Source organism: Lytechinus pictus, chromosome 7 (assembly GCF_037042905.1).
Source record: "Lytechinus pictus isolate F3 Inbred chromosome 7, Lp3.0, whole genome shotgun sequence".
NCBI classification, from domain to species: domain Eukaryota; kingdom Metazoa; phylum Echinodermata; class Echinoidea; order Temnopleuroida; family Toxopneustidae; genus Lytechinus; species Lytechinus pictus.
Window position 1 is genome coordinate 11,264,565 of NC_087251.1, and position 105,266 is coordinate 11,369,830.

At 35.1% G+C, this 105,266-nt stretch overlaps 2 protein-coding genes and 1 long non-coding RNA gene across 3 annotated transcripts; 2 read left to right on the forward strand and 1 right to left on the reverse strand.

The window, feature by feature from the left end:
- The first annotated feature begins 12,452 nt into the window (after positions 1–12,452).
- On the forward strand, positions 12,453–58,722 carry LOC129265528 (nuclear pore complex protein Nup133-like). Its single transcript, XM_064101360.1, has 33 exons — positions 12,453–12,555; positions 22,668–22,771; positions 23,653–23,892; positions 24,389–24,460; positions 25,432–25,524; positions 26,118–26,228; positions 27,642–27,698; positions 32,613–32,671; positions 33,019–33,086; positions 33,527–33,603; positions 34,191–34,293; positions 35,026–35,097; positions 35,536–35,617; positions 36,073–36,118; positions 43,573–43,764; positions 45,059–45,218; positions 45,728–45,837; positions 46,510–46,616; positions 46,763–46,865; positions 47,790–47,943; positions 48,509–48,552; positions 49,135–49,351; positions 49,816–49,952; positions 50,271–50,310; positions 51,726–51,841; positions 52,276–52,335; positions 52,750–52,816; positions 53,424–53,485; positions 54,416–54,472; positions 54,922–55,002; positions 55,329–55,390; positions 55,863–55,948; positions 56,940–58,722. The coding sequence occupies exons 1-33, from the start codon at positions 12,453–12,455 to the stop codon at positions 57,083–57,085; spliced, it is 3,288 nt and encodes a 1,095-aa protein (XP_063957430.1). The 3' UTR covers positions 57,086–58,722.
- Positions 58,723–59,954: 1,232 nt separating this feature from the next.
- LOC129265527 (hyalin-like) lies at positions 59,955–84,962 on the reverse strand. Its single transcript, XM_064101914.1, has 16 exons — positions 84,695–84,962; positions 79,848–80,081; positions 79,154–79,390; positions 74,607–74,855; positions 73,557–73,790; positions 72,801–73,040; positions 71,665–71,904; positions 70,926–71,171; positions 70,048–70,302; positions 67,677–67,789; positions 67,092–67,150; positions 66,247–66,410; positions 65,393–65,558; positions 64,488–64,543; positions 63,644–63,764; positions 59,955–63,007 (listed from the first exon to the last, which is right to left on the reverse strand). The coding sequence occupies exons 1-16, from the start codon at positions 84,771–84,773 to the stop codon at positions 62,416–62,418; spliced, it is 3,285 nt and encodes a 1,094-aa protein (XP_063957984.1). The 5' UTR covers positions 84,774–84,962; the 3' UTR covers positions 59,955–62,415.
- A 3,559-nt stretch (positions 84,963–88,521) lies between these two features.
- On the forward strand, positions 88,522–90,802 carry LOC135154621 (uncharacterized). The gene is made up of 3 exons (XR_010293989.1): positions 88,522–88,952; positions 90,048–90,174; positions 90,714–90,802. It is a non-coding gene; the product is annotated as an uncharacterized LOC135154621 (long non-coding RNA).
- Positions 90,803–105,266: the final 14,464 nt, after the last annotated feature.

Consider the following 105,266-nt stretch of genomic DNA (forward strand, 5'->3'; position numbering starts at 1 on the left):
GTAGTCCTTTTTCAGCTATGGGAATAAAATATCCATGCGTTTGTTGTGGTAGGCCAGTAAAAAGAAACCAAAAATCCCTCGGCTTGCATGAACAAATTGCGGGGCATGGTTTCATATTAAAGGTGATAACATTCCACTATGTAAATAATGATCCACTATAAGGATTTGTGGATTGGCAATGCCGTAGATGTTTGTTGCAGACCTTACCATTTTGGGACAATATTAATGTTGATAATGATGAGTTATCGAAGTATTCGGGGAATAGTATTTGTAACGACCATAATACAACATGTGATGACTTTCCACATGAAAAGGGAATTAAAATAGCACATACTAATATCAGAAGCCTACGATACAAGGTGATCGACGTTCAGCATTTCTAGGGCAATCAATTGCTATGATTTTTTCAGCATATTTGAAACATGGTTAAATGACGACATATGTTGGAATTGATTGAATACCCGCGTATAATTTATGGGTAAACACAGAGTGTCAGCTGAAGGGGGAGGAGTTGGTTGCTAAATACATCAAAAATAATACATCTCACGTAAGACGAGGAGATTTAGAATATGTGATGAGATTGAACTGATGTGGTTAGAAATAAAGGCACCAAAGCAGTTCTATTTTTGTTGGAGTACAAAAGACTAAAATTATAATTTTCGGTAATAAACGTAAATTACAAAATAAAACAATCAAATGAAATTGTAGAATACAACTTTGGAGCATGTTGATAATATGAAATACCTACAGGAATCATTTTTTTAATCCCAATTAAGCTATCTTTGCATATACAATACATCTCATGTAAAATATCACGTTCTATTGCTTGCATAAGAAGAATTAAACATGTGATCAACAGAAATCAATTGAAACAGTGATTCTTTGCACTCATATTATCATATATTAACTATTGTTGTACAGCGTGGGGAGATTGTTCTAAAACTAATATATCCCGATTACAGAAATTGCAGAATAGATATGGTCGCTTGGTTTTGAATACAGACTACTCGAATTCACAATGTTCTTTGTTAACTACACTCGACTGGCAATCTGTTGAAAAGATGATTAAATACAAACAATGTATTCTATAGTGTACAAAATTTTGAATGATTCTGCACCAAAATACTTGAAACCATTATCTGTCATACGACCCATTGTTTATAATACTAGACATTCCGCCCAAAATCGTCTACAAATACCATACCCTAAATCTTTATTTAAAAAAAAGATCATTCACTGCAACTTCTATATTCAATAAATTACCATTGTCCGTACAAAACTCTAAGTCCCTTAATAACTTCAAAAAGCTTTGCAAAACTTTTACTTTCATGCTCTAACTTTGCAACCTGGCCCAGTTTGGGAGGGGGTACCATGCACATGCAGCCGCTCTTAATCATGGTTTATGTTACTTTATGTTTAAGTTTTTCAATATGTTTTCATATTTTGATTTATGTTATGTTCTTTCATCATATTCATTTGTTGTTATCTATTCATTTGCCATGTTTATGTTCTGCTCTTTATTTTGTCATGTTTATGTTCTTTTTATTAGTGGGGGGGGGGGGGGGTTCGTTGCAGCTTTTTAACTGAACCGGACTATCCTCCATTGTTTTTATCGATTATGTAAAATAAAACATGAATAAATAATAATAATAGATAAATAATAAATCGAGTCAGTTGTCTAATTTGCATGATCTAACAACTTTGTCGATATGTAATCATTCTTGTCTGTTTAAGGTTTCCGGTTCTTCCTTATTGATCCCCGGTTACTGTTAACATATTCATACCACTTGCTTTGTCTTTATACGCACTGACAATGCAAGATCGATGAAGAACAATGCCCATATCATGCCTCGCCTAACAAAATACCCCAGCCCACAGCAAGGTGGACACTCATGATGGACATATGACATGACAACAAACGTTCTTATATTCGTTCAAAATATATCTCATATACACCATGGCACCTCTATTTTACCTCGTTTAAATGAATGTACATTATGTTTCCTTGAATATTTGAATGCTCATAGTTTGAGCAAATGATGTATTTTAAAAGTTTTAGAAGTTTTCATTGATCATAAATGAATGACCATTTTTTCAAACATGAGTGAATGATATGTCTCCCTTAAGTTGCAGTAATGAATATCTAATGCACTAAATCAGTTGTCAATCAATTTTTTTAGTTCGTAGAGGAAAAATTGAATTTTAAATCGTAATTTAATAAAGTAAAATACAAAAAGAACAAGTGGGGATATGACATCATCAGTTTGCTCATTAAATATTCATGAAGACATGCCTACAACTATTTTAAACGGAATAATGCAAATCTTTAAAATGCCATAACTTTGTTATTCTTCGTCTGATTTTGATGAGATTTTCAGTGTTTCGATTTTCTGATTTCTTTTTTTATATTTTTAAACCATATTATTTTCAGCCTGGAGTACCCCTTTAATAAGTCGATACCATCAATCGTGAACTGAACGTCACGGAAGATCTATATGAAATCATGACAATGAGTGAAGAATATAGAATTTTTCAATTGCCCATGTTTTGATTAATATCAAATATGACTTAATGGCAGATGAATAGAATTAAAGATATGGCCTGCACATTTCGGTAAATACTAAACAGTGAATTTGCCATACTGTCCAGTATTTTTTTGTTTCTCAATTCGTAAAATTGCCTTGGTATCTGATCGAACTGCAACTTGTAGGGGATCTTTTTCATCTCGGCTAATTGCCAAAGGTCACGCTGTCTAGACACTGTAAGATTTTGATAAGGGTATTGGTATATAGAGGTGAGATCTAATAACAAAACTGCTAAAACAAAACTTTTCCCCAATATTGGCTGAAGAGTTGATATGCATGTTTGTTGGGTAAATCTATGTTATGAGCATTGCCCAATTTTGCGCTAGAATTTACACACAAAACAATTGTTTTCTCTCTTAAGAAAAAGGACAAAATAACCGATGAGTTTTTCGGTGAATATATGCGCATGTATCCGACCAAAAGAAAGTATAATAAAAACAAATGACAATTACTTATATGCAAACTCACCTGCGAAATGCAGTAAACAAGAAGCGGCTAACAAAAGACATATCATGGTGGTTTTAGCATCAAACGATCCCAAATATGCCATACTGTTCCTGCCAGGGCAGTGATGTCAGAGAGCGGAGAGCGACGTGACTGGATTCCCCATCGACCGACTGCCACACTGAAGCTGAAATTCAATTTCCCTCCCCACCCAGCTTACTTCAGACTTTCCACCAAATTGATGAGAACCCAAGAATGATGTCATCTGTTTATCTCAACAGTTCTTGTCGTTGTTGTCGTCGGTTGAAATTGGTCTAAGGTTATATTAGCTGTGTGAACTATGCACTCGGTGCCTCTTGGAATACCCAAGTTTATATGTTATAATCATGATACTCCACCGGCTGATAAAAGTGGTTTAAGCACACCGTAGACATGGTAGATGTGATGGGGTGAGGGTATTATTAAAGGTACTGGGATTGGGACGAGATTCATTGTGGAGTGGTGTTTCCATGGCAGCAATCCATTTGACTGTATTTTACAATAATGTTTGACTTATCGCAGGCATATACTATACGTCAGTATGTTTCTAAAGTCAAAATTGACGAGAGAAAATGGCCAGAGTTCAGGTACAAAGTGAAAGTTAAACAAGATGATAATTAGTTTTAAACTTTGATCATTCCACTATCGAAGAAGTTCGGTGTGATTTCCTTCATGTCTGTTCTTTAAGACAGGATTTTTCCCCACTTCATATTTGAATTCATGTTTTCCATTGCTATTATTTTTTCTATCCGCATGAATCAATAATCACAACCGGAGCATGCAGTAGGTGTATTTTACCATGGACCTTATACAAATTCGAAAGCGAACACTGTTTGACATGCATGCATGTATACAAGCAGTGAATATACATCAATAAGGGTAAAGAAATGTCTTGACAAAGAAAAATGGTGTAACCTAAACTGTAGGTTGGCATATGGTATTTTGAAGGGGCCGCAGAACTGGTTTTTAAAAATGGGGGGGGGGGGGGTGGACAACAAATAGATGGAAACTCATGGGGCTTCATGTGATACCGTTACTGTCATATTTCTGTATCTATTTGAGTAACATATTTTACTCAATAATATCTAATATGATAGTCATATCATCATGGAAACATGATACAAGTTTGGCTTGTATTAATGTATTATCTTAAATAATCCACGTATTGAAGTAATAAACGATATCAAATTCATTGAGCGAAAAAACCGACTTGTTAATGCATTTGTTGTCATTCAATAAGATTTTATTACCTCCAGATTTTTTGTTTTTTAGGGGGGCTCCCTCCCCCCCCCCCCCTTCATTATAAATAACGATCGTCTTTATCCCTAAGGAACGGTCAACATGGTCAATGGTAAAGCTCGGTTGAATAATCTGTCAAAAAAAGTTTTTAAAAATATATGCCCCGAGTATATCTGAACCCACGAGAGTTATGCCTAACAATCACTTGTTGATACGTAATATTTACTGTCATTAAAGGTAAATATCAACCTCTCTCTCCAAAGATAAGCAAATTTCGCAAGTTCAAACATTTTTATTTTTACACACATTTAAAGAAGATATGAGCAAAATTGACCGGAATTAATTTTATTCATCTGGTCAGGATGTAGAAAAATTATGGAGTTTTAATCAGAAGTACTCTGTTGGAAATTTGTGATAGACATGCCCCATTTATATCAGTGCGTCTTAAGCAAAGAGGTGTACCATGGATTAATGATGACTATCTGAATCTAGCACGAGAAACGTGGAGGAACGTATCAAATATCAATATTATGTTCTTGCTTTCAAAATACAAAACGATTTAGCCACAGCCTATCTGGGACCACTTATCTGCAAACGTAATGTAACTTATAAAACACGATATTCTAAACAACGTCCCCTTCAAATACCATTATAAAAGAAAATCTTTTGAATATGTTGCTGCCGTCTTATTTAATTCGCTCCGTTGTGATATACAAAAATGCACGTCCCTCCATTATTAAAAAAACACTGTAAATCATAAAAATTCTGACTGTCATACATGTAATTAAATTGAATAACTTGATGTTGATGTAATGATTCCATGATAATTGTTGATTCACTCTATCTATATAATGTATGCTGTTTTTACTTTATTATGTTACATACATTGAATTGTTATGATGTTGAGTTATTTGTTAAACTGCAGCTAGGCGCCTTTGGAAAGCAGTTTTGCATACCTAAACAGGCCTACCCTGCAGTATCAAATAAAGAAAATCAATAAATAGATAAATGAATAAATATATAAATAAATAGATGACTGAATAAATAAATAAATATAGTTTTTGTCTCACCTGCATAGCAGAGTGAGACTATTGGCTCCGCTTTTCCGACGGCGGTGGCGGCGTCAACACCAAATCTTAACCGAAGGTTAAGTTTTTGAAATGACATCATAACTTATAAAGTGTATGGACCTGGTTCATGACACTTGGACATAAGGTTAATCAAGTATTACTGAACATCCTGCATGAGTTTCACGTCACATGACCAAGGTCAAAGGTCATTTAGGGTCAATGAACTTTGGCCAAATTGGGGGTATCTGTTGAATTACCATCATAACTTTGAAAGTTTATGGATCTGATTCCTGAAACTTGGACATAATAGTAATCAAGTATCACTGAACATCCTGTGTGCATTTCAGGTCACATGACCAAGGTCAAAGTTCAATGAACTTTGGCCAAATTGGGGGTATTTGTTGAATTACCATCATAACTTTGAAAGTATATTGGTCTAGTTCATAAAACCTGGACATAAGAGTAATCAAGTATCACTGAACATCCTGTGCAAGTTTCAGGTCACATGATTAAGGTCAACGGTCATATAGGGTCAATGAACTTTGGCCAAATTGGGGTATTTGTTGAATTACCATCATAACTTTGAAAGTATATTGGTCTAGTTCATAAAACTTGGACATAAGAGTAATCAAGTATCACTGAACATCCTGTGTGCATTTCAGGTCACATGACCAAGGTCAAAGTTCAATGAACTTTGGCCAAATTGGGGGTATTTGTTGAATTACCATCATAACTTTGAAAGTATATTGGTCTAGTTCATAAAACCTGGACATAAGAGTAATCAAGTATCACTGAATATCCTGTGCAAGTTTCAGGTCACATGATTAAGGTCAACGGTCATATAGGGTCAATGAACTTTGGCCAAATTGGGGGTATTTGTTGAATTACCATCATAACTTTGAAAGTATATTGGTCTAGTTCATAAAACTTGGACATAAGAGTAATCAAGTATCACTGAACATCCTGTGTGCATTTCAGGTCACATGACCAAGGTCAAAGGTCAATGAACTTTGGCCGTAAAGGGGGTATCTGTTGAATTACCATCATAACTTTGAAAGTTTATGGATCTGACTCATGAAACTTGGATATAAGAGTAATCAAGTATCACTGAACATCCTGTGCGAGTTTCAGGTCACATGACCAAGGTCAAAGGTCAATGGATATTGGCCATGTTGGGGATATTTGTTGAATTGCCATCATAACTCTGTAAGTATATTGGTCTAGTTCATAAAACTTGGACATAAGAGTAGTCAAGTATCACTGAACATCTCATGCGAGTTTCAGGTCACATGACCAAAGTCAAAGGTCATTTAAGGTCATTGAACTTTGGCCATTTTAGAGGTAATTATTAGATTGCTGTCATTACTTTCAAAGTTTATAGATATAGTGTATAACATGTGGATATAGGGGTAATCATGTATCACTGACAAGTTTTAGGTCACATGATCAAGGTCCAATGTCAATGAACGTAGTATTGTATCATTATATGAATGGTGTTTTTTGTGAATAATTATTTAAATTGTGTTTTTTAAAGTCAGCACTGCTGATGCAGGTGAGACCGCCAGAGGCATTCCACTTGTCTATCAGTTTGAATCTGTTCCACATGACAATTCACTTCTTTGGTGATTCAAGCTCTCCGTCGTAACAGAGTAAGTTACAATACATGACGATATTCAATATTTCATGCCTGGTTCCAATAAGTAATTTGACCCCCCCCCCAAAAAAAAAAAATGTCATACGATGTACAAAAGCAGTAGGGAATTTGTAACATTTTCCCATCGATAGACTCGGTCTTTGGATATTGTTATGCATCGACAGTTTACTTTAAAAGCTATCACTTCTCAGGGAAGGCTGTATCAATTTTTTTATTTTTTTATTTTGCTGTTACCCTCAAAATCTAAATTCAGGGGAGTAGCCGGGGGGCGGTGTGGGCGGTCACCCAAACCCCCTTAAAAATCCCCCCCCCCCAAAAAAAAGGAAAAGGGGTGAAAAGGTAAAAAATGTGAAGGGAGAAAAAATAATAAGGGTTTAGCTTTATTGGTTTTCTTCTTTATTTTTTTTTCTCAAAAGAATAAAAACCTGAACGAGACGTATTCTCTCTCTTAATTCATACAAAAAAAGTTTTGCTTACGCGCTCTGGTAAAATTACAAAATTGTCTTTCCCTGTTCTTAATTACACCCCTTTTCTACCCCGTTTTCCCCTCCCCAGTTATTTTACCGTACAGTATAAAAGTATACATTCGCGTACAGAATTACGTAGAAGCGGGTGTGTAAAGTATGAAAAGTTATCTTATTTATTTCAAATTGATGATTTGTGAGGTAAAGATAATTATGGCTATTTGATTTCCGCGCTACCGATCGGAGCGGGTAAACACCGTCACTCCCCATATGCTATTTCTTCCTCTATTTAGCAAGCAATTTTTGGCAGGTATCTGCTCGTAGGGGCAGGCATTAAATTTATACCATGCATGCTACATACAAAAATAATATATGCGATGAAACTTTATTCTATATCCCTGTACACCATCCCCTGTCTTGTTTGCGCCCTCAATTCACGTAATTTTAAATTTTGAATTGGAAGCACCATTATGAGCAAAATTATATATATATATACTGTTCGGTTTGTTGGGTTTTTTTTAAATATAAATCACAGAGAATTCCAAGCTTCGCGTGAGCCTGAAGCGCTTAACCATTGTGTACTCTGTTTTCTTCGTAATCAAGAGATACAATATCAGAAAAATCACTTGAATTAGACCAGGTGAAGGTGAAATTTCAGAACTTCAACGCTTTAGTCAAGTAACACCCCAACATAACCGTCAAGTTGGGTATGGCTACGATTTTTTTTGCTGGAAGTTGTAGTATAGAGTGTCTACTCCAAGAATCCGACGGGTGCCACCTGGGCACCCTTGGGCATTTTTTTTTTATTGACGTCATAGGCCACGCCCACTTTTTCACATACCTCTTATATATCATTTTCATATTTTACGGAATTAACATGTCATGTTTGGTATCAAATTAAAGTTTATGAAAAATCAAATGCAAATATATGGATTACTGTGTATTTAAATCACGCATAGGTCAGTTATAGGTCGCTTAAGGTCATAAATTGTCAAATTGCCTTACAAATATAAGTAAGACATGTAATGCGGAACATACCATGATTTAAATATAAACAAGTTAGGTATTATATGCATTTTTTTTGCAAAGGTTAAGTTTGAGAGTGTGAATATTAAGAATCCGATGGATGCTTCCTTGGCATCTTGAGGAATTTTATTTTTCTGACGTCATAAACCACACAAACTTTCAGTTACATTCCTCTTTAATATGACTTTTCTATTTAACGGAATAAACATATTATGTTTGAAATAACATTAAATAAAATGCAAAATAAAATCCACATAATATGAATTGCTACCCATTTAAAACGTGCCCAGGGCAATTAAAGGTCATTTAAGGTCATAAAAGGTCAAATTGGCTCACAAATGTAAGTAATGCAGCAAATAATGTGGAATATATCATGTTTGGAATACAAACAAGTTAGGCATTATTTATGTAGGTCTATTTTTGGCTGAAAGTTATGTTGAGGATGTGCAGATTAAGAATCTGACGAAGCTCGGCTGCTTTGGCAACCTTGGGCAACGTCATTGTCTGATGATATATTTTAATATCTAGCGTACAAAATGAAAATATCATGTTTGGTATCAAATTAAAGCTTATTGAAAATGGAATGTACATAAAGGTTACCCAAAAAATGAAGCACATGTAAAGGTGCCCTTTAAGTCATTTACACGCATGAAATGTTGATGATTGCTCGACTTTCACAGGACTTATACAAAACGTTTAATTTATCATTTTGTATCAAATCATTCCATGGGATTCCAAATAATCTACACCAATTTAACATCTTACACAATGTCCTGTTATATTCCTCTCACAACTACCCTCTGTACCATAATTCTTCGACCGGATGCTCATTATGATTCCCCTTCACCAACAACCTCAACTACATGCCTCTGCCAGATATGTGTTACTTTGATTCACACTTGCAGTATGAACTATGAAATACGTGATTCGACGGCCGACCAGCAACTGCATTAATCTTTAAAAGTTGTAGAACAGGGTGACGCTGACTTGTATCGACAAGGAGGTTCTTTTAATTCCTTGGGAACAACCACTGTGTCATGAACAAGTACGGAAGGTCCAATGCCCTGTTCCACTATCTTCTGAAGATGTAATGGCAATAGATGCATGTAAAAAAATTCTCTGACGACACTAACCTTTCTGTTCTACCAGTCTTCTCATTTTGGGCTTGCAAGTCTTTTGCATACTGATGGAAAAGTAATTGGCATTAAAGGTATTGCATTGAAGTTTAGAGGAAAATACTAGCCTTGCACGATTCCCTATCAGGTTGTAATACAATGTTGTGTCAATTTGGCAAGGGAAAGTTTTCCACTTTAAACTTGCTGCTCGAATAATATCTTAATATATAGAGTCCGATGCTGAAGAAGTGGACTGGATGAATTAAATGTGTAATATTCATACTCTTCATCTTGCTTTACTAATATAACAAATGTAATGGTCTCTCTAATATAATTCACATGATTTAGCAAGAAGGCAGATGCTTCAAAGATCATAGGCCTACCCCCAACTGACAAGTCAGCAAAAGAGCATGATTATCAAAGGTGCTCTTCCTCAGGAGCTTGATCAGGAGAGCAACTGATCAGAATTACTCCCCTGCAAATTGCCTCCCATGCATCGATGGGAAGTATAAGTTAGGAGAACACTCCTGTACCTGTTCATAGCACATTAGTTACTCCCAAGGAATAATTATCAGAACTTGTTCCATGTGGATTTAAATCGGGGCCACCATGCTCTAGGGTAAGCATTTGCCTCTTATCGTGTATCGTACAGATCGTATGTAAATAACATTGTGTCATTCTAAACACAAGGAAAACTGAACATGCAGTTGAGACTAAAGAGGGGGAAATCAGTCTGGAAGATGAATGAGAGAACAACATGATAGTGGAGTTAGGAGGATGTAAAATGTCAAATTTGTCCAATTGGATACTTGTCTAAAATGTGAATTTGTGTTGAAGAAGTCATTTTCTGAGGTGTCTCCAACACGATTGATCTTAAACTGGAAATTGTGTGTTATACATTATTTACTGTTACTGTATATGATTCTGTCCTTGATTATAAACTAAAAAAAAACACTGTGCAGTTTTATTTCATGTAGGAAAATTGGTGATACGATGCCAAGCTTATGTTACATGTTTTTATTAAACTCTTGTTACATTGCCTGACATCATTTGACCTACCTAAACATTACTGCACTTTTGGTGATCTTGTCTTGTATTTAATCTCTTTTAACTTTTATAATTGCATTTTACTTGCCATAAGCTTAAATTAGTTAGCAAACACGTTAGGTTTATTCTATAAAGTGTCACTTTCTGTCATAATCATGATAATTACTCATAGGCCATATATATGTGAAAAGTGGGCGTGGTTCGTGACGTCAGATATAAAAATTGCCAAAGGGTGAGCAGGTAGAACTCGTCACATCCTTAATATACACACCCTCAACCAAACATGAGATATTCCACATTATATGTTGCATTTATTACGTTTGTGGCCCAGTTTGACCTTTTATAACCTTAAAATGACCTTTAATTGTCCTGGAAAAGTTTTAAATGCCTAGTCATTCATATATATGTGGATTTTATTTTGAATTTGATTTAATTTTATATCAAACATGATGTTTATTCCGCTGAGAGGAATGTAAGAAAGCTGGTGTGGTTTATGACGTCACAAACTTAAAATTCCTCAAGATGCCAAAGTAGCACCGGTCGGATTCTTGATATGCACACCCTCAACTTAACCTTTGCCAATAGATTCACATAATATCCAACTTGATTGTATTTAAAACATAATATATTCCACATTATATGTACTTCTTACATTTGCAAGGCAATTTGACCTGTTAAGACCTTAAATGACCTTTAACTGACCTATGCGTGATCTAATTGTCCAATGATCCATAAATGTTACATTTGATTTTTCATTAGCTTTAATTTTTTATACCAAACATGTTTATTCCTTAAAATATGAAATTCATATTTAAGAGGTATGTGAAAAAGTGGGCGTGGCCTATGACGTCAATAACAAAAAAATGCCCAAGGGTTCCCAGGTGGCACCCGTCGGATTCTTGAAGTAGACACCCCATACCGGGCCCCATACTACAACTTCAAGCAAAAAAATCGCAGTCATACCCAACTTGACGGTCATACAATAATGTTGATCAAATCTACCCGACTATTATGTCAAAATCTATCACAAAATAGGATTTTTGTAACAAAAATGTCGAAATTTTTGCTCGATCACAATGAATTTTACCGTAGGCCTATATTAATCTGTATCTGGCCTCCTTAAAATCTTTGGCTCATTACATCATCGTTCTCTTTAATGTATTTTTTTAAGTTCAGAGAGGGGAGTTTGTGATCGATGTGATGAGCTAACAATTTTGAGCCGGGGCTAGACATGGCCTATGGGACATTTTTATTTTCAAGCCAGCAAGCAAAATATTTGACCTCTTAATAAAAAAAAAAATCTAATTTTGTGATAAATTTTAACATGATTTGAATATTATATACACCTTTCCCTTTCAGTATCATTATCATTGTTAATGCTACTTTTCATCATTGATGTTGTTGTTATGAATATGATATTGATGATAGGCCTAATCATTGAAAAAAATATACAATATGAGCCCTATAAACATTACAAGAAAAAAGAAATTGATTGTTATATACGATAATAATCACTACCATCATAAATGTTCTACCGTGCATTATTGGGAGATGATTAAGCAGGTAATGCCCCTTTTAATTAGGGGGATATCCCTCCCCCTTGGATCGATACAACTTGGGATTTATTTCGGATAAAGGAAAATATATAAGACAATTTGTGAATGACATAATTCGTATGTGATCTATATCCCTCGCATATTCACGCGGCGGCGACGCGGGTAATTTGGTGAAATTGGAAACTGGGACTGGTCAGGGAATCGACGCCAATCATGCAGAGCTTTCAAGTTATTGAAGAAACACCGCAGTACTGTGTTGAAACGTTTGGACCATCGCTTCCTGTCCTAATAACAGAAGTACTTTTACAAGCTGATCGTAAGTGTTAATTTTTATTTTTGTTTAATTCGTCAATACAAAGTGCAATACAAGTGAATGTGTTGTACGGTACCATCTATTGAAATCTGTGTAGGCCTACCGGTTTTCATTAAAACCTTATCGGAACGTGAGGTCTGGATCTTGATTAACGTTAGATTGATAAGTATAATAACTGAGACAACGATAATAATAATTGTTATTATAATAATTATAATTTTAATAATACTAATTATGATTAATAATTATTGAGACAACCATATTAAAATAGGGTGTCTGGAGAAAAAATTATTTTTCTTATTTCAAGAAAATATCACATTTTCTTTGTGAATTTGAAGAGAAATGACCTTCAGACTGACAGAAATGTAACATTTTTGAAAAAAATCCAATTATTGGCTGCAAAAAAGAAGAATGAAATTGGGTAAGTTTTCAGCATTTCTCTGCCATAGACTGTGTAGTTAAGAAATGGACACACACAAATCCAAATTTTTAGCTTCCGAGAGCTGTTATAAGTTTATTATTAATGCCAAAAACTTGTCCATAGTGAGTCCAATAGGATTTTTTATGCTCTATCTGATGGTATGATTTTTATAAAGATTTGGAAACCAGATCACAATGAAAAATTGGGACAAAGTGAAACAAATCGTGCAAAACAGAAATTTCATTTTCCCATAGAAAACGCATGGAGAAATGGCAATCTCAACACACACAAAAATAAGGGTTTGCAATTTATCTCTAAATATCCTTATTTAAAATGATCATATAAACTTGTCCTTACTATCAAAAGAAGCCCCTGAATTTTCTCTTTCCATACATGCCAAACACAAGTTAATAATCAATTCAGATCACATTTTTCTAGTAGCCTGAACTTCCCCCCCAAAATGTGCCATATTTTCCCCTAAATTAGCCTGTTTTATGCTGACACTTTTCAGTGTGGCTTCAGACACCCTAATTAAAATAATGTTAGTGAGACACTTTCTTTGACTTGTCTTTGACTGAGGCTGAGCTGAGTCTGAAGTGAGACAACAAATTCACCTAGGCCTATAGGTATGTTGCAAAAAAAAAAAAAAAAAAAAGAAGAGAAATGAGGTGTTTGCTTCATAGCATCATTTAGAGCTGATCAAGAACTTTCATTTAATACCTCATTCATTTCAAGAGCCCCAGTAACAAGAAAGTTATGGTAGTTTTAAGTTCGCACAAATCGACTCTTCAATTTGTTTTTAAAAACAAAAGTTGTGATCTTAATTGGGACCAAGGTGCACTAATATAATAGAAAACAACAATGCGCATACATTGGCAAATGGAAGTGCCCAACAACACTCCCAAAAATTACAGACATCGCCGAAACAGGGACATAAAAAACACACTTAGCGTCAGCAGATTTCTTTCAAATTTCACCACAATGTAGTTGAAATGTTGTTCTATCGGAATGAATACCTGTTAGAGTGGGATGATACCTGTAATTGAATAGCAAGAGGTTGAAAGCAAGGCCAAAGTTCCAGTAGCACACAGAGCTGCAAGATCACCGAGTGAGATTTTTGTTCAAGTCTAGACAGCTGCCATAAACATTCAACTACGTAAAAACAATAATGTCATTGGGAATAACCTTTTCTTGCACATGCAAACACAATACAAAGCAATGCCCCCCCCCCCCAGTCACCCTGAGATTATAGGCAGCACACTCAATGCCGCATTCAGAATGCACCTAGAGGTAGGGCGCTTTTGCAACATACCTACAACAAAAAATTTATGAATATTTAGAATTAAGTTAGACTAGATCTAACCTAACGTCCATGCGCAGTGAGTCGCCATTGGCAATAATCGGCGATCTTCAACCTTCAATTTTGCACCAAAAAAAATTCTTACCCAAATCGTCGCCCGAGAAAAATGGCAGCTAAAATTCGCACCGTACGGATCCAGTTTGCAAGTCTGACTTTGACTGCGCTAGGGCTAGGACTAAAACCCGAGTACCCGGGTCTCGCCCGGAAGCCTCGGGTACCCGGGTAGAAAAATCAATACCCGAAAATTGCTTACCAGTATTTGATTTGTATTGCGTAGTGTAAGACATGATTGTAACTCATCACAAAAGTACACAAGTCTCATTTTGAATCTCACCAATTACCCTCGAAATATCCATAAATATACAAGTTTTTCAAGTGATGATGTGACTGAGATCGTTCGATCGTCGCCATGTTTCTTTTGCAGCTTGAGCATACGAAGCGCCAGCCAACCACGTTCGTGTTACTATTTTCAGTTCATCATAAACTGGAAATAAGGTTTATCGCTAATCAGAATTGCAATGCATCATGGGATCGAAAAGGGGACCGTTAGCTAGCTCTGCACGTGCGCAGAGCTTGCTAACGGCCCCCTTTTCGATCCCATGATGCATTGCGGTTCTGATTAACGATATACCTTATGGTAACACGATCGTGATTGGCTGGCGCATTCGGCGCTCCAAAACTACCCGGAAATCAATTGACTCTGTGCATGTAGCGATAGATTCTACAAACTCACGAACACGATGTAATATCGACGCTACTTCGTAAGATTTTGACGGAAAAGCAAGAAGTAATCAAAATTTGCTTACCTGTGTGGTATCGGTGAGAAAACAGATCCTCTGAGAAAATATTTCATAAATAATATGAAATATAGGAAAGTAGAATTCTAGGTCGATTTTGGTACGAAGTGACAAAGTATTGCAGACTTGTTTTGATGGAATAATGCGTGGGGCACGGGAGGCTTGCACTGCGCATGCTTACTATATTTTCATTCATAAGTTTGCTTGCGGCGCAGTGGCTGGATGACGTCACCTATGGGGTTTTTCCACCAGTCATATTTCATGCGACATGATTTTCGGGTACCCGCCCGAAAATTACCACGGGTACCCGAAGACAAAAATACCCGAAAGTCCCAGGCCTAGACTGCGCTAAACTCCTGTTTCTTTTGCTGGATCTTTTAACCAAACGTTGCAGCATTTCAGGGAATTACTGAGGATTAATGTCAGATGCCACAAGACACTTTTCAACATTGCAAATAATTTCTAGAACCATTTTGGTCAGAAAGTGACAGGTGAGTGGCGCAACAATAAAAAATTGCACATGGTGACTCACTGCGCATGGACGTTATAGATCTGATCATGACGGTTATCAATCATAATTAAAATAATTATTGAGACAACAATGATAATAATGAGACAATAATGATAATGAGACAATAATAATATTGTTTTTATTGAGACAACAATAATAACTTCTTTTTTTTATTTGATAGCATTTATTCCATTCATCATAAAAACAAATACAAGGTACATACAAAGTTTACATAAATTACATGGGAAAATTGCAAATATTACAATGATAAAATCTGGGAAACAGTTGAATTAAAAGAAAAGATTGTACATGATTTATAAATGAATGAGGAGGCAACTAGAAAGGGAAAGCCTTATTAGCGCTGCCACCTTTACAGAATCTGGAAACTGAATATATATATGATATTGTAAAATACATGATGTAATAAATACTGAATACCAGATATAAACATTGAACATAAAAGGGGAAAATACAAATTATAACATTAAAAAACTATAATGATTATGAAGAGGATCTGACTTCAATACCAAGTATTCAGAAGAAGACTCGGACAGAGCTGACAGAGATTGAATTCAGGGAACAAGACATAGAAGAGATACTGTCCAAGCTTGGACATTAATAAGTCTCCTGGCCCAGATGGAATCAGCTCCAGAGTATTAAGAGAAGTTTATAAGGAGATAACTAGTACATCATTTAAGATAATCTTTACGAATCTGATGGAAGAGGGTACTGTTCCTGAGTGATGGAGTCAAGCTTAGCCAGGAGGTTCCTGGAGATTAATGTCATATCACTGACGTGCTTAATCTCCACGGAGCCAGGGATGGGATGCCATTGCTCTATGCGCACCAAGTATTTTGGCAACAACAAAGTTGTTGCCAAAATACTTGTTTTCTTAAGGGTTTTGAGCCCAAACTTATGTAAATGGGCTACAATACAATTTAGACCCTTTTTTAAACTAAAGGGTCATATTGTAAAATAATATTTATTATCAAAAAATTGAAAATATTTAAAGTAGAGGAGCGTTTACTCACAGTCTGTTATTGTCGCCATCTTGCCATCTTTGTTATAGCCTAGCTATAAGACGCGTATAGAGGGCGATAATATCATGAGCAGTGCCCAAAAAATACTTGCATCGGCCGATAAATATCATGAATCGTAAAATACTTGCATCGGCCGATAAATATCATAAAGATCTTGAATGTTTTTAAATTTAGTACATTCCAGTATATATTTTGGAAAGGTGGTAAGCTGATTATATACACTATTATTTTCTCTTTATTATTGCGCCCCTTTTCGCCCATCAAAAGGGTGAATTAAGTAGTAATCGAATCTTGCGCTCCCCTTTCTCCATTGATGCTGTAGCTAAGCGTTGGTCGAACCTCCACCATTACGAGCCCAATGGCCGTCATTGGTCGATTGACGAAGGGGATACCGTGTAGCCAGACAAAGTCTTAGCGGAGCATATCCCTGACAGAAATAGACCTATATATCGGTCTAGATCTGGATGTGCACAGTGCATGTCATAAGTACGATGCGGGGGCGCATTTAGCCTAGAGGACTCTGATGATATTTTTATCATATTTGTCTTTTCATCACAGAGCCTAGACACTGGGGCTACAGACCTGCATGTCGTACATGGTAAACAATGACGGATTTCCCTTGAAAATCCATATTTACATGTACCACATTAATTTTGGGAAAAATAGAATTAACCTTGTACTGTATTCCACTTTAATCCATATAAAGGATTTAGAAAATATCAATAACAAAAGATGAAATTAAAAGGTTTCTTACCAGACAGACCTATCTCTTAATTGCAGCTACTAAATGTTCCCACGCTTTATAACACAATTGGCAGAACTCGCTTCCCATTGATGTAAGGACGGTGAACTACCGTTATGAGGCACTGTTTGTAACACAATTTTATACTCAATTTATTATTTAACAAATGATAATTATTTGCATCACATTTTAGTTGTGAATAATTATGTATAAAAAGTATTTTGAAAAAGGCACATGGTTAGCATGATTTTATGAAGTGACCTAAATCCCCTGTTTTTGTAAAAATTAGCAGTTTCTGAAATGCATACTTGTACTTCTTTTCAAATATTAAAAGAATAAAGTCAAATTTTGCATCTTATGAAAGGGTAGAATGTATGCTTTAAATTGGTGCAGGGTGCGACATAAGCGCTTGCCCGATTGCCCGGGGCAAGTAAAAGTTAGAGTCGGGCAAGTGTTTTGAAGCAAAGTCAAAAACTGATTGCCCGAATCGGGCAAGCAAAATTCTCCTATGGAAATTATATTTTACTTAGAAAGATTCCCCATGTTTCACCATCAAAATATAGAAAAGAAAAAGAGACACAAAAAAGGCAATATCATTAATTTTCTTCTTTCAAAAAGTCTTAAGTTTTGTGGCGTGGCGGTCCGTCGTCTGTCGTCAGTCACACAAAATGCTTCTTCTTTAATTGTTGACCGATCATGATTCGAATTGCAAAATTTGCGCCATTTTCTGCAATTAACACACAGCTCAGAGACGTACACACACACACAGAATCAATGACAGTCTAGCATACCTAGCTAGCTAGCGCCTAGTCCACGCAGCCGATGCACATGCATGTAGTTTCTACGGAGTACGATGCTGCACGAACGAAGTTTGCTCTGGAAGAAATCTCCTACAGAACTGTCAAATTCACATTTCTTACCAATAAAAAAATTCATGTAATGTCCATATTTCCTAAAAATTGGGGTAGCTCTGTCATTTGTAAGCAGTAAAAGGAGGATTTTCACTTCTGTTATGCTTCAAAAAGATTGGGTTTCGAATGATCGTCTGTATCGCACACACAGAAATACATTGTTTTGACAGTCCCACATATGCATTGTGTGTATGTTGATAAACGTGGTTTCTTTCGTAACTGTTTTTTTTTAGCCAAGGAAATTGATAAATTTTCTTCTTTATTTATGACTGGATAGTTTGAGCTTTCTTCCTCTCTATTTTCTTTCTTTCTGCCTATCTCTCCTTCTTTTCTTTTCAATCTTTCCTTTTGGATCTCTCTTTATTTCTTTAAATTTCCTTCCTTCTTTTGTTAATTTTTTCTGTTACTATAGCTGTCTTTCTTTTTGTCATTCTTTTCTTTCTATCTTTTTATCTTTCTTCCTTCCATTGATCCAACCTTTGTTTACCACTTTCTTTAATCCTTCCTTCTTTTTCCCCTTCCTTTCATTCTTTCTTACTGTCTTCCTTCCGTCCATCCATTCTTTACCTTTTCTTCCTGTCTTTTTTTCTTCCTAACTTTCTTCATTCCTTTCATTCTTTCTTTCTTTATTTCTTTCCTTCATTCCTTTCTTTCTTTCTGATTTTCTTTATATCTGTCTTTCGTTCTTTTGATCTTTCTTTTTTCCATCCATCCTTTCTTTTCTTCCTTATTTTTTCTTTCTGCCTTCCTTCATTCCTTCCTTCATTTCTTTCTGTCTTTCGTTCTATCTTTCTTTTCTTTCTTTCTTTTTTCCTTCCTTCCATCTATCCTTATACCTTTTCTTTCTTCCTTCTTTCCTTTCTCTCGTTTTCTTTCTTTCTCTTTTCCTTCCTTCCATCAGTCCTTAACCTTTTCTTTTTCTCTTCGTTTCTTCCTTTCTTTCTTTTTTTCTTCGTTCCTTTTTTTCCTTTCTTCCTTTCTCTTCCCCTCATTTTTTTTTCTCTCTATTTTTCTTTCTTTCCTTTTTTCTTTCTGATTTTCTTTTTTTGTCTTTCGTTCTTTTGATCTTTTTTTTTTCCATCCATCCTTTCTTTTCTTCCTTATTTTTTCGTTCTGCCTTCCTTCATCTCTTTCCTTCATTTCTTCCTTCATTTCTTTCTGTCTTTCATTTTATCTTTTTTTTTTTTTTTTTCCTTCCTTCCATCTATCCTTATACCTTTTCTTTCTTCCTTCTTTCCTTTCTCTCGTTTTATTTCTTTTCCTTCCTTCCATCAGTCCTTTACCTTTTCTTTTTCTCTTTTCTTTCTTTTTACCTTTTTTCTTTCTTTTTCTTTTTTTATTTGTTCCCTTCTTTCCTTCCCTTCTTTCTATCTCTTCCCCTCAGTTTTTTTTAATTTCTTTCTTTTTTCTTTCCATCCTTCTTTCTTCATTTCTTTCTTTCTTTCCATCTTTCTCATCCCCGCAGCCATTCTCTCTCTCTCTCTCTCTTTATTTCTTTTTTTTCTTTCTTCCTTTATTTCTTCGTCCTTTCTCTGGTTATTTTCAGTGATTTCCCCTTTTTTTATTGTGTATCCTAGTCCCCTCCAAAATATATGGAAAATGTATGAGATTAGGGAATTAATTAAAGAGCATATTGACCCTATATTTTGTCATGATGTTCAAGATAAAAATCATTAAAAAAAAAGAAATACAACTACAAGGTACATCAGTAGTCATGTTGAAAAATGTATTTTTAAAGCCTTTAACTTGTTTTGAAGCAATAAAACTTTGTTTTGAAGGATTTTTTCGGGCAAGTGAAATCTATATTCGGGCAAGTATTTTCCAACTATTTGAAAATTTACTTGCCCGACTGGGCAAGTGCTTCAAAAAAGTTATGTAGCACCCTGATTGGTGTACATGATTACCATGGCTTCTTTCAAAGTTATGAGTGTAAAAAAACACTGAAACTTTGAACTCTTTTATCTCGAGATTGTGTTTTAGAGACCAGTGCGAGTTCGTAAAATCACTGATGTCAATGATGAATAGGTTTTTTTATTGTCCAGTTCATGTGCTTATTGGATTATAGCACTTATTAAATACTCAACTCTTTACACCACTCCTAGTGCCAATGAGGTCAAAACATAAAAGTTTTAACCTCATAGGTGACAATAGCGCATAAACATGTACGGGGTGGTGCATTTGTAGAAAGTCAGCACCCACGGTAACACACACGGAAATAAAAGGAAGGGGAAAGCTGATCGAGCGTGAAGAAGTGTTGCCCGCAATCGTACGTAGTCACGTGACTGCTGCCATCTTGCTAGTCCCTTTAGCGTTCATCTGCAATGCAAACGAGTGTGATTTCCGTGTCATTTGCTGCTTGAAATTACTGCACGAAACGGAAATATGTCGTGTTTTCTGCATTTAACTGCACCAATATACAACGGAAATGATGTGGAAAGACTTTTCACTTGTGTTTATACTCAACTTTTCTGTAAATAAGATCGATTTTCTTAGAATGTCATTCAGAAAAACTAAAGAAAAGTGTTGTCCCGCATACTGCAGAAAGTGTTGGGAATTGACTGTTCGTATTTCAGTTTGGTTTATTTTCATGTCCTGCAAAATATAAAAGGCCTACAGTTTGATATTCGAAAAGTAAGAAAACATAAACGATATAATAGTACACTATTATAATTGAATAGACATTTTTCAAAATGGTAATATCATTTAAATTTGCAGATTAGAGATGCACACATGAAGGGAAAATAAAAGCAGTGCTTGTATTTTTATAGTTTCCTCATATAATCAATTCGGATAAGTATCATCAATTTGTTGTATTATGATTATAAAAAAGAGAGAAAATAAATATGCTTTAAAAACAAGGATGGGCTGGCGATGTTAAAAGGAACATATTCAAAAGTCCTGTGATTATAATTATGTGTACCAAATGAAGGTTATTTTGGTAAAGATTTTTTTTTCAAAAAAAAAAGTTTTACCACAAAATGAAGGATCCAAAATATAGGGTCAGTACTTGATTAAGTTGAAGATGAGAGACGAACATACAGAAAGATAAGAATTTGAAGAGAAAATAAGAGCAGAGCTTGTAATTTATAGTTTCCTTATAAGATTAACTCACTAGTATTGCCAATTTGTTTTATGTTAGGCCTATTATAAAAGAAAATTAGAGAGAGAGAAAAAAAAAACATACTCAGTTAAAAACATGCAGGGACAGAGAAGAAAAAAAGATGAGGGTGGACTGGCGATATTCAGCAGGAAGAGCCCTGTGATTATTCTTAAGGCATGTTAAGAGCACTGGCAGATCGATCCAGGGGGGGGGGCAGTGGCTCGTGTCCAGGCCCCCTCCCCCTTTGAGAGCCACAATAAAAATATTTACTGCAAATATGCCGTTTTTACACGAGTGTACCCCCTTTTGAAAGTCACTGAATATATTTCTTTAATAGTAATAATATATTTCATACACAAAACAGACCCTTCTTTTTTTTTTTGCTTTTCAAATTTGACGTGGACGAAATTTCCTTCCATTTTAGGTGAAAACCCTTTTTTTTTTTGCTTGTCAAATTTTCTTCGGGAAAATGTGCCCCCCTTTTTGTCTCACCTGCATAGCAGAGTGAGACTATAGGCACCACTTTTCCGACGACGGCGTCAACACCAAATCTTAACCGAAGGTCAAGTTTTTAGCTCATCCGGAAGGGCCAGATGAGCTTGTGGCGTGGCGGTCTGTCGTCCGTCACACAAAATACTTCTTCTTTAATTGTTGACCGATTTTGATTTTTTTTCTTCCATCTGGTAGAACTTCATGAGGTTCACCAAACTTCTACACAGAAGATTGAAATTTTCATTAGAAAATTATTTATGCTAATTTATGCGAAATTTATTCATAAATCACATAAAATGCCCCTTCTTCTTTATTTGTTGACAGATTTTGATTTTTTTTTCTTCCATCTGGTAGAGCTCCATAGGTTCACCAAAATTGTACACTAAATTTTGAAATTTTGTCTAGAAAATTATTCATGCTAATTTATGCAAAATTTATTCATAAATCACAAAAAATGTTTTTTCTCCTTTTTTTGTTGATCAATTTCAATTTTGTTTGCTTTATATGATAGCTCTAGGTGGTGATACAAAATTTCAACACAGAATTTTGAAACTCATTGAATATGCTAATTCATTCATATATTTTCAAAACTCACAAAAAATACTTATATATTTATTGATTGATTTTGATTATTTTTTTTGTTCCATCTGAGAGCTACATGAGGTTCACCAAGGTTCTACAGTTCGATCAGTTTCTTTTGGAACCCAGTTCATATAAAATTATATAATCTGTTATTTCCAGGTTCTGCAAATATCAGTGTAAAGCTAGATAATTCAGGATGGGCATGTCTTGTTTGCGATAGACGTCTTTTCATCTGGAGATACAAGCAGACACAGGCAGCTAGGGTAATTTATATATTATCTTTCCATATTAGCTTGTAATTTTCACCTTGTTCAACATGTAGTCACATTGTTCATTTGCATGATTAATATGCTTGTATACTCCCTTGGATGATACTTTTATATTTTGGTATGATTGAATTTAGAAATAATGATAACAAAAATTAAACAACAAAATTTCTTTCATTAATATCTTGTCCATAATTTTTAATTGATTTATAGATGATAACTTATTTGGTTTAATGTAGTTTGGTTTTGCCTGCAAAGCAGAAGCGAGACATGGTCACTGCTTTTCTTATGGCAGCTTTGATGACAGTGACATCGTCGACATCAAACTTTAAGTTTTTGAAAGGTCAACATATATTGTGAGAGTTCATGGTCCTGTGTCATGAAACAGATAACTGTATCGAGTCTCACTTAGGCAGTGTTGGATCAATGTAGAAATATTAATTGTCTCTCATTTAAACATTTGTATGAATAGAAATTCAGGTCATTTGGGTAAAGGTCAAAGGTAATTTTAAATAGAAAATTGTAATAGAAAATATTTCTTTCAATTTCAATTATCCAATGAAACTTGTGTATTAAAGATACAAATCAAATGACGTTAGTAGATTACATGTTACCATGTCAAGGTTAAAATCATTTGAGGATAACAGACTTTGGTTTTTATGGTTTTAAAAAAGAAGAAATGTTTTACTAATCTAAAAATGTATATCTAATGTTTTCATATATCATGAAGCTAGCATGGAGAAAAAAATTAGGTCAATGGCCTGTTTCAAGGTCAAAGGTCAATATCAGGTCGATTTATGTAAAGTCGGATAAAATGTACTACATATATTTTTATAAAATGTGATTTAAACAAATGTTCAATTTCTGTTAAAGTATAGATTGGCATGTGTTATCAACTGGCACTTCCAGCTACAGAGCTATGTCACCGAGCAGACCTCACATGCCTGATTCCCACAGGGGGAGGCAGCAGTGGGGCCAACAGTCAGATGGTCTCTGTCCTTGCTGTATCTCCAGAGGGAGTTGTTCGCTACTGGCCTACAGCCCACAGAGAGATTGCTTACTCAGAGCGAAGTTTAGAGCTTGCTGGCCAAGAGTGCTTTTCCCTGACTGCGTTTGGGGTGAGATCATTGGATTTGTGATTTTAAAATTATTGAATATCAGCGGTGCAGTATATAACTACACAAGCTGGATATTGATACACATTAATGGTATTTGTATGATGTCGATAATGTGACTTTTTTTCGCAGAGGTTATATACATAATGTACATGACCATTCACCTCAAAACCAGCAATAAGCAATCATGGAAGGTTATCTGTAGGAAGCCAAGATGTTTGCAGTTTTTCTGAACCCTTTGAAAATAATATGAAATCATAAATCTTAACAAACATCAAGTTACAAGAAATATTTATGAGGACTGCTATTGCTACTCATTTATTAGTGTGGAAACTATGACATTATTTTCCTTCCAATTTTTTGTGTAGGTTATGAAGACTATTTAATCTTTGGTAAATATTTATTTCTTCTTTGACAGAATTAAGATATTTTTAAAAGCATTTAAAAATAACTTGTCAAAATTACCATCTCATACCTCTATATGTTCCTTTTTGTGCAGAAACACCAGTGTATATTGGCAACTACTACAAATCAATTGATGATGATCTCTGTGTCACCTTCAACCATGCAGGTATATGTTGTTTTTCTTAGTTTGCTGCGAGTTTCTTCTTGAAAATATGACTTAAAATTATTGCTTAAAAATTGTAAACATACATTTTGATTTTTCGGAAAGAATACATTTTGATTTTTCGGAAAGAATACATTTGTATACTATTGTTAATGTACCTTGTGATAAAAATGGTGCAGTGCATTAATTCAGAGATGCTATAAATAGACATTATGTTGTAGCGTTTGGATAGCAAATTAAGTATTCTTTCATATTGAACATGGTAAAAAAATAATCCATATTCGCCGGATAAAGCTAGGTATAATTTTATAAGTTTGTTAATCTTAGTCTATAATAAGAGGATTCGGATCTGAATATAATAGGCAGTTTATTCCCTTTTTTGCCCACAGTAACTTAAGTATTTAATCCTGTAATTCTGAAAATACAATGCTTCAATCATTTTGACAATGAGATTTTTCATTTTTGTTTTGAATATAAAGATGTTAACAAGATCATAAAAAGAGTTGCGATAGATTCATATCAATTTTTAAATGGCACATACCATGTGTCATTTAACATGTTGTGTCGGTGGAAGAATGCCCTTAACACCCCACTTTTGTTCATCCTATGCATGCAAAAACGCCTTTAGCAGCACAAATAAATGTATTGTGTAAGGGCATTTCTGTAGTGCACGAAAATGCTTTGCTATGGTGTTCTTGAACCGACATGACGTTATCTAGGTGCTTCCAAAGGGAATTGAATATTGCTACCTTAGCTGTAGACCAGCAAGCCTTTTGCAGAGCACGAGTATTTCAAGGAGTGAATTCCTGCCATGTACCCATCTACCTGGGTTGTGTGCAGCACACCCAGAGTCAATTTATCATTGAAGGAAATTATGGAATGGCTGGGATTTGAACCCATGACCCTCTTTTTCAAAGTCCAGAGACTAATCCTATGCAAAATTCATGCCTCACCATTTTCTTGTTATCTTCCAGTCTCAAGTTGAAGTCCATACATTGAAATCCAGTCAGGGAATGATAGCGAGGGTATCTTCATTTCTCTTCGGAGCTCAGAAAGATGAAACATCTGTGAGTATCCCAATAACCCATCTCCAATTCCTCATCTCCAATTCCTCAAAAAGAAAGCTAAAATTTGCTTTTGTTTGAACACCTTGAAATATGTATTTAGCGGTCTATAAATAAATTTATTACTATTATTCTTATTGTTATTTATTATTATCCTAGTTGTTTCTTGTTAACTTTGTTAAATTTCATCTTGTTCTCAGCTTTATTTGTTGTTGACAGGCCTTGTAGATTTGATTCTTTCTAATGTTTATTTTTGCCATATAGTCACATTTGTTTTTATTTTATCACATTAATTTTTTATTACTCTTGAATCTTATTATCATCATTCATAATAAGGACAAAATTATGGAATATTGGAAAGACAAATATTTGATTGACAAGACTTAATCAGAATACTCACTTAAATGATAATCTTTATTTATTCTAAAGTACCCATTGTGAAAATTACAGGGCTGGATGAGAAATCAGCTCTCTTGAGTATTCAGTGATCTCATGAGCGTACATTATGATAATCTCAAACTACTGATAAGATTCACATAAATAGGTGATCATTCAAATTCATCATGAATTGTCGGAAATTTGACGGTTTTATGCAGGGTCTTAGACGGGTTCTTGCTGGTTCTGCAGAGGCTTCGGGATACCCTCTTTACATCCTCCAAGACTCGGTCCTTCAGAAGTGGTTTATATCAGGACCTGGTCAGGAACAGGTAAGGGAAAGCTCATGTACTTGTAAATACAAGGCTTCAATCAATCCAAGGTATCCAAAGTATCTTGAAATGATTTCGTCAACTTCCCAAATATCAATTTTTATCCATAAACAAATCATTGCCATAATTTCACAAATCTGTCGATGAGACTAGCTACATATTCACACAGTTTCTCTATTTTTTACTGTTTGTGCTCTGCAGTGCATGAATGAAGTATTTGATCTCGAACCAAAAAAGAGAGTTTCACTTTTACTCTGTGTGGCAAATTTATAATGAAAACATTCGGTTATTTCACTAGTATCTATCTCTGAAAAATGGGGTTCCTTTGGACACACAGGACACACTAGATATGTATTCATAGTATCATCTTGATGTACTCTAATATTCTTGTACCACAAAAGTGCCAATAATGGATTGTCAAGATACTCAAGGCTAACTATTGTCAGTGTGTTTTTATATTGTCCATGTAAATTTGCATGTTTATTTAAATGCTTATCAAAATTATCATCTGTTTCATTCTTTTTTGTCTCACCTGCATAGCAGAGTGAGACTATAGGCGCCGCTTTTCCGACGGCGGCGGCGGCGTCAACACCAAATCTTAACCTGAGGTTAAGTTTTTGAAATGACAGCATAACTTAGAAAGTATATGGACCTAGTTCATGAAACTTATACATAAGGTTAATCAAGTATCACTGAACATCCTGCATGAGTTTCACGACACATGACCAAGGTCAAAGGTCATTTAGGGTCAATGAACTTTGGCCGAATTGGGGGTATCTGTTGAATTACCATCATAACTTTGAAAGTTTATGGATCTGATTCATGAAACTTGGACATAATAGTAATCAAGTATTACTTAACATCCTGTGCAAGTTTCAGGTCACATGATCAAGGTCAAAGGTCATTTAGGGTCAATGAACTTTGGCCAAATTGGGGTATTTGTTGAATTACAGCCATAAATTTGAAAGTGTGTTGGTCTAGTTCATAAAACTTGGACATAAGAGTAATCAAGTATCACTGAACATCCTGTGCGAGTTTCAGGTCACATGATCAAGGTCAAAGGTCATGTAAGGTCAAAGAACTTTGGCCACGTTGGGGGTATTTGTTGAATTGCCATCATATCTCTATAAGTGTATTGGTCTAATTCATAAAACGTGGAAATACGAGTAACCAAGTATCACTGAACATCTTGTGCGAGTTATAGTAGTTTTCAAAATCAGCACTGCTGCTATATTGAATCGCGCGATGCAGGTGAGACGGCCAGAGGCATTCCACTTGTTTATTATACTTCGTCATTATGTTTACATGTTTTCTTGTCAGATTTTTTTCATAGAAATAGAATTAAGTTAGGAATGTAATTTATTGGCATTTAATTGATGTCCATTTATGTTTATTTTGTCCTGTTATCCAAAGGTTGTGTATGAAAAGCAGTTAGATGGACTTTTCAAGCAACAGTTTCAAAGAGAAATGGTAAGAAATTCATTGTATTACTTCATTGATTCTTTACCAAATGTGCATTTATAAAGATATGCATGATTATTTATGTTGCATTTGGTTTTCAAGATCTGTATAATTCATAACAAATATGAAATGATATAAACATGATACAAAAAGACCGTTATGTAAGCATAAAGTTTTGAATGCGTGACAGAAATAGAAAAAAAGGTAAATAATCTATTCATTCATGCATTTATTCATTCATTCATTCATTTATGTATTCATTCATTCATGGCTAACAAAAATCACAAGACAAAGGAATTGCAATTTGTTGTGGCTTTTATTAAATAGAGATGAATGTGTATCTTTACAACTTTTGCTTTTGTTGTTACAAGTAAATCCTTAATATCACATTATAATGTCTGAAACCAACCAATTCACTTACAGTCCTCCCAACATTTGATAGTCAAAGTTCATGAAACCTTCCTCAAAATCCATGTTATTTAATCAAGCTTCATGATATATCATTACAGCGGCCCTCTATCCGGCTCTTCATCCGAAATGTCACATATTCTAGATTTTAAGAAGTATTTCAAATGGCAAATATGAAACACATTATGCTGAAACAGAAATTCATACTTTGTTAAACTTTCACAAGATTCACCTTTCATATATACACATGTCATGTAAATTTAGGTCATCATTGAAGCTCCTGATAAAATCTACTCTTTCATCTTTGCAACAGTGCATGTTTGTTCAAAGGACTTTTTTTTTTCTTTTCTTTTTTAGATCATGAACCTCTTCTGCACAATCAAGTCATGCAAAGTTGTTTTTTTTTCATGCTGGATCTCACTTTGGATTTAGTTTTGATCAGAAAACTAAACATTCGTTCAAACTCCGCTTTGCTATGAAAAATAACAAGCATTGATTTCATGAGTGTTGAGAGATGATATTCCTCAGTCAAGTATAGATCATGTTTCCAAGGAGGTGCCACTGCTTGTCCACTCTTTTACAAGTTAAGATTTCCTTTGGGAATTCCTCTAATTGGAAAGAGATTGATTCTTTCTATAGTTCATCCAACTTTTCAGCTTTGCTGAAGCCAAGACACTGCATTCTCTGTGCAGTAGAAGGCCCTCACTTTGCGGAAGAACAAGACCCTGTCTATGAGTTTATTTAGAGTGGAAATCAGTGTCTGGTGAGGAATACATGGCTCATCTTTCTGCAGGAGAAGATTTGCTTCATCAAACACTGGTAGAATAGTGCTCAGAAATAAGCAATACAAATTGATGGTTTCATCATTCAGAGCATGACATACTCTTTCAAGTCTCCCCTGCCTTTTAGGTCAGGTAGTGCTAAGATTGAACTTTAAGCATGACACAATTACTTCAGCTTAACAGCGTTCTTAAAAAAAATGTATGTACAAATAGGTCTCCCTCACCAAGGTACCGAGTGGGGACCTGCGTATCACATAATAACATGAGAACATAATTTATTAAAATCAACATGTCTGCCCTGGCATGGTATGGTATACCCCACTCAAATTTAAATGCATAAGTAGTAAATTTCAACAACCAACAATATAACACTGCCCTAGTCACCTCAACAAAACCGAGTCCATTGACATACCATCAGACATACTGGAGCCGGCCTCGCCGATGTGACTGTGGGGAAATGCATAAATGAATACACAATTACGGTATTACTAGCCAAATTTCAACTCACTGATGAATTTATCCAGCCCTTCACCGGCCAGATGTTCATCAGCCCTGAATAGTGAAATGTTATTTTGAGTTATTGAAGGATGTGAAATGACTCTCCCATTGTATCCCGATGCCAAGGTCTGTGCGTATCTATTCGTAGCCCTCTTCGAGTCCAACTTGCCTTAATTCCCTGGACCATCACAGTTATAACAGACCTGCTAAAAAATGTCTGACCATTAAATAAATATATTTCTCATGTTGGAGACACATAGATAATAAGTTTCACAGAGCCAGCTCGCTTCTAGGAAGGACCTCAATGTCATTGTTTCCGACATGTGTTACCACAACTGATGGCTTCAGCTCATCCCATCCAATTATCTCTATCCAGTCTTTTACTCCCCCAAGAGGGAGACCCCTTTTGATTCCCTGGACCATCGCAGTTATACCAGACCTGCTCAAAAATGTCTGACCATATAAACAGAATATTTCTCATGTTGGAGACACATAGCTGACAAGTTTCACAAGCCAGCTACCAAGTTTCACAAGCCAGCTACCTTCTCGAAAGGACCTCAATGTCATTGGTTCCTACATGCGTTATCACAACTGACTGCTTCAGCTCAAGCCGTCCAATTCTCTCTATCCAGTCTTTTACTCCCCCAAGAGGGAGACCCCTCTTACCACACCAGCGAATGGATGTTCCCATTCCAAGATCAGCCTCACCTGTCTCCTCTGCTGGGCCCAAAAATAAACAGTCTCTCTGATTTTCAATACCGCTGCTTCAGGAGAAAATGAGGAAAAGGGACTGGTAGAACTCTGAAGCATGATATGCATGAGCCCAGCTAAGGGCCTGCTACCCATTTGCATGCGTTCCCCATGAGCAGTACCACTTTAAACGGTCTATCCAACTTATGCCCTCCTCACCCCTTTACACCTGAAGGTATAGTTAGCACATCTTTATACGAACAAACATTGGGAAACATAATTTTCTTCATTACTGTAATGTGAGTCATAGTCAGGAATTCTTTAAATGATAAATTAACAGGAGGCATCTCATTATATTTGCTAACATCAAAAAGTTAATATAGTATAACATATTTATAGTAACCACTCAAGACTCTGTTGTCAATTATGTGACGTCTGCAGTGTATTTCCTTTTTATAATCTCCTCATTTATGCAAAAAGTGTTGAAAATGTTTCCATAAAGACTTGTGAACTTGCACAGTGTATGTTTAATACAAAGTTGCTGTCTTAACTGTTAATGGCAAACTGAATATTTCTAGGAACAAGAAATGCATAACCAAGTTGAAATTTCAACATTCAAAGTAACTCCAAACAGGCTGTAAAGTCTAACGCTAAGACTAACAAACAGCTATTTTAAATACAGGTTTGCTATCATCTTTTTACCTTGAGTAGTAATTTATGGTAACATTGCATTTATTCAGCACAAGTGGGCTTTGTGTGTGTTGTAGCTGCATTCTGTGAGACATCGTCGGTGTGGAGCTGCTGGAGCCATGTCCCTGAGCCACAGTAATGCCAATCACTGGTGCTAGCATACCAGTATTCCCTGTCTCTTGAAGTGATAGACTTCTTCAACCACTTCTTGGGAGCTACTTGAAAATGTGAAATCATATCCCAAATCAAAGTTTATTTCTTGCATGGAGTGAAGAATAATACTAGTAGATGGCGACATGGTTGTCAGATCTACTATTATATGTAGACCTAGATCATCTTAAGCAGGTTGAAGATCAACATTACTTGGTGATGCTATACTGAGTGTTTGCTGATGCTGCTGGTAGTGGTACCGTTGATGGAATTGTTGCAAGCTTTTGGGTCGGAATTTTTCTAAGTGAGTGTAAGAGAGCTGTCTGGTGTAGCTCGCGATCCTCCCTGCATTCTTATGGCCTGAAACTTAACATATTTCCCTTGCGGCAAATCCTGTCCTATCCTATCTAGGATAGAGATATATTTAGCCCAATAGCAATGGTTGGTGTACACTTTTGACAAGTCTGCCATCTTTGACATCTCACACATGAATTTACCAATGGTATTCTTCCCCACAGGCCACTTATTATACCAAGGTCCAGATTCTGGTGCAACTGAATTTGGCATTTTGAAGAGTGCATCACATTTAGGATGTTAAAGTGCAATGTACTTTTCGAAGGATTTTACTGGACATCTCGTACATTCCCCCAGCTTCTATTCTTGAAAACATATTGTCCTCACAAACTTTACTTGGTTAGTTCATCAGGCTGCATGTCTGATGAAGTCCATATACTTCATGAGCTCCTTGCTCATTTCAATGTGCTTCTGAGTATATATTGAAGCAAATACTACAAACACTGTAGTACCTTGGTCCACTGACAAAATTTTCTTGTTCCCTGATTGCAGTTGAAGCTGTTAACCAAAACCAAATTCTGATTGACACAAATGCCAAGTAGTGTCACCTACACCCAATGATGACCCTAAATAATCACATGTGCTGGTATTTTGTTTGAGAAGCACACCCAAATTAACATATTCACCAATCAAAATCATCCACCAAATTTTTATTTCATTGACACAGCCACTTTGGCACTTGAATTGTTGCAAGCGCTAACAAATGGCTCCGGTGCCCCTACCATTGCAGGAGATCTAGTCACTGCATATGGGGGGGGGGGGGGCAGATCACTTAACACTAACCTCTAATATAGCTGTCCCCGCTGACCCTGCCCAAAACGAAACAGCCAGTTGGTCCTGCCCCAATCCACTGGTAGCCGTTTCATGAGTTACTACATGTATCTCAGGCCATGCCATCAAACCCACATTCGTCTGGCCTACCAAGGCTCGATTATCAACCCCTCCTTCACAAGTAAGGGAGGAAACAAAACGCACCATTCTGCTTCTTTGCTCCACCATTGCCACTTCCCAACCGTAAAGGAGCTGATACCCCCCTTGGCCGGACAGGCCGCCTCTCTGATGCTTCAGCCCGTCTTTGTACCAGCAGCATCTGACTCGAGTCAACCCAACCCCGCCAACCTTCCTAATCAAAACAAACCATTATGAGTATTTTGTCAGCCAGCTAATTAATCTTAAATCGTCAAGCTATCTTAAAATCCATTATTTATTTATTTATTGCTTTTGTTTTCTTTATTAGGTTATTTCTTTCAATTTTTTGCAATTTGTTTGTCTTTTTGTTTATTTACTTATTACTATAATGTATTGCAGATTTGAAATGTCAGTGTAACAAAATAATATATTTTTATCCTAGGGTTCATCTTCCATGGAAAGCATCAAAGTGTGGCTGCTTGATATTCAGCTTATCTCAAAGTAAGTCAAATTACCATGGCAACCAATTTAGTCCCAATTATTTTCTTTCTCTCTCTCTATTGGGAAAAGAAATAAGTTCACAAATTATCTAATTGCTGTTTAGACCTGACATGCAACAAAGACAAAGTTTATACTATGTTAGAGACAAGATATCATTGCTTGACTTGACCTGACATGTAGGTAATAAATTACTTGTACATATGGAATATGAATATGGTATGGTATTTTTGTCTATATCTTGCTATCTACCCCCCCCCCCCCCCACTCACTTTCTCTCTCTATATATATATCTTCCTCTCTTCTTTATTTTTTTTTTTTCATATCTCTTGTTCTCTGCTTGTTCACAGCATTGCTGTCATTCTAGCAGGAGCAGTAAACACATCATCCCCAAACCAAAAGGTTAAGATTGCTATTGGTAAGTTATGCTATTTATAAAATAAGTTGTAATAAGGTTGTAATTGTGGCTGCTATTATGTATTCATATACATTTGATTAGAAGATGAAATGTTTTATGCAGTCAAAAAAGCATCAGACCATAAAAATTTGATTGATATCAATGAAACTATTGGCTGAAATATCACTATTTCAATAACTTTTTCCATATATGTTACAAATTAAGACTTTCAGATTTATATTCTTGAACCTAAACCCACATGTTCATACATTTGTGATGTAACAAAATAAATATAATTTTGAATCTAATATTATTAAACAACCGTCATATGTTTTACCTCTGAACAGTCAAATCTGTCCTTTTTTTTCCCCTTTAGTAGCTATTTAATGTTTTTTTTTAAAAGATGTGATACTGCAGTTGATTTGATATGATACCAGTGTGTTATGATTTATTCACTGCAGCTACCCTGAAGGTTCAAGTCAACACAGACACACCAACAAAACTTGAAAGCTTTGTTATGGTATCAACACCTCAACAGGTTGGTTAAAGTTTTATACGACTTTTGAATTCTTTGTTTTAATTTCTACTTGCTTTGGTTTGTTTCTTGTTTGTGGGACCTTAATGATATCATTATGTGGTGATAGCGAATCTGTTGATGATGATTATGGTGGTTATGATAGTGGTGGTGATGGTGATGGTGGTTCTTTATGGTTGTGTAAACTATATAACTTCAGAAGATTTTAAGTTTTTCTTCCCCTGCACTATAGATAGTTTCCAGAGGCATAATGTTCCTGAGCTAGCTGTTTCTTGTCTATTATGATAATATTTAAAACCATGTAATAGAACAATTCCAAACTAGGCCTGTTTATGAATCTTTAATATATTATACTCTAATTTAGTTTGCAGGCGTCAAGGTCAATGGTCACATCAGTCATATACCTAAAAACATCTGATCACGTATACTAAACAACATTTTAGAAAATCAATTTCAAATTTTGCTCATATGCTTACAGAAGTCTATAGTCTGATTAGGTATTACACTGTTAATTGACAATTTTAGGAGGTAAGTGTGGTGATGGTATACATTTTGACCAGACTCAGTCAATCTGTTTTTATTCGTTTCAGGATTCACATGATGAGAATGCCCTTGAAAAACATCTCTTGCTTGCTAACCACGGAGGCTCACATTGTTACATCTACTCACAGCACTCTGTAATATGCTGCTCAGGTAAGAAATGTTAATGCTAGTGTAGGTGTTAGTGTAAGTGTTAGTATTAGTCTCTTGCGAAGAGAGAAATAGCCAGTCAGTGTGCTTGTGTGATGTTTACTTTTATCACACCTCTTCATCGACGTTGTGAAAAGTAAGCACATTGGAAATTGCTTTTTACTTTTACCACCCCTGCATTGCTTCATGTGTATTGCTTAGCAAAAACTAGTACATCAACTTGCAACACTTCTATACTTTTAGCTAAAAAGCTCTCGTGTTAGTATTTTTAGTGTTTTCTTTTTTAATCAAGGTTTGCATTGTTACAATATTGATGTCTGCTGCTTGATGTTGGTGTGTATGATGGTCTAAGCATTTAAGTATTCTATTATGTTTTATTTTTTCGCACTATATACAGCTTTAATGTGATCTGTTATAACTTCATATCATTTGTGATTAACATCAATAAAAAGTCTTTCAAATCAAAGTAAACTGTAATGATATATCTACTAAGATGATGTTTGAAAACTGTGCATCCTGAAAATTTTTAATCATAAATATATCATGGAAATAAGACCTGTTTAATCTCAGAGTGGCATGCTTATTTCTTTGAGCAATTACCCATTTTCTTCCCGAATCATTTAGCATGTCACAAATACATGCAAATACTAGGGAGTTCATTTATTGGGTATAATGTATTTTAATCCTGTATATCTCGATCATCATTTCATTCATTTTCCATATAAATTGTCTTAGGTTTATTTGATCAGGTGCCATCATTTCAAGAGGTTGGCTTCTCTAAAGCAGTTGATTCCATCAGAGGTGCAGGTCAGTGAACAACTTGCACGTAATCGTTGATTCAGTGCAAATATGTTATGGCGTATCTAGTGGGCAAGAGGGCACTTACCAAAAGTATTTTTGTTCCTCTGTCCAATGTAGATGCTAACCAGAGGTATTGTTTTCAGGTTGTTCGTCTGATGATAAATTTTATGACAGGTCGGCCTAAGTATAAGGTTTCTTTCTTTTTGGCTGCTACACCTCAGTACCAGTGTGGAATCATAATTCAAGTTTAGAGTTATACACCAATTTTTTATATTTTAACTCTGTATCTTGTTTGTTTTATGTATGATTTTACTGAGAAAATAAAACAATTTAAATTTGAATAATAAGAATGATATTGATGATAAAGATTATGATCTTTACAAGGATGATGCATTTGATTAAACTTGAGTATTTATGACTATTTATTAATATTTTCATCCCTAGGATGTTCTGATGGCCAGGCTATTTTCTTCTCCAATAACCATGGTGTTGTCACAATCAATATATCTCATTCAGAATTGCCCAGGTAAGTTGGTATGATAATAAGAATTGTTAGTGCTACATGCATTTATATGTATCTTTTCATGAAAAATATACAAGATGCATAATCACAAAGTACAAAACAAATATGTAATGAAATGGAGCATAAATATGTAACTTGTACCAGAGTCTGAAACAATACATTTAGGAATATCAAAGCAAACTAGACAGTTTGCTTTCCCAGAATTCTGGGAAAGTTTTCAAGTGAGGAGTGCATATTTTATTAAGGGGGAGGGGGGCTGTGGTGAAGGGCCTATTCCATCTTTCTACATTCTGACATCTTTATGCTTTTTCAAAAAAAAAAATCAATGTGAAAATTTAATAATCTGTAAATTGTTAATTTGGAGTGTTTATCCAATCAAAATATGGAGGGCCTTTAAATCTTGAGAATTTTTCTGTGAATTTAATCTTGTTTTGCACTATTATTTTGTGTCCTTGTAGCTTTGATATGGATGACAGCAGGGCTGGACAAACATCAAGATTAGAGGTAATTAATCATAGTGAAAATTTCACATTTTACACCAATAAACAAACGTATACCCAAGAGGTGACTTTAACTGTAGTGTTGGTTTTACTATTAGTGTTCAGAGAGTAAATTAGGCTGCATAACCTACCTCTTAAGCAAAATGTATAATTACAAAAATTATAACAATAACAGATACATATATAACAACCATTGGTGAGATAAGTCCCAGCATGAGCTTCAAGTTTGGTAGAATTGGCCATAACACCAGCACCAGCTGTCAACACTGAACTTGAAATTACCCAGTGTTGCATAGTTAATGAAAATGGTGTAAAGCCAAAATATTGGCCCAATTCACAAGGCCATTGTGAATCTGTGGTCTAAAAGAAATGCATTGTGCAGATTTAATGGATTAATTATGCTTAATTTTGCCTGTATGTCAAGAAAGATTCCAAGTGGAAAAGCAAGAAAAGCATTATTGATAGCTCAACATCTGGTAAGGACAGTTCCACCATTATGTTTAGTGCAGCTGGCCAAACACCAACACCAGCTTTCAACACTGAATACAGTGTACTTAAAGCTTCTACCAACACTCAATTGTTTTCTGTAAGCTTTTTGTCCATTCTCATGAACCTTCTCAAGCCAAATTACTCACTTTATTTCCTACTACCTGTTGTTAGAGCTCCAAGAATTTCACATGAACTGGATGCAACACGTCACCCTTTATATAATTTCTCTGATATCATTTGAAAGATACATGATTGTGCTAATTTGACTACAGATAATTCATTGCATTGCCAAACATCTTTAATTTGATCCCAACATGTCTTATATTTACAGCGTAGAATACGTATTACAGGATTTGAGCATCAAATCAAACGGGTAACACTTGTGTTTCCCATTTGCAATTTGCATCAAATTTCATGAAATACCATTTTAAGTTTTCTCTTTTGTTTTCACTATTTCTCCTTTGCATTTGAAGTTTTTTATCATTGTTTCCATTGACATTTCCATAATTTTAAAATCCTTAAAAATAATGCTTTTTTTTTTGTGGGTCAGGAGGTCATCCAACTGTTTAATGTTACATAATTGTTCAATCTAATTATATTTACTTTCTACATTTTCCTTAATCATCAAGGTACCTTTAAAACAAAAAATGATACTTTGCCATTCAACACTTAGATATGATGCAGATACCAATATGGTTAACTTAACAATATTGATTTACTTCTAAACTGAATAAGTAAAGACCAGTGATGATGATGAATTAAAAAAAAAATGTTGAAATAAAATTTTTAAGATGGTTTGATCAAGTACTGTAAGCGATTTCACTGCTCATGGCTGGAGTACTCCCCAGGGAGTGTATATTGTGCAAACAGTGTGCATGAAAGCTGGAGTAAGATGACCAGAGTAATATCTCTATGTATTTAGAGGCGTATAAAAAATGTAAGCATTATATAAATGTGGAATTATCATTTGTAATAGAAATACCTCTCTTTCCCTCATTCTCTTTTTTGCTTTGATCAAAGTTTGTATCATCCATCATTCCCATCAATGCCATATTCATAACTTTGTAAAAGAAAACAAGGAAAGCTTTTAGTAACAGTACTACATGTAAGTACTGTAAGCCTAGATTTGAATTTGATGACAAACCCTGAAACATTGCAAAATCATTTTGTTTCCTGTCAAGTGTATCTGCAACAAGTACATCAGTGTCACATAAATCTCATGTTCTATTAACCAGGTCATCCATATACAAAGACTGGGAATTTGAAAAAAATTAGTAATCGCCAGGTTATGCTGCCTCTTTCTTTTAATCGATTGTAAGGAAATAATGAAAATATATTGGATCAAACACATAATACAAATGGTGGTTTATAGCAGAAATGGCCAATCAAGTTGGTTGCTACATGCGCATGTTGTTCAAAACACAGATTAGAGCCCGGCACCACTAAGATTGATTACATTGATCACTAAACAAATCAACTAAAGCAGCGATCAGCAAGCTTAGGGTGTCAGGCCCCTGACACCTATCACAATCATCCTTCCATACACTCGCGGGTCCAGGTAGGGGCACATCTGTCCTGTTCCCCCCCCCCCCCCACCCCTTTTTTTGAGAGGAACAAAACCACTTTCATTTTTTTTTTTTTTTTGCTTGTCATATTTTTCCAGGAATAAAATTACCTCAATTTGGTAGTGAAGACCTTTTTTTTTTTGCTTGCCAAAATTATCCTCTAGAAAATAACCACCCCCCCTGGAAAACCCTGGATCTGCCCCTGCTTTCATATTTCCAATCCATTGCAAGCCTCTGTGTTTTAGGCCCTGGGATGTTTCATGAACGCCTGGTTAACCTTTCTTACGTGCTAAACCATCGCCAATGAACATTTTGGTTAATACCATTTACCACAAGAAAGGATCACCAGTCTTTAAAAGTCGCTTTTACGAACAGCTTTGTGAAACGGCCCCCAGGAATCAGTATCAAATTGTTAACATACTAGTTGTTTGAGATTTATCAATTTTGGTTTGACTTTAGAGAGAATGAAGATTTTCTTTTAATATGCACAACATTGATCAGCTCAAACACAGAATAAGTGGTCTAGATTTAAAAAATACAATGAGAGGTAATTAGTATTTTGCATTTTCTATTAAAAGAGAGAATTAGTTTGAGGTGAGATCATTTGAAACATCTCAGAAATATTCATTTATGACATATGGATAGAGCAGTGACCGGGTACTATCTTGTAGATATTGTTAAAGCAGTTATCCTTTTGTTAAATCCTATAGCTATGATGTTTAGCTATGGTTGCCATTCTGCAAGTAGGAAACATGCTTTTAGCAGTCAGATATTAAAAGGGATATTAAAACAGATCGTTGGCATTCGCCTTTAGCTTGGCCTGAATCATGTACAGTCAATGGGAGAAACTACTCTTCTACAGCCTTGTGATTCAATACTACAAGCCTCACAGACCCCTCCCCAAAAAGCTGAAATGTTCAAGCAAAGCAGTCCCATACATGCATTTCTATTCAATTCAATTCAATTCAGTTTATTATGAAAGACATTGTAAAACAGTCCGAAGACTGACACATACAAAGTTAACAGAAAAAAAGGAAAAATACTATGTGCAGAAAATGTGAATATCATTAGAATTGAAAATATTTTTTTCCTCATCTTAGTGATTCCAAAACCTTGCAGCATAAAGATGCATTGTTTATAATCAACATTTTGATATCATTTTGAGACTGTTCCTTGACATTTGCTCTAGTGACAAGTGCTCTGCTGTAAATTCCACACATTAATGGAATGACCAATTCAATCCTGGAATTAACATTATGCCCTATCCTAAACCTAACATAAAACCCTATTGCCACCCTAACCCTATATCTTAGACGAAATAAAGCCCTGGACAAATGTTGTGTCACCTTTGAGACAGTTACTTACACAATGACATCCCATGACCTTGTAGTCCAGTAGATATGTGAAAAAGATGCTCGAATCTGGCAGAAAGTGTGAAATTTGGCACAGAGGGGTATTTTTGGGCGCTGATTTCAAAAATTGCCGGCCCCAAGCGATTTGACCATCGGGTCGGCCGCCATTTTGAAATCCAAGATGGCCGCCATGAAAAATCATTAAATGTCATTTTCTTGAGTTTTACATGGCATGTGACACTGAAATTTGGCATATAGGGGTATTTTGAGGCACTTATTTCAAATATTGCCGGCCCCCAGCAATTTGACCATTTGGCCGGCGGCTAAATGGCCGCCATCTTGAAATCCAAGATGGCCGCCATGATATACTATTGCAATCATTTTCTCGAGTTTTATATGAACTGCGGTATTGAAATTTGGCATATAGGCTTAATTTGGGGTGCTGATTTCAAAAATTGCCGGCCCCAAGTGATTTGACCATCGGGTCGGCCGCCATTTTGAAATCCAAGATGGCCGCCATGAGAAATCTTTAATGTCATTTTCACGAGTTTTACATGACGTGTTACACTGAAATTTGGCATATAGGGGTATTTTTAGGCACTGATTTCAAATATTGCCGGCCCCCAGCAATTTGACAATTTGGTCGGTGGCAAAATGACCGCCATTTTGAAATCCAAGATGGCCGCCATGAAAAATCGTTAAATGTCATTTTCTTGAGTTTTACGTGAGAGGCGACACTGAAATTTGGCATATAGGGGTATTTTGAGGCACTGATGTCAAATATTGCCGGCCCCCAGCAATTTGACCTCCAGGTCAGCAGCAAAACGGCCGCCATCTTAAAATCCAAGATGGCCGCCATGAAAGATAATTTGCTCAAGTCTTACGTATGGCCTGTAACACTTTAAATTTGGAAAAAAAACTTGATCTTTGCATCCTTGATCAATGAAAAGAACATAGTAAATAGATGCTATTTTGAATTCCAATATGGTTACCAAGTTTGAATGATGTTCAACATTATAATGGTGAGTAAAACCCATTGCATTGGCACTGAAAACAAATCCAACGCAACCACATCTTTGTCCGTTGCAAGGAATTTGGCATCCTTAATTGCTGATATAGATGTTACGTAAGTATGAAGCACCATAAATACACAAACCAGCTAGCTTCTTCTGCAGTTACACATTTGAAGTGGCTTTGGTTGAATAATAACCATCCAGAACAATCATTTTCTGTTGAGATTATTTTTTTGAGTTTTATATGATCTGCATTATTGCACTTTGACAAATCGACGGAGTGTGGGGTGCTTATTTCAAATATTGCTGGCCCTCAGCGATCTGATCCCGAGTCAGAGGCAAAATGTCAGCCATCTTGAAATCCAAGATGGCTGCCATGAAAAAAGATCATTGAAAAAAAATCACTTTATCTAGTATCACGTAACGTATTATTTTAAAGTTTGGCATCTAGGGATATTGAAATTGCCCCCAGTAATCTGTCCAACAGATATGCTGCAAAATGGCCACCATCTTGAAATCTAGAGAGGGTAGACTGTCATGAAAATTCATTAAAATCATTTTCTTGGTTTTAAACAATTTGAGGCACTGCATTTTAGAAATACAGGCAGGATTTTGACCCGCTGGTTTTAGAATATTGCTCCAATAATTGCAATATTTTATTACAAATCAACATGAAGAAAACTGCTCCAGACTTGAAGTACTGATGGTTATATAGTAGCATGATGATGATGATGATGATGAAATGAAATTAATATTAATGATGGATGATAATAATACATATTTTATTGTTCAAAATAGAATTCAGTAACAGAAATGCTCCGAAATTTTATTTTGCCCATACCCTGTAGATCGTGAGCCCGGCAGCAACTTAGCAGCGCGACATCGGACGTTGCTCTATCCTTTAAAAAGGGAGTTCACCCCAGAGAAAAGTTTGTTGTAAAAACAAAAGAAAATATGATATAAAAAAGATATTGGTGGATCCATCAAAGATATTAGAATTTTAAGTTTTTGATTTGTGACGTCATATAGGCTACTGTACGAGCAGCTTTCCCATTATGTTGTGTGATATAAAATTCATAAATGGTTCATCATGGGTATTTTTTTTTCTTTCTTTAGCGGGTGTGAAATCATTAGTTTGTTGATATACTGAGGGTCCAATAAAAAAACATGTTCATTTTTTGAGGAGGCTACATTTCATTGATTTTTGTACTATAAGAAACATGGGGGAACTGCTTGCATCTGACGTCACAAATGCACCAAATGAAATTCCAATAGCTTTTTAAATATTTGATGGAATTTCCTCAAACCTTCAATATTTTTTTTCATTACTTATTATGTTATTGTTTCAATAAACTTTTTGTCAGGTCGAACTTCCCCTTTAATTCGTTGACCGCCAAACAGGTTAGAAGCAGCTCCCCTTTTCTAACATCTTTTGGTCTGATGCTGTCGGAGCTTGAACTCCCGATCTCCCGATTGTGAGGCGAACATGCTCCCATTGTCAGATTGTCGAACACACGATGGTTATTCAAAAATGCAAAATTTTAAAATAATACCTACATTATAATTATGATACTTGATTTTTTTCAATGATTTTTTTATGGCAGCCATCTTTGATTTCAAGATGGCTGCCATAAATTGGATGAACATTACTGGATTCGAAAGAAGTCTATGGAGATCACAGGGAAATCTCAGTTGTGGGCGATGCCGTCGAACTTAACACACGTGTAGAAAGCAACTCGGACGCCAAAAGAAAGCTTATTTTCTTCTCTTTTGACTGATAATACATATGTTTACTCACCATTATAATGTTGAACATCATTCAAATTTGGTAACCATATTGGAATTCAAAATAGCATCTATTTACTATGTTCTTTTCATTGATCAAGGATGCAAAGATCAAGTTTTTTTCCAAATTTAAAGTGTTACAGGCCATACGTAAGACTTGAGCAAATTATCTTTCAAGGCGACCATCTTGGATTTTAAGACGGCGGCTGTTTTGCTGCTGACCTGGAGGTCAAATTGCTGGGGGACGGCAATATTTGACATCAGTGCCTCAAAATACCCCTATATGCCAAATTTCAGTGTCGCCTATCATGTAAAACTCAAGAAAATGACATTTAATGATTTTTCATGGCGGCCATCTTGGATTTCAAAATGGCGGCCATTTTGCCGCCGACCAAATTGTCAAATTGCTGGGTGCCGGCAATATTTGAAATCAGTGCCTAAAAATACCCCTATATGCCAAATTTCAGTGTCACACGTCATGTAAAACTCATGAAAATGACATTAAAGATTTCTCATGGCGGCCATCTTGGATTTCAAAATGGCGGCCGACCCGATGGTCAAATCACTTGGGGCTGGCAATATATGAAATCAGCACCCCACATTAAGCCTATATGCCAAATTTCAATACCGCAGTTCATATAAAACTCGAGAAAATGATTGCAATAATATATCATGGCGGCCATCTTGGATTTTAAGATGGCGGCCATTTTGCCGCCGGCCAAATGGTCAAATTGCTGGGGGCCGGCAATATTTGAAATTAGTGCCTCAAAATACCCCTATATGCCAAATTTCAGTGTCACATGCCATGTAAAACTCAAGAAAATGACATTTAATGATTTTTCATGGCGGCCATCTTGGATTTCAAAATGGCGGCCGACCCGATGGTCAAATCGCTTGGGGCCGGCAATTTTTGAAATCAGCGCCCAAAAATACCTCTGTATGCCAATTTTTACACTTTCTGCCAGATCCGAGCATCTTGGCCATTTTTTGTCACATAACCGCTCCACTATTGCCCAAAATAAACCATAGCAATGATGGTTGGACTGATCTTAACAATTGATTTCATTGTACAATAAGTCAGTCATACAGTTGATGACTAAACTTTGCATTACTTTAACAATTAGCTCCCTGAATACTCTGCAGAATATACACATGCACTCTACAAATTGCTTTACAATTATCCTAAATATTGATATTACAACACCCACAACTAAACTGAATCTTTCTATTGGTTATCATATTTCCTCTTTAAAGCTATCAATGCAACAGCAGTCGATGCAGCAGACATCCTTCTCCACACCTTTCACGAGAACTCGACCTCTTCAGGTCATGTCAGCATCGAGGTCACGACCAGACACGCCAATCCTGGAGACAACGAGAGACCAGGAGGAGGACAAGACAAATGGACTCAAGATGGCATTCCTCTACTCATGCCAACATGACATGGTAAGAGGTTTAAAGGTCAAGTCCACCCCCAGGAAAATGCTGACTTGAATAAATAGAGAAAAATCAAACTAGCTTAGTGCTGAATATTTCATCAAAATCGGATGTAAAATAAGAAAATTATGACATTTTAAAGATTCGCTTATTTTCACAAAACAGTGATATGCACAACTATAGGTGAGTCAGTCAATGATGTCCATCACTCACTATTTCTTTTGTTTTTTATTGTTTGAATTATACAATATTTCATTTTTTATTGATTTGACAATAAGGACCAACTTGACTGAAACATATAGTATTAAAACAATGCTAATGCCACATGTTCAGGGAAGAATTAATCGTTGTATCACTTGACAATGAGGAGAAAATTAGAATATTTCATATAATAAAATACAAAAGCAATAGTGAGTGGGTGACGTCATAGTCTCATTTGCATACCAGCCAGGATGTGCATATAACTGTTTTGTGAAATTAAGCGAAACTTTAAAATGTCATAACTTTCTTATTTTACATCCGATTTTGATGAAATTTTCAGCACTAAGCTAGTTTGATTTTTCTCTATTTATTCAAGTCAGCATTTTCCTGGGGTGGACTTGACCTTTAAACCTCATACCATGTCATGTGTTATGCTTGTTGGATTTTTTTCTTTTTTCATCAAATCAACTTTTTGTTGGAGTGGACTTGTCCTTTAATGTCTTGAAAAGTCATTAACAGTCAATGGACATCAAAAGGCAGTTCTAACAATGCATTTAAGTCATTACAAGATTATCCAATTAATGTTATAACATATTACCTTGTATATTCAATCCCTTAATATCTATCACGTATCCTTAATCCCTCATTTTTTTCTTTTTTAATCTCTCTCCAATTTTTTTGGATGATGATTTATGATGAATTTTTTACTTTAAAAATATAGATGAATAGAATGATCTAATTTGAGGTTAAGAATAAGTAGTAAAATAATATCATAAAAGTGTTGATTAATTTTAGCCATTTTGTTTAGATAATTGGCCAATTTGGCTTAAAAATTCTAACAGCGATGTAAAATTATGATTTTTTTTTCTACGAACAAGGTGAAATAGTCATGTGTCCAATTAAGCCGTCATATGATGATTCAGAAATGTGGACAGTAGTATATTCCTTGATTTAATATTCACATCAAATGTTAAAGCGTTTTATTCCAAAATTAGATCATATACTTATCAAAAGATGTGAAATACATTTAGACACCAGCTAAGTGTTGAATTGCAACATGTCTACTGCCACCATAGTGTAAATGTATTTTCTTCTTTTGCAGAATAAAGCAGAGAACATGGTCCAGGACCTGTTTCTCCAAGATACGTTTGAGAGGGGGAAGACCAACTCCTCTTTAGACCTTGCAGTGGCCAAGCTGAGTCAGGAACTCATTGATGACTTCCCAGCTTCAGATCCTAGATGGGCAGAGTCTCTTCCTCAAGGTAAATCTGAAATCCTTTTGTACTGTAGGTTACAGAGTGGTGCAAGGAATAGGAGTAATCAACATTATTTTTGGTTAAAGATAGGAGAGGGTAAGGTTTGGTCTTGGGATTGACTTGTAACAACAAACTATGTCAGTGATTGGGATATGCTGAGTATTAGGACTATCATACATTGTGTCCCAGAAAAAACAAAACCGTAATTCAGTGAAAGGTTTTGCTGTCATAATCATAAATTTGCTTCATGTAATGTATATCAATGGAAATATATGCATCTCTTTTTTAATTTAAAGCCCATCTCATTCATAATGCACCTGTGACTGAGTTAAAACAATAGAAAGTGTTGCTACCAACATTTCATTTGCACGAGCTAATTATGATTTGACTGAGTTTTTCTGGCTTTTACTACTATCTCTTTGCAAACTAAAGTTCATAACCTGAACATCCATATTTTCCTTATGCTGATGAGGTACAAAAAATCCCAGCTTTATGAAAAACATTCCTGTTTGCAGAATCTGTAGCATCCAGCGGTTCCCTGATCCTCCTCTATCAGCTGGAAGATAAGATGAAGGCCCATGATCATCTCATCAAATTCATCAAGGATGTCGGCATCTGGGATATGGTATGTAACAAATAAATGATCTGGGCAATTTTTTTAATTGTACTTCCGACCCCCATTTTCCTCCATTCTTGCGTCACATGACAAACTGCTCAAGCCATGGTAGTCTAATAGAATGACAACTTTTTATGTGAAGTAAAAATAGACAATAATTAATTTCAAAAGGTCCATGACACAGGGGGTTGGATGTACATACCATATGAGATTACCCATCTTTGAAGGTTTGCATGGTGAGGAGCTTTACAATTCACCGTGACAGTCCTGTAAGGGGTATTTCAAAAAGATTGAAATATGACTTAGAGTCACACTTAAATGCCTAGTTGCTTGCATTATAAAAGGCACGACTGCATTGTTTAGATCAATGTAAGAAGACGTACACTACTGCGTATTAGTCAATAAGATTGCACGTAACAATTCATGTACACGTCAGCATTTCAGTGCGACTCTAAGTCATACTTAAATCTTTGTGAAACACCCCCCTGGTTATATGAAATGAAAGATGTAGAGTGGAAAATTGAGAGGCAAGAGAATTAAAAATTTTGTGTATAATATTCAGTATTTCATCAATGAATTTTTTGGAATATGGTGTTTGTTGAGCACTGAAGTGACAAAGAATCATATCATATAAATATTAGAAGCAAGTTTAACAACATTTTCTTGCAATTTTTTCCTTAGCTTCATTCAGTGATAGTGAGGGACCTCCCACAGACCACACACAATCTTCTCAATGAGCATGCTGAGAAGCTCTCTGCTGCTAGGGCACTGTGTAACAAACATATCAAGTAAGTTTAAAAACAATCTAGCTTCTATGCACGAAGGTGGATGTTAAGTTCAGCTATGATTTGCTTCAGTTCAATCATAGTTTCAGTCTGTAGTTCCATATTGGGTAGAGTAATATCTAAACGTTCCACTTTCCTTTATCAATCAGATACCAAGGGTTGATAGACACAGCTATATCCCGTGCATTGAAGAAAAGGAAGCAAGATGCTGTCCCTTCCGGTCTTACTCCAAGGGATGTCTTCTATCGAGAGGTATGTCATCTTCCTGCATCCAACTGGAAATCAACCTTTATGTGGCATATTTTATGATCACCTAGCATCAAACCTACATCAAGTTGGTCAAAACGAATTTCAGTTTGTTTTACATTATATAAAAGGAGATCCTAAGCTTTCAAATTATATATAATGGGTGTTTTCAAGTTTGGTGTTGTCCTTCTAGATCTGGTGTTGGTGTTAGGTTTAGATCAGCACATCACCAAACTAGAGATGAAGATGGTCCTTTGAAAAATCTCACTAGATGTTGAGCGATTAAATATGTTATTGGGCTATTTGTAACCTGAATTAGGTGTTGGATCTAAGTAAGGTAATCTAAATTGTGCTTCCCACATGGACTTAAGCACCAACACCGTACTTGAATTCATCCAATGTGTCAAAATTTCTTCCCTGTAACCAATTTAACATCTTGATTCAATGTAATTTCATAGTAAATCCAATATAGTAAAAACAGGACTTGAAGTCTTATGTTCACTATTTAAAGCATGTACTCATACCAGAAGCTTGTCTTTGATATCATGATTGAAGCTTGTTTTATTATTATTGTTTTCAACTTCATATTTTAACGGTAGGTACAGGTGTTAACTTTCAGATGAGGCAATTTACTACATTTTTTACAAATATTTTGAAGACCTAATGATTTTTGCTTTTTCTATTGAATCATGTCTTACAACTGCTGTAGGTCTTGGGCTAGGCCATAGCATTGCATCTTCCTCCATGTTTAGAAATTCACCGGGCAATGCCTAAGGTTTATATATAGTAAAACAATCACATGATAGTCTTGAATAGTTAATCTTTTTTAATTGATAGAATCTTCTAACAAACAGGTAAAAAGGAAAAAATCTCTTACCACTTATTACCTTGAAAGGGCCACATTTACCATTTTTATTTTTGTTTTTGAAGGTCTCTAAGATTGAAGACATTGTGGAAGCTTTGATGGAGGAAGAGCAAGATCTTCTATCAAGTGGACTTACTCCCCAGGACACAGTCAGTCTTATATCCAGCATCAATTCTATCATTCAGAGCATCCTTCAAGAAGGTTCTATCCCATGGATTGGTGAGTTGCAGGATTTGTTGAATTTTAAAGGTATTGCATCAGTGTGGATCCTGCAGACATTACCATGTGTTTTTTTGTGCCAGGCACAAATATATAAGCTGTTACCAAGGGAGGCCTGAAATTTCTATTCATTTAGGTTAAGGCCATCTTTCAATGGGGGCACATCTCTATATCACAGTTTTAATGGAAAAATGAAAAAAGACACAATAAATTCCCAAGGCCAATTAAAGGGGCATCAAAGGTGTCGGTAGGCGTTTGATACAAATATCACAACAGACAAGGGGCCTTGTCTAAATGCTATACACATTCTAAAGCTTTTCATATTTTGGAGAAAAATATAAGAATGAGCAGAAAGTAGAATCATAAAAAAGGAAAATAGAATAATGATTTTCATTTTTCAGTGCAAGAGACAAACTAGGATATTAAAGGGACACTTGAATTTAGCATGCATGCTTCTGCGCGGGGATATTTTCAGTTGTTAAATGATTAACCAAATATATATGTAGATGTAGTATGCTTGACTAAATTTTAAATAGTCTCTCCATTCTATTACTTGTCTTCATAGCCTCCTCTGGGCCAAGGGGAATACGTATGTTGCTTGTACAACAGGTAATTTTGAATATTGTTTATTGCTCTCAGTTTTTGCAAAGTTTTTCTTCTATATTTCTTATTTCGCTGACTTGGAAAGTAGTGTGATCATTCAGTGACTTTGTCAATTTTTCAATTATTTACCAAAGTGTGATGTTATAGTTCATGTAAATGTCCTTAAATTTTTTTCATAATTTAAACTTTAACATGTCTGATAATGAATAAAATTATGTAGATTGTTGTTAGTTTCCACGGTTATAGTTCTTGTCAAATGATAACATGACATGAGCAATTCTGTTATAATCTATGTTAAAGAACATGCGTTGTTGCTTTGCAGTAATTGCTTGATATAATCTTTATAATACAAAAACCAGGACCAACAAATCACCTCAATTCTTTTCTTCATTATCACATGCAATATCTTCTTCACCCACATAGAAGGGCTTAAAAACAAGCTATAAAGTCAGGAAAGCAACTGTGGAATGTCTGCACCGCTCTACATCGTGGAGATCGATTCTCAGTTTCTGCGATCTCAGTTAAGATCAAGATTTAAGGGTAGCACTATTTCAGGGTCTGCTAACTGTATTTGCTTTTTAATTGCAGCATAACTTGACAGTTGGAAGGGCCATTGCCAATGCTGAGGATGCCCAGTCTCGCTCCAGCCTTTTCCAGCAGCTTCAAGGCATCACAGACCTCTTGCTGAATGGCTACATCGCTCAGTTGGAATCTTCCAATCAGGCTGAGGGGGAGGACAGCCTGTTGTTTGCTGAGTTGGAGCAGAGATATACCCAGGAGAGAACTGCCCTTATCTCCCCTTTCTGTTAGTAATGCGTTATAATTTAGAGATATGGCTAGATGTGTGGGTGGTTTCACAAAACTGTTGACCTTATGAACATCTAGAATATGGCTAGCTAAATAAGTACCACAAACATGTAATAAAAATTCTCATAGCCCCAAATTCACAAAGTGGTTTTGTTTTGAAGGTTGAAAACCATGTGTCATGCAGATTTATTGCATTGATTATGCTTAATTCACCATGTATGTCGAGAAAAGGTCTGATAAAAATGTTCATTGTTGTCTCACAGTGCCAAACTTATGCTTGTAGCTATTACTCCTTACAACAGTCATGAATTTAGTACCATTTCTCAATGTATGGGCCAAATTAGAGCAATTATCCCCCAACCCTCAAAAAAGATGACTTCAGGCCATAAAGTTTTTGGATATCTCTGGCATGACAAGAGTTAACAAATCATTTTGGTTCTTTGTTTTTGTCTTGTGACACAGTGGAGCATAGTCAGTTTGAGAGAGCAGCTGTGCTTGCAGAGAAGTACTGTGATTTTGCCATCCTTGTTGAGCTTTGTGAATCTGAAACAGGACGCAAGGATAGGTTACAATACTACATGGATAAATTCTCAAACAAGGTATGATTTCTTTATTTGATAAGGGAATCAAATGGCCCCAGTATTAACCCGTTCATGAAAATGAATTATTTGAAGGTTTTATTTGATCAGTTTTTAATCTTCAAATTGGCAACACTATTATCTATCTTGATTGCTGAATTTGTTCATCTTGAAAGTTTTTGTACCTAAAATAAATAGAAATCGATAAAGAATTCATTTCAAAGTAAGAATTGGTTCATATTCCAAATAAACTTCTTCTTTTTTTACCAAAATTATTATTTGGCTCATTACAAGATTTTGAGGGGGATTTTTCACCATCTCTTGTTTATATGTTTGCAGGGCTTCTCTGATTTTGTGTTCAAGTATTACATTGATAGAGGTGAGTTCATTGGTCTATATTTCACTATTATAGGAAAACAAATTGAAATGCCAAGGGGGTGCTGTCCTGTCAATTTCAGAGTCGGGTCCAGGTTTGAAAATGTTTTGTATGAAACTAACCGAATTTAGTCTCAAATTATCTGCCTGCTTTGTGTGAGATCATCTCTTACTCCACCCATGATTTCTGGTAAATTTGGGTGTATTTATGAGATGAGTCTATACATAACAGTCATCTCTGACCTATGGGTCCCTCACCACCTTTGAAATTTGAAGAATGAAATTGCATTGCTGTATATCTTCTGCATTACTTTAACCCTTATTCTCCCGGGGGGGGGGGGGGGGGGGGGCCATAATGGCCCCCCCCCCCCTCGACAATTTTCGCGATATATCTGCTGCGCAAAATTTTTTGACATCGCCGCTCTCTGACTTTTTACTTTCAAGTCTCGCGCAAATTTTGAGACCAAATTTGTGACGTCCGGGTACGCGGTTACGACATTACGCAACATTATGTAAGTGCATGTCAGACCCAAATTGCTCATAAACGTGATTTCATGAACAAATCCAATGCAGATTGTGTATTAGCCAAAATTCATAAATGTATCATTATTTCTACTTTTACTGATTAAACTTAATTAATTTTGCCTTGTTTATGATCAGAATTAAGTCTGGAACGATTTCTATCGAAAAAACAATAAAAAAACAAAAAGTAAAAAAACAAGGAAATACATAAGAAATTAAAAAAACAATAAAATACATAAGAAATCGGTCTTGGTACCAGATTTTTTTTCATTCACATTTGTTAGGAATGCTATAAAGAATATTCTCACCAAAAAATAGCATTCTAGGAGCTGTATTTAGTGAATCAGAGCAAAAAGTATGATTTCATGAATAAATTAGCATAATTAATTCATATAAAATAAAAATATATGAATTCAGTGAAAGTTACCAATGCAACTGCGTAGATTACGTCATTCTCTACCATCATGCAAATTTTCGTTGTGATCGCGCAATCCACGGCTGAGATCTTAAGGGGGGGCCATAATGGCCCCCCCCCCCGGGAATGACAAGAATCAAAATACCCCGGGAGATTTAGGGTTAATATACTTGCATACCAGTATGTAGGCTTTGTGAATTCACCACCGGGATTCACTTCTTTTTCCAAAAAGCCAAAGTAATTTTATGAATTTGATCTTAAATCAATGGGATGGACTACAAACATCACAGATTCTTACTTTTGGCCTTAGTAGCAAAAAATTAAACTTAGATAAATCATTTATGTCCTACCATTTATGGGATGGTTGTTTGATATACTTTTATACATGTCCATTAGCAAAAGAAGACTGGGTGATGATACCCCATTTCGGGTCGAGTTTGTCTACACAAGATTGAACTTTTTTCTATGTGTCTGTGTCAAAGGTCAACGTGGGAAACTGCTGACCCATTTTGCTCATCGTCCTGAGCTGAGTGAATTCTTACAGCCTCATGACCATCTTGGATGGCTTCAAGATATCCACACCAGTAACTATTCACAGGTTTGTTCTAGGCCCACTAACACAAGCACTTGATTGTAGCTATAATTGATTACATAGATCGTTATGTTCAATCAGTCTTATAAATGAACTGTATGATCAATTGTTGAGCTTTGTGACCCTGGGTTCTGAGTATGGAATGTGAAAGTAAGGGAAAATGATTGTTTATGAGTTTGAAATAAATGTTGTCAGCTGTAAATGATTGAAATCACGAAAAAGATGTCATAGAATAATTCTCTGCAAAGGACTGTCTAAAATTGTTTTCATTGTTGATATTATTTGGATTGATATGATATTCTTTCACTTTTGGTTGTAATTTTTCTCATAAAATGAAGAAAAATAAGGATTGTTTTACTTGTTTTACATCTTGAATCTTGATTATATGTTTGTAGTGTCCTTTTACTTAGAAACTGTATCTATATTTTCTTATTTCACAGGCACAAGATACATTGAGAAAACTAGCATCTCGAGAGTCTTTCTCAGTCTCTAAGAAAAAAGTAAATATTAACTACTTTTTTTTTCTTTAATTTAAAAGCAGTTATGCAACAAACATGTTAAAATTATAATTTCAAATAATATTTCCTTTGCAGTGACAGATTAAAAGTAATTGTTGGAAAAGAAATTTATTAAACTTTCTTTAAGAATTATATTTTCATATATAATTATGGAAGTCACATATGATGTGCCAGCAAGATGGTAAATTTTATGTTGTAATGTATTTGTATTGTATTTTTTTTTTCTGCTATTCATTCTGCTTAAACAGTACCTAAGAGAAACTTGTGCAGTATGATAAGAGTTCCATATATTGAGTTGAAAAGAAGAATAACAAAATATTTATAGTCGGTTTCCTAATGTATAAACTCTTGTTAGCTTGAGAATATAATGATTTTTTTTTAATGTATCAATGACAGACACTGCTGAGTTTAGGCAAGCTTGCTGCTCTAGCATCTGACAATGATCATCAGAGAGAGATTAATGGTGAGTATGAACAAATCTCTTTAAACACATATTATAATTTGATCACAAATACAAAGGACAAATACATGTAACCTACTGTATCATTGTAAAGCTTAGCTTATTGGGGATGTATCTGAATTTCAAAAAGAAAATCACATGTCTAAAAAGTTCAATCCTGGGGTATCTGCTCTTTAATTTGATACCTCAATCACAGAAAATGGTCAACCAATAACAAAGTTCTGTGTCTGAAATAATGCTTATATTTCCATAATTTCATCAAACAAATGTTTTTTAATAGATTCCCTATCATAGTTATTACATGGTTAACAAAAGATTTTATGCATTGCTGATCATCAACAAATCAAAGTTTTGAGTTAGACCAACAGCTAACATATAAAACATCTTCATTTTATAATATTACTGAAATTCAAGCATTTTTAATAAACAGAATTTTGTTATTTCTTGACCATTTTTATGTGATTGATGTATCAAATTTTGTACTTCATTTACTCCTTTCAAATTTAATTTTGAAAATTATTTCTGCGAGACTACTTTTATATGAATTCAGATTCCATTTAATGAAATTGGGTTTATATTGTGGACCATATATTTTTTGTCTTTTGCTCAGAAATCAATGCAGATTTGGACGTCATCACACATCATGAACAACTTCCTAGAGATCTTATTCAGGTCAGTGTTTGTTGCTGATCATTTAGAGGTTTACTTTTGTTCTTTTAGTTCATGTAGTTTGTGCTTGATAATTCTTGTGAATATTAACGTCATGTAGCATCAGAAAAATCATACTGCCTTGTCTCTAAAATCTTGAACAGATATTCTTCAAACTTTCTGGAAAAGTAAAAATATCATAAATATGATAAAATTGATAGTTAGTATACTTGAGTTAGTTTGAGTTCCCAAATAGATGGATGATTAATCAGAATGAAGGTAGTAAGACAAATACACATGTAGACAGAACTAATGGATAGATGTATTAATAAATGAACGTATAAATGGAATGGATGGATAAGTACATTTATAAATGATGAATAAGGGAAATAGATGATGAATAACATATTAAATGAGTGGATGGATGAATAAATGATTTTATAAGTAAACCTATTCGTACCAAATAATAACTCTTAAAATATCATGATTGAAATGAAGTATTTTTAAAGGTAAAATAAAGTAATTAGAGCAAACATTTATTTCATGAGAAACCTTTTAAAATCAAGGTTAATTACCTCATTATTATCATAGATCTACATCTGGTACATTGAAATCAACTCATCTTTATGAAATCTTAGCTGAAAACCGATAATTCTTATGATAAATTACAAAACAGGGCATATGTGGGACAGTGTATTATTATTGCATGGAAATATTTCTGACATTTTTTTTATTTTGCTCATTTCTAAGCAATTAGTAATTTTTTTCAGAGCCAATTGGCACATATTTTTTATTTATACATACAAACACGATTCTGTTTGAAATCATTTACAGGTCGTTACTTCAACTGGTATTTATCTTTAACAAATACATATTACAAAGCCAACCAAAAACATTTACATGAACACTTCTTTGTAATAAAAAGGAAAAAAATAATTAATCTTTTTTTTGCAGAAATTGAATTTAAATGAAGTCGATCTGCCTTGCATGACTCCACAGCAACTAATTGAGGTATGTTATCCTTTTTTGCATATTGATTTTTGTAACTAAAAAACATATTTTTATCTTTGATTTGCAAAACTATAATATCTCTGATTTTTAATCATTGAAGATTATTAATTTGAATTAGAATTGAAATACAAGTTAAGTTGAAAGGGAAAATCTAGCAAATTTCAGAGTAGTGTTATTTAAATATTTATCAATAGATATGAGACTGTATACCTCAGTGTGCCTATATGGCTTTCCACTTTTTTTTTCTTGCTTATTTAGATGAATTATAGTGAAATAGAATGTTGTATAAAAAAGGGATTGAATAATTCTAAATAGCGTTTCATATAGCTGTTTATAAGCTGAACATGATTTTACACATGAAGTACATACTGTATATCAGAGAAAGAGGAGATATTGCAATCTAATGGATTCAATAAATAGTTATTTTATTTCCACTTCTATTATTTCAGCTTTACATCAGTGAGAAGAACATAAACTCCAATGAATATGACTTCAAGAAAGCTCTGGATCTGCTTCAATATCTCCACAAGGTATGTATAAACATTGTTATTTGCCTCACATTATTCTTGTGTTTTCAAAACATCTGTCCATGTACCTAACTGGGCATTTCCACATGAGAAATACAATTATCTGTCTTAAGATTTATATTGAAGACATGGGCCCGTATTCTTAAGTTGGGTTTAAATAAGGCCATGGTCTGACCCTGTCAATTTCAACAATTGCCTTTACATTATATCTTTACTTTGCTCTTGTAATGTTTTATTGATGAAGAAAAGGATTTCAGTAATTATTCCCAGCCAGTTATGAATTACTTGAGTAACAAATGAACTGATAAATAAATATTGTCTTTGTACAGGATGGATCTCAGTACTCTGACCTGAGGTTAAGGATATGGTGCAGAGCCATACTGCGAGATGAGTAAGTAAATACTGTCTTTTTTAAAGGATGTTACTCTTCCTTTTCTACTTATCTGATAATATTCTCCCAGTCTGGAGCTCGATTCCTAATGTGCAAATATCCATCCGGCTACACTCTTACAGATTTAGTCCTTTCCAACATTAAACTTTCTCTTCCAATTGATTCTGGGTCTCCTTGGTTTAGTTTGGCTTTTCTACTATCCCTACCATGTGAAATGTTTCTTTAGTGGGCTTCTTGTGTTTCCAAGATTTCTTCCTATATACGTGATTGTAAGTCCACAGCTAAGAGAGCCTTATTGTCCAAATTTCTGCCCAGTACAATACGCCAGTTCGGAGTTCCATTCCGCACATGATCAGAAGAAGTGACATGGTGAACTGGAACCCCTCTCTGCTGTTACCAAAACCAAATTTACATCAGGGTGGGCTTCTACTGGGTAGTCACTATTGTTTGTTCTGTTCATATTTTTGTCTAGATGGAATGAGATGCAAGGTGTAGATCCATGGGATTACTTCAAAGATTCTATCTTCTTTAAGACAGCTGCCAAGGCACGGCAGGAAGGTATGCAGGTTCACTCAAGGGGGTGTTACACAAATATTTAAGCACGAGTAGAAATCACACTTAATTTCCTAGTTACGGCTGGTATTCTAATGAAAAAATCAAAAGCCATATTTTATTGTTCAAAATAGACATGAAATGAAATACACTGAAAATTTGCTTTGCCCAATTGATCGTGGGCCCGGTAGCCGCTTTGCAGCGCCAGATCGACGAGGCTCTATATCCCTTAAATCGTTGAATGCCAAACGGTAGCAGCAACTCCCATCTATTAAAGTTTTTTGGTCTGACGCGACCGGGGTTTGAACTCCCAACCTCCCGGTTGTGAATACCAACTGAGCCAACACACAATGCATTACTGCATTGGTCAGATCATGCTCCAGGGGTGCACTACCACATATCCATCAAATGATAAGAGGGTTTTGGTGTTAAATCACCTGTGTGCATTGGTACCAAAGCGTGACTTTAAGTCATACTTACATCTTTGTGAAACACCACCCTGGCATTATTTAACTGTTATTTTCTTGTGCTTGTAAGGGGATTTAACATGCTATAATGAGGAAGAGAAATGGAGGAAGAATAAGGAGAGGTAGAATAAGTTTCAGATATTTTCATGTTTTCGGAAAGTCTAAATATTTGTATTTATGTCATTGAGATTGGTCAGCAAGAGGAAGATAGCATCCATCAAGTCTAGAAGAGTGTTTAAAAGATGCAGGATTGACCAATTTATTTAAAAAAAGATGACAAACAGAATAGAGAAAGGGATATCATGGGTCATGGGGATTACAGAAGCCCCCCCCCCCCCCCCCCCGGTAAACATCATGCATGAAAAGGGGGCTTGTTTAAAGATATTAACTCATTAGAAGTAACTCAATATCTGTTCATGTGTTCTTGTAATGTTAGAAAACAGATTGTCTGGTCTCAAGGTTTGACAGTGTTTACTTTCAGTAGTATTTCTATCTGATATTGATACTGATATTCCAATTTATTATTACAGGTCTTAACCTGATGGAATGCCTTCCTGACCCTGACGCACTGCTACAGCACTATGAGCTGGATAGAATGAGAGACAATGCACAGTTCCAGTATCTCCTAAGGACAGGGTTTGAACAGATCGGAAGGAGCCTTGCCGCAGCCGAGTAAACAATTATTTTTGAAAGTCTAGCATATTTTTACTCAAGATATCGGGAGAATCACTATCTATAAAATTGGCTGTTGAATGGAGGCCCATTGTAGAGGGATCACTTTTTTCTCTCATTAAAGAAAAAGTTGCATGATTCAATCATATCATAGATGCAAGATGAATATGGAAAATGTTCTGCTCCTCGGATAAGATGTTAAACTCTGGAGACTAATATGTTTCCATGGAGGATAGCTTATATTTTGCTGATACATTTCTTTGTTAAAAAACAAGAATTGAACTGCCTGTAATAAAGCTCCATTTGTGGGGCTCAACTTTCCCAGCATAAACATATTTTGGCTTGTTTCAGTCATTGTCAGCCAGAGAATGTTAGGTTATAAGGATCAACACAGGGCATTACATTGTGTTTGCTGATTGAAAAATCGCATACCATTCTTTACAACAACCCTTTGTTGGTAAAAGACTGAATGACGTTGAAATTAAGTTTCAATGTAGAGTAAAGTCGTCACCTCCATGTTAAAGATATCTTTGTTAATCAGGTTAGATGTACATTCATGCCTTAACCATAAACATGACGGATCATTTAGACCCATGGTTAAACCAAGCAGGAGTTAGGGTAGGGTCATTTGGATCCATCTCCCAGCCAAGGGGTTAGAGCATCTAACAACATTATTATAATTGTTATTTATTCGGCATTTCAAAATACATAAATTATACAGTACAAATTACATAAACAATGGGATATACGTGACATAATACCAAGGACCTGGGATAAAGATGAAGCCAACATCTAAAGGATGTTGACCATGTGTCTGCAACGATAATGGCTTTTTTTTAAAATTTGTTTAGGAAAATTGTGACCAGCCAGTATAGTTTACTTAAGAAGATAATCTGCACTGAGACTAGAACATAAATACAGGTCCAGTAGAAGAAAGTCATTATGGTCGCAATTCTCTTGTTGATATATTTGTAATTTTGTGTTGATTGTGTCGTTTTATTCTCAATAAATACCTAATTATCAAAAGTCATTAAGAACCTATAAAAAACATTAATTACTATTTTCATACAATTAACATAAACATTTTCCATGAGTTATTTCTAATCCATTCACAAAGATAACAATTTTCATGGTCCAAATATTTTTTACCTTTTATTTTCAATTTATTTCAATCTTTACCATTTTTTGTATAAAGTTATTCCTGAAGTATGGAATTGGCTGGAATCCTCATAAAGATTTTTTTCCATATGAAAGTTATATCTATCGATAATTATATCTATAAGATAGATATTGGAAGTGCCTTATGGAAAAATCATAGATTTACATGAGGACATTTAATCCAATTCAACAGTGAATTTCAAATATTCAAGACGAAATCAATCAGTGAAAACTTCTGTAATGGTCATATCTTTTATGATAATCATCCAATGTAATTCACATTAAATCTTTAGATTAACTTTTTTACAGTGCTTGATCACAGAGATAATAATTTACTGTAAGAACAGATTTATTCAAAGGCCAGGCTTTGTTATTGATTTTGTATTGTGTTGAAAGAAGAAATGTTGTTGTCTAAACATGTGTGCAAAAACTTGTTTGTAAATATGTCCTGAGAATGACATTAAAATATCATTTTGTACAATATGAAGTAATTTTGTCAAGAATTTCATATTTATTGTGAACTCTATGTGAGGTGTATGAAAAAAAAGGAAATTAAGATTAAGATTTCGTATTCCTTTATGGAAAAATATGACATAAGTGATAATAATTACATCACTTGTAAGTATAACTTATTAGTTTTTTAATAATACTTTTAATTCCAATGATATCAACATATTTTGCAAAATTGCAGTTTGTTCACTTCTTTACCCAATGCAATGGACACAGTGAACATTAACACAAAAATGAACAATTCAAGCAGTTGCTGTGGTTTCATGGGCTGTTTTGGACATTATAGAAACTTTGCTTCAAAAATACATTGAGATATTTCCATTTAAAAATATGAAATGAAAGCTTTCTTGAAGAAAGTATTGTGCATGTTTTTCTTTTCCTTTTATTGTTTTCTTTTTCCATTTACCTTTAGACTATATGACCCATATTATCAAAATAGGTTTCAATTGTACCATATTACAAAACCATTTGTGTACATGATTATGCTTATTTCATTGCGTACACTAAGCAAAGTCCAATTATAAATGCACGCTTTTGACAAAGAATTAGAAAAATCTGCATAGTCTACGGTTTTGTACCATGGTACATTTGAAACCTCTTATGAAGAAGGACCAATGTCTCTTCATCAACTTAAATACTCATTCACTCTCATTTTATAAAAAAACAAAACATTCAACTTATAATGAAGGGAAAAATCACTTTTGTTCAATTCAAAATTTTAGTTTCAAAAGATTATTTTATTTCTCTGTAGTCATGTATATTGACAATGTGAAAAAGAAAATGGATGAAAATAATACTATATAATTTCTTCAAAATAATTAGTAAAAGCACCTTTTAATAATAAGATATATAAAATTCAACATGCACACATAATACAATAAATCTGTTCACTCTCAAAATCTTACTTCTGTAGCTTATGATATCACTCATAGATAGAATATAGTAATGATTTATAACCAGTCACTTCCTCACACATGGAAGAAAGTGCATTCGGGTCTGTATTATCAAAGAAAACATCAGATATGTCTACAGAACACTTTTAGTAGTATTTTATGAAACTTGTAACAAATGTAAAGTTACCCAAGTACCTTTGAAAATATTACTAATAACTAATATTATTATCAACCAAAACATACCTTCTAGGGCTTAGTAATATTGCTGTTTCTAAAGTTAAATTTAGACAACGCATTGCAAATGAGGATTGCTTTTAACGCTCAATTAGACATGTCTTCAAATACCTTTAGTTTGAAGAAATGTTGCAATTGTAATAAAGTTATGTAGACCTGGAAAGTGTACAAAAAAATACTGAATTCCACTGATGAATATTTTATTTGAAGTAGATAAAATATAACAAAGCTGCATGTGTAGTGAGAGTATGATTCAAGATTCTCTGCACCCTGCCAGTGAATATCATACAACTGTACTATTTAAAAAAAGTATTACAGTGCTTTTGATATGAAAATATTAATAAACCAAATACCTTTTATACTTCATATTGACCATTATGCATCCTTTATTATTAAGAATATATGGTATAGGGTATTTAATTCTATGAACACTGAAATGTTTACTTTCATCAAACACAACCGTCTTATTTGTTTCCTGAAGCCCCTTTTGCACTATGCCGATTTTGCTATGATTTGGCAGATCGGGGGAAAATGAACCATTTTACCGGGAGTCAATAAGAAATGGTTTGTAGTAATAAAAATTGTCCAAAAGAACGAGGGATTAATTACGTCAGCGTGCCACTGTTAGTACGCCAGGAAAGACCTGATTACACTCATCCTACGACTTTGTGCTGTGTCGTTTACGCTTTTCCCACTTCCCCCATAATTCAAAATGGGCGTTTCTGATCGGGAAGATCAGCATGAAATTTCGAACATGTTCAAATATTTTAGCCGACAATGCTGATTTGAATAAATGCCGGCTGTTACCTCTTCCTCACAATGTTGTTATTATGCTGCTCCCGATTCCTATCCCCCCTCTGCTGATCTAATGATTGGGTTGGATTAGGGTTTCAGATCATGATAGTGAAATAGCCCCTTGAGTCAATTCTAGATTGATCTGAATTCAGTTCTTAGCAATATCATTTCTTATGATTTCTTGCAGTAATCAAATCACATGTCAACCTAAAAAAAGATAATAACTGTATTGAAAATATTTGTTAATTCATTACAATTGAAAAAAAATGTCATTGCAATCCCCATTAATATATATACTATTAAAACTATATTAAAGTAAAGTACATGACAGAATTATCAACTTTAATAAGCCAGTTCGTAGTTCCACTCTGCGCATGATCGGAAGATTCTACGCATGATCAGACAAAGGTCATTTGTACAAAAGTGACATGGTGGTTTAAAATTTAATGAGATAAGCACCAACTTTGATTTTTGATTATTCATGTATCTTTTGAATTGTGTTTTTCATTTACATCCACAAAAAACAACAATGCGTCCACGGACGACTGGTATCTCACAGTTTGAAAAGTACATTGTATAACATGCTATAATATGCATTCAAATTAGAAATGCAACAAATACCTTCATAGAGTGTTGAATTGTGTGGTATTCTAGTCACCTGGTCTATTCAATTTCTTCATCCTGCTATGTAAGGCATTCTTACATAATATCTTGCTTTGAAATCTGCCTATCTCAATGAAAGAAATGAAGGGTCATTTGACCAAAATTGCCCATGTGTAAATACGAACTGGTCTATATGGCTGCAATCGGATGGCTAATCTTGTCATTGATTTTCACTCACAAATTTGATCACTGCCAATCAGATGCAAGGTGTGGTGACTCAGTCGGTAGAGCAAAGGTTTTGGATTCTGGTGACCCAGGTTCAATTCCCCCTTTTGTGCGCTAGTACCTTTTGGTAAGGCATTTATCCTCATTACCCAGTCCTTCAGAGAGGACCTTAAGCCTTTGGTCCTCTGGTTGCTTGCTCAAAAGCATTCAGGTAAAAAAAAATCACCACCTCCCCAACCAGGATAGTAAAATCAATGACATGTTGCTTCATGACATGTAGATATATCATAGCCTAGTCACCTTGCAGTTGCAGAAAGGGTTGTGTTTACACCGACTGGTTCAAAATTAAGTCGAGTTTCATTTTTAGTCGTGTTGATTTCAACTCTTTCAGGAACATCCCCTCAACATAATCAAAGAGGTAGATTTAGTATACTGTTTGGCCCGAATTCACAAAGGTGGTTTTGAATACATGATCCATAACTATGGTTTAGGCCGATTTGATGCATTATGCTCATTTAAGGCATACAGAGGAGTCCAATATTGAATGCACCATTTTCTTACGAAGGGCACCAAATTCACGCATGTTACTAAAGTTCCATGACACGTGCCTTTGTGACAATTGCTCTTACCGAAAATCCACATATTTAGCTCGGATAAGCCTGGACTTCAACGCTTACCCTAACTTTATTCGTAATACATGTACTGTACTTGCATCATTTTGAACCAAAAACCCTTCCATAGCCCTTAACCTCACTTTTTATTTTCAGAGGAGCATATAATTCAGGAGCAAATGTCACATGCCCTTTAATAAGCCCACTGTGTTTGTAAATTAATTTAAATAAATAGTGCTCTAACCTTTTTTAATAATTCAAAGCCACATTGCGAATTTGGGCCTTGGTTTTTGGTTTAATCTGTATCAGTAGATACCGTCAATGTTATCTGAAACATTTGAAAGTGAATTCCTTTTGTGTGTTCTGGTATCCAAACCTCCTTCTTCACTTTCTTCTATCTCTTGAATGTTGCCAAGTGATGATCGCATTGTAAAGTTCCCATCTCCGTTTCTATGCACGGTAGCTGCAACCGATCGCTGTTCGCTACTGCCATTCGATGGTTCAGCAAAACAAACATCGGGAACAGTGCTGCATTGATCAGGCTCATCTTGGACTAACAGTGAATTGCCATGTTCCATGTTTGTCTCTACTTCAATGTTAAGTAGATTTGATGACATCTCTTTCTGTTTTATTGCTTGATCTTCCTTTTTTAGCATTGGATCGGTTACTGTCGTCATATTAATCGTTTCATTTGTTCCATCAGATTTTCCGTCCCCCTGAGCTCTGGCTTTCATGGCCGCTATCATCCCTAGCCAATCGTTACCTTTCTCCTCCTCTTCCTCCTCGACTTCAACTCCTTCATCATTGATAAAAGCCGGATTTGTCTTTCCACCATCGTCGTCATCGTCGCCATCGCTTTCATAGTAGGCATCAGGCTCGACAAGCTCTGAGTCACTCCTACAGAAAATAAGACATAGATTGAATAGGCTATTGACCAGAATGTGATGGTTGCTAATAAAGCATCATAAAGAGGATTAAAAATTGTTTTTCCTTACATTGTTTAAATATGCGCCAAAGACAAATTCATTAAATATATAGCATGACCATCTTGAAAGCATCAAACTACGTTGTAAATTGTATTCATTAAATTTTCAGTATATTAAGATATTATGACCTTTCATACTGCAGTCAGGATTTCGATGTTCAATATAAAAACTGCACAATGACAGTATTCAAAAAGGATAATTCAAGAAAGTACACATGCATAGGTGAACATACATTCTTTTACCATGACAACCAAGTTAATCTAAGGGATTGTTTGAATATCGGGAGTTGTAAAGTCAAAATTTGAAAACTTCCTCATTCCTAACTTTATTTCTAATCAGTAGTCAAAATTATAAGCTGTTTCTCCTCATCCTCTTCCATTTCCTCTTCTAGCTCTTCTTCTCCCCTTCCTCTATAGGCAGAATTTGATATGGTGTTAGTATTGCTATTGTTTGTTATATTGGTATATAAAACCGTTTGAATTATCTTCTTTTCTTCTTGATTACTATACATCTTACTTTGTCTTAACATCAGTATAATAATCCTTACCCATGATATTGATGTTTCTTTTGTTTGCATCTGCGTATGTAGACTGGGAAACACAGTATAAGGAGTAGAAGCAAAATGACAACCCAGACAACTCCTACCACAATTGCCAGGGTTTTAGGCTCTGTTTTACAGAGCAGAAAATAAAAGGAATATTAGAATAATGATTAAGAGAGGTAAGAATAAATTGTGAATTTGATGGGTTTTTTGGGGGTCTTTTATCATACAAAAAAAATGTCAACCTATCAAGTAAATTTCAGCTGCTTACCATTAAAATATAATCCTTTAGGTTTCAACGTTTTAAAAATTCTAACAAAATTTGAAAACTATTTAACACAGTAAATAGAATTCTAGTGACCTAATAACGAAATCATTGGTTTATTATCAAACCAAACATTGATAAAATGTATTTCTTCTTTGGTACGTTTAGATATATATTATAAATATCCCAATGGACGGACTAGTGGCATGACAATGAGATTGTTTAATTCTGACTGCTCTTATTGATGAGATGGTGCACTGACAAAGAGATTTGCCATTTCATTGTTAATATGACACAGTACATTAGTTAACATCACTGCAAAGATACCATGATCATAAGTTCTTTGTGCATGGCAAGTATGCATGCCCCTTGTGTACTAGGACCATCCAGACTATGCCAATTCGTCATCCGTTTGGGACATGACAAGGCATACATGTAGCTACCAGGGTCAATCATGATCCCCAATAAACAAGGAACTTCAAAAAATATTTAAACTTAAATGAAATGTTACATGCTGAGCATGGTAATATAGTGATTTTAGATACATAATTAATGTATATTCCTGTATTTGGTGGTAGTTCTCACCATTAACTTGGTCTTCTAATTCACATCTTGTGCCGTAGTAGATGAATTCAGAGCATCTGGAAAAAATAACAAGATGAAAGAGTTGACATTCTAATGTCTTAGAGAATTGGGGTCTGCAAAAAAATTGCAATAACACAAAAAGAGAAATTATTTTATTTTCTGAATTCATGACTTTTCAAGATCATCCCCATTCAAAGTTTAAAAAGTACAATTTGGTCTGGCCTATCAGTCTTTTTTTTTTTTGGGGGGGGGGTTGTATGTCATCTTATAACTTAGTATCTCTTTTTTTCTACCAACAAATATATTCCACTTTAAAACTTTCTAATCGGATGTTTTATTCCATTTTGAGAGGTACCTTGGGGAGAGGAAGGAAATATGCAACAGACCTGTACAATATGATAATTTTCCACTTGGTACATTTAAAACAAAGGGCATTCTTGGTGACCATAAAGATTGTCCAAGGATTTCCTGATTTCCTGCAGATTTGATCTGAAAAATGCGGTCATGCCTTTTATACCACACGCAACTAGGCATTTAAATGTGACTCTAAATCATACTTAAATCTTTGTGAAACAGCCCCAGGTTATGTTCAACCTATTCACATGTTGATATATATCATCTTTATTCGCCAAATAATATACATGTAACATATATGTGGCACTTCTATAAAAAAGAGAGAAAAAAATTGTACACAATAAATCACAATTAATAAAATATAGGGAGAGAAGATAGATTAAATTGAAGCTAAGAAATACATAGGAATTCAATCAACTAGGAGATCGATGCAATATTTTGTCACCAAATACCAAGAAGATAAATATCCATGAAGTGTACTGGAAATGGGAAGAATTGGCTTGTTTTGTTCAACGTTACACAATTTTGAAATAGAACTTTTGATAACTTACAGACAAGCCACTATGTTGTTCCCATTAGGTTTGACACAGTAACTGTCATGAAGGCAATAGGTTGGGTTATCTGGACAATAGGAGACACAGATCTTGTTCTCAACAGTGCAGTTCATGCCAGTTGGGCAGGGTAGGAAGTAACATTCATCCACAATGGTTGTACTATCTGTAAATTTAGAATGAATCAATCACTGTTATTATATTGTCATCATTATCATCATTATAAGTCATTTCAGTACCATTATCGTTGCCATCACCATCATCCTAATTCATCATCGTAATTATCATTGTCACCACCACCACTATCAATATCACTGTCATCATCACCACCATCATAACCATTATTCATCATCATCACCATCATCATCATCATCACTGTTATCGCCACTGCCATCATCATCATCATGGTTGTCTCCATCATTGTATCATTCGTATCACCATCATCATCACCACCCCTGCCATCATCATCACCATCATTGTCACCATCATCATCACCATAATCGTCAGCATCATCATCATCACCACCCCTGCCATCATCATCACCATCATTGTCACCATCATCATCACCATAATCGTCAGCATCATCATCATCACCACCCCTGCCATCATCATCACCATCATTGTCACCATCATCATCACCATAATCGTCAGCACCATCATAATCACTACCCCTGCCATCATCATCACCATCATTGTCACCATCATCATCACCATAATCGTCAGCACCATCATCATCATCTCCGTCATATCACCATCATTACCACCACCATTGTCACCATTATTGTCATCATCATCATCACCACCATCACCGTAATAATTATCATCTTCTTCATGCTCAGAATATGTATTCTTACCATCATGATTAATGAGCCTGATCTCCTTAACATCAGCACCGATGAAACCTTCATCCCTGAGTGATGTGAAGAAAATCTTTGTCTCATCTCGTTTGGAATCAGATGATGTTGGCCTTAAGAAGCCAAGACTGAGTTGGATTACTACACCCCCATCTTCAGACATTCTAAAGACAAGATAATGTAGGGAGAGTGATATAGGAGAAGATTATCTCATAAAAGGAAGAACAAATAAAAAATCAAACTCATAACTTTCGTGGTGTGAATCTATTCGTCTTTTATTGACGTTTTAAGAAATAATGTACATAATAATATGTGACAGAATAACTGGCAAAAAATTGTGTAAAGTTTAACTGTTTCATAATTCAAAAGGCAAAGGCGAATGAAAAATATAAGCCTGGAAATTCAGGTTGGTATCCTAAAATCTAGAATCACCTTCACTTTTATCTATTTAGTTTATTAACCCCCTTTTTTCATGTCATTTTTTTTTTCAAACCAGAATCCCTCTTTTAAAATCGTCCCCAGGCCCCTGGTATCATTCAGTAGGGAAACGATTACCACAGGAAATAGAAATATCAAAAAGACAAAATTAGAAGTTCTTGAACGCATTACATTTCATAATCATAAGTGAAATTTTGACAGTTGGAAAGAAGCAGATAAAATTAATGGGAAATGGGGATTGTTACATACTCATGCCGTCTATCAAAAAGAAAATTATCTAACAGACATTAATACTCTTCTTTTGAAATGCTTACTTGAATCCTTGAATTTCGTTTGTCAACCCCAGTGCCTCTTTCTCAATTCCTTTTAAAATCGAGAGGAGGAGCAAAAGACAAAATAATACTCACGTTATGTTAGTGATAACAGAGTCTAATAGATTAGGATCCTTGCCATAGGCTTCTTGAATCTGAAAACAATCACATGTTGGTAACAAAATCATAAATTCATTATCAAACTAAAAAGCATTCCAGTTATTTAGTAAAAAAAATATTCTCTCTGGATGACAGTCATTGCTTAACGGGAACAAGTTTGTAACTTGGAGATATTGCAAAATACAAAAAAATTACCAATCAACCACAATTTTAATTTCTAATTGCCATAATTTCTTCTTAACTTTTCCGATTTCATTTCATTTTTGCTGCATGAAGCAGGCCAGCAGTCAATTGCATATTAATAATTTATTACAATACATAAGATTAATTTCTTCACCAAAAAGTGATTTGAAATTGGTTTGAGGATTCTTGCAATTCCCTTTAGGTTGGTTGCAATAAAGCCACAAACCATTCCTGAAAATTTAATAGCCTTCTACTTGACATGAAAGTATCTCGATATTCATGTATTTTTAAAAAGAAAACCCTCCGATATGCTTCATATGTATATTATAACTTTGGCAGCAGAGAGAACATCGTTTTTTTTTTCTCTCTCTTTCTCACCTGTATTTGCAGGGCTTCGTCCACCATTTTATAGTGTTCAGAGGTTATATCTGCCAAGGCATCTGAGTACACAAGGTTAGGTATTTCAATCTCCATTGCAATTCTATTTTTCTCTGTTGGAAACGGAAAAAACAACGGCAATTTTCAAAAATAAAAAACTCAATCGCGAAGAAAGTCGTTCAAAGACATCTTTGTTTGAAAGGTGTGCAGAATTTTAATTTGAATATGTTAGTAAATCTGTTAGTTACACTGGCGTAAATCCCGGGGGATGGGGGGATATATCCCCCCCCACTTTTCGAGGAGGGGGGGATGGCCTGTACAAACATCCCCCCCTCTTTTTACGAAAGAAATGAAGAAAAAAATCACAAGAGATGATTGTTTTATTGGTTAAAATTCTTCCTAAAATACCGCTTAACAAATAAAACAATATTATTGAATCATAAAATGCAAATAAAGAGCCAGTTCACCATTTCCAAACGAAATACTTATGTCCTTATTATAACATTGAAGAGAAACCCCCGTTTCTTCCATTTCATCAATGTTGGGGTCTTTGGGAAGGGATTAAGATGGAATGTCAAAAATGTTTTAATGTAATCGATAAAACCACTAAACCATCATGGGGTAACAAAGATAACATTGGAGGGGTATTTGCCATATGGACATACAGTGACGTAACTATGGGGGGCACATCCCCCCCCCCCCATCGGCTGACCAAAAGAAACGGGGAAAGGGGGGAAAAGGAGAAAAGAGGGAGAAAGGAAGAAAAACGTAGTGGGAAAGAAGAAAATATTATTCATTATAATATTATATTATAATTATGTTATGTTACATTACATAAGAAACATTTTTATCATAACTTTATGAGACATAATTTGCCCAGGGCCTACGTCTTCATTGTTCCTGGGGCTCGCATTGTCTGTTTAACGAGATATATAATCTTGTTGTACTAAAACATCCCGTTTTCAAGTCAATATAAACCAAATATATTTCCTAGCACTTGAGTTATCATTGTTTTATGTAGTGACATATGCTTCTTTTTCATGACTCAAAAAGTGATTGCCCCATGTTAAGGTCTTCGTATATATGAAACATTTCCTGTCCGTGGTTACGTTCGCATTAGTGGATTGGTGAGATATGTCTGCTCTTCATGAATTCCTAAAATCAGTCCTTAAAATGTCCCTTCTTCTGATCTGAATATCAAAAATTTTCAGCTCGCGCTTCGCGCTCGCATCATTTGGTTAATGAAATACGTATGGTCCTAGTTATTTCCTACAAAGAAACCTTAGAATGCCCCACTTCTGGTCTGAATTATCTAAATTTTCAGCTCGCGCTTCACGCTCGCATTGTTTAGCGAGACAGGTACCTATCATGATTACACAAAGTTGATTATAATGTCCCTTTTTAGGTGTGAATATAAAAAAAAATTCAGCTCGCGCTTCGCGCTCGCATTATTTGATCAGTGAGATACATATCCGTTTAATGACATTGTCCTTAAAATGTCTCTATTAGGTCAGTATAACTGGCAACTGAGCGCGCTTCGCGCGCTCACTAGCGCACTCACTCAGTGATTCAAAAATTTTGCTGGTGCCTCCCCCCCAATGCCGTGACCCACGGTACGCCACTGTGGACATATCAATGACAATTCCTTGCATATCTAAAAACATGATTGCAAAAAAAATGCCAAAATATTTCGGTCATCCCCCCCACCCATCAACACGGATTTACGCCAGTGGTTAGTTATGTTAGTAATCTATTGTCGAGTTTTTTAATCTCTCATTCCTGATTCCCCCCCCCCCCTCCCTCTCTCCCTTTCTCTCTCCTTTATCTCCTTTTCTCCCCCCCCCCCCCCCCCTCTCTATCTCCCCCTCTCATTATCTCTTTCTTTTTCTCTTTCTCATATTCACTATATTTACTTCAAATCATACAGAACCCCTTTAAACAACTTAAGACCTGTTCAGGAATTTTCACAATTGTCACCGGGGCCTTTAAGCTATTCCATTAACTTTGCATTTAAAAATCAATATCAATCCATGAAATCGAGCTGTATGCATTAGTTACTGCTATGTCGGGTATGCTTTCAAAACAAAAAAAAGTCGCTAGTTGAATTAGAATAGTAATGATGTATGTCTAAATTGATTGGGAAAGCACCTGTATTCATATGCTCATGAACGAATGCATCTTGTTGCGCCGTCAGGGAAACCTAACGTTATAGGCAATGACATTGAATCCATACATTTGATGTCGCTACGTCAGACAATGCTAATCCAATCTTATGGGTGAATGTTGGCTTTATGACGAGTTACACTTCAAAAGATATGCATAAATCAGTAAATGGACCATTCAAAATTAAGAGATCTCTGTAGATCTATACCTGGTATCAAAAAGACTGTGACTGTGAACGAGCAAGTCTCTTCATTGCTGGAAGGATCAACCGCCGTGTACACGACAGTCGTATCGCCTCTGTCAAAGATGGCGCCGGGTTGGTGGGAAACTGTCAAGTTCACATTGCCAGAGTTGTCCAGTGGTTGTGGTACCAACCAAGAAACATCGGTCGATCGCTCGTCTGGAGAATGTAGATAGCCATATGTCTGACCAGGACAGCCGTGGATTGTCGGTATTTGATCGTCTTTTTAGGAAAAAAAAATCTGATCTTAACGACGCTATGGAAACGTTTTGATTTGAAGATGTGAGGCATTGGTAAAACATTTCCAGATAGTATCAAAGTTTTAAAATGATTTATGAAGTTATAAAATAAGTTTTCCCCAAATATAAATTCATGAATGGGTTATGTTTGCTTTGTCAGGCCGCCAAACTAGTTTCCTATGAATCATGAATTCATTTAACAAGTCTCTCAATATACTAAATTTAATCCAACAAAAAAATACACCAGAAATGATTGATGAATTAAAAAAACATCGATTATTCTCATCTTTTTAAAGGATATTTAAATATATGAGATAGAAAATGCAATAAGATAAGATAAATTAAGTTCTAGATCTATATCTTTAAAGATAGATGCATATTTAACTGTTGTAAATTCTTTGCTGTTTTATGATATCTTTTATGTGTTATACATTTTTTTTATAATGAAGAATTCTTAAAGACATTATTTTGGGGAAGACTTAACTGAACGGGGACTAACAAAAATTTATATTTTCTCGAACAATCCAGTAATATAATGGAGAGAAAGAACTACGGCAAGTATATCCGATAAGTCAGGAACGAACATTAATCGTCATTTCTCTATACCTGTGATAGTTATGATGAAGGAACACGTTCCCCAATTTAAGGACTCGTCTTGGGCAATGTATACAACCTCGGTCGAACCAATGTAGAAGACATCTCCCGGTTGATGTGATGATGTCATCGTGATAGGCCCCCCTCTGTCGTCATTTGCTAGAGGTCGAAACCAAGAGATGACGGTGAAAGGGTAGCCTTCATCCGCTGGTCGACTCACGTCGTCAGGACAGAGCCAGAATGTTGGCGGTGTATTATCTAAATTTATACAAAATTGTATCTAGGAAATTAATAGGGATTGACATATAGGAAGCCCGTTCAGTGACTGGCAGAAAGGGTGGGATGCGGCTGCCTCAATCATTTCTAAAATGATATAAAAATAAAAGAGATAAACCACCATTATTTTTAGTCGGAAAAACTGGCGTCATCTTTTGATCTAATTGCCCCCCCCCCTCTGGTAATCAGAATATACTTTGGCGCTATTCTAAACATATTCATAGATTTAAAAGCAACAATTTTCGAACTAAAAATGAAATCAAGAGATCGATTTGATGACATATAAATAAATATTTTCAACATCATTACCGTCAGGAATGCTCATTGTGATTGGGTCATGATCGTTTTGTCGAAATCGTCAACTTGGCTTTTCAGAATTGATCCCGATTAACAAGTTACGTGGAATGGAAAGGTATTTTGCGATACTTAAAAGAAAATTTACCCTCAATTTGAACAGACTTTGAAAACAACCCACCTCCAACTTTTTCGTAATAGGTGACGTCATCTTGATGTTCAAGGTCGTCGAAGGTTCGTGCGATGTTCGCGCTCAGACGGCACTCTCCCGACAACGTATATTCAGCTGATCGACATTTGAACGTTTCTTCATCTATACAAGCATCCAGACACTCGACGATGCTGGAAGCGTTGATGACCACGTCATCGTTCTCGACGAGGATATGTCCATCGATCTTGGTAAATAGAGTCAGCACGAACTCTGCACGATAATAGAAGGTGAGAGAAAGGTCTTAATTACCCTCAATTGACTATGATCATGTCTGTCAATGTTTAAACATGGGAATGGCAGGATAAGGGAAATGTGTGAAAGTTACGCTAGCTATGTTAATTTGCTGCTGCCAATCTTCCATAATCCCCGATGCTATTGCTGCCACTATATTTTGGTTTTCTTCTTCAAATTTTTGTTTACCGATGTTGCTGCCAGTAAGTGTGTCGGTGGCTTTTTTTACGATTAACATTCTTACACATACTATGTTTTAGAAGGTTCTTGCACAAATATTGAGTCGATTACTAGTATATATTTTTTTATGAAACACATGTAGTTTCATATTGATAGGGTTCTTCATCTTAATGATATGTTTGTCGTTGTTTATGACGATAGAAGATGAAACCTATTATTAAAGCACCAGAATCCGCAGAGATAAACCAGTATCTAATTTTATCTAACATGCCTAATACAGTCATTTTTTAAGAGTAAGGTTGAAGCCGTCTGGACATAATTTGCATGATCGCCAATAGGCCTGCTTCAAGTTTGGCCATCTACAAGGCGTCTTCTCTTGTTAAAGTTCGTTTCATAAATTGCATGTAATTTTAGCCACTTTCGTGAAAGAAACGGTACGATTCTCATGAGCTATTTTGTGCGAGACTTGAAAAAAGAGTTACCATCATCGTAATAACGTTGTCATCCAATTTCATCAACATGGAATCCTTGATTTTTATTGACTGCTGAGAAATGTTACCATGGCAGTTACCACTTTAATGTAAAGTTACCGTACTAGTATTCTAAACATTTGTACATTGGTCTGGATCCTTGAAAGTGAATTTATTAATAAATCAATCGGGGCTATAATATAGGCCTATACGTCCATTGCTCACCTTGGACGGTAACAGTAAAATTACAGAATCCTGTATTTCCAGCTGTGTCGTTGACCCCGTAGATGACCACCGTATCGCCCAGGGTGAAGTCGTCCCCTATATCATAGTTGCTCCATCTGACGTTCACGTGAACGTTATCTGTTGTGAAGGGGTCTGGCCAGATCACGTTGGCTCGCCCATCCCTGCTTGATGCTAAGACTACGATGTCGGCAGGGCATTCTATAATCGGATCCTCAATATCTAGGATAAACGAAATTGATATCATAATTATTTAAGAACGATTTCATGATTTTGAGACTTGACAGCTAGGCGGCGCTACGGGGTCAGGGAAGACCCCTCCCCTGATTTTTCAACACAGAAGTGGGGGAAGAGAAAGGGGCAGAAAAAAGAAAGAAAACGATATATAAAATGGAGAGAGAAGAAAGAACGGATTGAAAACAAGATAACTGTATGTCTTATTACTCCATGACAGCCATGTAAACAATATCAGGTCGTCTTGGGAAGCCAGACCAATTTCGTTGGAGAAAGTCCCCTTGCTTCACTAAACGTGACTGTGAGTATTGCTTTAAAATTTCCGTCGGGCATCAATGAGTGTATAATTAACTTGGTGTAAAATTTGACATAAATGCTCAAACATGTATGCCTCACTAGCGTATGCACGGCGTTTTCCAGTACAAAAATATTTTTGGGTGTTCTCAAAAGGGTGGGGGGCAAGGGCCAGATATGCCCTTACCTGGATCCGCCATTGTATCTTACCCTTTATGGTGACGGTAAACCAGCAGATATCGGCAGCGCCTGATCTATCGTGCAATACGTACGTCACATTGGTCGTACCCACGAAGAATTCGTGGTCAGGCTCGGGATTGACTTGCTCTTCCCAGCTAGGATCTTGGTCAATGATGGTCGGTCGTGTCCAGTTTACCATGCCCGAGAACATTCCAGGCGAGTTCACCCCGGTGATGTTACTGGGGCAGTTTTCATAAGCACCAACTGAAAAAAATAAATCGAATTGGAACGTCGTTTGAATTAAGATTATTCTTGGAAAATATCGTGACATATAGCAATGTTCAAACGATGAAACTTTTAAAAAATGCTATATGTACCCCAAAATATATCTAATATCTTTTATATACTTTTATGATCATTATACCCAGATGAGTAGGAGACTGGGTCCGAAACGATTAAACAAGTCATATTTCAAGAATAATACAGACCTCACAAGGGATGTCAAAATAATACTTGAAAATGTGATCATGGACAAATATTTGCGATCGAGGCTATCAGAGAAAAGGTGTTCAGACGTGCAAATGACCCCATCTTAAAATAAATTGGGAAATGGATATTATTTCAATATCTACATCGTGAACACCATTATGGAGACCACCCTCTCAGAAGAGCACTTATAGGATTGAATCGTGATAGGTATTTGGGGATCTGCTGAAATCGTCATCCAATGTGCATTTCATGTTATTGATATTTCATTTGTTATTTGAATAAATCGAATTGAACTAACCACATGTTAATGACAAATAGTAGCTGTATACAGAAAAAAGTTGTATATATATATATATATATATATATATATATATATATATATATATAAAGGAAATTATAATTAAGTATCAAATTGTATCATAACAAGTATAAATATTTTCACTTTTGTTTCTTTTAGGCATCAGTGTTAACAACATCGTGAGCGATAATTATCATGTCTTTTTATGAATGCAATTAAAGACCACAGAAAGTCAACAAAAGGTCCGCATTGTTATTTGAAGGTACATTTTTATATTATAATTCAGCATATACCTTGGATGATCACGTTAAATATGCAATAGCCAACAAGACCGGACCGGTCCGTGGCGGTTATATTAACCGCGGTCGAACCGCAATCGAAGCCGCTGCCTGTTGAGTGAGAAGTGCTAATCGTTGGTGTACCATCGTTGTCTGTCGCGGTTGGTTCTGTCCATTGAGGAGAACTGGTATTGCAAGCAGATTCTGCTAGTACTCTTGACGTGATGTTATCTGGACAAGATGTGAACGTCGGAGGTTCTACATCTGCAAAAAGTTAGGAACATAATGGAGAAGATTTTTTTCTATATTCATAGTAGAGGACATTGAAATGACTCGTTCATAATAAATGCCTAATTCAAAATTGAGTGATTTTATTTGTCATAATACCACAAAGGCCAAGGTCAACCAAATTGATCAGCCAAAGATGTGTTTCAACTTTCAAAGATGCTATGAATTCAAGAAACAAACCAATATAAAGTAGACAGAAGAATATAAACAATATAAATACCTAATGGGGGTCGCTTTGTAATATTTCAAGAAAGAGTACCGTACCAAATCTAGACCTTTTTCGTATTTTAGCAATACATATGTTTGTTTGTTTTTTTGCTAGAGCTTAATTGATCATTTTACATTGTTCTTTCACTATACGATATGCTTCTCTGCACGCTGACCTTTAACATGGATTTGAACGTTTTGACAAGGTACAATAATACACCTTTAAGCATTCTGTATCAAATATTGGCATATCTAGAAGAAGAAAGGGAAATAAATCAAAGTCATCTTAACAGTGAGACCCCCCCCCCCCCCCCCCGACCTAATGAAATCCTATAGACCCGTTTCTGATATAAGCGATGTGTCGTTATATCAATGATTCAAGAACATTGTTCTGGACTGACCTCGGTTCTTTTCAATGTACTCACATCACAATCTCGGTTCTATAGAACGAGACCTTTTAACCGACTGCCCTGCCTCAACAGAGGGTTTTAAAACATTCTTTAAGATCCGAATGAAAGTTTGCTTGCAGAATAAACAAGATAAATTCATCATACTGGCACAGCGAAGTAACCTCTTCCCCTTCTTCTCAATTATGTTGCCTTATTATATTCACCAGCTTAGTTTGAATTAGATTCAGTTTATTGGTCCTTGTAGCGAGAGAAAATTACATATGAGAGCTGTTACATAATCTATACCCTTTTATAATGTTTTGTACTGTACCCAGTCAACCGTATTACAAACAATATTCTATGAAGCCCTCCATCTGATCTTATCATGATCTAAATTAGGTTAGTGTTTCAAACTCCTTCGACAATGTTTAACGATGTTCTTTTACATTTGCCACATTCGACCCATGTGTAGAATGTGGTAGATAAGTCATTTAAATTAAAACATTTGGTCATACAAATAGTTGTGTTGATAATTAAAAAAAAATCAGATCCTATTAAGACGTTGTACCATAAAATATTATTGATGGATATGCCACTGCTGCTGCTGACGATTATAATAATGATAATGATGATGTGATAATGATGATGATGATGATGATGATGTTGATGTTGGTGATTGTTATGATAATGCTCCTGTTGATGATGATGATGATGATGATAATTATGATGAGGCTACTGTCGATGATGATAATAATTGTAATGACGAAATAATACTAGTGACAAGAGTAGTAATTTCTATATTGATGATACAAGACACTTTTCACATAAACAGAAACAAAGACATATTCACTATGAGTGCCATATTGAGAATAATATTTGTCTTTAAGATCTGAACTGGAGGAATAAAACGCCCACAAAATTTTAATGTGACTTAAACTTGTTGAAAATACTTATTATCACAAGCCGTCTCCATGTGAAAGAAAATCTATATGGGCATGCAGAACTATCAATCTATTTATCTAACCTACATGTAACTTTGCCTTTTTTTATTAAGTTCCTTCTAACTTTATCTGTCAAAACTCAATCAATATTGTGTTTGGTCTCATTTCAAAGGGTCCGGTGATGTAGTGGGATTTTCCTTGTTGGCTTTTGTGATATCATATTTACTTTCACGCTGGAAGTGATAAACAAAATCGCCTTTTAAAGTTTTATTTCACTTTATTTATTTTGCATGGCTGAAAGTCAATATGCTTTCAATGTATTGACACAAGGAATATTGCACAATAATGCAATGGCCTTATTATCCAAGGTCGTAATAATATCTAAGCGACCTACAAATTTCATGACAAAAACTTAATAATATAGTATAAATCTCTCAGGAAGGATTTCTCCCCTTATATTCATAATTCATTTAATTTCTTCAAATCATACACAATTTTGATCATTTTGAATATAACACTAGACAGGATTTTGTTTATATATTTAGACCTTTGGATATCCATTCATGTTCAGAATCCAGAAGTAATTGGACACCTCCGCTTCTTTCAACTTTTACAAGATCCGGTGTTAAATCCTGATACTGGACATCGAGTTATGGTAGATATTATAGCTTTATTTGCCGACTATATAGATGATATGGTTTCATAAAACTTTGATATAATGCCATATAGGGCCATAGGTTGATTTGTATGAGACAAATTCTTGACCTTTTTAAGATGAAAATCTGATTTAGTGATAATTTAATGATAATAAAGATAATGTAATACCTTAGTCTTTTTCGCCTCCTTTTATTTTCTTTTCTCCTTCTTTCCCCTTTTTTTCTTGGTTTTAGAACTTTTTTGTGCATGGTCCCTTACAACTCCACCCCCATCTGCACGTTAGTCATGTTAGTGGTTTCCAATATGAACGAGCGTCTTATGTGTATTATGTAGAACATGATTTTGGATATCTTTTATCATAGCAATCATGCAATGGACATAGGAATAATGTAGACATAGTTTATAATAAATTTTCTTTCTATATCTACATGATCTAATTGCCTGATTATACTCTCAACCCAAGTCAGAACTTTGGTTGTTTCGATGTATTTCATTTAATTATATATCCATTTCAAGTGCTAAATATGGCCAAATGTATTCACAAAAAATGTGTTGTTGTATTTATACCTCCATACAAATTTACAAACAAAGAACAAAAAGGGAGGAGATATGAACATAACTTTTATTCCAACAATAAAACAATTAAAAAACACTGAAAAAAATGCATTAAGCACTCAATCTGTAGGTATAATTGCATGCTTAGATACTATCATTGCATATCTGTTATTTAAACAAAATGAAGAAGGCCTGTTTAGAAAAAAGAATATAAGTCTGTATATACCCATTTAAAAACATAAAACTAAAAGATTAATACTACGTAACACATCATAATACAGTTTTAAGCCAAATTAAGCAAATAAAAACATTAAAATTCATGTAAAATTGATAAAACAACGAGGCTAATTTTGTGTGATTAAAACAATTTAAATTACAAAAAACAACACATTTGATATTGCAAACAAATATCGAGTCAAAGGGACATGACCTCATATCATTTGATCTTTGGGCATCTATAGATAAATTTTGATCCCATCATCCTCATGGACGTACATGTTGCATTGTAAACACAAGTATCATTATGTACCAAGTATGAGCATAATTCATTCAGAAACAAAGAAATGAAAACAAGTTGAACAAAAACTGACCTTTTAACCCCATGATCCTCAACAACACACACATGGTATTACCGAAAAATCATTTGAATCAATGTGATCAAAATTGACGCAGAAATAAAGAAACGAGAGCAAGTTAAACAAAAACTTCAAAAAGGGATGAACATGACCTCATATCATTCGACATTTTGACCCCTACATAAAATATGACCCCATCATCTTCGGCATGGACACACGTGATGTGGTATATAATATGTACCAAGTATGAACATAAAGAAATGGGAGCAAGTTGAGCAAAAACTTTAAAATTTTTGTTACAACAGAAAAATTAATCTGGTGAACTTCGTTAAGGCGAGACAAAGAGGAGTCTGCTGAATACCAAGTCTGATGATCATATTTCTAATTTTCTGCAATTTTGCGCAAGTTTTTTTTAAACCCCAACAGAAACATTCCGTGTTCGTTTAAGCATGAACAAAACTTATTTTTAAAGGGCATTTGAAAGATAAGAATTTAGAGCATCCACTCTAAATTACAGGGATTTAAAATAAGTCCAGATGGACTGTAGCTAGGGACCAATCGATTTCTGAATTTAGTTTTAATCCTAACGACTTAAATTTAAATCTCAAATGATTTAAATTTAAATCTTTCGAGATTTAAAAATGAATCTTAAGGATTCAAACTAAATCCGGAATTCGATTGGTCCCTAACTACAGTCCATGTGGACTTGTTTTAAATCCCTGTAATTTAGAGTGTATATATGAACATCAAAATATAGGCATCATAATTTGAAACAAAATTTTGACAAATTTTACAAAACTGTCCCGGGTTTTTTTTTTTGATACGCACTCTATATCAATTGGTTCCTATGTCAGTAAAATTCATATGATATTACAAGGACCTGCCACGCCCCTGCTTTACATGTCTAAAGAAAGGGTAATGCTCCTTTCAAACCAAAGTTTCAAACTCACCTACAACCTGCACAATGAACTCGCACGTCTCGACGTTCGTGCTGATGTCCGTCAGTGTATACGTCACAGTAGTCTCTCCGATGACGAAACGGGAACCACTCTTGATATCTGACGTCAACGAAGTAGTTGATGAAGCGTCTTGGATTCGAGGTTCCACCCACGTCACCACGGCATCGTCGAGGCCGGGTTCGTTATCTTTGACTATCGTTTGATCGGGGCAACCATATATCGTTGGAGCTATGTATGACATAGATATTGAGATTATTGTATGCAATGGGTGGTAGAAGAAATACATAAATAAGGACCACAAATTCTTGTTATTAACGTTACTGATTTTATATATCATCATTTGACTGTAACATGAAATGTAAAACTGCCCCAAAGTTAATAGTAACAGACCAAGTCGATTGCTATTAGGTCTTATTACTGATTTGACTGAATCATGCAATGAAAAACTGCCCCAAAACTATTTGAAAGAAATAGTCAATAATAGTGCAAAGCTTGACATTTGTTATTATTTTGTTGGCGTTTTTCACATTGTTAGCTATCATCTTGATGAGTTTGTAACTTTAACCTTTTAGTTGGTTTGGGTAATTTCAAACTTGCTCTCTAAAATTCTAAATGATATTGGCCTAAGAAAAGCAGTGAATAAACTTTATAACCAAGTTATTTGTTTTTCATTTTCGTTTATTACCTTTGACGGTGACAACGAATGTGCAATTGACTTCGTTCCCATTCTCATCGACGGCGCTATACATGACCGTCGTGTCTCCTAACTCGAATGATGACGCCGAAGATATGGATGACGTGACGGTTACCTGACCGCTACCGCCCGTCACCTGCGGCTCAGACCAGTAAACCGTTGCCATCGTTTCGCCGACTGGGATTAAGGTTATCCGGTCCGTAGGACAGCTTATGGAGAATTGATCTGGGGAATATAACATTACCATTTTAAAACTATTTTACTCTTTGCCGGTTACGAGGAGGAAAGAATATACTTATAATTTTGGGGAAATGGTTCATATTTTGTGACAAAAATTTGCTATAAGACAAGATTTTTTAGCTGTCCAAGGCAACTCATCTTTTGCAAGCAAAGGAGTGTCTTATACAATCTAAAGTAGATATGGAACTATGATAAAAAATAGTAATTTTGCTTTTGTATAGCGCTTATCACATCGGAAGGGTGTATAAGTTTATTTACGGATTGATTAGTATTACCCCAGTCATAAAGGATTGTTTTTTGCCCGCATAAGATGTATGCACAATCTCCACTCCCTGTGGAGTATTCCAACAAGAGCAGTCAATAAATATTAAGACATTCCAATTGTTAAGTCAACGACATTGATGCTAGCATCCTACCAAGTAACTGCTTAAGACCTGGGTGGAGAGCGGCCGAGTGTGAATTGACAACTTGTCATGATCTTCAACACAATACCACTAAATGTAATCTATCAGCTTAATAAAACAACACTCCTTCATAGTCTTCTCCTTCAGAAATTATTCTTTATCCATTCTCTATAATAAAACCCGCTCTACACCCTTCCATGGGGACAGGGCGATATAATAACAATAAAATTTATGTAAGATAATAATAGGTTAAATGTATACTATCGAGGAGTATTTGTTTTAAAATGATTGTCTTTAGAATAGAAATTCCGTTAACTTGCCATTTCTAAATATAGTACCATTAACTTTTGTTTTCCTGACAATAACACTGGCACCAACATTTAGTGTTGCCTTCGACCAAGCATCAGACTGGATTATACAATAAATAGTATGTTTAACTTAGTTTCTTTTAATTCCAAGGATTTATAATGAATCCAGATCGGCTGTGAATAGTGACCAGCCTAATATTAGATTTAGATTTAAACCTTCTTGATTTAAATATACAGTAAACATAGGCGGATCCGGGGGGCCGAGGGGCCCGGGCCCCTCCCCCCACCCTATTGGCGGAGCAAAAAAAGGGGAAAAAGGGAAAGAAAGAAATAAAAAGAGGATAAGAAAAAAAAAGAGGAGGAAGACGAGTGAATAAAATAAGTTGAGGGGAACCCTTGGAAAACAAACCCCCATAAATATTTTCTGTCACTCTATAAATTTTTTGCCTGTTATAGGTGATTTACATATCTTGCTCAATATGGAGCTTAAAATATCAAGTTTGGAAGTCGATATACAAAACATACTTCAGGTCGGAAATCGAACTTTCATTATTTTGTTTGATTTACAAATTGATTTTTAATAAGTGCTCTGTAAAAATGTCAGTTTTATGGTCTGAATATTAAATTTTTCTGCTCGCGCTGCGCGCTCGCAAAATTTGATTTGTCAGGTACTTATTTTCCTGTATTCCATAAAGTTCTCAAAATACACATATTTGTGTCTGATTGTCAAAACGTATCAGCTAGCGCTGCACGCTCGCATTTTGATTGGTGAGATATGTATATCCCAATATCAATTCTACATGTATAACTAACTACTTAAAATCCCCATTTAGGTTTATCAAAAATTTCGTCTCGAGATTTGCGCTCGCATTGATTGTTAAAAATATATCAAATCATGCATCCTATTCATAATTACAAAAGTGCTTGAAATGTCCACTTTTCAGGCCATAGTATTAAAAGATTTCGCGCTCTCATATGCTCATTAGATTAATAAATAAGATATTAATTCAATAATTTAATTGTCTCCTTTTTCAGAATATAATATCAACAAGTTTCATTTCGCGCTTAGAAAGAGGAAAAGGAAGATAGTCATCATTTTAATATGATGATGTAATGTCTTTAGAATGTCCCGGTCCTATATGTTAAAAGTAATAATAATGGAAAATGTCAGCTCTTTATTGAGTGCGATCCATATCTACCTCACAATTTTCCTACAAAGTGCTTGAAATATAGAGCTTAAAATTGACCCTTTATCAGAATGGAATATGAAATATTTTAAGCTCGCGCTTTGCGCTCGCTTAATTGATTTTCATGCAGCTCGCGCTTCGCGCTCGCATTATTTGATTGTTAAAATATGTAACGTCTTCATGGCTACTGCAAGCAGTCCTTAGTAGGTACTTTTTCGATCAGTTCAAAACATTTATTAAAAATCTATTTAGTTGCATACACATCTTGTTCAATAGCTTGCGCTTCGAGCTCACACTATATGAATAAAGATTATGAGATATATATAGTATAGTATATATTTATGTTGATTTAAAGCTAAGAAGTGACTATTAGGACTACCCCCTTAAAAAAATCATCTTCGAGCGGCCGATCGGGGAAAATATGGCTGAAAAAAATTCTGCCCCCCCCCCCCTATTGGCGAAGGCTGGATCCGCCCCTGGTAAATCTAAAAGATTTGCATTTAAATCTTTTGAGATTTAAAAGTTAATCCTTAAGATTTGAAATAAATTCAAAATTCGGCTGGTATTCTCCAATAATTTTATTCATACGCTTTTTTAAATTGATTTATCTACATTTTTACACTTATTTATATATTTATACATAGGCAAAATGCAAAAAAAAAAGTAGAATGCAATAACACGAACCAGTGGCTAGGGATATAGTAAATCAGAAAACTAGTCCATAGACAAATACAATCCATTCGGTCAATATGTTAGCTTACAAGCAAACAAATTTACATGCAAAAAAAATGTACGAACACTGTGAAAAAAATTGATAAGAAAACTAAATTGGAACAGAGTGATACAGGGGAAACTGAATTTTCATCAGAAAGGCACTTACTTTTTTATTTTCATGATTTTTTTTTGGGGGGAGTAATGGTTAAATTATCCTAATGAACAAAATATTATCTAGATTCTGATAAAACGATCAACCCTTGTAATTTTGAGAGGGGTTAATGTGCACATTGTAACCCCCCTCTCCTTTTGTTGTATTCGTGCATGGGTGAAAATAGAATGTGGGAAAACTGGGAATCCTGCTGAGGTTATGTTGGTTGATTAATGAGGTTCAAGGATTCACAATTTCTTTTATTCGTGTCATGGTGACAAATTGGCTTGCGTGTTACTTTATTATTGGTCGAACAATGTAGGGACAAGGATCGCATGATTCCACGGAACGATGATGAAATAAATATTTCAAACCTTTTTCAATCCGACATATTGAAGAATGCGAGCGAGCAGGATGCAGGGGGGTGGAGGAGGGGAAAGAGGAATAGCAAAAATAAGTTATAATCGTTTTCTTCATCCATTAAAGTTCATTATATACAACAAAATGAATGCAAGAACATAAACCTATAAATTTAGTCTGACGAGACAAGCATGATCATATAGTAGTCAGGAACTTGATGTACACCAGAGTCCCGTCATGGAGGGGTACGGATTCTTACTGGCAATTTTCTCAAGTTTTGATACTGCAGATCGTTGATACTTGAATAGTCAAGAAATAGAGGTCTTTTCTTCAGTATTGAATAAGGGCTATCAAGTGCATTCACCTTTGTTATACCCTAGAGGCAAATTCTACGATTTGTGGTCCCAAAGACATATTTTATCCTTTTAATTTGTAGATAACAGCTCATATTCCGTTAGTTTTCGAATTATATTTTTTTTCAATTATTCTGTATCATCATATTCATCTCTCATCATCAAAATCATTTTATTTTTTAGCATTAGTCTTAAAATATTATTATCATTATTATTATTATTATCATCATCATCATCATTATAATTTTATTTCCATTTCTTTATTATTATCATTATTATTATTCATTATTGTTATTATTATTGGTAGTAGTAGTAGTAAAGTAGTAGTAGTAGTAGTAGTAGTAGTAGTAGTAGTAGTAGTAGTAGCAGTACTAGTAGTAGTGCTAGTAGTATAGTAATAGTATTCTGTATTCATTATTTCTACTATTATTACTCATTATCATCGTTATCTCTGTTATAAACACCAACTATTATTACAACAAACTGCTGCTGCTGTTGCTATACTACTTCTACTATAGCCAACCTCCTCCTCCTACTACTACTACAACTACAACCACTACTACTATACTGCTACTGCATACTACTACTACTACACGTACTACTACTACTACTGCTGCTGCTGCTACTACTATATACTACTAATACTACTACACTGCAAAAACCGTGGTGTTAAAACTGACACCAGTTGGTGTCTATAGAGGACCACACCCTGAGGTTCTAAAATTACACCCTCGAGATTGAACATAACACCAAAGAGTGTAAATGTAACAACCAAAGGTGTTGTAATAACACCTATATGTGTTAAACTAACAGTGTCAATTTAATGACTGGTGTGGTCCTCTATGTACACCGGTTAACACCACAGTTTTTGTTGTGTAATACTATTATTTCCACAATTTTTATGTCATCGTCACCTATATAAGGTCGCTATCATCGTCAGAGCAATATTGTCGGAAACGTTGAATAAGAATTAAAGACGGAATAAGGTAATTATATGAATTTGCAATGTTGCCTTACATTTCAAATTTTGCAATATATAGCATACATACCTATATGTAGGTTAATAATGGAAGATTTAATCTAACCATAGAGCTATTACAGATCTAACTGAATTAACGTACCTTCCGCTTGTGTCCTTTCTCTGATTGATAAAATGAGAATGATGTTGATAATAACCACTCTTAGCCAATATCCCTCCATTATTGTCCAAAATATTCCAAATGGATCACTATTGTCTTTCAACACGATATATAGTCATGGCATTTTCTCTCAATTATCGAGCTAACTTCACTGTGTTATTTCGCAAAGAACCTTCCTTTTTCGTATCCGTCAAAGTGTGATTTTCTCCTCCTTTTGACGGTTTTGGGGGAATCAGACAGAAACACAATCATTGCCCATCCAGTGTGGAGGGCTTATTGGGTTTGGCCACCAAACCGTGAAAGCGGTGGAACCTACAAAATACCAGGAGGTCATTCGCCAAGAGCTGAAATTGATTTTATGCAGTTCTATTGAAGTTGATTTTAGTTTTCGGTGAATCATCCGCAGAGCAACAAGAGAAGCGCAAATATTTGGTTTACCAATGGAATCAAATTCCTAGTAATATATATATATATATCAAGAGAATTAAAGTATCCCATTTGAAAGAGAGGGGGAGAGAAATATAGATAGAAAGAAAGAATTAAAGGAAGGAAGGAAGGAAGAAAGAAAGAAAGAAAGAAAGAAAGAAAGAAAGAAAGGAAGAGAGACAGATAAATAATTAGGGAGTGAAAGAAAGAAGGGAGAGGGGAGGGAACGGGAGAGAGAGTGAAAGATATGAAAAAAAAAGAGGAGACAAGAGTTTAAATTCGATTATTATTACAGGCAAATTAATATGAGATTTAAGTTAATTATAAAAGGTGATGAATATGACGAAAGGGGGAAGAATTACTGTGAGCGAAAAAGTTGATTATAGGCCTAAATATGATGATTCTCAGAATAGACCAGTGGGATTGAAACCATTTTTTGTAAATCCTTTATAATTAATTATGTATATTTCTCTTTTTCCCCATAGTCTTATTCGTTCTGTTTCTCCACTAATTCAATTTGGCCTTTTTCTTTTTCCCCCTTCTTCTTCTTCTTCTTCTTCATTTTCTTCTTCTATCTTCTTCTTCTCCTCCTTTATTCTATTACTTCTTCTTCATTAAAGAAATTAATATAGCAAATATCTTAATGTTTTCACGTTTTAATATTTTTCGTTATACAAGCTCGTTACAAGCTCATCTAATTATTTTTGTTTATATGATATTTTATCAACCCTTTTATTATGAAATAAGCGTCGATCAGATTATGGTCTGATCGACGCATACATTAATTTTAACAATCATTATTGTAACAATCTTGCGTTAATTGAAAAAATATCGACGCCTTCAGTTCAGATTTGCAATAACTGCTGAACATAGCGGAATTCAGTTTACGAAGAAAATGAAACATCGTGCGCATAATTTTAAATTGTGCATTAATACAGTTAATGGGTGATACAATTATCTTTCTCAAAATTGATATTTGTTGTCTCAAACTTATTTCTATTTCTTCATGAGATCATATGAAAATGCACATAAACTGCACATTGTATGTTTTAACAAAACGATCAGAAACATGTAAACATGAGATCAGACAAGTTGCCAAAACGGGAAAACAATCTTGTAAGAGGCAAATCCATAAAAAAAAGAAAGTTAATGATAAATTCACCCCCATAATACATTTCATTTCTGCCTCGCATTTATGATTAATAATGCATGAAGTGATAGCGGTAGAAGATTTTTGTCGGAAATTACAATTCCTCATATGCATGCTTTACTTTTTTGTCAAGTCCACTCAATTAATTTCGTAGAATTTTCTTTAGCTCTAAAGAAAAATATAAAACTTTGTAAACAGTTATTTTTTCTCAAAATATTGTTGACCAATTGTCGATTACTGATTTTTTTTCCCCCTTGAATGAAACATGCTAGATAAAAAAAGTATATTTATATACACTGCTAGAAAATTTTTCTTTAAAGGAGAATGAAACCTTTGGAACAAGATAGCTTGTGTGAAAACAGAAATATCAAAGAAACACATCAACGAAAGTTTGAGAAAAATCGGACAAATAATGAGAAAGTTATGAGCATTTGAATATTGCGATCACTAATCCTATGGAGATCCTCAAATTGGCAATGCGACAAAGATATGTGATGTCACTTGTGAACAACTCTCCCCATTACTTTATTATATATTTCACTTAAATTGCCTCTTTTATTACATCTATCAGTAGATCATGTGTTCTTTCTATAGGAGGGCATGTAATACAGATTTTTAAAGAATACATCATGAATAAAGAGTTTGCATCACCACAAGAAAAAGCAGAAAGAGACATTTTGAGGGTATTTTATAGTCCATCAAAGGGAAAGTTGTTCACATGTGACATCACACATACTTGTCGCATTGCCAATGGGAGGATCTCCATAGCATTAGTGATTGCAATATTCAAATGCTCATAACTTTCTCATTATTTGTCCGATTTTCCTCAAACTATATATCTTTGTTCTTATTCTTTGATTTTTCTGTTTCGAAACAAGCCTACTTATTCCAAAGGTTTCATTCCCCTTTAAAATAAAAGAAGTTCCTGCAGCAGAGTCTCGAGAACACCTGTAATCTTATACCAGATTGCGTAATCTTACAGGAAATTTGTATTTGGTGTATGGAATCTTACAAATTTCCTTTAAAGGTCAAGTCCACCCCAGAAAAATGTTGACGTAAATAAATAGAGAAAAATCAAACTAGCATAACGCTGAAAATCGGCTGTAGAATAAGAAAGTCATGGCATTTTTAAGGTTCGCTTATTTATCACAAAACAGTGATATGCGCAACTCAGTGACATTCAGTCGATGATGTCCATCACTCACTAAATCTTAAGTTTTTTATTGTTTGAATTATACAATATTTCATTTTTCACAGATTTGACAATGAGGACCAACTTGACTGAACCATGATCTAGTACTAAAACAATGCTAATTCCACATGTTCCGGGAGGAATTAATCTTTGTTTCACTTGACAATGGGGAGAAAATTAGAATATTTCATATAATAAAATACAAAAGAAATAGTGAGTGGATGATGTCATCAGTCCCCTCATTTGCATACCGACTAGGATGTGAAACTGTTTTGTGAAATTAAGCGAAACTTTATAAAATCATAACTTTCTTATTTTACATCAGATTTTGATGAAATTTTCAGTGTTATGCTTGTTGGATTTTTCTCTTTTTATTCAAACAAACTTTTTTTTTTAGTGGACTTGTCCTTTAATAAAACACCATTGTCCCCTTTTTAAACATATATATATATATATATACAGTCCCTTAAATGCAGTGTGTTTTTCAGGCCTGAAAAATTAATTAGAACTCGTTGTGTATTAAAAAAAGTGAGGTAGTAATGTCAATTGGCTTGTTATAATCCCTATTGCACAAAACATGAACCTTAAATGCTACAGGCTAATTAATTTTCTGAAATGTGATCATTCTCCATAAACAGCTGTGGCCAGTGCTATTATAATGTAGGAAATGCAAGGGCCGCGGAACGATTTTGAAAGTGGGGGTGGGGGAGGCAAATGCAAAACAGCCCCAATCCAATCAGGTTGTAATTTTATGCTTTAATTTGTATACGTTTATTGAAATAAGAGGGGGATCGAGGGCTGAAGGCCCCCCCCCCCCCCCCGGTTTGATGTCATAATAAAAATACGGTTATAGTTTATTTTAAACAAACGAGAATTTGGAGATCACATATGTCTCTCTTACTCTGCCCTTTTGCGATTTCATGAAGAAAAAAAATTAATTAGTAATTCTCCAACGAAGAGCTCCTTTTGTCTTTTGGGAGCGAGATCGAGCTAGATCACAGAGATACGATCTTACGTATAAGCTCCCGAAGGGATCTTACGTATAAGCTCCCGAAGGGAGCTAGAGAGGGAACTCTTTCCGCGCGTTTTTATTTCCCATAGGTTTTGTACATAGCCAACATGGCTGCCGGCGGACAATTTGAAGGATGATTTTGGAGGGTCAATGTTTTATTCATGAGAATGACGTCAAAATACGCATAATGCACTTGTATGATTGGATTAAACGCTAATGTTTTATTCATGTACTCATGCATTAAACATTTTTTTCCGTCCCACAATTCCCTACGATATCTGTGCGAAGTGTCGTTCTTTTGGAATCTGCGAATTTCAAGTTTCTGAAACGAAATAGCTAGACTAATTATCTGTTTATAGAATTGATGTTCGAAATCATGGTTTCTGAGTGAACTTCATTGGAGCGGAAAATCTTGGAGGGAACATCAATACTATTCTAATGACATTCCATAGGAATAAAAGTAAGTTACGCTCATTTTCATGTTTTGATCTCACTTGCAAATTGTAATGTGTTTGCCGGGGTTCGGGGCTCATCCTGTATTACGTACCGTACTATGTAAAGCCGGCCTATGTAAACCTCAATTTCAATATTTCTTTTGCCTGACTTCCAAATAAGTGTGATCATTGAGTTTCTCAAAAATACTAGGGCCTATATCTAGGACTAGGGGTCTAGACTATAGTTTGTCGTAGATCTAGACATTCATCGGAAAGCTTCATGTAGGTCCAAAGTAAACCTTTATTTCAGTTTTATTGTGATTAGACAATTATCAGGGGTAGATGTGGACTTGTTTCCGACCTCCTGTCGATTTCAGGCCTATTCAAATTTAGGTCAATGTAGGGATATGGTCAGAGCGGGATCCGGCCTTTGATATCGCCGGTGCTAGCCGGCTAGCGAGATTGTCGATGTAGTCATGGGGTATGAAAATAGCGGGGACGGACTAGGCCCAAACTTCAAGCTTGAAAGTTGAAGTTTAGGCCTAGTCCGTCCCCGCTATTTCATCTTCATATGAATAAGTATAATTCTCAGCAGTTTCTTTTATTCAGGAACGTTTTACTTCATAATAATCAGTGTTGAAATACGATTGACTTAGCATTAATGTCTGTTATGTTAGTTAAATGTTAATACTTGTCTTAGTCTTAGATTTGAATGAAATGGCGTAGCCTACCCTAGACCTAAATCAAGTCTATTTGAACAGGATACCCTGGGCCCGGCCTGGGCTGGGGTGGTAATTTGAAAACGTTTTTAGTGTTTACTTCATTCAAATGTGATGTGATTATTAAGTTATACAGGCCCAGCATAGACCAGATCCAGCTATATACAGCTGTAGAAATATGTGGTTGGAATCATTTTACTTTTATAAACAGAGTGAGGTAGGCCTATGCCTCTATGTGATCGATAGAGAATGAAGTTTCGGGTCCAGATATCTTTTTTTGTTCTAGTTTGGAATATTCATACATAGACCTGGGATATGGGCAGCTGGAAATTTCAAAAATATTGTTTAAGAAGAGTAATTTTATTATCTCTAAAACTCTCAAATTTAAATTGTCAATTGCAGATCCAATGGGACCAAGTTCTTAGCAGTTCACACCTAGTCAGAAGTACAAAATTGAGAACCATGCCGATCAGCAAGTGTTAGTTACAATCTAATGAGGAACAGGATATCTGAATGGAAAAATTGCAAGGTATGCTTACTGTTTTGATAATATACAGGCTGTATCTAAGCTCATCACCCCCCCCCCCCCCAAAAAAAAAAAAATAAATAAATAAAATAAATAAATATTTCCCCTTTTTTGGGAGGGGGTGGGCTATGGCCAATTGTGCTGAAACATGATGCGATATGTAATGTTAAAGTTCCATTGTGAGTTAATATTTGTTTGAATTCAGATTCACCAGTATTTCCATTTTTAACACTGCATACTAATTATCCATATCTCCTGTCTATACATGCATTTGCATAAAAAACCCAAGATATTAACAGTTATCACAAAATTCTGATAAATATTTGAATTAATTTGCACTCTTTATTTTCAAAACATACTGTAGATAGTTATATTGATATATGAATTTATCTGGATGTGGGACGAAAGTGACTGCATGTGCTAAACTTGTTTTATCACTGAAGATATAAAATAGGGTTTACATCTTTTTTTTACTAAACTGGACTAGATGAGTAAAAATAATTTACAGCTTATTTTGTTCTTTTCTCTTTTTTACCATGCAGGTTTCCCACTTCCTAAGCTGTTTAAGTACTGGTATCACAACATAAGTGCCAAGAAGAGATATGAAACGGTCTCAAAATCTTTGCTGGTGCCCCCCCCCCCCCCCCCGATGCCGTGACCCATGGTACGCCACTGCAAGTCTTCATAAATTATGTAGGGTTATTAAGTTGCATTTATTGTTATCTTCATTTAAAACAAATGTGAAATGGGCTACCACTGCAATAATATATAAATAGACTATATTTCAAAAATAGATTTAATTCTAACCACAGTGACAGTAGACAAATCAAATTTTGTTAATGATTCGCTAATGTATTGATTGGGGAAGGCACTCTTTAGGATTCTGGCATTGTGTTTAAGTACTGGTATCACAACATAAGTGCCAAGAAGAGATATGAAACGGTCTCAAAATCTTTGCTGGTGCCCCCCCCCCCCCCGATGCCGTGACCCATGGTACGCCACTGCAAGTCTTCATAAATTATGTAGGGTTATTAAGTTGCATTTATTGTTATCTTCATTTAAAACAAATGTGAAATGGGCTACCACTGCAATAATATATAAATAGACTATATTTCAAAAATAGATTTAATTCTAACCACAGTGACAGTAGACAAATCAAATTTTGTTAATGATTCGCTAATGTATTGATTGGGGAAGGCACTCTTTAGGATTCTGGCATTGTGTCCCACCCCCCCCCCCCCCCTATGAGGAGTGCTCTCACATCAGTAGACTATTTCTTGTCAGCAAATAATAAAATTTGAAAGGAATTTACCAATTTTTTTGAGTGACAAACTTTTGTGGAAGAAAATAAACGAATATCAAAGGTTTTTATGCTCTTTTATGGAATATTAACTAAAGGCTCATCGAGATCCTTTGAATGAAATTTTAACAAACATTGTACAATGTAGAAAAATGTACTTAATCCTATTTTTGTTTTATATACCCACCCCATACTACCCCTACCCAGTAACAGCCCTCTTTAGCTATGCATAGCCTTCATTTTTTTAAAATACAATTTAATGCTTGGTAGATGCTAATTATTATTTTTATGTTAATGTCAATGTTTTAGAAAATGGATTCCTTAATAAACATGTTAATTTTTAATTGAATTTTTTGATCTTGGTAATTTTAATTTATCAATTAATTGTGATGATATATTGCTTCTGAGCTGTTATGCACAAATGGCACAAGATGTTGCACTGTACTGAAATGTGATGATGCCACTGTTACATGAGATCAAACAGCAGTCAATTAAAATATTATTCAAGAAAAATAAGGATAAGAGTGGGAAAGAAAGTAAAATGACAGGAGAATTATTTGCTTGTATGCATATAGTTATGTCAGTTTCTGAGAGAGAGACAGACAGACAGAAAGAGAGAGAGATGGGGGTGAAAGTTCAGTTTGTTTTGAAAGAAGCAATTATAACACCTTACTGTTCATGACGGGTAACGGGGGGGGGGGGGCTAATTATTTCTCCAAATTTTTGAAACCTACATATAAAATGTATTTTTTCTTTCCAAATGAAAATTACACCAGATTCATTTTCAGTTGAAAATAAAAAAGAAATAGCCTATGATCGGTTTGCTCTCTTGCCTATTTAATTTTGAGAACCCCCCCCTAAAATATGGTATATACCTAGGTCATGATTGGGCTAATTATTTCTCCAAATTTTTTAAACCTACATATAAAATGTATTTTTTCTTTCCAAATGAAAATTACACTCTTGCCTATTTAATTTTGAGAACCCCCTCCCCCCCCCCTAAAATATGGTATATACCTAGGTCATGATTGGGCTAATTATTTCTCCAAATTTTTTAAACCTACATATAAAATGTATTTTTTCTTTCCAAATGAAAATTACACTCTTGCCTGTTTAATTTTGAGAACCCCCTCCCCCCCCCCCCTAAAATATGGTATATACCTAGGTCATGATTGGGCTAATTATTTCTCCAAATTTTTTAAACCTACATATAAAATGTATTTTTTCTTTCCAAATGAAAATTACACCAGATTCATTTTCAGTTGAAAATAAAAAAGAAATAGCCTACGATCGGTTTGCTCTCTTGCCTATTTAATTTTGAGAACCCCCTCCCCCCTAAAATATGGTATATACCTAGGTCATGATTATTGATGTTTGACATAGAAGTCGCCATTTAAAATTAAGTGCTCCGATGAATGCTATTCATAATAGGACTTATATTGGAGACTACAATTATGGAAAAGAATTTGATTTGTTATTATCTTGGTTTATATTATGAAAAGAGGTTCATTTCGTTTTCTGCAATAAAAAGAAAAAAGGGCTCCAGAAACCTAAAGAGATGTCATCGTATATGGCAACATTTTCTTTGGGAACCTCCTCTGTAATATTTTTTAGCAAAGATCCTGGCCATTTGCAGCTAAAACAAAGCAAAGATGCAGTAATAATCGTAACAAGCAAAAACAAATAGATCATTAAAATAGATGAATAATAAAACTCTGAGGAAAAAAACGAATTATCTGACATGATGTAATCACTGACAGACACCATAAACGATATTAATCAGGTCGCGCATTATGCTAATTAGTGACAAAATACTAATTTACATATTTTTACGCTATGCGCGAAGGACGTTCCGTGACCACGCCTTCATTTCGCTGATGTACCAAAACAGTGGCGGTGTCCATAGGCTTGTATACGAAAAATGGGAGCAGTGTGCACTTTTGACCCTCCAAAATTTTCTTCAATTCTGACCGGATGCAGAAGCGGAGTTTCACCCCCCTGAGCTAGATTTTGCAGAGCGCCGTCTGCGGATGATTTGAAAGAACTGAACTCGTTCATGTGATGACAAAGTACAACAACATTGATTCAATGAACAGATGATCGAGAGTTTTCTTGTTTCTCGGAGGGTGTTTATAGAGAGGAAAACATGGCTTCTGTAAAAGTTGCTGTGAGAGTACGGCCTATAAATGCAAGGTTAGTGTGCTTAACATAATCATGTAAATTTTTGATGCATATTTTTCGTGAAATAATGACTCTGATCGAATTTTGTCCGAAAACCCAGCACGACTGGTCTTGCAGAATTATCTCACCGGCTGTGCAAGGTCACACCAGGCCGTTGCACTGGCTGGCTACGTGACTCGTGTCCGTACCGTTAAAACTTCAGCGCCTTTGTTTATGTCAAGTCCGACGTCAAGCCTCTGAATCTAGGCACACATCGGCACTGGCACTGCTTCCTTCTTTGTTTTTTTTTTGTTTACTCATACTATGGTCATGATGGTTTCTTTGATTTGAATGAACTTTTACATTTTTAGGAAAATTAGAGACGAGGGTCGAGGGCAGGCATGGCAGCTGGCAGGGCAGGCTTTGAAAAAAATTGAATCATTTGCAGTTTAAATTTTGACTTGAGTTAGCTCAGTAGCTGGCATTGGTATAACCCAGGGAACTCCCGCCCGCTGCGCGGGCGGGAGCCCAGGGGCTTACCGTGTATTTGACCATACTCACGGGACTAGCGTGATTTATGATTATGGTCTAAATATTTCTCCAAATGAATTGTGAAAACAGAAATTATGCACTTACCACGATTATATGGATGAAGGTCTAACGAGTGGCAGTTTCTTGACATCGAGGCACAGACTGGAACTTCAAAAAAACGAAGAAAAGTTCTCTCCTTCTACCCCAGTCTCGATCGGCCATTTTGTTATGATTCATAACAAAAATGGCCGATCGATGAGTTACGTTATGAGACTCCATTTTGTAGAACAATTTTATATAGAAAAATTATTATTTATGTAAAATGTACATTTTAGTTGGAAATAATTACTATTCTTAAGAGTATGTTTTATGGCTGAATGTTTGAGCATTGTCTAGGGTGTAGGCCTGTAAAAATCTCTTGAGACTGGAATATTTAGCTATTAAAGAAAGGTACTGGTATTCTTTTTAATTTTTGTCATCAGAAGCTTTTACTTAACATTTTTTAATCATTAAATTTTCCATGATTTTGGGATAGTAATTCCTTGAAAAAAATTTGTTAGAAATTCAGTGAAAATCAAGTAGTCATCCATTAATAGCTCCCAAATGGTGTATAGCTTGAACAAATTAGAGGAAATAGCAACGTTTTAAAACATTTTTTATCGTGTTGAAATAAATAAGAGGTTATTACTTTTGCCACTGCTTTTTTAAAACTTTTTTTTCTTTAAAAGAATTAATAGTTCCTTTTCATTTGAGTTTTTTAAATTTTCTTTCTTTCTCCTTCATTTTTCCTAAAATAGTCTTTAACAAAGTCACATATATATTTATAGTACCTTTTTTCTATTTTTTCTTTGTAAATGCAGGGAGATCAACCTTGGGTCGTCATGTATCATTTCTATGGAGGATAAGAAAACTAGTATCACAAATCTAAAGGTAAGATTTCGGATTATTAAACTGATGTTCCTGGATTTTAAAGGTCAAGTCCACCTCAGAAAAATGTTGATTTGAATCAATAGAGAAAAATCAGACAAGCACAATGCTGAAAATTTCATCAAAATCGGATGTAAAATAAGAAAGTCATGACATTTCAAAGGTTCGCTTATTTTTAACAAAATAGTTATATTAAAGAGCCAGTTACATCCAAATGAGAGAGTCGATGATGTCACTCACTCACTATTTCTTTTGTTTTTTATTGTTTGAATTATGCAATATTTCAATTTTTATGAATTTGACGATTAGGACCTCCTTGCCTGAAGCACAAAATGTTCAAATAATGGAATTCCACGTGTTCAGGGAGGAATGAAACTTCATTTCACATGACAATGCGAGAAAATAAAAATATTTCATATTTCATATAATAAAATACAAAAGAAATAGTGAGTGGGTGATGTCATCAGTTCCTCATTTGCATACCGATCGAGATGTGCATATAACTGTTTTGTGAAATGAAGCGAAACTTTAAAATGCCATAACTTTCTTATTTTACATCCGATTTTGATGAAATTTTCAGTGTTATGCTTGTGGAATTTTTGTCTTTTTATTCAAATCAACTTTTTGTTGGGGTGGACTTGTCCTTTAAAACTAAATAAAAGTACCAATGCCTTGTGGAAAATTGTCAACCCTATTTGCAAAGTCCTTTGGAGAGGCCTGTCACCCATCAGTCCTCTGCTTGCTTCTAGCCATATACCTCGATGGCAATTCAAACTTTTTTTTCTATATTACTAGGCATCCTGATTGAACCTTGTAATAAGTAGGTAATTTGAAAATCAGGTGGCAGAAAAAAAATCTAACCTTACTTATTTGAAGTCAATACCATAATAAAACTTCAGGAGATCCTTTATTTGACAGCAGCAAGTGTAGCTCACTTTGCTGCTTGCTTCCTCTGTAATAAAGTACAGTGAGATAAGAGTCGAAAATTAGTTTAGACTTTGTACACATCTAGACTTGATGACATTCTAGTTGTCAAAGTGTGATAAGGGAAAATGGGAGTGTCAAACATTGTACATGTATGCAAGGAAAGCATAGCTGAGTTTTATTAGCCATTAATGCTGAATTGACCTGGACTTTTTATTGATGTTTGGAAGTTTTCATCTCAAAATAATCACCCATTGTTGTTTTTTGTTGAATGTGGATCAACATACAGTTGGATCAATTTCACTCAGATATGGGTGACAGATTTGTCTGTACATACTATCAACACCTTTCTTGTTACATATAAAGTGAGAACTGAATTCATTTTGGTAAATTAGATAATGGTATACTGTAAAATAATTCCATATCACTTTCTTGGAAGAATGTTTGACATTTGATTCAGCCTTCCATTTACTCGCATACAACAAGCTAAGTAGGCGTTGTGCAATATGGGCTACAGATAATAAATGGCCATAATATCTGAATGAAAATTGCTACCATTCGCCGGTTACCTTGGCAGAGCTTCATACATTATGCCTCACATTGCAGAGTGTGCATCATATTTAATATTATATTACCTGTTAGTTCCTAATCAGCTACATTTATATTTAAAGTGGTGGTACTCTATAGCTGTTTCATGATCGTTTGGTGGCATCATAATAATTGGCAATGTTTCATTTGAAAATGTTTCAAAGATAATCTTTGACATGTACTTTAAGAAAGTTTTGTTTATCATGCATACTTTTGAAAGTATCTTTAAATCTTATAATCCCAATCAACTTTAATACATTTTGGACTTGTACAATTTGTCCTTGTATGTTCATTGAACAAGATGTATCTGCAGTCAATTCTTATGTGTACCAGTGTATATGTTATGCTAGACATGAGTTATTTAACTGATGTTGGTGTCAACATTGTTAGTAGTTTTTTTCTTGTTTTCATTTCACTATGAAGTAATACTGTCCCCAAGATTGACACTTGACAGCTGGTGGTATTTATCAGTAATTTTTGAAAATACCCTATACTTGACCGTCCATGAATCTGGTTAATAAATTTTGTGGGGAATGATGTGCTACATAGTTTGCATCCAGTCATGTGGATTGAGCCAAAACAAAGCTGGTGGGCAATAGTCCACCAACCGCCCCCTTTCTTTATCATGCATGCACTAATGAAAACTATTCAATGATTCATCAGTTGGATCTGAAATGTACATTGTAATTTTTGTAAATGATTTTTAAATGTTTTGTGGTGAGAAATTTTAGTACCACAAATAAAGTTTGTTCTTGGTTATGATGTTCAAACAAATAATTCACAAGTATGAATGTGCTACAATGGTATTATATTTGCAAAAGCCTATGCCATGGATGAAAATATGTAGGCATTTTCAATGTTACTTAAACTTGTAAATGTTAATTGTACCTAAGATTGTTCTTACCCAAAAGCAAATTTTAGTATTTCATGGGGAAAACAAAACCAAAACAAGATGAAAATATGTTCATTCAGTTAAATGTTTACTTTTCTGTAATTGTTTCACATTGCAGTGTAGGACAATAAAATGTGGAGTTCTTATTTTTCTGCCAAAACAAAGCTCACTTAAGATCTTGAGATTGTATCAGTTTTAATTCTAATGGCCTGATATGAGGTACTATTAAAATACAAGTCCACCCCAACAAAAGTTGATTTGAATAAAAACAGAAAAATCCAACAAGCATAACACTGAAAATTTCATCAAGATCAGATGTAAAATAGGAAAGTTATGACATTTTAAAGTTTTGCTTAATTTCACAAAACAAGTTTTTTATGCACATCCCGGTCGGGAACTGATGACATCACTTACTCTATTTCTTTAGTATTTTATTATATGAAATATTCTAATTTTCTCCTCATTGTCCCGTGAAACAAACTTTTATTTCTCCCTGAACATGTTGAATTACCATTGCTTAGCATTTTGAATATGGTTCAGTCAAGTTGGTCCTCATTGTCAAATCTGCAAAAATTGAAATAATGTATAATTCAAACAATTAAAAACAAAAGAAATTGTGAGTGAGGGACATCATCAATTCTCTCGTTTGCATGTGACTAAATTGTGCATATAACTATTTTTTTTGAAAAATAAGCGAAACTTTAAAATGTCATAACTTATTTTACATCCGATTTTGATGAAATTTTCAGCGTAATGATCGTCTGATTTTTCTCTATTGATTCAAATCAACATTTTTCTGAGGTGGACTTGACCTTTTTCTCTTTGTGAAACCATGGATCCTAATAGGATCCATGGTGAAACCATACAGAGATGTCTTTGGGTGCGTTTATCCGCCACTTTTTTACACTAGAATCATGATCTGAATCATGATTCAAATCACGATTCTGCAGAATCACGATTGCGTTTAGTCGAAATTTACTATAATCATGATTAGAATCACAAACATGAAACACGAAAAAAGGGGCGTTTGGAAAGACGTTTCTGCAGAATCACGTACGAAAATGTTCGAATAAACGATATCGTGATTACAATCATGATTCTATGACCTCAGTGTTGTGTCGGGCTACTTTCGGTTTGACTCTTACCAAGCTCAAGGCGCTCTATATGCTCATTGATTATGTACTATGCATGCATTTCTTGTCATGTTCAAGTTCTTTTTTGGTCATCGCATCGTCCACTACCTTTCATTTTTTGGTCATGTCTTCAACTTCAAGTTCTAGTAAATGAATTAACTGGACAGACAATGATCTCAGTTGTTGTTGAGTATACAGTATCAATATTAAATTGGATCTACGCTGAAATTCACTTCCGAACACCATTTTGGATAAACTAACAAGATGAATAGAAGCATATGGACCCTATATGATATAAGTAAACAATTAAAATGAGGTATAGACTGAATTCTGGAAGCAAAAGATTTTTCGAGTGCCGAAACACGTGCGAAAAACTTCCTCTGTCAAACTGCGCACTAGTGATGCGCAATGGATTGGCCCGAATCTGAGGAGAAACAGCATTGGAATGAAGGTCGTCTAAACGCTGATTCTGTGATATTGTGATTCATGTTTGTGTTTTGAATCATGATTCAAATCATGATTTAAATCATGATTCTGGCTTGAGGTCGCATAAACGCAGCCTTGGTCTATTGCATCCACAGGGAGAGGTTTCTTGAAGTTGAAATCATTGCATATGATTGGCTTGGAGCAAATTTGTTTTTGTATGAAATGTTTCTCTGAGGTACTCTGATGATTGGTTTGAACCTTGAGCTCTACATCTTGGTCAAATCCTATTTAGTAGTACATTGTATGAATAATCCTGTCTTTGTCTATGGCAGTAGAGGCAAGAAACAGTGGACAGCTACATAGGGGAAAACAAAGGAAGACTTATAAACAGTAAAACCACAGGATTTAAAATGGCTTCTATAGCTTTGTATAAATGCCTTATTGTCTCCTGCTTATAATCTTCATCAGAATTGTGTTATTACATAATGAACAATGGATGGAATGATTTATGCTACAGCGCTAAAATATAGAGCTCACTTGATCTTGTACTCTTATTCAGAGATATGAGCCTCAAGCACTGTCGTCTGTAGTAGTGCAGACTTGGAAAATTTAACATGAATGTACATTGTACATACATGCATTACAGGGATACGTATAATGTGTGTTTATCCCGGGGGGGCCACTTACATTGATGAGTGGATACCATGCGCGACCCCAAAAACACGTAAAAAGGATGTCTTTTTCAAGAATAGGGCACGTTACGTACGTAACGTGATAAGGGTGTCAAAAACACAAAAATAATGAAAAAAGGGTATCTTTTTCGCTAGGAAAGCTACGTGTTTAGGGTCAAATATGCAGGGATGATAAAACAAAATTAAAATGTTTTATAAAGGATGTCCTTTTTGCACCAACACTACGTGTTTAGAGTCCGATCTGCAAGAGGTGTGGAAGGTGGGGCCGTACTAAACCGGTGTGTAAAGGTAAAACCTACGACCGACGGACCGGTGACATAACAATAAAATATCGCTGTACTTGTTTAGGGGTTCATTTCAGGGAATACTTGCTAAGAGTATCATTTTGTTTCCAATACTTGTTAAGGGTAGGGTTTCAGACGCCAACACTTGTTAAGGGGTGCATTTTCAGAATATGGAAAATACGTGTTTAGGGTGCTTTTCGAGACTACATGGTCGCGCATGGTATCCACTCGTCAATGGAAGTGGCCCCCCCGGGGTGTTTATAATAAAAGCTATCCATGAATTGAATTAATTTCATTTTTTTAGCTGTGACAGAATACACAGCATTATGTATACTGTGCACAGAAGCTTGGTCAATCCAGCTTGACTTCTAAATTAAATCAAGTTTTTATGTGATATACAGTGCGTCCCACAAAAAACGAAACCAAGATTTATTGATGATTTGTTTTGTTGACGATCAGCCATGCATGATTAAGTCTTTGTTAACCATGCGATAGCTTCTGTGGGAAACCGGTGAAAACACGTTTATTTAATGAAATTATTGAAATACAAGCATTGTTTCGTGGGAACATAACTTTTTTACTTCTTGACCATTTTTGTGATTAAGGTATCAAATAGAAGAGCAGATATTGAACTTTTTAGGCATGTGATTTTCTTTTTGAAATTCAGATACCCCCCGCCAAATGAGTTTTTGGTATCCTTTCTTCAAATTGTTTTTGCTCACTCATGCGTGAATGAGGAATAATATAAGTAATATCAGATGAAAGAGGAGATTCTAAGCTTTACATTGGTAGGTCATTTATCTATTGTATTTGTGATTAAGTTATGATAAATCGTCGTTTAGTCTCGGTTTCGTTTTTTCTGGGACGCACTGTACTGTACACTTGTGGTGTGTGCTGGACATTGTGATTGTTAGAAAAAATTGTAATTACTATAAACTATTTCAAATGTATAGTGAGTGATTTAGAAACAAGATTATAGAGATGGAACTGATGCTTTAGGACATTATTTTTTTTTACATTTATTTAAAAATAAATAATGATAGTTTCAGTAGTTCAAGATTTCATGTGAGAGCATCAATCAGATAGTTTGGAAAAAAACTTACTTGTAAGTAAACTTGCTTAAAGACACCCTCCCCCATGCCTAGTTGAGTATTCCAAAATTCTTTCAGCGATCTTTCCATCAATTAAACAAAGAAGTTGAAGAACTGACTTACTAAGCAGAGACAATAAATAGCATGGATTCTGTGATCTTCTGAATGTGGCATATATGTATTCTGTGTCTCTGTGGTATTCAGGTTATAAAACTACAAGCGGTTTGTGACCATATTTGACCATCTGTGACACATTTTTGTCTCACCTGCATAGCAGAGTGAGACTATAGGCGCCGCTTTTCCGACGGCGGCGGCGGCGGCGACGGCGGCGGCGACGGCGGCGGCGGCGTCAACACCAAATCTTAACCTGAGGTTAAGTTTTTGAAATGACAGCATAACTTAGAAAGTATATGGACCTAGTTCATGAAACTTGGCCATAAGGTTAATCAAGTATTACTGAACATCCTGCCTGAGTTTCATGTCACATGACCAAGGTCAAAGGTCATTTAGGGTCAATGAACTTAGACCATGTTGGGGGAATCAACATCAAAATCTTAACCTAAGGTTAAGTTTTTGAAATGTCATCATAACTTAGAAAATATATGGACCTAGTTCATGAAACTTATACATAAGGTTAATCAAGTATCACTGAACATCCTGCATGAGTTTCACGTCACATGACCAAGGTCAAAGGTCATTTAGGGTCAATGAACTTTGGCCGAATTGGGGGTATCTGTTGAATTACCATCATAACTTTGAAAGTTTATGGATCTGATTCATGAAACTTGGACATAATAGTAATCAAGTATTACTGAACATCCTGTGCAAGTTTCAGGTCACATGATCAAGGTCAAAGGTCATTTAGGGTCAATGAACTTTGGCCAAATTGGGGTATTTGTTGAATTACAGCCATAAATTTGAAAGTGTGTTGGTCTAGTTCATAAAACTTGGACATAAGAGTAATCAAGTATCACTGAACATCCTGTGCGAGTTTCAGGTCACATGATTAAGGTCAAAGGTCATGTAAGGTCAAAGAACTTTGGCCACGTTGGGGGTATTTGTTGAATTGCCATCATATCTCTATAAGTGTATTGGTCTAGTTCATAAAACGTGGAAATAAGAGTAACCAAGTATCACTGAACATCTTGTGCGAGTTATAGTAGTTTTCAAAATCAGCACTGCTGCTATATTGAATCGCGTGATGCAGGTGAGACGGCCAGAGGCATTCCACTTGTTTACCTTAAACCTTTGACGCATCGTCTCAGTTGATGAGGTGTAGAGCTACAATTTTTATATGTCTAAAAAATTAATAGGATACTTCTATTTGACTATCTGTATTCTGTACATGTATTTTTGTGGTGGATAATTTTTTATGAAAGGGAAAAGATGTTGGAAAAAACACATAAATTTTTGCTTGAAAAGCACTGGTCATTAGTTACATCATATTTTTTATCACACAATTAAGTAACTAGTTACATGTATATTTGTTTACCAGAATAAATGAAGAAAATCTAAAGGAACGGTTTGGGTGGAGGTTCCCCCAAAAGGCAAACTCACTGGATTTTCAGCAAATGTATCTGTGTTTGTTCGCCCAAACCATCTCAAATTAACATAATTTATTTATATCGAACAATGAATTAGATTAAGTAAAATCAAATGGTCAATGGAAAGAAAAAATACTGAATAATTTTCCAAAACCCTACTCATTATAGGCCTACCTCCCACTTTCTTGAACAGCCCAAGTTATATTTCACTCAAATAAAATATTATTTCTAACCATTTGCATTATAAAAGGAGCCTGTATGATTCTTACAATATTTTCTCAATTCTCACCATATACTGTATGGGCACTCTTCTGTAAATCTTGTGTTTTCTTTATTGAAAGTCTATGGTAATTCTTCTTACAGTGGTCACTTGAAAAATAATGTTCAATTTGTGCAATATGCATCATATTTATCAAATTTAATAGTGTTGCAAAGATTGGTTTGGATTGCATTTTCTATGTTCATTCAGAAGGCCTTATGAGATATTCAAGAGACTGGAGTTCTTCCATTCAATTGACAGTAGTTCCATGTTTAGTAGTAGATTTTAATTGGCCAGAATCTCTCAATGGCCACCTTTCATAACAGTCCAGCCTTCAGTCCAGAATTTAATTGACATGAATTCTTCAATAGGTTTCTTGACCATTCATATACACCAAGGCTGTTTAGTGATGACCATACCATTGCTCCTCACCTTGGAAAGTTGACCTCATTTAGGACACAAAAGACCATCATATACATGTGTTAGATTTGTGTTTTGTTGACAGGGGATATTAGCTGAACATATCTCCTCCCTGTATGGTTGTCATCGCCCTGTCATATATACACCTGTATGATGTCAGATAGTAAACTGATAGTTTGTAATTACTATAGCTAAAGAGAAATGAGATGATGTATAGTTTCTAAACATTGTAGATGTTCTTTCTTTATGGAGACTGCATAATCACAATATTCTATTTTGATTTATATTTATTTCATTTATTTATTTTTTATTTATTTTATTAATTTTATTTTATTTTTTTATTCATTTTTTTAAATAGATTTTGTTATCCCTCACATTCATAAGATGATGTGTTACACGATCAAACATCCATGCATGCTTCTTCTACAATCTAACCCCCCAAAAATGAATTTCATGGAATCTATTAATTAATACACAATACTGGGGGAACTGTTCACATACAATTACATACTGTAATATCTAAGAATTAAAGTTTTAGAAATTAACCCTTTGGTGGATGTTGACTAAACATTCAGTGACTATTGTAACAATATGTACATACATGTACTGTAAGTGTGAACTTCCCCTGTAGGGGTTTGGTTCTTGGGATGCACATGGGTGTGTTCACTTAATTTTCGTAAGCTTTTTTTATGTTTGTATTTTGAACATTTCTAATATTATATGACAATGAAAAATACAATGGAGTTTGTATGCAACCACATTTTGAACAAAACATCACTGAAAACTGTGATTCTCATATTCTTCTTGTACTGTTCTTGGATGTACAATTGTATGTGCCTGCTTTTTTATACAGGAAATATGCATTCACTGTATACTGGTACCCCACACTGTGAACTCGTGATGTACAGTATACCGTGACATCACAATGGAAGATATCATAAATCTCTTGTTTATTTCAGACAGACACCCAATGTCATCATTTCCTCTCCCTTTATGCATGATCTTGGTTTATAAGAAAAGGCTGTGTCACATATTGCTGTCTACTGAGATACAGTCAGCCTCTGTCTGAACAATTTTTTTGTCAGACAGTGCTAAATGACTGCATAGTCAATTTGAACATGTCCAAATTAGTAAATGTCTAATGCGTTGTCTTTCAGCTTATAGATTATGTCTATAAATCAGCTAAAGATAAAAGTTATGAAGTCCTTCAGGAGTGCATTTAATTAACACATGCCCTTGATTCTCTTACTGTATTGCTAGACCAGAAGGTGTTAATAAACATGACATTCAAAGCTGGGAAACATTTTACTGGGCACTTGATTTTTAGTTTTGAAAAAATTTGATTTTTCTAATATCCCTGAATAGAATTACATGTAAATTGTCATAATCTTGCAATACTTGTATACATTATTGAAAGATTTCAAGTAATTTGTCTTATTTTAGAAATACAGAAATCCTATTGATGTGTGTAAGTGTACAAAGGCATACTATAAGAACATACCATAGAAATTGATATGAAAGTGCAGAGGATGAATGCATGGTATCTTAGCTAGCAGACTGAACTGTGATGTTAGGTCTAATCCCATTCAGGATCTATGGTGGCTTCAAAGTGTGGAGAAGTACTTCCTTAGTCGATATCTGTGACAGATCACATAGTATTACTCTGATAGCTCAAGATATCCTTCCTTCCTTCCTTAAACCAGGGGTGGATCCAGATTCCGCCAATAGGGGGGGGGGGGGGCCTGAAAATTTTTTCACCCATATTTTCCTGATCGGCCGCTCAAAGTTGATTTTCATTTGTTTCTTTGAAGGGGTTGTCCCAGTGGCGTAATGAGTCAAAAATATTGAGGGGGCTTGCTCCGGCGTATTGCACAAAATTAATAAGAATTTGCGAGCGAGCAAAAATTTTGAAATTTTTATTACA

Coding starts and splice junctions, on each gene's coding strand:
- LOC129265528 (XM_064101360.1), top strand. CDS start 12,453: ATGCAGAGCTTTCAAGTTATTGAAGAAACACCGCAGTACTGTGTTGAA. Junction 12,556..22,667: donor AGTACTTTTACAAGCTGATC/GTAAGTGTTAAT, acceptor TGTTATTTCCAG/GTTCTGCAAATATCAGTGTA. Junction 24,461..25,431: donor TGTCACCTTCAACCATGCAG/GTATATGTTGTT, acceptor GTTATCTTCCAG/TCTCAAGTTGAAGTCCATAC.
- LOC129265527 (XM_064101914.1), bottom strand. CDS start 84,773: ATGGAGGGATATTGGCTAAGAGTGGTTATTATCAACATCATTCTCATT. Junction 79,391..79,847: donor ATTCGTTGTCACCGTCAAAG/GTAATAAACGAA, acceptor TGTCATACATAG/CTCCAACGATATATGGTTGC. Junction 65,559..66,246: donor CAGGCTCATTAATCATGATG/GTAAGAATACAT, acceptor CTAAATTTACAG/ATAGTACAACCATTGTGGAT.